The sequence below is a fragment of the Leucopleurus acutus genome, assembly GCF_964270905.1.
Source record: "Leucopleurus acutus genome assembly, chromosome: 8".
NCBI classification, from domain to species: Eukaryota; Metazoa; Chordata; class Mammalia; order Artiodactyla; family Delphinidae; genus Leucopleurus; species Leucopleurus acutus.
This window is the reverse complement of record NC_139151.1, coordinates 109,524,811-109,653,882: the sequence shown is the minus strand read 5'-3', so window position 1 is coordinate 109,653,882 and position 129,072 is coordinate 109,524,811. Positions and strand designations below refer to the sequence as shown.

At 54.4% G+C, this 129,072-nt stretch overlaps 10 protein-coding genes across 14 annotated transcripts; 6 read left to right on the top strand and 4 right to left on the bottom strand.

Moving 5' to 3' along the window:
- Positions 1 to 22,321: 22,321 nt before the first annotated feature.
- SCGB1C1 (secretoglobin family 1C member 1) lies at positions 22,322 to 24,012 on the top strand (the record flags this gene model as incomplete). Its single annotated transcript, XM_082845060.1, has 3 exons — positions 22,322 to 22,354; positions 23,372 to 23,498; positions 23,780 to 24,012. 3 exons carry the CDS (start codon positions 22,322 to 22,324, stop codon positions 24,010 to 24,012), a joined length of 393 nt encoding a protein of 130 aa, XP_082701186.1.
- A 2,111-nt stretch (positions 24,013 to 26,123) lies between these two features.
- On the top strand, positions 26,124 to 28,833 carry CIMAP1A (ciliary microtubule associated protein 1A; the record flags this gene model as incomplete). Its single annotated transcript, XM_082845059.1, has 6 exons — positions 26,124 to 26,232; positions 26,403 to 26,603; positions 27,089 to 27,190; positions 27,334 to 27,455; positions 28,281 to 28,421; positions 28,744 to 28,833. The coding sequence occupies 6 exons, from the start codon at positions 26,124 to 26,126 to the stop codon at positions 28,831 to 28,833; spliced, it is 765 nt and encodes a 254-aa protein (XP_082701185.1).
- A 1,498-nt stretch (positions 28,834 to 30,331) lies between these two features.
- Positions 30,332 to 35,893, bottom strand: BET1L (Bet1 golgi vesicular membrane trafficking protein like). Of its 2 annotated transcripts, none has more exons than XM_082844174.1 (4): positions 35,383 to 35,893; positions 33,117 to 33,208; positions 32,819 to 32,875; positions 30,332 to 32,692 (listed from the first exon to the last, which is right to left on the bottom strand). In XM_082844174.1, exons 1-4 carry the CDS (start codon positions 35,411 to 35,413, stop codon positions 32,525 to 32,527), a joined length of 348 nt encoding a protein of 115 aa, XP_082700300.1. In that variant the 5' UTR covers positions 35,414 to 35,893; the 3' UTR covers positions 30,332 to 32,524. The 2 variants fall into 2 exon arrangements, with proteins under 2 accessions (XP_082700300.1, XP_082700301.1); XM_082844175.1 differs by lacking the exon at positions 35,383 to 35,893 and adding an exon at positions 34,414 to 34,705.
- Positions 35,894 to 36,147: 254 nt separating this feature from the next.
- Positions 36,148 to 42,027, top strand: RIC8A (RIC8 guanine nucleotide exchange factor A). Of its 2 annotated transcripts, none has more exons than XM_082843897.1 (10): positions 36,148 to 36,305; positions 36,583 to 36,630; positions 37,125 to 37,307; positions 37,798 to 37,889; positions 38,361 to 38,511; positions 39,363 to 39,458; positions 39,544 to 39,688; positions 39,764 to 39,908; positions 40,328 to 40,447; positions 40,848 to 42,027. In XM_082843897.1, exons 1-10 carry the CDS (start codon positions 36,222 to 36,224, stop codon positions 40,966 to 40,968), a joined length of 1,185 nt encoding a protein of 394 aa, XP_082700023.1. In that variant the 5' UTR covers positions 36,148 to 36,221; the 3' UTR covers positions 40,969 to 42,027. The 2 variants fall into 2 exon arrangements, with proteins under 2 accessions (XP_082700023.1, XP_082700022.1); XM_082843896.1 differs by having other exon boundaries at positions 36,717 to 37,307.
- A 464-nt stretch (positions 42,028 to 42,491) lies between these two features.
- SIRT3 (sirtuin 3) lies at positions 42,492 to 58,851 on the bottom strand. Of its 3 annotated transcripts, XM_082845850.1 has the most exons (7): positions 58,776 to 58,851; positions 54,033 to 54,218; positions 53,718 to 53,950; positions 51,938 to 52,038; positions 46,030 to 46,191; positions 44,637 to 44,846; positions 43,771 to 44,085 (listed from the first exon to the last, which is right to left on the bottom strand). In XM_082845850.1, the coding sequence occupies exons 2-7, from the start codon at positions 54,077 to 54,079 to the stop codon at positions 44,017 to 44,019; spliced, it is 822 nt and encodes a 273-aa protein (XP_082701976.1). In that variant the 5' UTR covers positions 54,080 to 54,218; positions 58,776 to 58,851; the 3' UTR covers positions 43,771 to 44,016. The 3 variants fall into 3 exon arrangements, with proteins under 3 accessions (XP_082701975.1, XP_082701976.1, XP_082701974.1); XM_082845849.1 differs by lacking the exons at positions 43,771 to 44,085; positions 58,776 to 58,851 and adding an exon at positions 42,492 to 43,064 and having other exon boundaries at positions 54,033 to 54,174; XM_082845848.1 differs by lacking the exon at positions 58,776 to 58,851 and having other exon boundaries at positions 54,033 to 54,174.
- A 768-nt stretch (positions 58,852 to 59,619) lies between these two features.
- Positions 59,620 to 70,063, top strand: PSMD13 (proteasome 26S subunit, non-ATPase 13). The gene is made up of 13 exons (XM_082844258.1): positions 59,620 to 59,779; positions 61,421 to 61,499; positions 63,366 to 63,400; positions 63,484 to 63,539; positions 63,771 to 63,814; positions 64,000 to 64,086; positions 65,040 to 65,211; positions 66,194 to 66,273; positions 66,354 to 66,479; positions 67,985 to 68,047; positions 68,636 to 68,716; positions 68,900 to 69,016; positions 69,584 to 70,063. Exons 1-13 carry the CDS (start codon positions 59,685 to 59,687, stop codon positions 69,677 to 69,679), a joined length of 1,131 nt encoding a protein of 376 aa, XP_082700384.1. The 5' UTR covers positions 59,620 to 59,684; the 3' UTR covers positions 69,680 to 70,063.
- A 3,141-nt stretch (positions 70,064 to 73,204) lies between these two features.
- NLRP6 (NLR family pyrin domain containing 6) lies at positions 73,205 to 85,307 on the top strand (the record flags this gene model as incomplete). The annotated part of the gene is given in 15 exon segments (XM_082845058.1): positions 73,205 to 73,219; positions 77,345 to 77,451; positions 79,751 to 80,057; positions 80,531 to 81,440; positions 81,443 to 81,682; positions 81,685 to 81,792; positions 81,795 to 82,171; positions 82,175 to 82,335; positions 83,200 to 83,289; positions 84,330 to 84,453; positions 84,457 to 84,482; positions 84,561 to 84,584; positions 84,586 to 84,676; positions 84,680 to 84,747; positions 85,169 to 85,307. Coding segments are annotated over 15 exon segments (2,787 nt in total).
- A 2,547-nt stretch (positions 85,308 to 87,854) lies between these two features.
- On the top strand, positions 87,855 to 93,197 carry PGGHG (protein-glucosylgalactosylhydroxylysine glucosidase). The gene is made up of 14 exons (XM_082844401.1): positions 87,855 to 88,039; positions 88,283 to 88,566; positions 88,885 to 89,095; positions 89,172 to 89,607; positions 90,470 to 90,589; positions 91,016 to 91,147; positions 91,369 to 91,480; positions 91,689 to 91,761; positions 91,854 to 91,990; positions 92,131 to 92,264; positions 92,391 to 92,486; positions 92,561 to 92,658; positions 92,733 to 92,944; positions 93,047 to 93,197. The coding sequence occupies exons 2-14, from the start codon at positions 88,308 to 88,310 to the stop codon at positions 93,100 to 93,102; spliced, it is 2,076 nt and encodes a 691-aa protein (XP_082700527.1). The 5' UTR covers positions 87,855 to 88,039; positions 88,283 to 88,307; the 3' UTR covers positions 93,103 to 93,197.
- A 2,366-nt stretch (positions 93,198 to 95,563) lies between these two features.
- IFITM5 (interferon induced transmembrane protein 5) lies at positions 95,564 to 98,204 on the bottom strand. The gene is made up of 3 exons (XM_082844173.1): positions 97,914 to 98,204; positions 97,468 to 97,756; positions 95,564 to 96,861 (listed from the first exon to the last, which is right to left on the bottom strand). The coding sequence occupies exons 1-3, from the start codon at positions 98,084 to 98,086 to the stop codon at positions 96,649 to 96,651; spliced, it is 675 nt and encodes a 224-aa protein (XP_082700299.1). The 5' UTR covers positions 98,087 to 98,204; the 3' UTR covers positions 95,564 to 96,648.
- A 20,272-nt stretch (positions 98,205 to 118,476) lies between these two features.
- On the bottom strand, positions 118,477 to 119,680 carry LOC309965306 (interferon-induced transmembrane protein 3-like). The gene is made up of 2 exons (XM_082844726.1): positions 119,359 to 119,680; positions 118,477 to 118,761 (listed from the first exon to the last, which is right to left on the bottom strand). Exons 1-2 carry the CDS (start codon positions 119,614 to 119,616, stop codon positions 118,570 to 118,572), a joined length of 450 nt encoding a protein of 149 aa, XP_082700852.1. The 5' UTR covers positions 119,617 to 119,680; the 3' UTR covers positions 118,477 to 118,569.
- Positions 119,681 to 129,072: the final 9,392 nt, after the last annotated feature.

The window sequence follows — 129,072 nt, the reverse complement described above, 5'->3', positions numbered from 1 at the left end:
TTAACCCTACCCTAACCCTAACCCTATACCCTAATCCTTACCCCAAACTTAATTTTTTTATTTTAAGAAATGTTTTTCTGGGGTAAATCAAATTAGCACAACAACTAAATAAAACAGAAACTAACCTGAGTGTCCCTCAAAAATCTAAGTCTTAAATACTTGGTACTTCTGTTCTATCAACTGTTATGTAGCCTATAAAATGTGTGAGAGCTAAATCTGTTTTTCTACAGTGAGAAACATGATGTTCCACATGTAAGGAACACCTGCATAAAATGAGAAAACTACACATTACGTTGGTCGTTTCAGGGAGTGGGAAAGAATGGCAAGTGGTAAAATATTATCTTTCCCTTTAATCTTTTTAAATTTCACTTGTTACAAAGAACTTGAATTATAATTGTACTTTTAAAAGTAACAATGGAAATTTGAAAGAAAAAAATATATTGTTTAATTACATTTCATAGAATTATTATCCCTGAATCATAATTCTGTTAGTACACCAGTATAGAGATTATTTCTTAATATTTAGGTGAGAACTATTTCCTTCTGTTTTGAGAATAATCCTGTAAACTCATTTCCAGTAATGGCACTCTTCCCCAAATCAAAGGTTTAACAAGGGAGATGCAAGCAAAATACTCATGAAAACACAAAGCAATACAACAGCAACAAAAAATTTCTAACTTCCAATAACAGCTCAATTTAGAAGAGGGTTTATATCTTCAGAACAAAAGCATTCCTCCTTGACTTTCTCACCAGTCAAAATCTGTGTATTCTACAGAAAACCTGTGATGTTATTCCCATAAAAGTATCCTTTACTGCTTCTGCCTCCATTAGATTTCCTAAGCACTAGTGTTTTAATGGACAGATTAAAAACAAAATCCTAATGTGATTTATTTATAATGTGTGTGTTCTTTGTCTTATCCTAGTGTCTAAAGTCTTCTCCATGGCTGGACCCCAAATTATATTCCTTTACGTGCTAAGTGATATCTGGAGAGTGGGAGAGGTTTAATGAATACCCTAACCCTAAAGCATACCCTAACCCTAACCCATACCCATACCCTAAACCATACCCTAATCCTAACCCATACCCTAACTTGTACCCTAACCCTAACCCGTACCCTAACCCTAACCTACACCCTAACCCGTACCCTAACCCTAACCCGTAGCCATACCCTAACCCGTACCCTAACCCTAACCTGTACCCTAACCCTACCCCTAACCCTATCCCCCGAGCTTCTGGTGCCTAAGAATTTATAATGTTAACCGCCTGTTACCTCACCATCAACCAGAGAATTGTGCACCAGCTGATCACATACCCTGCGACACCCCTCCTTAACTTGGCCTTTAAAATTGCTTTGCCGAAAACCTTCAGGGAGTTTGGGGTTTTAGAGCACAAGCCACCTGGCCTCCTTGTATTGGCGCTTGTACAATTAAGGCTGCACCTTCCTTCACCACACCCGGTGTCAGTAGACTGGCTTTACTGCACTCGGGCAAGCGGACCCACGTTTTGTTCGGTAACACTGGGGTCTCCCAAGTTCCCACTCTCCTTGTGCCCCACTGTCACCTGCTCCTCCAGAGTCGTGTTGCAGCAAAAATAGAAATGAAGTTTTCCCTGCCCTGAGAACAAGGAAAACAAAGGGACCAGCGAACAGGCTAGAGAAGAAACATAACCTGGCCTGAAAGAGTTCATCACTCCTTGTTTTACTTTGTCACTCATTTGTAGTAACTAGATTTGTACTTTACAAAGCTAACCTCACTCCCTGACACTATGTAACTTACATTCGGCACCCATCACCCCTGACTCTGTGTGAGTTACATCCCCTGCCTCTCACTCCCTAACCTTATTATGTCCAGCACTTACATTCTATACGCCCCTCATAACAAATCACCCCCTATAGTTTTTGCATTTCAGAAACGAGGTCACCGCCGATAAACCAGAGGCAAACGGACGCAATTACCAGACTGCTGGACCCCAATTACCGGGCGGCCTGATGCCAACTGTGACTGTTTTGAAATTATGCAAAGGAAAGGAGGAATGCAAGACCGTCACTACTTTGATCCTTATCCTATACCCCGGACTGCGAGAGCCCCACATATAAAATCTTCCCTGATTCTCAAGGAGCGGGGGGGGGGGGGTGCCCAGTTCTTGAGGCGCTTGCCAGCTGTGTCTTCCCTACTGCCTGGCAGAAAAATAAAGCCATCTCTCTCTTCCTCCAAAACCCGTCTCCTTATTTCTGTTCAGGCTCGGTGCACAGGGAAGCCGAGATTTCGACAACAGTCTGTGGCCAGTTCCCACACTAATTCCCCTCCACGCCCACAGCCCTGGCCCAAGCCCGATCTGGTGCCTGGTTCCTCCACCAGGCCTGGCAAAGCTCCCTGCCCCACGGTGCGCCTCACATCCCACTCCAGCCTGGTCTTTCTGAAGCATAAACGAGACTGACTCTCTCCCGCCTGTAATCCCCCAAATGTTTCCCCACTTTCGCTAGGGTATCTGCCGGGAGAGACATCTGCCAAGGCCCTGAGAGTCCCCGGCATCCCCACTAGGCTGCTGGTTCCTGGGTTCCCTGACAATGTGCACCTCAGCAGGCCGGGAGACATGGCAGGAAACCCCAGAACTGCCCACCTCAGGACAGGGCAGGCACTAAAACGGCCTCATCAAAGACAGCAGAGGAGGGGTCCCCAGCTGAGACACAAACTCTGCATGAGTGGCCTCTCCTTGAGCCATTACATCACCTCGTGTGACTTGAGGGAAGGAAGGACCGGAGCACACTTGGTTCCTAAGGAGGATGGTATAGGCTCAATCACGTCCCCCCAAATTCACATGCTGAATCCCTAACCCCCAGGACCCCAGGATGTGGCTGTATCTGGAGATGGGATTTTTAAAGAGGTGATCAAGGTAAAAATGAGGTCACTAGGGTGGATCCTAATCCAATAGGATTGATGTCCTACAAGAAGAGATTAGGACACAGATAGGCACAGGGGGAGACCATGTGAGGACCTGGGGAGAAGATGGCTGTCTAAGCACCAAGGAGAGAGGCCTCAGGAGAAGCCAGCGTGCACACACCTTGATCTCCGACAGCATCCAGGGCTGGGAGATAGGTCTGTTACCCAAGCTGCCCTGTCTGTGCTATTTGTTACGGCGATCCTGAGCAGACTCACACGCAGGGTAACTCAGGGCTCAGACTGTCCAGAGCCCACTCTCCATTCCCCTGTACGTGGGTTACAGGAACCCCAGGAACTGAGGAGGGGGTCCCTGAGGGGAGGCACAAGATAGGAGATGCTAGGCATTAACATGGCCGCATTCACGTTAAACGTGCCTGAAGTCCAATCACACGAGATGGTTTTGTCCTGTATGTACATCGGCACCTTCAGTCTGAACTGCAGATCTTTGGCTTCACCAGCTCCACTGAGGGCATTAGCTTCACCTGCTGTGGACCATCTCCTATAGGATTTCCAGAACCACAAAGCATCGAAGCTTCACAGGACCCAGAGTCTGTGCACTACCGTCCAGGTGACCGTCACAACAGGGCCGTGCAGCTGCCCATCAGAACCCATTTCCCTTTTTCCTGTTCACAGCTACCCTGCACCTCCCAGCCTTCCCACCCTTTACAGCTGGGGCGCAGTGTCTCGTGTTACCAAGGGGAAAGGGTGGAGGTGGTGAGGGCCTTGGCCAGCCTGCATCCTAGGACGGAGGGCATGATGCCCTCCTGGTCACCCCACCCTGCTGGTTGGAGCCCTCACCTGGAAGCAGGGAGGACAAGCAAGGGGGACAGAGCTTGGGACCCGACACCCACCTGCCCTGGACTCTCACAAGAAAGGGACAGAGACATCTCGAGCTCCAGTCCAGTTTTGGGAGACACTTCGTTCCAGCAAACAAACTTTGCCTTAAAAGTCAAGGTGCTTTACAAACCCCTCCCCAGCTGTCACAGAAAGTCAGCCTTCATCTCATCACACTTTTCTCAAACCCCAGCTCACGCTGAGACCTCCTCTTAGGTGATGGTGCTTCAGAGCATCCCCTTTAAAAGACCCCTGGAGTTCAGCTCTCCCAGCCCTGCCTTCAGTTTAAGGGAGAAGTTTCCTTGACAACCTTGTCAAACCTGCTCAGTTTCCTTGACAACCAAGCTTAGCAATCTCCAAAACTCTTCTCCTTCAAACATTCCTATTATAGATTTGATGAGCCTAAAGTGACAGTGCTGTCATCATGTGCCAGAGAGTGACTCCTCCAAGCCCGTAGTTATTGGTTACATGATGCTATTGATGATGAAATCCCAGAAGAGCCAGCTTTGCAATATAACCATTTCTGGACTCGGCACTGGGTCCCTTTCCACGGACAGAGTGGAGTGGCTGTTTCCACGGACCCCGTGGTGGAAGAGCTCACCTAATGCAACCAGGACTTCATCCCTTCCAGGTTATTCCAGGGTCCTCATTCTCCCCAGACCACCACGGCCCCACGTGCACTACCTACATGGCTACTGTCTTTGCCAGTCCATACGGGACGTTGGTAATCTCCTAAAAGAGTGTTATTTTATACACAGGTAATGGGTTGAATGCTGGCCCCGAAAGATGTGCCCCCCAAGAACACGTGAACAGGACCATATCTGGGAAAAGCATCTTTCTATATGTAGTTAAGGATCTCGAGGTGAAGTCATCTTGGGTTAGGGTGGCCCTCAATCCAATTGAGAGAGTCCTTATGAGAGACAAAAGAGGAGAAACACAGACATAGAGGAGAAACCACGTGAAGACAGAGGCAGAGACGGGAGGAATGCAGCCACAAGCCTGGGAATGCCTGGAGCCCCCAAAAGCTGGAAAAGGCAGGAAGAACCCTATCCTGGAGCCTCTGGAGGGACTTCCGTCCTGCAACACCTTGATCTCAGATGTCTGGTCGCCAGGACTGGGGGAGGATGAATTCCCGTTATTTTAAACCACCCAGCTTGTGTCATTTTTTATAGAAGCCACAGAACAGTCACACAGACCATGCTCTGTAGGATCCTGGAAGTGCGGGTCTCATTAAAGGCCGACAGAGGCTGGATTGCAGAACCCATAGAGTCAGCATTGGGCCCCAGAACTCCTAAAGCAGTGGCTGGACACCAGAATGTTCAGGGGTCAGTCGGAAGCCAATCCCTAAGGATGCCGGCTACACACAGCCTCCCCAGGATTTTTCTTTTTTTTTTTTTTTTTTTTTTGCGGTACGTGGGCCTCTCACTATTGCAGCCTCTCCCATTGCAGAGCACAGGCTCTGGACACAGAGGCTCAGTGGCCATGGCTCACGGGCCCAGCTGCTCCGCAGCATGTGGGATCCTCCCCGACCGGGTCACGAACCCGTGTCCCCTGCATCGGCAGGCGGACTCTCAACCACTGAGCCACCAGGGAAGCCCCCTCCCCAGGTTTTTACGCCTGTACATGTTGGGGATAAGTATTTCCATCCTGATTCAGGACCTCTGATGTCACCGTTCACGTTGCTAATTAAGAACCCACTAGCTACACAGATGAAAACCTTATCAGAACACTTGCTCCAGTGGTAAACAATTATGACCAACAGAGGTGGGGAATCATCTCCCATGCAACCAGAAGCCCCCCGCTGCAAGGAGCGTCCTCATTGCAGGGCTGGGGGACGGTGCCGAGGCGTCTGTGAGTAAACGTGAGCTGAGCCCCAGGCCAGCTGCTGATGAACTGTTCCTACCCTTCCCAGGTAAAATACCTGAATGTGTGCAAGGACTTGAAAGCCTAGAGAAAGGACCGTGGAGCCACACCAGCCACAGCACGCAGGCTGAGTTGGTGCCTGCAGGCCAGCCGGGATGGTCCTGGCCCCGGGCGTTCTTCTGGAAGCTTTCCATTTCCCTGCCTGACATACCCCTACTGTCCCGGCCCCCACTGCTTTTCTCCTTCCTCACCTCTTCCGGGGGAGAAATTCCAGCTGCAGGTATGGGTGACACATCCTCTTCTTTAGCAGGTGGCAGCCCAGCAACTCCTGCGGAAAGTCCAGCAGAACCCCACTCACACCAGGCCACCCACAGAGCCGTGGGCCCTACTCCCTCCCACCAGCCCAGCCCCGACACTGCTGACGGGGCAGAGAATATGGCGTCAGGCACAGCTGCAGGGGCTCTTGCTGCCTGGAGGGGTGTTTATATAGACGTCAACCCAGGCACACCTGGGGAGGGCTGGTGGGCTGGGTCAGGCTGCCCAGGTCAGCCAATCCTCGCCCCTCAGGGGCTCATAGCTGCAGAAAACGGGCCTTGCTGCACTGGCCAGGTCCAAGGAACAGGTGTAGGGTCCTCAGGGTCAGGATAGACACGGGGCTGCATCCCTGCTTGTTTTCTAATCATTTTTTATGGTCCATGAGTGGGAGACAACTTCAAGACCCTCTCCTAATGAAAGGAACCCAGGAGTCAGGGAGAGGAGGGGTGCTGGGTGAAAACAGAGGCCTGGTGCCCCAGCTGCAGTGGAAGCCTCTGGAAGACCCGGTGGAGGGAGGCCGCACAGAGTGAAGACCAGGGTCACAGATCTGTCAGAGCTGCTGTTTGTTAGTTCAGGTCCTGCTCTGAGGTGCTCAGGGTCAGCTCTGAGCAACAGGTGAGCTGGGGGTGCTCTGCAATGAGGGCTACATGCGCGGTTCCTGGGTGCCCAGCCTTGCTGGGTGCCTGCCCAGGTGAGCTCCATATCCTGGGAGGGGCCTGACCATGAGAGCCCAGTGGGCTGCTGTGTACCTGCGCAGGTGAGCTCCATATCCTGGGAGGGGCCTGACCACGAGAGCCCTGTGGGCTGCTGGGTTCCTGCCCAGGTGAGCTCCATACCCGGGGAGGGGCCTGGCCACGAGAGCCCCGGGGGCTGCTGGGTGCCTGTCCAGATGAGCTCCATATCCTGGGAGGGGCCTGACCACGAGGGCCCCAGGGGCTGATGGGTACCTGCACAGGTGAGCTCCATATCCAGGGAGGGGCCTGACCATGAGAGCCCCGTGGGCTGCTGGGTGCCTGCCCAGGTGAGCTCCGTACCCTGGGAGGGGCCTGGCCACGAGAGCCCCGGGGGCTGCTGGGTACCTGCACAGGTGAGCTCCATATCCAGGGAGGGGCCTGACCATGAGAGCCCCGTGGGCTGCTGGGTTCCTGCCCAGGTGAGCTCCATACCCGGGGAGGGGCCTGGCCACGAGAGCCCTGTGTGCTGGGAGTAGGGCGTGTGTATGAGCGCCCTCTCTGTGCAGCCGGCACAGAGTTGCTTAGCAACTTCCCTGTGGGCAGTGCTGGGATGAAATGAGAACCAGGAGATGCCACAGGCCCCCTGAACCCGTCCATCTAGAGTGATGAGGTGAGTAGGCGGGTGCTGGCCACTGGGCTGCATGAGGGAGGCCCCACGGGTACCTCTTGTGTCTTCCACCTGACACCACAGAGGCCTCCCCAGGACAGAGAGCCTGCCTGGGGCAGGTGGGAGCTCCTGGTGATGCTGCAGGGGACATGAGAGGGACGGACCAGGCAGGAGGGGGTGGGAGCCCAGGCAGAGCCATGGGGCTCGGGGCCGAGGGGGCCTTTCTGGGTCTGAGCTGAGAGTGGACGTGCAGGTGGTGAGTGTGATCCAGGAAAGCTGCCCTGGTGACGTGAGGCTGAACGTGCTTCAGAGTGACAAGCCTTCTGGGTGATCCCAGAACAGGATAGTGAGACGGATCCTGTTAGAAGAAGGTAAGTGAATCCCCCCAAGAGGAGGCTCTGTGAGCTGGCCCGGGGAGGGGGTGAAGGGAGCAGGCGTGGAAGCTGTGGGGAGTGGGCAGTCCCCCTGGGCGGGCGGCGGGTGCAGACCCCACTCCGTGTCCCACATCTGTGCTTCCGGCTGGATTACTTGGCTTCTTGGAGCTTCAGCTTCCTGGTCTGCTCGTGGGGTGATGGTAGCATGGACTGACTAGTAATTCGCTCAGAACAGGGTAGGAAGGGGTCTAGTGGAAATTCCACAGAACACCGTCAGTATGGGAATCGCAGGCCCTGTTTCCCGCAGGTCTGTCTTCAGGATCGGGAGAGCAAAGCCGAGCAGACTGGCAGCAGAGCCTGGGGACGGGCTCCGTTTGGTGGGTCCCCCTGTTTCCCGAATCTCGGAAGGGGCAGCTCCAGCGGGCAGTGGCAGCTTCATCCCACACCTGGAAGCATCCAGACCTCAAGGCCCTGCGGCCCACGAGCCCTGTGTCTGGGCCCCCGGGAGGCAGGCGGGACAGGCCGGCATCCTCCTCAGCTCTCTTCCTGCCCAGAACATTCGGGGTCCGGGCCGTCATTAGGGAGAAGCAGGGATGGGGGTGTCCCATGCGGGAACAGGACACGGGGCAGCTTGTGCACGTGGACGTCCACACCGGGAATGGGGGTCGGTGGGATGCGGGCACCGGGAGGGGCAGGCGGTGGGCCTGAGGAAGCAGGGCAGGGCCAGGGGTCCTGGGAGGGGGTGCGAGCTTCGCCTGTGCCGGGCCTCAGACTCCACGAGGCTTCCCTCCCCTGGTCACTGGGCAGGAGGGGCCGAGCAGCGCTGGTGGAGGGACCCCTCGTGTCCCCAGGCCCTGCCAGCATCAGCCCTCCAGGCTCTGGGTCGGGGAGCCTGAGGGGCGCAGGCCCAGCTGTGCCCGCAGGGAGGCCTGGAGGGGTCGGGCGGGAAGCACGGGTGTGGTCTCGCCTGTGCGGAAGATCCCGAGCCAGTGTCCAGTGGGAGCCCTCACCTCGCACGTGGGTTTCAAGTCCACGGCTCAGATCACCTTCTAGCCGTTTGGTTTGTTTTCTAGACACAAAGTCCTAATATCTCCTATGTGCCCTGCCTGTGAAAAGGCACGTCTCACCTGGCACCAGGTGCTGCCTCTGGTCCCCCCTGGCTGGACGCCCAGCAGCCAGTGTCACCACGTCACGACTGTCAGGGGTGTCAGGCGTGGGGGGACGAGAGCACACGGTCCAGGCCCATGAGGTGCCGTGCCGTCCACGGAGCCGGTGCTGTGGCTGTAGGCGTTCCCTCCCCACCCCGCGGGCAGAGACCACCGTCCCCTTACAGACTGTTCCCAGGTGAAGTCATGTGGACCCTGCTCGGGCCCCAGCCTGCGAGGCGCTCTGCCTCAGCGGGGGAGGTTTCCTCTTCCCACGTGGGTTCAAGTAGGCAAAGAACAGAACCAAAGCCGAGACCAACACAGCACAGGCTCTACTCAGTGGCCAAAGAGTGGAGAAGCGGGAACTGAGTTCACAGATCACCTTCTCGCCCTCCTGGAGAGAGAGGTTTAATTTTAAAGAGTAAAGACAGGGAGGAGGAGGGAGGCTAGTGATGGGATGAAGAAGCCTTCTGGGGAAGGGGCGGGGCTTCTTCCAAGGCGCTGGGGTACCACTTCCTTTTACCCGTTTCTGGTCCTTCATGTCCAGCCATGGCCGCCGGTGGGTGTGTCACCTAATATGCCGATATAGTAAATTCAACACGTGATGAGACTCGGGGTCTGTTGGAGGTCACATTCGTTGCCAACCTGGTCCCAGCTGGGTCCATCTGTTTGTTTCTGGCTTCCTTTCTTACCTCTGGACCCCTTCACTTAAATACTTAGGTGAACTGCTGCTGAAGATGGGGGTGCAGGACAGCCCTGTGAAAGGTGGGTGCACGGGGCTTGAGCAGGGCCTGGAGCAGCTCTGACAACAAGAGGAGGCTGAGATGGGCGGTCAGTCTGACGCCCGCACTGGGACCTGTGGTCGGCGTGCGGAGGTGGTCACCCGGGGGCATGTGTCAGGGAAGGTTCTCGGTGTTCACACAGAAGATGTGAACGTGGGCCTAGATGCAGAGCTGCCTGCAGACGCTGCTACAGAAACCCCTGATTCTTTCCTGAGAAAACTGGTGGGCGGTCATTCAGGCAACAGGGCAAACAGCTTGCTCTGGAGGCTCTTGTGGGGAAGTGGGGACTTAGCAACAGGGGCTCAGCCTGCATAACCCCAGAAGCCCTCCCAGGACAGCCCCAGGACCGCTTCTGGAATGGCAAGCAGAAGTGGGTCTTCCACCTACTAGACGTGCAGGAGAGGGCTGTGGTCTGCAGGGCCGCCCTCACCTTCAGGTATCGGCTGGGAGGCTCACAGGACCCAGCACATGCTTGTGACTTGTGTTCTCACAGCTGAGATGGGTCACAGCACGCAGTAGGGATGCCCGGGAGGGAGAGGCCCTGCTCCAGTCACCTCATGACCCTTCATGCCCCCTCCTTCCCTCGAGGGTCTCTAGGATGTCTCTTCCCCCAGCGATGAAGGGCAGAACCATGACAGTTACCACCCCCGTCCCCCCAGGGAAGCTCATTAGTGGCTTGGTACCCGGCTGGGGGCGGTCACGTGGTGTGCTCTGCCCTCACCCCCCAAAATGCCGGTGCCCAGAAGGGGAGCCGGGGTTCAGCATGAACCACATGGTTTGTGCACACAGCACAGGCGCAGGGGGCTGCCCCTAACGGGAGGCGGGAGGGTTTAGATCAGGCCAGGGAGCTGCTCACCAGCTGCATTAGCTTCCCGGGGCAGCTGTGACGAACGACCACAAACGGAGGCTCAGAGCAACAGAAACATGTCCTGAGACCAGACGTCTGAGGTCAAGGTGTCCCAGGGCTGCGCTCCCTCCGGAGACTCCAGGGGAGGGTCCTGCCTGCCTCTTCCAGCTTCTGGGGGCTCCAGGCGTCCCTGGGCTTGTGGCCGCATCCCTCCCGTCTCTGCCTCCGTCTTCACATGGTGTCTCCTGTGTGTCTGTGTCTCTCTGCTTGTCTCTTAGAAGGACACTGTCACTGATTTAGGGCTACCCTGATCCAGGATGACCTCATCTTCAGATCCGTAACTAATTATACCTGCAAAGACCCTACTTCCAAATAAGGTTCCATTCTCAGATTCTGGGGGGCATGACGTGGACATAACTTCTGGGGACCCCCCCATTCAACCCACTATAGCACCCAGTTCCCAGGTCCCAGCCGACCTTCCTCAGGACAGCATCAGGCTGGTGATGTTCTGTGTTTCCTCACGGAGTTGTCTCTTGTTTCTTGTGGTAACAGTGAGGTTGGGTGGGGGCTCTTCTGGCTGACCTCCCGGTCATTCCAGGGACGATGCTGACGTGTCCTTCCCGGGAGGGTGCGAGCACGGCCAGGGCTCCCTGGGAATACTCCACACAGACCGCTCGGTGGTCAGACACCTGCATGGGCTGGACCGGTCCCCAGCACCTTCTACCACATCCATAGCCTGGTGGACTCTGTGCAGGCCTATGACCAGGAGGTGTGGACCGGCAGGATCGGTGGGAGCCCCCCTGCCTGCCATGTGGCCTCCAGCCCACCACAGACCCTCCAGTCCTGCCATGGACACCCCCATCCCATTAGCCCCCAAGAGGCCTTCTGGGAGGGGTGAGAACTTGGCCATGAAGAAGACAGGGCAGGCCCTAACTGCAGCAGGTGGAGGCAAGGACTGGGGGTGCTTGGCTATTTGTCCCCCAAAGACCCAGGATGTGGGCTCTGACTTGATGGGTCCACGTCCACCTGGGCCCACCTGGGGGGTCGTTGCAGGGATAGTGCGTCCTTGGGTGATTTCCAACTCTCCCCACATCCGCCTCTCTCCCTGGGCCCCCCTGGGCCCATTAATAGTCTTTAAATAGTGTCTCTCACCCATCAGGCCTGCGTGGGAGATTTTAATATTGTGCGGGAGTCCAGTGACCAGTGCCCATGTGTCCTGTGTATCCTGGGAGGGGAGGGAGCCTCGATCTCACATTCCTGCCCCAGTGCACCTGGGGTCGGGGGCAGCAGACCCAGACTTTGCTCTGGCAGAAGCTCCCTTTCTGTGAACAGGTCTTCCCCCACTCCCGTTATCCTCACTGGAGACTCAGGAGGCCACAGCATCGGGACACCTCCAGCACCAGGACCCCACCCTAGGGAATCTCTCAAGAGCAGGGACCAGGCCTGCAGGCGGAGGGGAGGAGGGAGCCGGCTGCTTCAGGATCCCCGGGGCTAGGAAGCCTCCTACGCAGGAGGGCCTTGGACTCAGCTTAACTACCACCCAGGGTCTCCTACCCCTCCCCTGGTAGGGGGGCCCTTCAGATTCCAGGGCCCCAAGATCCTCCCCACCGACTTCTGCCCCCAACTGCAAAGTCAGGGACCCAGAGACCCCCTCCCCGGCTTCTTTTTTCTTGCTCCCAGAATTCCCTGAAGCTGTTATACCCAGGGTTTATTATGGTGAAGGATGCAAGTTAAAATCAGCGAGGACAGGGGGACGAGCGGGGTCCAGCCTCCTCGGCTGTGGCAGCCCAGGGAAGCCCACCTGAGTCCTGAAGTGCAGGGTTTATTGGGGTCTGTCACATCAGTGTGGGGACCGCCATGTGCCTGACCTTAGCCTCCAGCCCCCGGGGGGGAATCAGGAAGTCCCACCGTGCATCACGCCGTCAGCACAGACCAGCCTGGACTGAGGCCCACGGAGCATGGACACTCCCGTCAGACTCAAGGTGACCTCTGGAGCCAGGACAGAGGCCCGGCCTCTCTGTGGGCAGGTGAACCCACACCGCACATGCCCTGGTGCAGTGCCCGTTCCGTGGGGTCAGCATGGGTGCACGTGGGTCAGCCAGTGTCTGTGTGTCTCAGCCTGTGACCACAGACCACACTGCCCTGCTCTGCTCACAAGAGCGAGGCCAATGGAGGGACAACAGGGGTGGGAACAAAGCCGGGTCACGGTCCGGCGGGGTGAGAAAGGGTCCAAGGAGCGAGAACCCGGCTGCCCTTGCCTGGTGAGCCGAGAGCTGACGTCCACCCTGTGGGCAGCCCCTCTCCCCACGTCCCGAGGTAAGGCTGCCTTTCCTGCATGCACCCTGGGGAAGGGTCATGCCTGTGTATACAGCAGGACGCACAGCAGTGCACGCAGCAGGCCTGACGCCTGCCCTTGCCATGTACTTGGGGGCTTGCTGAGGGTGGAACATCCCGACAGGACACGGGCCGACCCCGGGCAGGATGTAGGGGTGAAGCGTTTGGGAGCCTCTGGAGGGGATCCTCACCTGTCTGCACAGGTGGACTGAGGACACCGACCAAGGGTGGGCAGGCGGGGAGCCCAGGAAGGGTCCTGGGTCATCCCTGAGGCTGGAGGAGGGCTGTGGAGCTGGGGGTGACGACGGTGGGGACGAGGGGCTGATCGCCGGACAGTGTGGAGAGGGACCATCCAAGGCAGCGGGGAAGGTGAAGACTGTGCCGGATGGAAGGACGGAGAGACCAGCAGGCGGCGCTGTAGGGCAGGATCAGGGCTGCTCCCTGCAGGGCGGCGCCCAAGCCCCACAGGGCTGGAAACCACCCAGTGTCCAGCAGGCAGCGCTGTAGGCGCGGGATCAGGGCTGCTCCCTGCAGGGCGGCGCCTAGCCCCGCGCCGCTGGAAGCCACTGGTGTCCAGGCCAGACGCCCGCCAGGAAGAGAAAGGAAACCCTGTCTACACTGCTGAAAACACCAGTGCGGGACGTTTGCCCTCCTCTTCACCTGGCGGGGAAACAGGCAAATTGAAGTGGAGGTGGGAAATGTGGGTGCTTGGAGCCTGGAGAGGAGGGTTCCTGAGGGGGTGAGGCCACAGGGTGCAGGAGAGGGACAGGGGGTGGGCAGGGGGACGGGCAGTGAGTGTCCAGCGCTGGAGCACGTGCATCCTCGCTTGGGCCGGCCCCCCTCCCCCAAAGGCTGGGTCTATTAACACAGGGACCCTGGAAGGGGGTTTGCTGTGTGGCTGGTTCACTGAAGCTGGGTGTTTGTGGGCACATGGGGCAGTCTTAAGCCCCTGTGAAGACATTGTTCTGTCCAGGGAAATGAGGTGGACACTCAATCCCTGGTCTGTGGATGTTCTAGTTCTCTGGGTGTCTTGTCTCTTCTTGGGGGTCACTGGGGCTTTACCCTCACTCCATGGGGTACAGGAGGGGAGGGATGCACACGCCCTGGGCTCACTGTGCCTGGGCTCCTGGGGAGGACCTCTCTGGCCCACATGTTCACAGCCCTCAGTCACCCCTGCTCGACACCCCCCCTCCAGAGCCTCGGTAAGAGGACCTGCCCTGTGAAACAGGGCGCCTGGGTCGGGGGGCTTGTGGGTCCCTTCTCAGATGGCCACACTCAGGTCTCGGGGTGGGGAGGGGTGGCCTGTGGCCACTCGCCGAGGTCACCACGCCACTGCAGCTCCTTTCTGCAGCCTGAGGTGCCCCATGGATGGCTGGGTGAGGGGGGAAGGTCGCCGTGACAGGGGTGTGTGGACCAGGAGTCCTGGGCCCTGAGTCCCTCCCCGAGGAGGAGTGGGGGTCATGCCCAGAGCGGGGGCAGCCGGTGATGGTCCTGGGTGTCAGCAAGCACAGCGCCACGCCCCGCAGGCCAGGTGTGGGATTCCTGTGGCCCCCGCACAGAACAGCAGACAGGGGGCGTGGTTGGGACAGGGGACACTTCCTCTCAGGCCTGGAGCCTGAGGTCAAGGTGCTGGGGGCCCGCTCCTCCGCGGGTTCTGAGGTCAGTCAGTCCCAGGCCACTCCCAGCCCCGTCTCCATCTCTGCCGTCACATCGCCTTCTCCCCTGTGTGTCTGTGTCCAAATTCCCCCCATGAGGACCCCCCGCACACAGGTCAACCTGGGCAGCTCTGTGGTGGCCCATCTGCACACAAAGTCCCAATCTGAGGTCCCAGGGAGTCCATCTTCCCGGGGGAAGATGTGGGCGGCGGGGGGGGCCTCCAAGGCCGGAATCCAGGAGCCTCACGGAGGAAGAGGTATCCTGACTCAGGGAGGACAGATGGACAGGCAGAGAGGTGGGAGGGAGGCCAAGTGGGCGGTCACCCCTGTCCTCTGGGGGATGAGGAGTCTCTAGAGGGCTGGGCTGGAGCTGGCGGGCAGGATGCAGAGGTCAGAGGCAGGCGGCCTGATCTGGGATGTGTGGGGTCACATAGGGCAACCATAACCCATTCCCAGCCCTAATGCTAACCCTTCAAACCACCAACACCAAGCCAAATCTAATCAAGTCACACAAATACGTCATAAAAAAGAAAAGTACAGCAGTATACCTCACAAATATGAACGCAAGGATCCTCCACAAAATCAGAGCAACACGAAACCAACAGAACATTAAACGGATGATGCCATAAGCAAGTATCTCCACACCGGAAATGTCAGGGTGGTCAACACATTAAACCTAAGCAATGGGGCTTCCCTGGTGGCGCAGTGGTTGAGAGTCTGCCTGCCGATGCAGGGGACACGGGTTCGTGCCCCGGTCCGGGAGGATCCCACATGCCGTGGAGCGGCTGGGCCCGTGAGCCATGGCCGCTGGGCCTGCGCATCCGCAACGGGAGAGGCCGCAACGGTGAGAGGCCCGCGTACCGCAAAAAAACAAAAAAAACAAAAAACTAAGCAATGTATTGAACAACTATAAAGATGTGAAGTAAAAACACATGATCGTATCAATTACTGCAGAAAAAGCTATAATCAAAATCCAGCGCTATTTCATGATACAAACACTCAAGAAAGTAGGAATAAAAGGAATTTTGTTCAATATGAAAAAGAGTAGCATACAAAGCCACAGCAAACACCATGCTCAATGTTAAAAACTGCAAGATTTACTCCTGAAATCAGGAACAAGGCCAGGAAGCTGGCCTCCACCACCGATAATAGTGTACTGGAAGTTCTACCCAGAGTTTGGAGGGAAGAAACCAAAGGCATCCATATGTGAATGGAAAAATTAAAACTGTGTCTATTCACAGAGCACAGGTCACACCATCTTACATATAAAACTACCTATAATCAGCAAAGAAATTATTTGAGCTAATCAACTAATTAAGCAAAGTTATAGAACAAAATATCAATTCATGAAAATCTGTCTTATATGTATACGCTAGCAAAAAATAATCTGAAAAAGAATTTATGAAAACAATTCCATTTTCAATAATGTCAACATCAATATTTAGGAGTATATTTAATCAAGGTACAAGACTTGTTTTATGTATGTAAATTTGTACGTTTGAAATTACTGTAAAGTAAATTACTTTTCAAAATATCATGTATGTCAATAGCACGCCAGAAAAGCAGAGAAAACATCAAACTTCCATATAGAAGCCAAGCTTTACCCAGATCCAGTTCACCCAAAGTCCATGTGTCATTTAGAGGCACTGGGGGAAGGTTATATTAGGAGCCACTGTCCTCCGTGTTGTGGACGACCTGGATACGGTAGAAACAGTGGGATTTTGGAATTCCAATTTTCCACTTCATTCCACAAAAAAACTATTAGAACTAATAAATGAATTCAGTAAAGTTGCAAAATCAATACACAGAAATCAGTTGCATTTCTAAACACTAATAATGAACCATCAGAAAGAGAAAGAAGGCAACCCTATTTACACCTGCATCAAAAAGAACAAAATACCTGGGAATAAAGTTAACCAAGGATGTGAAAGACCTGCACACTGAAAAGTTTAAGACATTGATGAAGAAATTGAAAAACAGACCAATAAATGGAAAGACATCCTGTTCTCAGGGGACGGAAAAATTAATATTGTTAAAATACCCATTCTACCCAAAGCAATGGACACAGTGAATGCAATCCCTCCCAAAATTCCATGGTATTTTCCCCCAAAATAGAGCAACTCCTCCTGGTATCTGTGTGGAACCACAAAGGACCCCAAATAGCCAAAGCAACCCTGAGAAAAGAGAACAGGCTGGAGGCATCTCCCTCCCTGACTTCACACTATGTTATGAAGCTACAGTCACCAAAACAGCGTGGAATTGGCACAAAAACAGGCACACGGACCAGAGCAACAGAATAGAGAGCCCAGAAATAAACTCACAGGTATGTGGTCCGTTAACTCACAAGAAAGGAGCCAAGAACATGCGCCAGGGAAAGGACAGTCCCCTCAATAAACGGTGCTGGGAAAAACCGGACGCCACACGCCAAAGAACAACTCTGCGCTCTGTCTACACCACATACACATACTGGCTAAAACCCACAATTTTCCACATCAGCTCCTTCCCCTCCTGGGTCCTCTGAAGATGGAGCCCCTCCGCGGTCAGCCACGCACAGGAACCTTCTCCCCACCTTCCCTCACCTCTTCTCCAGCTGCACTGCTTCCTGGCAGGTCCTGAGGGGACCCGGCTCCTGTCAGTGTCGATGTGACCCCACACTATCCCAGAGCTGAAGCCCTGGATGGCCCTGATGAGACCCAGATCCCATCAGCTGTGTACAAACCCAACTCTGAGTGTGGAACACGGGTCAGCAACGTGGTCTACACGCCCCCATGGGCCATCAGGGAAGTGCAGACCATGCACGCTCACAGTTCAGCGAGACCCCACTCCCAGTGGGCAGATCGGCTACACACACTAGCCTTTGGAAATTCAAACTGAAATGCAGTCAAATACCCTGCCGTTGAAAGGATGGAGTTACAATTTACAGCCACTGTTCTCCAGATCCCAAGGAGTACTGAGACCATGCAGGGTTGCAATGAAATGCTATTTTCTTTTATTCATGGGAGCATAGCTGAAGATTTCCCAGTTTTGCAAAATATACCTTAGGGGACTACAAGACGGAACAGAGCTCTGATCACCCATACTTAATTATTCACTGTCAGTTTGTGAAATATCAAGCAAACAGCAAACCAATGCAGAACAGTCTCTCATGGTCGCAGTTCCCTAGGCCCAGAAAAGGAGATTCCCAATCAATGGCCCGTCAGTCAGAGACGAAACCAAAGGACCAAGCTTGAATCCAAAGGGGAGAAACCCAACCAATGCCCCATCAGACATGGGGCCAAACGACCAAGCCTTGGTCCCAACCAGTGCTCTGCAGTAAGCCGAGCCAAAGCAATAGGGAAGAACACCCTGGTGTCATCACACGTGAGCTCCAGTCCCAGAGACGTCTCAACCGCCCGATGCAAGTCCTGATACACACATACACACAGACAACAAATACAACCACACAGACAAGAGATCCGATGAGGCGCGGTCCAAAAATTCCATTCCCACTCCCAGATGGAGGCCTCCAAACAGATTGGCCCGGCTCCTAAAAGACAAACGGGCCCAGAATGGTTCACAACAAGCCCAGGGTGGCTCACTGCTCGCAATGGAATGAACCCAGATGGAACGGGTAGAATTCCCAGGCTGTGCAGGGTGGAGTGAATCAGCCCCAAATGACACGGAGTGTGGACTGGAGAGCTCAGGACATTCCTCGTCTCCAGACAGCCTTGGGCCGGGATGGTCAGTGTCTGTCAGGGAGAGTCCCTTCGAGTTCCCTGGAGCAAAATGAGCTCTGGCAGCTGCTGGGGACTCAGGGAAGGGGATGCCCCGGCTGGGGTCCACCCACCATGGATACAGACTCCTGGCTGGCTCGACAGAATTGTTGTCAAACCCAAGTTCATGTGCCCAACACACAGTGAGGACAAACAAACTGAAACGTCAGAGTTTGGAGCAGAGAAAGGTTTATTGCAAAAGCCAAGCAAGAGAACGGGTGGCTCGTGCTCAAAAAACTGGAACTCCCTGATGGTTTGGGGGGAAGAGTTTTTAAAGGCAAAATTTGGGGTGAGGGCTGCAGTGTGTGATTTTCTTCTGATTGGCTGGTGGTGAGGTAACAGGGTGGTGCTCCAGGATTCTTGTGCTCAGCCAGAATTTACCATCCTCCGCTGGTTGGGGGCCTTAGTTCCTGCAGAAGAACTCAGAGACATATTGTTATGTACATCTCTCGAGGAGGAACCAGGACCCTGCCTTATGCTGCTCTATTATTAGCTGACTGCTCCTCCTTTATTTCTGTATTCCCTCCCCTCCCTAATTAGTAACTGTTTGACTCTGTCCTTTGGAACTCTGGGAATGTCCAGGAGGCTGAAGCCTTTTTCCTACAAACAAGAAACAGGGGACATGGAGAGGCTTTTGTAGCCAGGAGGGCCCCTCCTGCTTGGTTTCAATATTTTTCATCGTAACTTGATGAATACAGTTATTGATAAAGATATATGTAATTTGAATACAATGATGATGATGTAAAAAAGAGACTTTTTTTTTAGCTTTATTACGAACAAAAATGTTAGCTCTAAACCATATAAGGTCTAGACCATTTTCCGATATGATAGTTACCCAGGGGAGGAGTCCTGCTAAGAGAATTTGACTACCTAATGAACTCTCAGTGTTTCTACAAGAAAAGCAGCCGTGTTCAGTCCTGCCTCATTAACAAGTGAATCAGACAGTCTGACATACTGACTTGTCTGATATCTTCAGTATTTAATAACCTTAGTATTTCTGTCCCAGAACGGAATGTCACATATTTTCATGAGGGCACCTAAGGTCATAGGGCACAAGTAAATGTTCAAGAACTAGAAGAACAGAGCCTTTGCAGGTTGCGGTGATGAGTTCCATAATTTAACAAATGTGATCTTGGTATTTGCACGTCTCTGAAAATTATGAACCAAACACGTTATGAATTGATAGAACCCGGTGGGTTTTTTTTTTTTAAGAACATTTTGACTGTAATTTTCCATCAGAACAAGATCCGTGACTAGAATGTTAATGAATGCAGAATCTATTTGTCCCTCCCTGTTAGCCAAATGCAACCTGAAGACAAAAGGCTGGGAGCCTCCTGGGGCTCAGGGTGAGATAAAGCCGAGGGGAGCGTGGTCTGAGGACCACGGGGAAGCCTGCAGCACTAGTGCTAGGGGGTGGCTTTTGTTGTGCTGTGTTCTGCTTCCAGATGGGTGACGTTACAGCAGGAGTAGATGCTGGTGATGTTACCGAGTCCAAGCTCGCTCCGCTCACCGCACGACAAGCCAGTAAATCGGAGACGAGGCGCGGAGGCAAGGAGCACGACATCATTCGGAAAGCCTGCAGACGGAGAAGATGGCGGACTCGGTGCCCCCAACCATCTTATGAGGGATCTGGGTGCCACTTTCTTTTATAGGATCAGAGAGGGAGGGGCGGTGAGGAAGTGAAGTCAAAAGGACTATCGGTCTTGCAAAACGGGTGAGGGGATGTGTTACTTTCTTCTTTCTTGCGGCCATTCACAGGTAGGCAGGGTCAGATTGTCTCCCTGTGAGCTGAACAGAGGCACTTTAACATTCAGGCAGAGGATTCCCTGAGGCAGGCCATTATGTATGATTATAGTAACAAAAGCAACGAAAAGCAAAGGTTAACGTCAAAGAAACAGATCCAACATGGAAACAGAATTGGCTCTTCCCTGTTACACTGAGAATGATGCAGTAGAGATAAAAACACGATACTGCAGAAAGAGATGACAAAGCCTTCATGTGGGGAGAAGTAACAGAGGAGGGTTGCCATTGGTATGCGTGAAGACAGGTCCTCTCTTGCAACAGGAAGAAACACAAACCTGGAAATGAAGGCAGGTTGATAGATTTGGTGATAAGACTATGTGTAGTTTTTTTCTGACCTATTCAGTTTCTGAGGCCCAGAGGGTAAGACAGGAGGGGCAGTGTGACAATAGCCATCTCAAAGTATGAGAGGACACCCATCCTGGGAATCTAGAAGTCGTGGGCAGCACTAAGACCCCACCCAAGGCGAGGTCTTGACATGAGGTCAGCACACCCTGCTGAGTGGGCAAGTGGAGAGGAAGAGGTGGAGTTATCCAGTGTCGGGGGAGAGGGTGGGACAGGAAGGGGGTTTGACCGTGAGCGAGGGAATGTTCTTAACCACGGTGCGGTAGATCCAGGCCAGGTGGACTGGATGTGGGTAGGACTGTGACGGTTGGCCAGAGCAGTTCCTGAGTAACTGCTGCGCACCAGAGGCAGCGAGCTGAGGGAAAGGACATGGCCAGAGGCAGGGGCACCTGAAAAAGAAATTGAGCAGGGAGTGCAGTTATTGGTATTGCAAAGACCAGGGGATAACCTTGACAGTGACTGACTGAAGCGGGTGGAGGGCAACACCACAGGAGGGGAGGAGGCCAGGGGAACGAAGGTCAAGGTGTGGGGTGGGCTAGGTATGTGCATAGCAAAGTCACCAAGAATGGTACCTGGAGGAGTGAGCAGAGCAAGACAGAACTGAGGCTCAAATCCTCAGCAGCCATGAGAGATTGTTGGGGATTCCGTAACTGACGGCGCCTGTGAAGGGCTGCAGGAGCAACGTTCAATAGCATGTGATTCCAGGGGCCCGGCGTTTGGGGAAAAAGAAAAAGCGCGATCCAAACGTAGTAAAGGGGGGCACCCAGCCCACCTCCAGGTGGGGCAGCCGTTTTGTTGCGGGAGGGGGCGGCAGATCACTCTCGGAGGCTGAGACTGTCTTTGCCAATAGTTTATTCGACACAGGTTCACGGCGGGAGTTACAATAACTGCTCAAGCCAGTAGCATACAGGATAATGTCTCTTTACAATAAGGCAATAAAGACATCACATAATCCAAACAAGCGACAGGTTAATTACACTGTTGTCCCACACAAGGGGAGATGACAGGAATAAAGTCCACATTTAGTCGAGGTGTACCTTTTCTGTGAGATTCTCGAGAGAGTCGGCTTAACCAGCCAGGAGCCGGCATCCAGTGCCCTGTTGCTAGGGAGTGACCCTGACACAGCTCACTTCATTCTTAAATCAAAACAACTTTTCTTCCAAAAACTGTTTTTGGTCTTGGTCATAAAACAACTGGTGGATTAAAACAACTTCACTCAAGTCATAAAAAAGTGCATTTGAAATCATATCAAACCAACACACAGCACTCTGGAGACTGGGAGAAAAGTGCAGAGGAAGGGGAATAAATGCTGGGCGGACGGTCTCCACTGGGGCCGGAGGGATTCAGAAGGGCAGATATCCAGGCCCTGCCCCCGGAACCCTGCTTCCATGGGTCTGGACTATGTCACAGCCCAGGGACAGCGCCTTTAAACATCTTTCCAGGTGGCACCACTAAGTTAAAGAAGATGATGTGGGTCCATCAAAGCATAATCAGAGCAAGGCCTGTCCCACTGACCAGAACCCCCTGGGCCTTTGGGGACGGGGAGGGGCTCAAATTTGCCGAAAGCACTCTCACTCATGAAGCCACATTGCTTTGTTACAGATGACCTCATTACACGTTATTTCTCCTACATTCTTGGAATTGTGAGCAGAAGTAGGTTATATCGCCCATGGATTTCCTTTCATGTTAGCAAAGGGGACTACAGACTATTTGTTATAAACAGACACTCAAGTGGATGAGAGGCTCTGAGTACTCAGAGGACACAGGACAAGGGTCTGTGGTCTGTGACAGACTCAGGGACAGCTGGGGGCAAGTGAGGGGCAGGGTGACAAGCAGAGGCAGGGTAATCAATCCGGACAAGGTTGATCTGGAGGTGTCAGCACTGAATGAGGAGCCCCTGGGGGCCAGGTAGGGCCTGAAACCCTGGATCCTCACAGGGGCCCTGTGGAGAGTGGGCCTGTCCTGCAGGATGCCATTGGCCACCAGGTGGCAGCATGGGACAGGAGAAGAGGGCCCACGGCGTAAAGGTCAGACTGCAGCACTGCTCTAGGGGCCGTCTAGTCATGGGCCCAGGTGTTGCAGCCCCCTTTCTCCATCATAGCACTGGACTGTCTCCCCCAGATCCTAGACTTCCCCAGGCTGGATGACCACAGAAGGAAGCTGAGTCAGACTGCAGCCCCTCCTCACTTCCTGCAAGTGACTGTAATCCCACCAGGTCCCAGAGACGGCCCAGCTCCTCGCCCCTCAGTCACTCTCAGGCCCACCCTCCATCCCCTGGAGGCTGCTGCCCACTTCGGGCCTCCTGTGGCCCTGGGCCCATCTCCTACCGCCCAGATCTGCAGACCCCAGGAAGTCCCCCACCCCTGCCCCAGTGGAGACCTCCAGGCTGTCTCAGGTATCAGAGCCCAGCGCTGGCCCACAAAGCATGCTGAGTGGAGGGGGGATTCCTACCCCAAAAGAAAGGCCTGGGCCTAGCCCAAGAGCCTGCCACTCTCAGCCGCAAGCCAAGCGAGGCCAGAGGCCCTCAGCGTCCCCAGCCACACCACCCTTCCTTGCTGACCAGGCTCCCGTCGCCCCCTTACCTCTGTGCACTCACCCCGAACGTTTGCCAAGCACCCCTCACACAGCACCCAGGCCCCTTGCTGCTCGGCAACCACTGCTGGGCAGGGGGAGAGGACACACCCTCGGCTGCCCCACCGCTGCTCGCACTGGCTGCGTCCTGACGCGCAGGTCGGACCCGCCCCCGGGACAGGTGCCTGTGAGGCGTAAAGCAGGCCCAGGCGGCTCCTGAGGAGCCTGCGCGTCCGCCACGAAGGTGGGCGGCGCCCTCCTTGCTCGGTACCCGTGCTGAGTCTGTGCGCTGACAGGTGCTTCCAGCACATTCGGGGGGCTGGTGTCGGGGGAAATGGGCGGGAACGTGGGAAGCTAGAAATCCAGGCACTGGGCCCCGCAGTGATTGGTGCCCACCTTCCCAGGCACCCCAACCTACCTCCATCACAGAACACAGATGTGGACAATGACCCTGTTGCCCTTGGCGACCCCAGTCCCCAGGCAACCCTCCCCCAACCCCAGCCCAGCTCAACCTCTCTCCCAGCCCCTGTGTCACCACCATGCCCAATGTCACCAACCCAGCCCAGCCCAGGCTGACCCTGACCCCGATCCAAGCTCCAGGTCAGCCAACCTCACACGGAGGGGAAATTCCACTGAGTCAGAGGCTTGGCTTTCCTTCCTCAGTGACGCTAGGGAACCCAGAGCGGAAAGAGGCCGCTGAGCTTAGGGTGACGGGAGGGGTCTGCGGGCAGGTGGAGCTGAGGGATGTTTTGGAGGAAGATCTGGGGCAGGTGAGGGGGACATTGATGGGGAAGGTCTGGAGACCGCTGAGGTTAGAGGTGGGAGGTCTGGGGGTGGAGCTGGAAGGAGTCCTGACCTGGCCTCATCTCATCCCAACACAGGACTGACCACGGGGGAGGACAACAACGAGTTTTTCATCGACTTCCTGCAAATGCTGCTGGTGGGATCTGCAGAGGAGCTCTGTGAGGGGCCCCTGGGCAAGTACGACGTCAGTACAGATGCCAAGGCAGCGGTAACCAAGCTCAAGTCCTGCACAGATGGCCTGCAGCCCATGCACAAGGCGGAGCTGGTCAAGCTGCTGGTACCGTGGCCAGGGGGGCACCCCACTCCCTAAAGGCCTGCAGCCCTAGCAGGACCCACAGTCCTACTCCTCAGGTCCTCCACCAAATGCCATAGCCCCTCATCACCCACCCAGTGCAGCAACCCCGTACCCCAGCACCCCACAGACACCCTGACCTGCCTCAGCCAGCAAGGGTGGACATCCCAGACCTCATTGCCTGCAGAGCAGCCCTCAGCCTCCCCCTACATGCACATACATGCATACGCACACGCTCACACCTGACACACACACAAATGCAAACACACATGTGCACACCCCGCTTCCCCAGCTGCTGGAAGGGGACCGGCTGCCATGTCCAGAGCCCACCGTCCCCCCAGAGGCTGGCCTGGGCCTGTTTGCCTGATGGAGCCGTGGCTCTCTAGTTACTCATCACCGGGCACGGGAACCCCAGGCCTCTTGGCCCACACGTGTCTGCCTTCCGGGTGCAAGTGCTGGGCAGTCAGGACGATGCCTAGTGGACCCCAGACGTGGCTCCAAGCAGCCGTAGGACCAGCCGCACAGGCAACCATGACGACGACACCCCTTCCACTTCCCTGTGCATGAATGTATCCTCAAGCCAGCCAATCAACAAAGCCTCCTGCAGCTCAGCCTCCGGCTCCCGTCTCTCCCCACCCTCAGGCACACAACTACAGGCTCACACATAGGATCATGTGAGCGGAGCACACACGTATCAGTAACCCCACACAGAGGGCAGACCCACCAACAGAAATCCAGGCAGACGCCCCTGTAGGCAGGTGGACAAAGCAAGACAGACAGATAGGCGAGACATGTAGATGCAGGGAGGCATCAGGACACAAGAAGGCCTGCGGAGGCAGAGGTCGGGGGCAGGGGCTCAGAGCGGGGAAGGGCAAAGAGCCCCAGAAAGAGGAAGTGGCCAGGGCTGAGGGAAGAGGCTGGGTGCTGGCGCTCTGCATCTGAAGGTTATCATTTTGAGACAATAAATGTGCACAATATACACATGACACGGGTCCAGGGGATTGAGAAGTCACCCAAGGAAAGAGACGGAGCCCCAGCCGGAGCCCCAAGAAGGACATGCTAACGAGGACACTCAGGGTCCGACGGGCGGGCACAGCCAGCGTGATGCAGGAGGGAGAGCAGGGTCAGGGAAAGGGCCCTCAGCAGAGCAGCAGCTTCCGATGCCAACTCCTGCCCCCACCCCAAACCAGGGCAGCCCTACTGCACCCTGGATCCCAGCATCCCCAACAGCCAGAGCCTTCTTGTGCCTCAGTTTCCCCAGCTCAGTCCTTCCCGGGGGCAGGACTGAGGAGGTTCAGCTCTGCCCCTGAGGACCTTACTCCTCGGCCACTCGGACTCTGGGTCCCATGGCCTCACCGTCCTAGTCCAGGACCTAGTTGTCCCCTTCCTGCCCTCTGCGCCTCTGGCCTGCACCCTGCAACAAGGAGCAAAGACCCGGGTCCCGAGCCAGGCATGGGTGGGGGGCGGGTTCCACGGGCTGAGGCCATTGTCTCCATCACACGGACAGTGATCTAGAACCCACCACCCCACAGAGCCACATTCTAGAGCTCAGGGGCCGGGCCCCTTCCCCAGTTCTCGAAGCCCCCAGGGGGAGAGGAGAGAGAGGGAGAGGCCTTCCTCGCCATGCTCCTTTTCTGGGACTCCCTGGCACCGCGGCCAGTGCGACGGGATTGCCTCTGAGAAGGCTCGGTCCATAGGTTGCTCTGAGCATTGCTCCTGGACTAAGGAGGTGAGGGCCCCTCCAGAGCAGACCCCTGCTCAGCCCACGGCACAGTCTCACCCCAGAAGTTCCCCACCTTTGCCCACTGCTCCTTGCCCAGTCACGTCCAGGGTCCTCTGAGCAGGAAGCACCTGCGCAGACCCCCTCAGAGCCACTGTGGGGTGGCCCGTGAGCGCTGAAAGAGACATGGGCTTGTCCACCAGGCTCTGAGGCTCCTCCCCTTGCGGGGGGACGGGTTGGTGCGGCAGAATCTCCCACTGCTCTGAAGTCTGGGCCTCAACTCAAGACCCCACTGAGGAGGCTGTGGCCTACAGTTCTGCCCCTCAGTGGGGGCAGAGGCAGTGATGGGGGTGGAGGGCCCAGGCCTCCTAGCACCTTGTCACCCTTCCATCCGTGGACAGAGCCAGGCATGGCGGAGGAGGTATGGGTGGGCACCTGGAGGCCCCATCGCCCCCGGGGACCCATCATGGCCCTCTACAGCAGCCCCGGACCCAAGTACCTGATTCCACCCACCACAGGTAAGCGCTTGGGAGCCTGGGAGGGGGCAGGAGCCAGGTCTGCGGGGAGCCCGGGGATGGCCAGGGCTCATCCCTGACTCCCAGCCCATCAACCCCTCTGGGGTCAATGGGGGGTCTGGGGGAGAAGGGCAGGGTCTGGCTCCAAGCTGCTCAGAGCCCCTGCCCCACAGGCTTTGTGAAGCACACGCCTGACAAGCTGCGTGCACCGGCCTACAGCTTCCACGGGGCCCCCATGCTCCTGGCAGAGAACTGCTCCCCGGGGCCCCGCTACAGCGTGAACCCCAAGATACTGAGGACTGGCAAGGACATCGGCCCCGCCTACTCCATCCTGGGGCGCTACTGCACTAAGACCACGCTGACCCCCGGCCCTGGTGACGGACTCTGGCCCAGCCCCAGCCCCGCCCCGCCCCGCCCAACCCTGCTGGTGGCCACTGCAGGCCTGGCAGGGCCAGGGTGTGAGGGGTACAGCCATCCTCACCCTCCTGACCCACCTTTCTCCTCATGAAGGGATACCATCAGGCCTGGAGGTGGAGCTGTGACACCACTGCAGCCTCTGAGACCCTAGTGCCCTACTCTGACCTGGGCCTTCCTTGGCCAAAGTCACCGCACCAGGCCCAAGTCAGACTCGCCCTCCTTCTCAAAGCAGCCCCTGCCTCCCCCCAGCCCCTGCAGCCAGCATTTCCGTCGTGGACACCCGTGCACAATCCCGGTCGCCACTCACTGGGGCCCAGAGGCCCCAGGCCTGCGACGTCGCAGGTCTTCCTAGAACCGCCCGAGCAGGGCCGGGCACCTGTTTGCATCTGCTGGTTGGTCCTCCCCGTCCCAGCACCCACACCATTCCTCCCCCCACCCTCAGGCCACTACTTTCCAGAGAAATCTACCAAGCATGTGTTCGACTCGGCGCCCAGCCACTCCATTTCTGCCCGAACCAAGACCTTCCGAGTGGACAGCACCCCAGGTCCGCCACAGCCCCGATGGCCCATGGCTGACCGGGTCGAGGATCCCGGGCAGGGCGGGTGAAGGGGTCTGGCCTGATGGGGGTGGAGACTCCGGGCACAGGATTCCGTCCAGCCTGAGACTCGGCACTTGTGCCCCCGACAGGCCCCGCTGCCTACATGCTGCCCGTGGTGATGGGGCCCCACACTGTCGGCAAGGCCTCCCAGCCCGCCTTCTCCATCAAGGGCCGCAGCAAGCTGGGCAGCTTCAGCGACGACCTGCACAAGGCAAGGGTCACCCGGCTCGGGCAGAGCACTGCTTACCCCTAGAGAGACGGCCCTCGGGCCCCTTCCCCCAGAACCTAGGACCCACCAGCCTGACCCCCATCCTCCCGAAGCCCCTCAGCTCCTTCATCCTCTTGGAGCCTGCCACACGTCTGTCCCCACCCCCACGGGTTTACATCCCAGAGGTGAGGAGGGGCAGACAGTGGAGGAGGACGAAGAGGCCGAGGCTCGGCATGGAGACCGATGGTGCTGGGGAGAGACGAACAGCTCAACACCCAGTGTGTGGGCGCTGCCTGAGTGGGGTGCCGCCTGAGGGGCGAGGAGCAGTGTGAGACACGGTGGCATGCAGGAAGAAGCTGAGAAGAGGAGAAAAATAAGCTGTGACATACTTGGGGGAGGAGGGTTCTGGCTGCAGAAACAGCCAGTGCAAAGGCCCTGAGGTGCTTGTGTACCTGGGAGCTTGGGGAGCCTGGGGAGACTGGCAAGGTGGCATCACAGCACCGCTGACCTCACCAGCCCCAGGCCCTTGAGTCCGCAACTAGGAAGAGTCCTCTCTCACACACACTCATGGAAGGGGCAAGTCTGGGGCTGGCACAGACTGGGGTGTCATTGCCACGGCCAGGCTGAAGGGAAGGTGACATTCCACACAGAGACGGGCCCCACAGCACTAGGGTACTGTCACATGGTGTGGCCATCGTTTGGAGACAGAAGAGTCCCCTGACACACAGTGACTTGGGGCCTGAAACCCAGTGTCTGATGCCAGCCCCTGCCCTCTGGGGTCACACGCCCTGGCAGGCCGAGCCTGTGTGAGCCTCTTTCACCTCCCAGACCCCAGGTCCCGCAGCCTACCGCCAGACCGATGTCCAGGTGACCAAGTTCAAGGCTCCACAGTACACCATGGCTGCCCGAGTGGAGCCCCCGGGGGACAAGACCCACAAGCCAGGACCAGGAGCCCACAGCCCTGAGAAGGTCTGGCAAGAGTACTGCCCGGAGGGGTGGGGTGGGGACGGGTCTGTAAGCCTGCAAGGGTCACGGGGGCCAGGCACCATCAGAACACTGTGCGTTCCAGCACCAGCCTTCCCCAGCCGGCAGGCTCTGGGTCCCCAGTGTCCCCAAACACTGGTGACAGTGAGCGCTGCCGAGTGTCACCACACACCAGGCTCTGAGAGGGGCTTCCTGCTGGTCACCTTGGCCGGCGGTTTAGGGGGTACAGCAGCCCCAGCCCCAGTGAGGGCAGAGCCTGCAGGGTGGGGGCAGGGGTGCCGGCCCCTCACAGCCTCTCCTCTCCCAGGTGACAGTGACCAAGCCCCGCGCCCCGATCGTCACCTTTGGCATCAAGCATTCTGACTACATGACACCCCTGGTCGTGGACGTGGACTAGCCCTGGCCCCGCCCCACCCGTCACGCTAACTAAGCCTCTGCACATCATGTCCCCCCAACAACAGATTCCCTGAGCTGAGGGCTTTGGGCGGCTCCTCTACCAGCTGGGCTGCAGCCGGCCTGGCCCTGCAGGGCAGAGCATGCTTGCTCGGACAGTTGTGACCAGCTGTTTTTTCTACGCTTTCCCATTTGCTAAACGTGTTTCCTGCTGTGCCCAGATATACAATAAATCGCGGATTCCGTTAGCGATGGTTTGCCTTGAGGGAGGATTAACATTTTCCAGAAAGGGGCCCCCACGGGCGATCATGCCAGCCCATGTCAGGTCCCACCCTAGCTTCCAGGGCCTGGGGTCTGAGCAGAGAGGAGGGCTCAGGAGCATCAGACGCTGCTATGCCTGCCCTTCTGATTCTGCCTTGAGCGCTGCCCTCCGCACCTTGCTGTATCCTCCAAAGACGGTCACACCTGCATTCGTCCCTTCCCATGTGGTCCTCTCCCTGTGTGACTGCCTCTCCCCTGCTGAGATGGGGTCTGTGTCCCTCCCCTGGAATCTAGAGCCTGTGACCGTCCTGAATAAAGTGATGCTACGTGACTTCTGAAGCCAGGCCATGCAACATACAAAGAAAACAGCTTCTGCCTGGACGTCCCTCTTCTCTTTGCTCACTGTCACACCAGCCACCATGTTGTAAGGAAGCTCAACACACGGCAACACAGTGAACCCAGCTGGGCCCCCAGCTCACACCAGCAATGACCTATAGATGTGTGTGAGCCTTCAGCAAGTGGCAGTGCCAGTCTCTTGTCTCCAAACGGAGACCTTAACATCACAGAGACAACTATCTCCGCTCTGCCTGTCTCAAACTCCAGCAGTAGCCATGAGACATAAAGTATTACTGCAACTTTAAGTGACTATATTTGAAGGTGATCTGTTAAACATCAAAGATAATACGGGAAGCATAAGATCTGTGCAGGGAAGGGGGTGTCTGAGCTGTGATGAAGAGGGGCATTTCCAGAGGATGCCCTGGAGTCCAAGGCCAGTCTTGAGGAATGAAGTCCAACCTTCACCCTAGCCCTGGGCAGGCAGCCCTGTCACCCCCGTGGGACTGTGGGCTGCAGCTGCACTAAGCATAGTACAGCTGCTGACCCTCACTCAGCTGTATCCGTGTCAGGCTACTTGTTCTAAACACCTCACCTGCATCCCTTTAATCCTGAAGAGGTAATGCTATCATCTGAGTCACAGAAACTCGCGCAAAGGAAGGTCCAGCAACAGGAAGTGGCAAGCTCACGTCTGCCCGCCTGAGGGGATGAGTGAGGAGGGGAGAAGGGACCCAGGAGAAGGAAAGCAGCAGAGTCCAGACCATTGGTGCCCACGGCCAGTTTATGGAGCAGAGTCAGTTCCAGACAAAGCTATCTGAAGCCCCCAAGGAAATGAAAACACCAAAGGCTTGGGGTTTACTTCATCACGAAGCTTTTTATTCCAAATTTTTACTGCTAAATGTGTTGTCCATGAATTATGGGATAGAACCTGGCAGTTCATCCTCACCTGGCACAGAGGGAGGCTCCAAGTCCTTCTGTTTTATGGTCTCCGGGATCAACCTCGGCAAACCCCACTTACCCACAGGATTAGGTGCTCAGTGTACAGGGCTGAGCAGGGAAGGCCCCACAGGAAACCCTGCCGACACAGCGGCAGCAGGGGTGCCCTGCTCCCTTCAGGAATTCACCTAACACAATGAGAGTAGGAAGCAAGAAAGTAAACCAGAAAGAAACTAGAACCCAGACCCCCAAAGAGGTGGAAGGGCTGCAAAGAGCCGTGGAGGTGGAGAGGTGGGGAGGCACAGACGGAGACCTGAGGAGAGAACACAGCAGCCGGTGTGCCACCCTGAAGGCAAACCCTAAATTCCTGGTCTGCCTTGGCAAGACAAGGGGGCACACCACATAAAAGCATCTGCGGGGGGAAGGCTGCCATGGCTGAGCCACGTTCTCAGGAAGCAAGGTTAGCAGGCCCAGACAAGGTGGGGGCCACGGAGCTCAGGTCTCGGTGTATCTGCAGGGCCTGTGGCAACCAGATGGAGACACTGCACAGGCAGCAGCTGTTGAGCTTGGTGACCAGAGGACGAAGCCCCGCGACAAGGTTCAATGTGAGATGAGAAGCAGGCGAAGCCAAAGCCGCAGCGCACAGGGCGCTGGGGGTCAAGGCAGGACCAGAGACCTGCGAAGGAACGTCCAGGAGGACAGGGCAACAGCCAAGCCCCAGAGACACGGAGACAAGCAAGGCAGTCTCACCGGGGGAGACACAAGCACACACTGGACGAGACGGCGCACTCAGGTCGCAGGTACAGCGGAAGAGAGGGCACCAAGGCAAGCGTGCGAGGTGAAGCCAGCCTGCTGGGCGGAGGACGAGGGGAGGCGCAGCAGCGGCACCAGAGGCGCGGTGCCCGGGGCCAGACACCAGCAACGTGGGGCAGCAGATGCGGCTGGCGCACGCGACCGCGCGTGGCACGAGCGTGCGGGGAGGCGGACGGTGAGCCAGTAGCCCTCAGGGAGTAAGGGGGGCTGACTAGGAAACCAGAAGGTCGAACAAGGGCAGGGAAGGACACAGCCGGTGACTCGTTTCTTGTAAGCGTTTTTTGTGAAGACAAGGATACTGAGGTCTCAGTGGGGTAAGAAGCCACTAGTCTGGCTCGGCCTGTGGTTCAGTTCGAGGTTCGAGTGAGCAGGGGACTGACCGAGTGGGCGCTGAGGGCCCAGGGAGAGATGGGCAAACACCGCAGTGGAAGGGCCAGGCTTGGTGGAAACTGCCCGCTGACCCTCAGAAACTAACCTCTAGGTCCTATGAAGAGTCCTTACTTGGAAGCCTCCTGTCTATACCCACGAAAGTCCCTCCTCACACCCTGCCTGACTCTGAAATGCCAGATAGACTTGTTTCCAGAGATCTGGTCTCCTGGAAATAGATCTCTGGTGCTCTGGGTAGATCTTGAGTCGTGAGAAAGTATCACTTTCTGCACCTGGATACATGGCCGGGAGATCACCAGAATGTGAGCCCCATGCTTTCAGCGAAGGCTGCAGTTCCCAACTCCATCCACAACCCCTGCCCTTCCCTGAGGGTCGGGCTTCAGCTGTGGGACTGGAAGGCAGGAAGAGGCCTCTCGGCAGGACCCTTGACTTCCACTGGTCCACGGATGCCCAGCAGCTCTGGGCAGGAGCAACTGCCATCTCTGGGTTGAGAACACTCGGCTGAAGGTGACAGCGATGATTTGAGGTTCACTGCCACACCCCCTTCCTATGTCAGCTCCAAGCATCTCAAATACCAGACGTGGCCTTATCCAGACAAGAACAGCGTAGAAGAGCCTGGAGACGTTCAGAAACTCGAGGGCCAGGGGAAGAGCTGCTGTTCACAGGTGGCCGTGTCCAGGATGCCCAGCTGCTCTGCTTGGACCTGACTCTGCTGGGGCTTCTAGCACCCAAGGTGGCAGAGGAAGTGGGCCTTGGCTGCCCCATGAAGATGGGCCCCTTGCACACATGGGGCCAGTTAACACAAGCTCACCGGGTCGGAGCCCCCAGCCACACAGGGACAAGGCCCCTGGGCCACAGCCATCGTTTCAAAGGAGTATTTTGCCGTTAAGTTCTCTGGCCCAGGACGCCGGGCAGAGGTGGACCATGCTTGCCCGAGGCACCCGCAGGGGCCAGCTCCCACTGGCTCACGTCCTCGGCCTCGACAGGAGGTAGGAGAGGATGAAGAAGACCACGATCAGGCCCACGGCCATACCACACAGAAGCTTCCGGTTGTCTCGCCCAGACCGTGCCATTGCGGAAAAGCGCCTCACGCTCCCCGTGAGGAGGCCCGTCACACTCGTGAAATCTGTGTCCTGAGGAAGGAATCCCATCATCATCACACAGGGGCGGCGACCCCACAACACACACACATGTGGGGGCTGCACAGCAGGCGGTGGGGAGCAGAGGTGACCGTGACACTCGCAAAACACGGGCCTTACCATGCCGCCCAGGCTCTGGTTCTGGTCTTCCACGTCCCTATCAATGTCCAGGGCCAGCTGGTCAGAACACAGAAGAGGCAGGGTCAGACCAGGACAAACACAGTGGACGGCACCTGACCCCCAGCAAGACCAGCAGAGGTCAGGAGATCCAAATGCCACCTGGGCCGCACACAAGTGAGTGTGCCACAGACGGGACAAGGATGATGGAACTACCTGAAACCCTTCCAGGTTTTCACCCTCCCTCCGATACCCCCTCCAGGATGCTAGGTGGAGGCAAAAGGAGAGGACCACCACTGACCGATTTGAGCCTGGTGACCTTGGAGGCCAGGCTGTCAGCCATCCGCTTGTTCTCCCGGTCTAGAATCTCCTCCACAGCGCCGGGGCTCTGAGCTGCAAGTAAAGACAGAGGTTGAGGGCATGCATCCACCCACGAGCATCCCCTGCACCTCAGCCCTTTGTGGCCTCAGGGCTCTCACTCCAATCCCATCTGGCCCAGTCGGGTGTCCGGAGGTACTGGGCCCTCCTGAGTCTACTGAGCAGGTCCCGCCCTAACCCAGGATCCAACACGTGGACTCCACACACAAGACAGACTGTATAAACAAGTGTGCGTGAGCACACGTCCTGTGTACTCATCCAGGCTGGGATGCGTAGGCACCTCCAAAGGGCTCAGTCCAACCAGCACTTTCTGACATTCTGTGACAGAACCTGTACCATCCCTCCATGGATATCACCAGCGACGTACACAGAACCTGTTCTCAGAGAAAACCAGTGGACTCTGGTAAAGCCTTAGGAAAGCCTTAGTAACAAAGGTTGAGACTGATCCCAACAGCAGGGCCTAGGTCTGCTCACTTCTGCACCCCACACAGGGCCTTGCATGACACCCAGAGCACGGTGTTTGCTGAGACCTGGCCCACGACAGGGGCTGGGCTTGGTGATTTAAAATTACCATCCTATCGGGTGGGTGACAACTGCCTCCCCCAAAGTTCAGAGTGCATATCTGCCTTGGCCCAGAAACCTCAATGAGACTCATCTAATAGGAGCACAGCCCTAAGAACCACGAATGTGTACAGACCCCAAAATTAGAGGCGTTAGCGTTCTACCAACTCCTTGTATCCATTAATTCCTTAAAGGTCACAACAGCCCAGCGAAACAAGCAACAGCATTCCACTTGGCAAATGAGAAGAGGGGCTCCCGGGGGCAAGTGGGGCACCCTGAGCCCGAGTCCGTACGCGGCCTGCTTGGGCCCTCTCATCACGCGCAGCCCCCACTCCGAGGGGGCTAGCCTCCGGGACCCGTCGACCAGGCGGCCCGGCCGAGGTCCCGGACAGAACCATCTCGCAGGGGTGGGGACTGCGGGCCTCCGGACCCAGCAGCTTCACGGAGCAGCTGGGCAGGAGCGCCCACAGGGCCCCAGGGACTCCTCCACCGTGCTGCTGGCTGCAGCCCGGCCGCCCTGCCCCGTCGCCGGCCGCCCCGAGGGTCTCCCGGACGAGGCCACCCAGCGGGATGGGGGGCAGGCAAAGGCGGCTCCTGCGGGCAGCGGCGTCGGTGCCGGCGGGCCGCGCCGCCATCCGCCTCGGCTCTCCCGCACTCACCCCGAGCCCAGTCCGCCATCCCGTACAGCTCCGACCCGGGGATCCGTCACCGGCTCGGCCACAACCTCCTCTGACGTGGCACACTCGCGGGAAGTGGCTTCCGGTCCCGCCCCTTCCGCCTCAGGGCCTCCGACTTCCGGCCGAGGTCCAGGCCGCGGGGGTGCGGCAGTGGGAAGGGAAGGATCTGACGTTTCTTCCACAGCTTGGCTTGGGAATGGGGCGAGCCCTTTGCTTTTGGGACCCCTGGGTGGTTAGTGTCTTTAATGTCAATTAGGGTGCCGACAAACACTCCCGCAGCCATTCCCGCCTAAGGCGGCTTCAGGTCCTAACTGTGAAGAGCTCACGGGCCCTTTCCCAGGCGAGAGAGGCTCCTCGCCGCGACCCCGCCCGGGTCCTGAGGCCCGACCCGGCCCGCCCGGCTGCGGTGCGGCTAAGAAGCGGACTCGGTGCGAAGGCCGGCTCCAGTTACTGCCGGCGGAACAAAGTGGAGATCAGTGCCTAGAAAGTGCCTGGAACCAGCGAGCAGTGCAGAAGTCGCAGGGGTGAAGCACTCCGAAGAAAACAAGAAACCAGGAAGAGGAGTGGGAGCGTAAGGGGAGTGGGGACGGTAGAAGTCAGTGCTTCTTGACTTTGCACCCGGGCACTGACAAGGGGCCTGACACAAAGTAGATACTCAACAAAGCCTTCTTGCCCAGTGGATGGACTATAAGTTACCACCCAACGTAATGGAGCATTTGCTGTGTGTCATTTAGTCCGCCTGACAATCCACTGAAATGGGAACTTTTATCATCTCTGCTTTTCAAGTAGTAAACTGAGTCCAGGCCAGACCAACAGGTGTGCCTGCTTAAACAGCAAGGAAGTCACCGCACATGACCAGGCTTTGCCTTCATCCTGACCTCCCCTCCCCACTCTCCCCTTTCTCTCAGCCACAACAATGACGTTTCTATCTCCCACCACGGCCATTCCCACCTTTGTACTGGTCACTCCTTCTACCTTCCATGACCTTCTTTCAGATCCTTTCCTGGTTCACTTCTTACCAACCGGTCTCAGCAAAAATGGCACTTCTTCAGGTCTCCCTGCAGTCCATCAAGCCCCTTTTCTTATTCGATCACAACACTATGCCTAAAGTCGTCTCGTTTGCCCGTTTTTCTTGGTCTTCACCTCTGGCACATAAGCTGCACGAAGGCAGGGACCTTTGGGTCCTGTTCACCCGCATCCCGGCTCCTCGCATGCAGTAGGCACTCAAACGCCTGGTTAGAAACCAAGTGGTCCCGGGGTTGCAAAATCCTTTCCACCTCGGCTTTCTCCTGGACATCTCATTCGTTCTGTGCATCAAGAGGAGTGTTGGTGTTCGTGTGATGGAAGGGTGGGGGGCTGAGGTCCTCTCCTACAGGGAATTCCGGCCCAAGAAGCGAGGCTCGCCGCTCGGTTCAGGGGCGATTCGGGCCCAGAGGTCGGACGATCACCGAGTCGGATCTTGAAGCCCAAGTTCACTTGGCGGCAAAGCCTTCGGGTCCTAGAGGGGGGCTGTTCCAGGGCTCGCCACTTTAAGGCGCGCGCAGCCCAGACTACGCCGCGCACGCCTCGTCCCGACCTCCCCCGCGCGCCTCCCAGGCCCCGCCCCGCGGCGCCCCGCACACCCTGTCCCGGCCTCCCCCGCGCGCCTCCCAGTCCCCGCCCCGCGGCGCCGCGCTAGCCGGGTCGTGGCCACCCCAGTGCGCCGAGCCTGGGCGGGGCAGGCAGACGGAGGCCGGGAACCGTGAAGCGAGGTGCTTCCCGCTTTCCCGGCGCCGGGTCCCGGGCCCGCCATGGAGCCCCGGGCGGTTGCGGATGCCGTGGAGACGGGGGAGGAGGACGTAGTTATGGAGGCTCTTCGCGCATACAACCGGGAGGTGAGCGGGACGTTTAGGGAGGAGGTGAGGCCGGGTGGGGTCCGCACGCGTGGCCGGCGGCGGGGGCGTGAGTGGTGAGCGTGGCGAGGGGCTGAGGGTGGAAGGGAACGCGGCGGGGAGGAGCGCCAAGTCTCTGAGGAGTTGCTGTGGGGGCTGGTGTGTGGGGCTGGGGCGCCATCTGTTCCGAGCGGTGCCTGCGGCCTCAGGTCCCTATCCACGGAGCCCGGGTTCTGCCGCGGTGGGCCTGCGCCTTCTGAGCCTCTGGGTCTCTCTGCAGAACTGCCAGAGTTTCACGTTTGATGCTGCCCAACAGGAGGACAGGAAGGTGGGTGCTCAACGAAGGGTAGAGGGGCAGGGACGGGTGGCCCAGGTAGAGGAGCCTGGTGGAACCGCTCTTCTCCCTGCCCACAGAGACTGGCGGAGCTGCTGGTCTCGGTCCTGGAGCGGGGCCTGCCACCTTCCCGCCGCATCATCTGGCTGCAGAGCATCCGCATCTTGTCTAGGGACCGCAGCTGCCTGGACTCATTCACCAGCCGCCGGAGCCTGCAGGCACTTGCCTGCTATGCTGGCATCTCCGCCTCCCAGGGCTCGGTCCCCGAACCCCTGGACATGGATGTTGTGCTTGAGTCCCTTAAGTGCCTGTGCAACCTTGTGTTAAGCAGCCCCGTGGCACAGGTGCTGGCGGCAGAGGAGGGTCTAGTGGTGAGGCTCGCAGAGCGAGTGGGGCTGTACCGCCAGAGCAGCTTCCCGCACGACGTCCAGTTCTTTGACTTGCGCCTCCTCTTCTTGCTAACGGCACTTCGCGCCGATGTGCGCCAGCAGCTGTTTCAGGAACTGCAGGGAGTGCACCTGCTGACCGAAGCGCTGGAGCTGACGCTGGGAATGACCCCTGGAGAGAGGCCCCCTGAGCTCCTGCCTCCCCAGGAGACTGAGCGAGCCATGGAGATCCTCAAAGTGCTCTTCAACATCACCTTCGACTCCATCAAGAGGGAAGTGGACGAGGTGAGGGCTGATCTTAGCCTGTGGGTGGGGTATGACAACTTGGACGTTTCTTGGACGTGCTGCTTTGCCAGGTACCTTCAAATTTCTCCACGTCAGACCAGGAGGAACTCTTAGCCTGTCAAGAGAAGGCAGGGAGATGCCCATCCGGGACAGGGCCCTCAAGGAAGTTTTCTCAGGGCGGTGGAGAGCATAACTGGCTCTTGCAGCTTGGCAGGAGGGCTGTTTGGTGGGGGGAGGCTGTGAGAGACTCATCACCACGCCTCTGTGAGCATGGACCTAAAGCGCAGAGCAGCTCCAAAGGGATCCGTCAACGTTCTTAGTCAGGAGGGTGCTCTTCAGGTCGCGTGGGAGAGGACAGCATCCAGGTGTACAGTAGAGGTGTGTAATTAGCGCGCGTGGGCTTGCAGTGGGCCAGACGGTAGAACCTCAGCTGGCAGCGATGGGGGCGAGCGGGGCTCTCTCTCACAGGAATCTTTCTCTCTTTGGTCAGGAAGACACTGCCCTTTACCGGCACCTGGGGACCCTTCTGCGGCACTGCGTGATGGCTGCTGCTGCTGGAGACCGCACAGAGGAGTTCCACGGGTGAGGGTGGTGCCTGTCGTGCGGGGGGCGTTCTGCTCGCAGGTCTCCCTGGTGGTTCCTAGCTCTAGAGTCTTCTTTCACCTGGGTGAGACGGACGTCAGTGTGTTTCCGGGGAGCTCCGGCATTTACAGTACACAGCTAGGACAAGAGCTGTGAGTCCGGGGACAGGAACGTGCCAGTGGACTTTGGGTAGCGTCACGGACAGTATGGTATCTGTAAGGCAGCACGCTTGTTCACGTCCATTGTTGCTAACCTACGCATAGGCAGGTTCTGATTTTTGACTGCGTTGCTTCGACCCAGATGTGCACTAGGTCGGCCGTTCGCAGGGAGTGTTCCCCTCAGCTCTGGTACCTCGTGCTGTTGCTCAGGCCCCTAACGCTGGTTCATATCGTGGCCCCAGCAGGTGGTGGCAAGCGTTGTACCTGGGCTCGGGGATTGGATTTACCAAATGCCCCTTTCATCTGTCCCCAGCCACACGGTGAACCTCCTGGGGAACTTGCCCCTCAAAAGTCTGGACGTTCTTCTCACCCTGGAACCCCACGAAGGCTCTTTGGAGTTCCTGGGAGTGAACATGGATGTGATTCGTGTTCTCCTCAGCTTCTTGGAGAAGCGTCTGCACCAGGTGGGCAGGGGGAGCTGCTGTGGCTCTGGTCCAGGCTTTCCCGAGCAGCTGTGGTCGCTGCGTTTTTGTAGTCCACGCTGGGAGGTGGAGATCAGCCCCCCAGTGTGATTCAGGTGACGCTCCAGCTCCTCCACGGTCCGGCCACGCAGGAGGCTGGACCCTTCTCCCTGAGAAGTATACGGAAACAAGTTTTCAGAATCTAGCAAAGGACTCATTTTCTTAGCTCTCCTTGTCTTTGAGTGGCCCTGAGAAGCCCGCCCACCCGTAGTCCCTGCTTGTGACCCTAAACTCAAAGTGTCACTGAGCACAAGCAGCCCTTGGTGACGAGCATCGGCCGTGCCTTGGCGTCCCTAAGGGGACCCATAGGGCCTTCAAGCCAGAGGCTCCCTGATTCCTGCGGCTGCACCCCAGGGCATTGGCCAGCCAGTGCTCTAACCAGCCCCCCTGGCGTTCGCAGATGTATCACGCAAGCCAAAGAGATTCTGTAGGGCCCCGGGGAATCCATGTTGCCTGCGTGCCCTGGGAGCTGGTTTGTGTTCTGGCGGTGTGCTAACAGCTTGGGACACTGTTTTCCCCACCATTGTGGTGTAAAGGGAGGGAAGTGAGACTCAAAGCAGTTGAGTGATTTGCCTCAAGTTGCAGGGCATGCAAATGGCCCTGAGTTAGGGTCCACGCCTGTCCTTTTCGAAGCTCACACAGACACCCACTGCCCTCTCTTAGCCCCTCAGCTGGGGCCCCTGTGGCGGGGCCTCGTCCCGAACGCCTCCTGCCAGGACCATCTGGTGCATGTGCCTAGCTCCCCTGGCCTCGAGTCAGATGGGCGCAGTCCAGTGACAGAGGCTCCTCTGCAGACGCACAGGCTGAAGGAGAGTGTGGCTCCCGTGCTGAGCGTGCTGACGGAGTGTGCCCGCATGCACCGCCCCGCCAGGAAGTTCCTGAAGGCCCAGGTACGGGGCAGAGGGGCCGCGGTCAGGCCCTGGTCAGAGACCCTGGTCGTTCCAGGCCTGGGCTCAGGGACAACTACATCCCCAGGTGCTGCCCCCGTTGCGGGATGTGAGGACCCGGCCCGAGGTGGGGGAGCTGTTGCGGAACAAGCTGGTTCGCCTCATGACGCACCTGGACACCGACGTGAAGAGGGTGGCAGCCGAGTTCCTGTTTGTCCTGTGCTCTGAGAGCGGTGAGTCGGGGGGCCAGCCCCTCGCCTGCCCCTCCCCAGCCACGTTTGCACACTGACCTGTGCCCTGCCCTTCAGTGCCCCGATTCATCAAGTACACAGGCTACGGGAATGCTGCTGGCCTCCTGGCTGCTAGGGGCCTCATGGCAGGGGGCCGGCCTGAGGGCCAGTACTCGGAGGACGAGGACACGGACACAGACGAGTACAAGGAAGCCAAGGCCAGGTGTGTGCCCCCCACATCCTCGGGCTGCCCTCACTCGGCCCCCATTCCTATTCCCACACCCATTTGGGCCCGTAGGGTGGGCAGGACAGGGTGACCAGCAGGTAAAACCTTATAGAATCAGGCTGCTGTTCCCAAGTGACACGTATTCTGACATCAGGGTGTTTTGTTGAGAACACCGGCTGAAGGGGGTCGAGTAGTGCCGGGGACCAGGTGGTCCAGACGGCAGGAGCTGGTTACCTGCTGCTCCAGGAGGGAGGGCTTTTCTGCAGTTGCCTCGCCTTCCCCGCACCCAGGAAAATGGGTTTCTTGCCATTACAAGCCCAAGCAGGAAGATAAGGAACTCCACTCACCCCACACAGCCTTCTTTTGTCCTGCAAAGTCACTGATGCGTTCCCCATGCTCCCTCTCTTGTGAAACAGCATAAACCCAGTGACTGGAAGGGTAGAGGAAAAGCCTCCCAACCCCATGGAGGGCATGACAGAGGAGCAGAAAGAGCATGAGGCCATGAAGCTGGTGAACATGTTTGACAAGCTCTCCAGGTATGTGGCCTGGCAGGAGGGGCCCAGCGCTGGGACAAAGGAGAAGGACCCACGTCCTGTCTTGCGAGCCGCAGGAAGTGGGATCAGAGTGGGGGTTAGGTTCTGGCAGGGCTGCGTTACTAATGTTTGAAATCACCTGTCTTGGAGGAAATTCTCTAGCCAGGGGTTAGGGCTGAGGTCGGTATTAGGTCCATCTTTACAGTTGATGAAAACTGAGGCCCAGAGAAATTAAGACACTGCCTAAGGTCTCAGAGCTTAGGTAGCAGTTAGGATTTAGGCCTGACTGAAACAGTTCCCACCCAGGCTTCCCCAGTAAACAGGAGCAGCTTGGTGGAACAGAAGGTCGCAGCCAGGGGTGAGCAGGACCCCTGCCCTTCCCTTCCACGCCTTTTCCCCTCAGGCACAGAGTCATCCAGCCCATGGGGATGAGTCCCCGGGGTCAGCTCACATCCCTGCAGGATGCCATGTGCGAGACCATGGAGGAACAGCTCTCCTCGGACCCTGACTCGGACCCTGACTGAGAACGGCTGCTCTTCCGCTGCCCTTCAGAACTGGTGCTGCTTCCAGAGGAGTCCTGGGGGCCAGGACCTGGGGAAGCCACATCCCTCCCTCCAACTCGGAGACCCTTTTCTCTTTACTCCCACACTTCTATTCGTGATTTGCCTTTGGTCCATTTTCTTCTCTTTAGGGCTGCGAGGGTCTTGTCCTATGAACTCTGGGAACTCAGCCTTGCTTTCCGCAAATGAAGTGGTTTCTTTTATGTGTGCCTGAGGGCAGGGCTTAACTGAAGGCAGAAATGTACATGGGTTTGGGAGGGCGGGGGCTGAGTGAGACACAGCACATCCACAGCTGGCATGCAGGCCCAGAGCTGGTGTTGGGCAAGCACCACATTTCACAGGGGAAAGAACCTGCTGGAACTTTATATGCTAATGCCAGAAACACACAAGGTAGGATCTGCTGTTTTTGTCCCCACTGAGTGCACGGCTGGCAGCCTCTTGCATTCTCGGTCCTGGCTCAGTGCCCAAGTTCTCTGGTTGTGACAGTTGGGTCTCAATCCTTCCCACTGGTTTCAACCATAAATACATGAAGGAAAATGTCTCTCCTGAAACCATAAGTCTAGACTTCTGTCATGCACCACAGAGCTTCACAGAAACATTATTCTGGAATAAAGAGTTCCAGGCAGGGATGTTTGTGTGTGAATACATGTGCAAGATACCAAGTAAAGGCACGTTAAGCAGAAATAGAATCATGTTTTTCTTACAATTCAGCGCTTTTCCCAGGTGCGTATGCGTGTCTTGTTCTTTTTTTTTTTTTTGCTGTACGCAGGCCTCTCGTTGTGGCCTCTCCCATTGCGGAGCACAGGCTCCGGACGCGCAGGCTCAGCAGCCATGGCTCACGGGCCCAGCCGCTGCGCGGCATGTGGGATCTTCCCGGACCGGGGCACGAACCCGTGTCCCCTGCATCGGCAGGCAGACTCTCGACCACTTTGCCACCAGGGAAGCCCGCATGTCTTGTTCTTGAAGAGTGAGGCCACCAGGTCTCCTGAGGAGTCTGTCGGTGAGATCTGCTCCAGCCCAGGGGCCCAGTGGGGAAGACAAGATGCCAGGAAGGAGAAAGCACTGGGGGCAGGGTTGGGGCAACCCCAGAAGAGGCCTGTACAGAAGCAGGGAGACCACAGTATGTTCTGCCCAAACAGCAGTGTGGCCTGAGCACAGGTCAGGGAGCTAGGCGAGGTTTCCAAATGAGTACTGCCTTCTGTCTTAGAGGTTAATTCTAGCAGCATTACTGGAAGAAGGCCTGATGGGGGCGAGTAGAAACAGGGAGACAGGAAGCTGCTGGAATGGTCTGGAACAGATGAGTCTGGGGGTTGATGTGAAAGGCATCAGGGTCGAGTGAACAGGATGGGATGACCTTCATGAGGGGTGCTGGGTGCTCTGAAAGTCCCGTGGACTTGAGCTGGAAGAGGGCACTATGCCCATCTCCGAGATGAATCAGGGACAAATGTTCTCAGTCCTCGGGTTGTTTCAGTAGAGGAGAGACACGCACACACCCCCAAGCTCCCCTTGCCACGTTCATCTTCCCTTTCAGGAGACAAAAATGAAGGGATGCCCAGTTTCTCTATTACTTTACTTCATGCCAGAAATGAAGGACAATCTCTAAAAATAAACCTACTAAAGAGGCCACCGCGCTAGAAAACCCTAGTGCATTACCTGGGACCCAGGCCCACACTTGGGGTGTGACTGGGGCTGCTCGACCCAAGTGGACAGATGCTAAACCTGCCCTTCAGATGGAGTCCAGTCTGGGGTTCCAGGTTGTCTGAGTCCAAGAGGTTGACCATCAGAAGAACGCTTGTGGCATTAAGAGCTTCAGCAGAAAGTCAGGCCAGGCAGCTCCTGCACATCTGTGGCTGGGGTGGCCCCGAGTGCACAGACTCATGACCTGGGAAGACACTCCAGGGGCAGCCTCAGGTCGCATGTTCTGGTTCAGCCAAAATTTGTAAGCGTGCCCGAGCTGTTCTTCAGGCAGAGGGCTCGTCAGAAGTGGGCAGTGGCTCCCGTGTAGCCCTTTCTGGCGTGAGGAGCAGCCCTCACTCTCCTAATTTGTCCCAACCATCAAGCTGGAGCACAAAGGAGAGAGGAAACTGGTTATCTGAAAACATACCTGGGCACATCTCAGGGCCTGGAATTGAATTATTTCCTAAAACGGAAGCTTTTCTGTCCGCAAATGCTGCTGTTCAACCAAGTTAAGACGATGCCAGCAGGGCTGGGCAAAACTGGGCGGCTAAATGGAGGGCTTCGCTTAAGTAACCAGTCGAGATGTACTCAAGTACGTTCACTGTTTGGAAAAGTAATCCAACTTAGACTTCAGCTCATCCCTTAGTGTTTATTCTTGGACAGCAACTCTTTTAAAATAAGTAAACCCCTAAAATCGTAACTTTACACAAATTTCTGTGGAACTAGAAAATAGCACAGGTCAAATCCTATAGGACTATAATTCTAAACGTCTATAGAGGCTACTTGACTTTGTCTTGCTGTTATATGGAAGTAGGAAGTCAGCCACCCAAGGCTCCTGTGTAAGCTGCCAGGCGGATCTGACCAAGATCTCTACTCCCCTGTGAGCAAGGCATCTGCTACGGTTCCTCTCGAGGTGTAAAGTGTAAGCATCCGTATTAGCCGGACTCTGCTTCCATTAAGCGACCCAGCAACGTGACTTTAACATTTGATGGTCTTTATTTCCTCCATATAATGAGATGAGAAATGGCACCGTCCTACATCTTATCCCTAAGAACCAAACTCTGGATTGAAAGGCAATGATGTCTAATATCATGAAAACAATATAACTGCAAAGTCTTATATCTTTAAAAAGCCTCATATTCTTCTTGCTTTGGTTCAAATTGGTAAGAAATCAGGCTGTAGCCAGAGGCTGGGGGCTTTTGCCAGTGGAGGTGAGAGGAAAGGGCTGACTCATGGCCCTGAGTCCTGAAGCAGCCACAGCTAGAAGGTGAGAGGTTTCCCGAGATGGCAAGAATATAACTTACAGCATTCTAGTGAAGTCCACTTCCAGCAGTGTTAAACCTGGCTGTCATCATAAATAATCCTCTTTGAGACAACTGGACTTAAAATGCTTAATGCTGCCCCCTGTAGAAAAGAACCCCTCACATCAAGGCTACACGTGCTAACTGATTCTCATGGGAAACTGCATCTTCTGTAACCTCACTTGTTTATAGGAGGTTTGACATCTAGAGAGATCAAGGCTCTCTGACTTTCTACGCTCAGCAGATGATACGTCAACTCCTCTCACTCTGATTATCTCCTAAAAGCATCATCCCACACAGGTTCAGAGAACTTCAGAATCACATCTTATCCTGGAGTGCTCCTTCAGTTTAGGGTACAAAGACAGCTGAAGTGTGACGACTGCAGAACGACAGCCCTGTCTGCCTAGACCCTCATCTCCACTCTGCCACTCAGCAGGAACGAAGCATCAGTTTCTTCATCTCTAAACAGAGGTATTAAGAATCACAGCACCCGATTCATAAGCACATAGATGGCGCCAAACAGTGCCTGGTACAGGGTTAACAGCAATATTACCTATTACTGTTACTGTTTTAGCCAAAGAGGGCGCCACTCCAGGTTGACCAGACCCCAGAGTAGAAGAGATGGCCCCTCCCGTGACTCTCAGCAGTCCCTACCTTTCCAGTTTCCCGCTGGATGAGGTCCCGCATCTCCTCCGTCCAGCCCAGAAGCTCCACCAGCCTTTTCACACCGTGAACCACGTCCCCCAGCTGGACCACATCCCTGCCCCGAGGATGCCTAGCCAAGGACCCCACCAAGTCCCGGTTGATGAGCAGTCGGGGCACCGAGCTCCTCACGGCCTCAGACAAGCTGGCGAAAGGTTCCACCTGAAAAATTGCCCAAACGTGAGGAGCACAGTGCCCGCCCTCCCAAGCCCTCGGGACCTTTCTGCCACAGCCCCTGCAGCCTCGGAGGGACAGCACAGACTGACAGTGAGACCTTGGATATGGAGAAAACCCAGCATCTGTTTCATTTCTTCAGTAGCACTCCCACTGCTGGGTCTCGATGCCCTTGTTCCCCCACCCCAGCCTGCCTCTCATCCACGCCCCCTTTCTCTTCCGACATCTCCTGGGTCCTGTGGGTCTCCCTGCTAAAGTTCATGCACACCACCTTACCTGCCCTCCTCATCCACACTCACCAGTGACATGACAGCTCGTCTATCTGGTCTCGCTCCCTGAGAGCAAGGGCCCGGCCCCTCACAGAGGGGCCACCACTGAGGGGGTCCTGACACACATACTGCAACAGGGCCTGGCACACAGCAGGCAGGTTCACTGAAGAAACACACAGCTCTGGGCCTCTGACTGGCTGGGGCCCCAGGCACAGGTCTTTCTGGCCCCTCTGCCCCTTGGTGCCTGCATCCAATCAGGCGCAGCCCATTTCAGGGTCTCATCACGTCCTTTAGAAGTCTCCTGAGCTTCAAATCCGGAGGCATCTCCCAGGCACCTCAAACACACGTGTGCAGGACTGCACTCAGCATCCCTGATCCAGATTCCCCCTCCCCAGCAAAGGCCCTGACCCCCACGAAGAGACAGACACCTCTCTCTTCGGTCCTCAAAGTGACGCCAGGCTCCGAGTCCAGCCGTTCCCTCTCTGCCGTCTCTCATAGCCCCGCAGTCTGACTGTGCTCAGCCTCCTGGACATCTGCTCACTTCAGTCCCTGTCCCCAAGTCTCTCTGATCCCGAGGATGACCAGCTACATCCCTGGTTTCACTGCCTCTACACAAGGTCGGTCTCTGTGATACGACCTGGGAGACCTGCTCCCGCCTCACGTCTCCCACACCCCTTCCCCTTGCGCACTGTGCCCACCTGCACTCTGGATACCTCCAACGCTGAGCATCCTCCCTGCTCCCCATTCTAGGCCTGGAACACGTCTGCCTCCTCGCATGTTGAATCCACTCATCTTCCAGAGGTGTGGCCCCAGAGCGTCTGTCCCACCAGCCCCACCTCCTCTGCCTCGTCCCGCCAGCCTCCTCCCCACATGTCTGTGCACCGCAAGGCCTGCTGACAAACCTCCAGAGAGGTCCCAAGGATGAGCAGCAGGTCTGCCATGGGGAAGTCAGCCAGATGCAGCAGGAACCTGTGGGGCAGCATCTCCCCAAAGAATACGATGTCGGGCTTCACAACGCCAGTGCAGACCGGGCAGCGTGGGACCGTGTCCACCATCACGTCAGCCTGGGGTGACACAGAGAGAAAGGGGGCCCGAGGAAGCTGTCACAACACACTGTAAACGGAAAAGGCAAAACCAGCTTCTTATTGAGAAACTGTCAAGCGTTCCACAGCTGAGACAGTAGTACAGTGAAGCCCCTGTCTATAATGAACCCAGCTTCAGCAATTACTGACACTCTGCCAGTTTCATATAGCACCCCAGAATTTGGGGAGCTTGCAGTATTTGAAAGCAGATCATGGACACCATACGATATCCAACGCATTGAACACTACGCTCTGCACCTGGGGTGCTTATCAGAGATATGCAGGTGCTGAGGAAACACAGCTGAACTTGGAACAATACAGGGGTCAGGGGCACCAACCCTCCGCACAAATGAAAATCTATACAGAACTTAGCGTTAGTTAACCCTCTGTACAGATGGTTCCTCTGTATCTGTGGTTCAACCAACCATGGATCAAGTAGTCCTGGAGTACACATTTATTGAAAAAAATCCACATATGAGTGGACCCACACAGTTCAAACCCGTGTTCAAAGGTCAACTGTACTGATTATATAGTCCTCAGAAGTACTCTGTAGGCATTTGGCCAACAACAGGCATTATTCAATTTGTCCCTGATTTTAGCTGAAGTGATCCTGACATCGTCACCTTAGCCCTGAAGACATTCAGGTCGGCTTCAACTCACTGGCTGGAGTTATGAGTCACAACATTTTCCACAGACTTCCTCCTTGCAGGCCAAGGTGAAGCAGATGTAAGCTATTATTATATCCTGCTACACTTGGATTCATGCTTGGGCTAGACATTAGAGGAGGAAACTAAGGAAAAAGACACCTGGCTTCTAAGACAAACCTTTACAGCTAATGGGATTTGTTTTTGCAGGCAGAACCCAGTAAGGAGCAGCAGAAACAACAGACAAAAGAGATGGGCTGGTCAGCGACTTCAGATATTCGCAGACACAGATTAGAAACTACATTATGGGTGAATTTTTAAAAAGACAGGCTTGAAATATCTGTTGGAGATAGAAAGCTATACAAAATAATGTCGTGGATTTGAGAAAGAACCAGATAGAACTTCCAGTAATAAAAAGTAGAGTATCGAAAATTAAAGCTCAGTGGAAGGGCTTTATCCTCTGTGACAGAACAGAATATTGATAAACTGGAAAGTAGATCAGGAGAACTCAGAATGCAGCACAAAGAGGAGCAGGATGGGTGTAGAAAAGAGCCGCCAAGGGCTGCGGACAGTGTGAACCAGTCTCAGAGGTGTTTCACCCAAGGTCCACACAGAGAGGACACGACATGGTGGGGCAGTCACTGTCTGAAGGGATCATGACTGAAGATTTTTCAGCAAAAATGAAAGATATCAAACCTCAGATTCAGAAAGCTCTACAATTTTTAAGCAGAATAAACAAAAGGAAATCCATACGGAGACAAACCATAGTAAAGTGCAAAACTCCAAAGAGAAAAGTTTTTTAAAATATGCAGAGAATAGATAGCAACAGACTGATTCTAAAGTTGATATGGAAAGCAAAAGACTCAGAATAGCCAACACAATCTGGAAGAAGATGATCGATGAAAGAAAAATATGGTAAGTCAGGCTTCATTAAAATTAAAGACTTCTCCTCCGTGAAAGACAGTAAGAGGATGAGACGACAAGTCACAGACGGGGAGAAAATATGCAAAAGACACATCTGATAAAGAACAATAAGAAAATGGGCAACCCAGTTAAAAACTGAGCCCAAGACCTCACCAGAGAAGATATACAGATGGTAAATGAGCATATGAAACAAGTTCAACATCATATGCCACTAGGAAATTGCAAATTAAACAATGATATTCCACTACACACCTATTAAGAACGGCCAGAATCAGAACACTGACAACACCAAGTGCTTATGAGGATGTGGAGCAACAGGAACTCACATTCACTGCCGCTGGGAATGCAAAATGGGGCAGCCCCTTGGGAAGACACAAACTAAACACAGTCTTACCATAGCATTCAGCAATCACGCTCCTTGGTATTTACCCAGAGGAACTTATGTCCACATAAAAACCTGCACATGGATGTTTATAGCAACTTTATTCATAATTGCCAAAGCAATCAAGATGTCCTTTAGTAGGTGAATGGATAAACAAACTGTGTTACATCCAGCAAATGGAATATTAGCCTAAAAAAAAAAAAAGTGCTTATCAGGCCATGAAAAGACATGGAGGAACCTTAAATACATAATGCTAAGTGAAAGAAGCCAGTGAGAAAAGGCTGCATATTGTATGATTCCAACTCTATGACATTCTGGAAAGGGCAAAACTATGGAGACAACAAAAAGATCTGTGATTGCCAACCTAAATGTCCATCAACAGAGGAATGGATAAAGCAGATGTAGTACATATACACAATGGAATATTACTCAGCCATAAAAAATAACAAAATAATGCCATTTGCAGCAACATGGATGGACCTAGAGATTACCATACTAAGTGAAGGAAGTCAGACAGAGAAAGACATATATATGATATCACTCATATGTGGAATCTAATTTTTTTTAATGATACAAATGAACTTATTTACAAAACAGAAACAGACTCACAGATTTCAAAAACAAACTTATGGTTACCAAAGGGGAAACGTGGTAGGGAGGGATAAATTAGGAGCCTGGGATTAACATATACACACTACTATATACCAACAAGGACCTACTGTATAACACAGGAAACTCTACTCAATATTCTGTAATAACCTATACGGGAAAAGAATCTGAAAAAGAATGAATATATGTATACGTATAACTGAATCACTTTGCTGTACACCTGAAACTAACACAACACTGTAAATCAACTACACTCCAATAGAATTTTTTTAAAAATCAGTGGTTGCTAGGGGTTGGGGGCAGGAAGGGAATAGGGTTGACTGATTAGTGGATACAGGGTTTTCCTTTGGGGTGATGAAAATATTTTGGAATTAGATAGAGGTGGCGGTTGCACAACACAGTGAATGTACTAAATACCAATAGACGGTACACTTTAAAATGGTTAATTTTATGCTATGTGAATTTCACCTCAATAAAAAATAAAAGACAGGATCCTGTGCCATGTTGATATTTCAGAATTTCATCTTTATTTAAGATTTTCCACTCTATCTTACTCTACTTTAAAAAACCCATTCTAGGGACTTCCCCAGTGGTCCAGTGGTTAAGAATCCACCTTCCGCAAGGATATACAACACAGAAAAGACAGTCTCTTCAATAAGCGGTGCTGGGAAAACTGGACAGCTACATGTAAAAGAATGAAATTAGAACACTCCCTAACACCATACACAAAAATAAACTCATGGGGCTTCCCTGGTGGCGCAGTGGTTGAGAATCTGCCTGCCAATGCAGGGGACACGGGTTCGAGCCCTGGTCTGGGAGGATCCCATATGCCACGGAGCAACTAGGCCCGTGAGCCACAACTACTGAGCCTGCGTGTCTGGAGCCTGTGCTCCGCAACAAGAGAGGCCGCTGTAGTGAGAGGCCCGCGTACCGCGATGAAGAGTGACCCCCACTTGCCACAACTAGAGAAAGCCTTCACACAGAAACGAAGACCCAACGCAGCAAAAATAAATAATTAATAAACTCCTACCCCAACATCTAAAAAAAAAAAAAACTATTAAAAAAAACCAACTGTATATAAATAAATAAATAAACTCAAAATGGATTAAAGACCTAAATGTAAGACCGGACACTATAATACTCTTAGAGGACAACATAGGAAGAACACTCTTTGACATAAATCACAGCAAGATCTTTTTTGACCCACCTCCTAGAGTAATGGAAACAAAAACAAAAATAAACAAATGGGACCTAATGAAACTTAAAAGCTTTTGCACAGCAAAGGAAACCATAAACAAGATGAAAAGACAACCCTCAGAATTGAAGAGAATATTTGCAAATGAATCAACGGACAAAGGATTAATCTCCAAAATATACAAAGAGCTCATGCAACTCAATATCAAAAAAACAAACAACCCAATCCAAAAATGGGCCGAAGACCTAACCTAAATATACATTTCTCCAAAGAAGACATACAGATGGCCAAGAGGCACGTGAAAAGATGCTCAACATCACTAATTATGAGAGAAGTGCAAATCAAAACTACAAGGAGGTATCACCTCACACTAGTCAGAATGGCCATCATGAAAAAATCTACAAACAGGGCTTCCCTGGTGGCGCAGTGGTTGAGAGTCCGCCTGCCGATGCAGGGGACACAGGTTCGTGGCCCGGTCCGGGAAGATCCCACATGCCGCGGAGCGGCTGGGCCTGTAAGCCATGGCTGCTGAGCCTGCGTGTCCGGAGCCTGTGCTCCGCAATGGGAGAGGCCACAACAGTGAGAGGCCCGCGTACCGCAAAAAAAAAAAAAAAAAAACCCATTCTAGGATAAAGATGTGGTGTATATAGATATATACAATGGAATATTACTCATCCATTTAAAAGACTGAAATAATGCCATTTGCAGCCACATGGATGGACCTAGAGATTATCATACTAAGCAAAGTAAGTCAGAAAGAGAAAGACAAATATCATAGGATATCACTTATACGTGGAATCTAAAATACCACACAAATGAATATATCTACGAAACAGAAACAGACTCACAGAGAAAGAGAACAGACTTGTGGTTGCCAAGGGGTAGGGAGGTGTGGGAGGGATGGATTGGGAGTGTGGGATTAGCAAATGCAAACTATTATATATAGGATGGATAAACTACAAGGGCCTACAGTATAGCACAGGGAACTATATTCAATATCCTGTGATAAACCATAATGGAAAAGAATGTGAAAAAGAATATATATATGTATAGCTGGTCACTCTGCTGTACAGCAGAAATTAAACACAACATTGTGAATCAACTATACTGCAATAAAATTAAAAAAAAAAAAATTCTATTCCCAAATATTCCCAGAAGTACACAGAGGTGTAAACATGGGTATCATTACTGTATTATTTTTAATAGTAAAAATCACAAACATCATAATATATCCCACAACAGGTGAATTGCTAAATGGAATGCTTTATAGTTACTAAAAACAGTAAGTAGAGCTGTAGCTATTGACACAAAATATCCATGAAATTTTGCTCAGTGACAAAGCATGTTGCACATTAATCTTAATGATCCCATTAATGAAAAAAAATTGTAACTGTGTGTGGGTGTAAGTACCCAGAAATGTGCATGTATGTTTGTATATACATATCTTTCTTTTTTTAAGGCCTGGAACATTATACACCAAACTGTTAAAAGTGGGCTACAGGAACTGGATGAAGGCAGATTCATTTTTCCCTATATATTTCTCTATTGCCTTATTTTTTTTTTAATCTGAAAAGATCCTATGGCCCAATAAGTTTATATTTACAGGTACTGGGAGTTAGGACTTGCACATTTTTAAAAAACTGAAGTACAGCTGGTTTACGATATTGTGTTAGTTTCAGGTGTACAGCAAAGGGATTCGGTTATACATGTGTATATATATGTATGTATACATATTCTTTTTTTATTCTTTTCCCTTATAGGTTATTAAAGCTATTGAATGTATAGTTCCCTATGCTATACCGTAAATCCTTGTTGTTTGTATTGCCTTAATTTTTTACAAGTACATATTAAAAATATTTTCCTAGTATTACTGTTCTGTTGTCCTTCCGACATGATGCTTATGCAACACCGCTTCTCCAGCTTACTCCCAGTGAGAAAGGCAGAAGGGAGAGAACTGTCAGTGTGACAACTCACCCAAAAGTCTTCCCCTGGGAAGGGTCTTCGGCAGACGGTGCAGGTGGCAGAGGCAAAGGATCCATGAGCTTCAACGAGCTTTGAGGCAGGGATGCCAGACGCTGAAATTCAAACCAAAGCTAAGTGCTGCTGCCCCCAGCTTGGGCGGAAGCCCCTTAGTGTAACCTCTGGGCTGAGCAGGCCCTCCAGGAGTCACCGCCCTTGGTGGAAGCCCGACGGCCCCGCCTCTGTCACCTACAAACGACACCCACTGATCAGAATAACCTCAGGGGTGAGGCTCCAACATGGAGCCGAATCACAGTTAAAACAAAGCCTGTGAAAACACAGTAGAAAAAACATTTAAGTCCAGATAAAAGTACACCCAATACTAAGAAAAACATTTTCTATGCTACAGACACCTAGTAAAAGGGAGAAAATATTATAAATACATTTCCAAAAACCTGTAGAAAAACAGACAAAAGGTAACTTATCATGAAGTTTTTGTTATCACCGTCAGCTCTGGAAGACTGTAGGTACACAGACCTGGTCCTAGCTGCAGTGGTTTCCCACTGTCCTCACTGTACATACGCCGAAGCTCACAGCCACACACTCCCGCCTTCCCACAAGGCCTGCCCTGCTGCAACTCCAGGAGAGAGACTGTCCCCATGGGGTATTCACTGCTGCCTATGTGGTTCCAAGCTGTAGAGTCCTTCTAGCAAAGAAACATTTTCCTGGAGTCGAGATAACTCCATTTTTCGAATCACAACACACCCACAGCCTGGCTGAGCTGCCGCTGGCTTGCTGAGAGTTGCCTGTCAGCACCTGTCAGCGTCACTGCACGTAAGAAGAGGCCCCGGCAACTGCTTCTCTAGGGTGCACGGCCAGGGGTCTGTATGACAGTATGACCCATGAATCACTGGTTGTGGCCGCCACCTAGACAGTCAAGAAATCACCACACACTGAGTTTGATGAACTTAAGGAATTATGAGTGATTTCTCTGTGTGACAATATCATGGCTGTGTTTTAAAAGTCTTTATCTTCTAAAGATATCCATTGCTAGATTTATGTATTAAATTTATGATGAGAGGGATCTGCTTCAAAATAGTTGGGGGTGAGAGAGAGGTGGGGTAGGACACAGATTAAACAGGACTAGCCATGATGAGGTGATGAGGACATGAGGATTCATTACATTCTTCTCTTCATTTTTGTGTGCTCGGAAAATCCCATAATGAAAACTTTAAAAAAGAAATCATTAGGGGACTTCACTTGTGGTCCAGTGGTTAAGAATCCGCCTTCCAATGCAGAGGACATGGGTTTGATCCCCGGTCGGGGACCGAATATCCCACATGCCGCAGGGCAACTAAGCCCACGTGCCACGACTAGAGAGCCTGTGTACCGCAACTACTGAGGCCACGTGCTCTGGAGCCACAACTAGAGAGAAGCCCACGCACCGCAACAAAGATCCTGTGTGCCACAACTAAGACCTGATGCAGCCAAATAAATAAATATTTTAAAATATATACATATAAAAAGAAAAGAAATCAACGGATCAGAAGCTCCCAATGTCAACTTTAGTTCTATCCCAAACTCACAGCCCAGAAAATGGGTCCACCAATGAGGTCCCAACAGTGATACTTAAACACACAGAGGACATTTTTGGGGGGGACAAAGGCAAAAGTTTTTGGCTCAAAATCAGTCACAAGGATGGGGAATAAGCACTGGGCCTCAGCCCTACCCAGAAACAGGCACCTGAGCCTTCCCTACAGGAGTGAGAAGATGTGAGACAGGACGGAGGTCTCACCTCTCTCAAGCCCATCGATGTTCTGTGTGTAGAGCCGCAGAAGCAGCCCCTTGTCATGGAGCAGTCGCAGGAAGTAGTGAGTGGCATTAGGCCTATAGTTCCCAGGGTACAGCTCCTTGGCAAAAGTGAAAAACGGCTTGGGATCGCGAAAGAAAAATGAGAGCTCAAAAATGGCCTCGGGGTAGGGGATCTTGTACTGCTGGAGGTTGCTGTAGTATCCGGTCCCTGGAGATCTGCAGAGAGAAGCAAGAGGCTCTGAGCCCTTCAGGAGAGAGCCCCAGGCAGCCAGGGAGGTGCATGGGGACTGCACGGCACCTGAAGTCTGGGACGCCGCTGGGTGTGCTGATGCCGGCCCCCACCATGACCACCACCCTCTGGCAGGCTCTGGTTTTAATCAGCTCAGCAATGTCCTGCAGGAGAAACTTCTGACTGTGGCCTCCACTTCCAGAGACACTTGAGGCACCGGCAGAAAAAGATATGGGCCTTCCTCCACCTGCAACACTGACAGGAAAAGGAGAGCAGTCACGTAACCGATGATAATCCAGTTCATGCTAGCAAGAATGAGCCATGTCTCCCCTCCCCAACCCCACCACTGAGAATGACCGCACACTTCCCTCCTGCCCCCCAAACGACCACCTTTCTCACCATGGATAAAATACAAACTCAGAAATCAAGACGTATTTCAGGTTAATAGCAACTGTGCAAATAAGGAAAGTATCATTTCACAATTCCTATTATCAAAGGCTAGTGCTGAAGGCTCAAGCTAGAGCCAAGGGCATCCCTTTGCGGGGTCTCTGGGGATACTCTCTGCAGAGCCATACACCCTAACATACCTGGGACGTGACAAATACTCAGTGACATTTAAAGAAAGTTAAACATCTCAGACTTTACACCAAATATTACCAGGATGATAAGTGGGTTCAAGAGACCATTCCAAAAACAAACATTCATATCCTAACAGTGAGCGATTCAAACTGCTGCAGAAACTTCAACGTCCGCAACTACTCAGGAGGCTGCTCATGTTACATGGCAGCCAAACAAGTCACAGAACCCAGGCAAGGCAGTGGGCAGACTGGACCTCGGGGTCTCCCCGCAAAACTCCAGAGACCAGGAGCTGAGACGCTCTCAACAAGTTTAACGGTCAGGGGTGAGGTGCTCTTCCACACACAAAAAGAGCAAGACACACAATAAACAAGTCACAGGCTTCGGAGAGGCATCAGGACTCAGTAAGTGACTCCAAACCCAGGAAAGCACCCGGAAGGAGACGAGGGCAACACAGACAGCACAGAGCCTGGAGCGACACCTGAAAAACGTTCCACTGAAGCAAGTCTGCAGCCACTGGGGGCGCGCAGGCTAGAGACGAGTGCGGGCCTGAAGGCCTTCTGGGTTTACTGATCTGCTCTCGGGGCCCTCATCTGGCAGCTGCCTGAGCTGCACAACTTCATCACCGCCTGGCATCACTCTGGCAGCTCACCCAGAGTTCAAGACGGCCAGCCCCACCACACAGGGCACCTTCCTCACACCCCAAGGGCTGGCAGCTACCACACCCATCCTCCAGGAGAAGGGCCTGATGACCCGCCTCCAGGACATCGCCCTCCACCCTGACAGGAAAAGAGATTAAACCAACTGAAACGACAGCCCTCCCCAAATGATTGATAAATCTAAAGTGAATACAGACATAAAAACAGGAAACAGAGTATTTACTTTACTCATTTGTGATACAAGCAAGAAATAGGCACGCTAAAAGCACATCTTTACATACAGGTCAGGACAACCCAGAGCTTATCTTCCAGGAGTGCGACCCTAACTCACTCCCTTGTTTGCTCTGTCTTTGGTTTTTCTCTTGTTCCTGAAAAATCTGCACAGACCCACCTGCTTACACACGGCTGGTGAGGTTTGCCCAGACGCCCTCTGCCAGCCAGAGCACAACACACCCCGCCCCAGTGATGGCTTCAACCCCGCTACTCCCTCTCACAGACCCCTCCTCTCCTGGTTCTCGTATACACCCTAAACCCAGCTCCTTTGCCTGAAAAGACCTTTTCCACCTCAGCGTGTCCAAAGTCTCCCAGAGTCAAGGCCACCTCCTTCATGAAGCCACTGATGAACCCGGTGAGAAGTCACTTTGCCCTCCTCTGAAAGGTGACAGTGCTGGCTCCCCCTCCTCCCTTTAGGGTGCCTGTCACCCCTTCCCTTCCTGCACTCTCACACTCCACTCTGGGGTAAATGACAGTGCAACTCAGGGGCTTGCTGGCCACTCAGTCCATTTGTGATGCCTCTCCTGACACACAAAGCATCATCTTGGTTTTCCAAAGAACAGACCTCAGAAAGGTGTGTGATGAGAAAGAGGAACGTGGCAAGGGGAGGCAGGGCCGAGGGCACCAAAAGGAGAGGCACAGCCCTAGCTCACTGCCTGTCTCACCAAGTCGCTCAAGCACCCTGAGCCTCAGCTGCCGAAGCTAAAAGCAAGGGAGCCAGAGACGATTCCTACAGTCTTTTGAAAAAAATCCATAGCTGTAAACCTCCCAGCAGAAAGTACAGGAAATAGATGCAGCAGGGAAAACAATGCTTCCCCACTCCTCCCCAGGCTCTTGCAGAGAGGCCCCTAGATTCTGAAGAAAGTTCTGCTGCATCAAAGACTTGCATAAAATCACCTGTGAAGGCAGCTCTTCTGAGTGCAAAAGTCAATGAAATCTCCAAAGAGGGTTTTCCAATGAAAACCAGTCAGATGGTTAAGAAGGAAAGAGAAGGTTCTGGTTCCAACCACAGCTATTAAATGCCCCCCTGCACACAGCATCAACAACATCTATTCACCTAAGGTCCTCACCCAAACATTTACTGAGCTCCTCCTAAATGCAAATTATTATGAGAAATGCAAAAGGAATGAGAGGGAAGTTGTGATACTGTGATTTATAATAAATATATATTTTGGTCTCTGTCCCAGAACTCTCTGAATTTCCTAAGAGCAACGGGAGCATCTTTCGTTACAATATTTGGCCTTTTGGCCTCAGTTCCTAAAATCACTTCAGAGCTGTGAAGGTGAAATGGGTGTCTTGTCATTCATAACAAGCCTCTCACAACTACACTGAGTTTATGTTAATGAGGTGACTATTGGAAATCCCCTAAGGATGGGGATATAGTTGCCAGGGGGACCTCCCACAATTAGAGGGTTGGAGCCTCCATGAAAACCCAAAAGGAGGGGGTTCAGAGAGCTGCCAGGTTGGTGAACCAGAAAGCTTCCACGTGCCAGGCCCTAAACTCCACAGGGACAGAAGCTCCTGTATTGAGAACCCTTCCAAACCTCGCCCTATATACATATCTCTCCATCTGGCTGTTCATTCATATCCTTTAATATCCCTTATAATAAACCCGCGATCTAGTAAGTAAACTGGTTTCCTGAATTCTGTGAGCCGCTCTAGCAAGTGAATCCAACCAGAGGAGGGGGTCGTGGGAACCTCCGATTTGCAGTCAGTTCGTCAGAAGGACAGGTGAACCTGGATTGGCGGCTGAAGTGGTGTCAGTCTTGTGGGACTGAGCCCTTAACCTGTGGAAGCTGGTGCTATCTCCAGGCTGACAGAGTCAGAATTCAGTTAAATTTGACACCCCGTCGGTGTCTGTGGAAAAGCGGAGAGTTGCTTGCTGGTGTTGAAAAAATACCCATGTTGTAGAAGTCATTACCATTGTTGAGTGCCTACTTGCATGCAAGGTATTACTCAGGGTACTTGATGTGTATTTCTCATCTACATCAGTAAAACGTCTGTCGCTGAAAAACACCCGGCAGAATTTTGCCGAATGTCTAGAACATACTGAATGACTTAAAGTATATGCTACATGGAATGAGAATTACTGGGAGTAGGGGTGCTCTGAGGGGCAAGCATGGGTGCTGCCTGGGAAACGGCAACAAGGCACAATTTCTTATAAGAGCCCTAAAAAGGCACAACTTCCAACTTGCAGACAGCCTGTGCAAACGGACTGCTCCTCGCAGGCACCCTCCAGCCTTCTGCTTGATGGTGGCAGCAGCGGGTGGGGAGAGTGGGAGCAGGGTTTACTGAATGATGGCGGTCTCCTGATCAGCACCTGGTGGCCCGGGTCACTGTTTAGCCATGCCCCACCCACACAACTGCCTGCAGATTCTGAAACTGGAATAAGCTCCATGGAGGCAACAGTTTGTCTGACCCCTGCTCCATCCTAGCATCTAGAACAGTCTGGTAGATAATGAGTCCAATTAAAAGTTTCTTGGATGAAAGAAAGACTCCTCCTTGGTATTTCTTTATGAAACTCTTCGATATTTTTGGTAGTTGTGTAAGAAGGCATTAAATGAACGTACCATTATTTACGTAAACACTTGACCATTAGTGGGCATTTAAGTTAGTTTCCTAACTACTCTGATTAGCAACTATGGGCCTTAAGATTTTTCCACTTGTAGGTTCAGTTCCTAGACAAGAACTCAAAATGTGCAATTATTGTGTATGAACCTGTGAAGGGGTATGAACATACGCTGGTGGGAGTATTAACTGCACCACCTTTATGTGGGGCAATAAAATGTAGACGCAGGAGTTCCACTACTAGAAATTTATCCAAAAAGTGAGGTACAAATAAGGTTATTCAAAACAGCATTATCTGTAATAACTAAAGATTAGAACCCATTTCAACAAGAGACTCGTTAAAGTATGAAACATCCATATAATGGAATTCTACAGATTAGTATAAAAGGCTCAGAAAACATTTGTTTAGAATGGAAGTAACTCCAAGACATGTTAAATAAAAAAGGACAGGTACAGAATAGAATCTAACTAAAAAGGGGGCGGGATGTCAAGAATAAACAAGTAATGTTGCTTATACACGCCCAAAATACCCCGGGAAGAAACGAGAAACCAATGCCATGGGTGTCTCCGGAACACCCTTCAGGGCCGCGTGAGCAGGGACTTGCCATTTTCAGGTCCTCCAATCGTCCCGCCGACCACGCAGGGGGAAGCCTGACTCCCCCGCTCCCCTGAGCGGGTCAGTCTCCGCCCTGGGCCCCGCCCGCCACCCCCGCCGCCGCCGTCACCCGGAACAAACCAAGGCCGGCGGGTCCAGGGCCGCGCACCTCCCAGGCCCCAAAGCCTGAGGGCGGGAACAACTGAACAAGCCCACAGCGCCATGTTCCTCCAGAGCCCGCAGCGTCAGGCGCCCAGGGGTCACGTGCGCGCTCCGCCCCCGAGCACGCCCCACCCCCGAAAGTCCCTCCCCTGCAAGGCCTTACCACACCCTCGCGCTCTCTTTCCCCACCTCCAGCGCGCCCCGCCCCTCTCGGTGCACCCTCGCCCCGCCCCAGCGCGTCCTTACCACACCCTCGCGCTCTCTTTCCCCGTCCCCCAGCGCCCCGCTCCCGCAAGCCCTTACCACAGCCTCGCGCTCTCTTTCCCGGCCCCGGCAGCCCAGGTGGAGGTGGACGGAAGGTGGGGCCGGTTTCCTAGTCTGATGATCTCCCTCCTCTGGTACCCGAGACCAAACCAGGAACCTGCATTTCTCTACCCTCGCTCCCACCTTTTTTCAATTGAGATGGCGATGATAACTAACACTTTGGGAGTGCTTTCTATGGACAGGCATCATATTTATACTTAGTCCTCGAAAGCCACTACTAGGAAGGTAGTATTGTTATCATCCCACTTGAATCGGGAACACTGGGTCACAAAGGCCGAGGCCACACAGCCAGTCGATGGCTGGTTCGACCCAGGCGCCCGTACTCTTCAACGCCAGAGTAGCACGGCCAGCTGCCAGGGGATTCCGGTACAAATCTTGAGGAGAACTCTGCCCGAAGGAACTAGGCACGGTTACCATGACAACCAGGAGCGCCCCACGTCGCGTATGGCGTTCCCGGCCTGCCCCGCGCGACGCGGCGCCGGAAGTGAGTGAGCATTTCTGGCAGCCCTACCCCGCGGCCTGGCCGTCCCCGCAGTACCGCTGTCCCGGCGTCTTCCTCCCGTCATGAAGGACGTACCCGGCTTCTTACAGCAGAGCCAGAGCTCCGGTCCCGGCCAGGCCGCCGTGTGGCACCGTCTGGAGGAGCTCTACACTAAGAAGTGAGCCCCGAGCCAAGGGGACCCGGGCGTTCTGGGATGGGAGAGCGACACGGAGTGGGTACGGGGGAGGCCCGGGACCTTGATGGACTGAGGGCGCTCAGACCCGTGTGGAGAGAGTGGGGACAGGCTAGGCCGAGGAGGTGCGCCGAGGAACCCGGAAGGCAGGGCCGACGAGGGAGAGGGGTGACATCCCACAAGGACCGAGGAGGAGAGCCATAGGCTGGGTTTTGGGATCTAGGGTTCACTGCCTTCCAGACCGAGGGACTGTGACTGAGGCTTCGACACTCCCCTTCCTTCTGGTCTTACGAAAACGGTTCAGGGCTCTGATTTTACCTCTTGATTCCAGTCAAACAAGCAAACACCCTTTCGGGGTCAGGCTGCCATACATTTTGTATAACAGATACTGGTGTCTTGTACTTAGCTTTGTCATCGTGGCACTGTAGCTACAGTTATCTTTCTCGGCAGTCTGGAGCAGATAAACCAGAGGCCAGTGCAGCTTATTTTTTTCCCCCTGTTGATTCTGCCTCAGGTTACACGGTGGGGTGCAACCACTTCTCCCCTCTCCCATGGCCCATACTTTTTATTGCATTTCATGTTGGGCTTTGTGCCCCTAGAGAGGTCTCAGTTTTGCTTAGAAACGGTGAATTTCAGAACAATTAAATTATCAGTTGCTGAGCAATAACCTCTTTTTAAATGAATCGAATGAGTTGCTGGCATTGGTTTAGTGATGTTCCATAGAAAAATACCTCTTGTAATACCTCCCTGTTAACAACCCTAGCTTTTAGCATAGTGCCTTTCACATGGATATTCAGTATGTGTTGGTTTTTTTGTTTTTGTTTTTGTTTTGCGGTACGCGGGCCTCTCACTGCTGTGGCCTCTCCCGTTGCGGAGCGCAGGCTCCGGACGCGCAGGCTCAGCGGCCATGGCTCACGGGCCCAGCCGCTCCGCGGCATGTGGGATCTTCTCGGACCGGGGCACGAACCCGTGTCCCCTGCATCGTCAGGCGGACTCCCAACCACTGCACCACCGGGGAAGCGCTCAGTATGTGTTTTGATGATGTTCAGCAGCCTTCTGCTATTAGCAATTTTTGAGAGAAAATTCTTAGTTTTTGGCAAATAGTTGCATGTGTAGCACTTTGTATTTTTCAGAGCATTTTATCTGCACTCTTAGAAATTAGCCTTTGGTTTCAAGTGTGCTATGTCATTGTTCTAGAGGCTTTCTGTATTAGCTCATTCAGTCCTTCATCCTGTTTAAAGATGAGGAAGCTGAAGCTCAGTTTAAGCTCCTTCCCTGAGATACTCAGCTAATAGGTAGAAGAGCCAGGAGTTCAAATTAGGTATGTATGATTCCAGAGTTCTTGTTTCCAGTCAAGCCTCTCAACGCTTTGAGGTAGTCTGGAAAGGTGTTCTCCATTCATAGCTGAGGAAACTGAGTCTTAGAGAGGTTCAGTGATCTCAGGGTGACATAACCACTGAGTGGCAGAGCCAGGGAAAGAACTCAGCTTTAAAACACATCCGCTTTAGCATTCTTGTATTACACAGTAGAGACTGGTTAGTATTTGTTATTTGATAGGACCATCAAGGGTGAAGATGTCTGTGACTGACGCTAGGTTATAGGTCTTAAGAGCCTTGTGTTTTTCAGGTTGTGGCATCAGCTGACACTTCAGGTGCTTGACTTTGTGCAGGACCCATGCTTTGCCCAAGGAGATGGTCTCATTAAGGTAAATGATTTGCCATGCTAGGTCAGAGTATATAAATGTGTTCAAGTACTTTTTAAAATAATAGGTGGGCTTTACAATAATAATATTTATAACAATAAGCCTATTCAGCCACCACTTTTTGTCAGGTGCCGTTTGTTCTGAGTGCTTTACACATTTACTCATTCACCTGTAACAGCATTGGGAGATAAGTACTACTGCTGTCCTATTTCTGTCCTGTTTTTTTTTTATGTAGAGGCAGACACCAAGAGATTAAGTGACTTGCCATAGATCACAGCTAATAAGTGACAGAAGAGGATTCAAACACAGACATTCTGGCTCCTTCTAAAATCCCGACCTAAAATGCTCTCTCTTAGCATGCCCCTGTATCTTATTGTTTATAGATTTTTTAATTTTAATTTATTTGGCTGCGCTGGGTTTTAGTTGGGGCATGAGGGATCTTCGTTGCCACGTGCGAGATCTAGTTGCAGCATGCGGGCTCTTAGTTGTGGCATTCGGGATCTAGCTCCCTGACCAGTGTTCAAACCCGGGCCCCCTGCACTGGGGACGCGGAGTCTCAGCCACTGGACCACCAGGGAAGGTGGACAACTGTTATAACTGCCGTCACTCCTCTTCCCTCTCCCCCACTGACGCTGCTTGTTTCCCCGAACGCTTTGTCCTGGGCAGTGTGGAGGATGTGCTTCACTGGGGGACAGGAGGCTTGGAGGGGGAATGCTGCTTAGTATCATGCTGCCTCTGTAATAGAGCACTTCTAGAATTTTGTCAACAGAAAAATACACTCTCTGCCCCAGCCTTTCCCAGATCCCCTGACAAACCCACCCCACCCCAGATTTGTTCACTGGTAGCCTACTCTTTGAAGTCTTTCCTGACATCTCTCCTTGTTGTCTTTCTCTTGGATTCTCGATGAATCAGAGGAACTGATTCATGCATTGGAACTGCAAGCTAGTTCATAATGGTAGTTTGAATTATTTGCCCTGAATACATTACTTTAAATGTGCTCACAGTGAAGCTTACCACTTTGTTATTCCACCGTCTGGGCTTCTAAGATTTTCTTGTGGTTTATATCTACCAGTTTGACATTTTACAAGTTCAAAGGAACTTGTAATCGTCTGTAAGTCTGGAGATTTTGCTGGGCATGCTGTCTTCTGGAATATGTGGGAAAATGATAAATTAGAGCTGTCTTAATATTTGTTCCCTAAGGTTCTGTATCATCGTTATGGATAATTCATAATTGTTCGTCTCTCTTCTTTGGCTTCTTGTCTTTAAATCACTTTCTACTCATAGCAGAATATTTGCAACCTCTCTCATTGGCTGCTCCAGCTATGTGCTTTCTTCTTTGCTTTTTAACTCACAGTGTTGTCACTTATTTGTTTGCAAGTCTCTCTTCTCTACTAGGCCAGAAGCTCCTTAAAAGCTCAGTTTTTGTCTTGTACATTCTCTGTCTGTAGTGCCTAGCAAAGTGTCTGAGTAAGTGCTCAAATGTTTGCTGAATGGCTAAGCTATTTGATAATGGGACGTAATTAGCCTGCCACCTTCTGACCTCTGTCAGGTTAGTGAACCTTTCAGACTGATAGTCTGTTTACTCAGCATACTTTGGAGGACAAATAGAGAAGTTGGTCTTTGGGAGATTCTCACAGGGTAGGGTTCTAATTCCCAAAGCCAGAAAAAAAAAAAAACAACATAGCTTTCTTCAGTAATTGATTGGTGATCATTTATGTGAACTTAATAAGCCCCAATATGGGTCTTCTGTCATTCAGCAAACATTTACTCAATGCCTGCTGCGTGATGGGCATCATGGTAGTGTCTGAAGTTTTGCTTTTGCCGAGTGAAAGACGTCCTGTAATTACTCTCCATGTTTTGGTTCTACAGCTTTATGAAAACTTCATCAGTGAATTTGAACACAGGTAAAACTCTTTTGTCAGTTTTTGTTTTTGAAAATGGATACATTGATATTTGTTGACACTCAAAGATGTGGTTTTTATTTCAGGGTGAATCCTTTGTCCCTGGTAGAAATCATTCTTCATGTAGTTAGACAGATGACTGGTGAGTCTCACTTTGTTTCATAAAGGAATAGATCCTAATGGTAATTTAAATGATCTTGAAGTATAAGTTATTTGAACTTTTGCATTTCAGTAGAAAATGTAAAATTCTAAGTTTTGTATTTTACGGTCTAAACCTAAAGATTATCCCACCTAAAAATGTCCTGGTTGGTCAAAACTAATCTGTAAAGATACTCTGTTTGTGGTTCTTCTGACTTTGTTCTCTCTTTTCTAGATCCTAATGTGGCTCTTACTTTTCTGGAAAAGACTCGTGAGAAGGTAAATGTGAAGTTTGAGCCAGATCTTTTAAAATATGTTTGACTTATAGTTTGTGTCTGTGCTTACTGTTCACAACTCTAGAGACCAGTGTGTCTCTAGTCCTGCAGGTTAAATCAGTGTACAGATACCTTCCTTGTTAGTCTGCTGCCCACAGTTCTGAGGCTCCCTTGTTTCTGATTCTTTAGGTGAAAAGTAGCGATGAGGCAGTGATCCTGTGTAAAACCGCAATTGGAGCTCTAAAATTAAATATCGGGGACCTACAAGTTACAAAGGTGAGATTGCCGCAGTACAGATTATCGTTGTTTAAAGTTGTAGGGGGCAAAAATCCTATTTTTCTTCTTTATTTATTTTTAAATAATTTTAAATTACAAGAAAGTTGCAAAAATAGCAAAAGAACTCTCCTCTACCCTTACCTCAGACTCCCATTGTTGACATTTCACCACTTTGCCTTGTTGTTCTGTGTGTATGTGGTTTTTTTTTTTCTTTTCAAAACCACTTAAGAATAAGTTGTTGATACGATGCCTGTTGCCCTTAAACAGAGTTCTACCCTGTGTGACCACAGCACGCCCATCCAGCAGGAGCCCACACAGCCTCCAGTGGTCCACAGCACGTGGGTTCTCGCCATTCACCATTGACCCAGCCCTTTCTGCTTCCTAATTATCATTGTTGAAGATTCCTGTCTGTGTTTATGCCTTTCTTACTTTCATTTTAGTGTAATTTTGGGGATAGGTGTGAATATGGATAGCAGACCAACTTCTGTGGTCAGTGCATCATACAGACACTCCCGACGTGCCATCCCTTCAACACTTGGCATTTTCAGCTGCTCAGCTCTTACTGATCTGTTGAGATGAGATGGTGTCTCACTGAAAGTTTACTTTACATTTCTTGATTACTGATTACCACTCTGCTCACGTCTCCACTTCTATAAATTGCCCGTTTTATCTTTTCTTTTGCCCATTTTTTTGTGTTGCTTATCTTCTCTTGATTTTTAAGAGTTTTTTACTTAGCCTTGGTCATATTCCCCTATGGGTTGCATGTGCTTTAAATATCTTTTCATAGTCTATAGCTTGTCTTTGTTCTTTTTTCTGTGTTTCGGATGAACTGAAGTTTTCCATTTTAACGTAGTCAAATTAGTCATTTGTGGCTTTTGCTTTTCATCCTGTCATATGTTACTTGAAAAATGTTTCAAGTTACAAAGAAAGGCAATTTCACTTCCTGTGTGTAGGAAACAATTGAAGATGTTGAAGAAATGCTCAATAACCTCCCTGGGGTGACATCCGTTCACAGTCGTTTCTACGACCTCTCCAGTAAATACTATCAAACAATCGGAAACCATGCATCCTACTACAAAGATGCGCTGCGGTTTCTGGGCTGTGTTGACATCAAGGATCTGCCAGGTAACGTGGCCAGAAAGTCCATGTCACACGAGGAACTCACTCACACGTCATAGCAGCTGTGACATGCCTGAGGCAGCCAATCTCAGGAATTATTCAGATGTGTTCATTCCTTTTAGAAGAAAGTCCATGTGGTGGGAAGAGTTGTTTAAGCTTCGTTTCTGCATTGTATTTGTCTTCAGCGTTTAATTCAGGTGAAAATGAGGCTCGCACCTCGTAGCCCCTTTACTGCCCCTTCTCCAGGTCTCTGTGTTCTCTGAGTCAGAGGCCTCTGTGAGAAGGACAGTGATGCAGGTGCCTTAACCCCTCGCAGGATGGAGGGCACGGTGAGATCCCTGAACCTGGGACTCTTGTCGTAAAAACTGAAATGCTGGACCCAGGGGAATAAATTACGGAATTTTCAAGGGTTTGAGGGTGGAAAGAAAAGTGGCCAGTGACTTTTGGGAAAAATGCAAAAGGAATATGTGTTTAGAAAAGAAATGTAGCCTATTTCAGCATATTTTAGATGTTTTCCACAATATACTGTTGAAGCTAAGGGGACCAGCAACTCCTAAAATTGTTAGTATAGTTTCAATTGCTGCATCTCAAGAAAAATATATTGGAAAAAGCAACTAATGTGTCAAGAGAGTAAGGGAACAGAGTTCTAGTCAAAAGAAGCGAAATGTGGTGGCTTGAAGGTAAATAAGAAGTGGTGCTGCTTCCCACGCAGGCGAGGGGATGAGGGGCACACCCGCCAGGCAGCAGACAGGCTGAAAACGTATAGTTCGTTGAAGATAAGCAATGAGTGCCTTTCCCACAAAAGCCATTTATGTGGTTCCAGGTATGATCTAAGTCAATCCAATACTTTAAAAGAGATGGCTAATCATAGGGCTTTGTAATATAACCATTGCACAGAACAGTGTCTTTACATTTTATGAGAGACTTCTAAAGCCAAACGGGACTGAGTCTCGTGCCTGGCGTGTAACTGGAGCTGTTGTTGCCGTAGTGTCTGAGCAGCAAGAGAGAGCTTTCACGCTGGGACTAGCAGGACTTCTTGGCGAGGGAGTTTTCAACTTTGGAGAGCTGGTAAGTGGGCCTGGGGTGCAGATTCCTTAACACAGGGGACACTGTGACTTTTTGTCAGCTGACCGTCTCCGTCCTCACAGCTCATGCACCCCGTGCTAGAGTCACTGAGGAACACTGACCGGCAGTGGCTGATTGACACCCTCTATGCCTTTAACAGCGGCAATGTAGAGCGATTCCAGACTCTGAAGACCGCCTGGGGCCAGCAGGTCAGTCACAGGCGGGGCTGGCGGAGCTCATCCGTGTGTCCGCTGTCTGTTGAGCGCCTCCCCTCTACACGCCACTTTGCTCTCACTGAGCAGGTGGTTCGGTCGCTGATTAGTTGCTGTGGTAACTCGGTTACTGTGGCAGTGCTCAGGGCCACAAGCAGAGAGAGCTTCCCCTGTGTTGGGTGGAGGGGGTGTGACCGAAAGCTTCCCCAAAGAAGGACTGCTCTGTGTGTGACCTTAGGAATGAGTAGGAATTAGCTAGTGACGAGTATGGAAGAGCATATGCCCAGCAGAGGGAGAGGAAGCTTTCCGCATGTTGGCAAAGTGAGATAGGGCGCGTGGGCGATCATGGGCTGGGGAGGGGACAGGAGCAGAGGTGCGGGGAGTGGGGGGAGAGGGGTCTGCGTGGGGGAGGGGCCGGGAGAGGGAAGGAGCCTGTGTGGAGTGGGAGTCAGTGAGGAGAGCACTTAACAAGGATTTGAAGTTAACAGCAAGCTGACTCTGTTAAATGGCGTTATCAGAAGCAAATAATTACTGAAATGTTAATGGTGATAGGAGTTCTGCTGTGTTGTAGTCTTTGTACTTTTCTGGAACTTTCCATCTTCTCAAAGTTCAAGGTGAACTTGTAGGACTCACACATAAGGGCACAGAGTAGATAACAATGGGCTGTGAAGAAAGCAGATGCAGCCAGCCTAACGAGGCCTGTGTGTTGGCGTCTCAGGAAGGTGTGCCACTCAGAAAGAAAGACGGCTGGCACGGAGATGTCAGGAAGAGTCGGAACTTGAGAGGTGCTTGCCAGCAGTATCTGTCCAGGCAGCAAGAGCTCGTTCAGGGGGAGGGGCCCTTTCTGAAGAGCTTGACTTGTCCATGGCTGTAGCAGAAGTGTCACTGTCAGGGCTGCCCGTGTCGGGGTCTGAGCTACTAAACGTCTGAGTCAAGGAAGCCGCTCTCCGCGGTTTGGCTCTGTGCTCAGCAAATAGCCTTTAGACACAACTGCAAGGAGATTGTACAGGTTGTGCAGAAGGTGCATTCTGGTTCTCATGACAATGCCACCTTTCGTGACAAATTAGTAACTTGCTCTTTCAGTTTAGAATAAGTCTCCGGAACTCCAGCGGTGTGTCCCTCAGAGGCCCCATTGACACCCAGCTGACTGAGCAGGCAGTGCACCCAGACCTGCTCAGGCGTCGGCTGTGCCCTCCCCGCCTTTCCTCGCGAGGAGCCCTCCTGCAGCACCTGCATACACCCTGTGGCCCTGCCCCCTGGTGTTGGTGACAGCAGCACAAATCCTACCTTGTAAACTCCTTGTCTTGGAAAATCCTTAGGCCCTCAACTAAGCACTCTTCTAATGATTTCCTGAGAAAAGTGAAGTTCAGATCCCTTGAAGCAAATAATGAGCCTCAGTGATCTAAAGTGTTTGGACCTGCCCAGTTTCTTTTTGTTCAGTTGACGGCTGTAGAAAGAATTTCAAAGCCAGGTCAGGTAACTGGTACCCTTTCGCTTTGCAGCCTGATTTAGCAGCCAGCGAGGCCCAGCTTCTGAGGAAAATCCAGTTGCTGTGTCTCATGGAGGTAAGCGAGGCCCCGCCCACTTCCAGGCCCTCGGGGCGCAGCCTGAGCTGGGCTGCTAGCTCTCCTGTCCCGCACCCTCTCCAGCACCTTTCCTCTTCCTCTGCCACCACTTGCTTTTTTGGTTTGTGTTTGGCTCTCAGCTTAGATGACGCCGCCTCCGAGAGGTATTCCCCAGCCACCTGCGCTACGGGAGCTGCCACCTCATTGCACTTGCCGTTCTTTGCATGCTCATCCGGTTTCCCACACTAGAATTTAAGCTTCCTGAGAAAAGGGACTTTGTGTTTCTAGTTTCCCATGGAATCCCCAGCTCCAGGTACAGCCCTGGCACATGGCAGCCTCAAGTACTTGTTCAGGAAACGAATAGTGACTCTTGTAGAAAACTACCATAAAGCGTACTTCACCTTCTTATCTAGGAATTGAAAGCTTAGTGAGATAAGATATATGACTAATATTAAGAAAGTTTTAGTATGTGTGGTACTGATAAGATCTGTATTTTCAGAGCAAGTATTGACAGACATATCCCTTATCAATCAGTTCTCTGACAATCTTTTTTTGGAAAAATAGTTAATAAACAAAAATTTTTTTCAGATGACTTTCACACGACCTGCCAATCACAGACAACTCACCTTTGAAGAAATTGCCGAAAGTGCTAAAGTCACCGTGAACGAGGTACAGAGTTCTTAGACTCGGGATGTGCAGCAGCAAAGCTGCTCCTCGGGGGCGGTCAGGACTCCTGTGTGAGATCACAGAAAGAAACTGCTCCTCGTTCCCCTCGTGTTTCACAGCTGGCAGGGTCCACAGGTACGTGCGTGTTGGCACCAGGGTGTCTTACACGACCCCCTCTCTGCACAGGTGGAGTTGCTGGTGATGAAGGCCCTCTCGGTGGGGCTGGTGAAAGGCAGTATTGACGAGGTGGATAAGCGGGTTCACATGACCTGGGTGCAGCCCCGCGTGTTGGATTTGCAACAGGTGATGTGCTTGAAATACATAGTTCAGCTTTGCGGGTGTTTTGGGTTGTATCTGTGCTGCCTTTGTTTCATTTGGATGGAAGCCATTTAGGAAGAAAGCATTATTAGACAGGAGATTTCGGAGAATGAATTACTGCTCTAGGGACTAAGGGCTTTTCAAAGAACCTAATTGAATGCAAGCTTGAGATTTGAGCCCTGCATTTAAAGCGTATTGTGACAACAGTGCTGGTTGTGCTGATGATGTCTTTTAATCTTTAATTTGGTGCTCCGATCAAATACTTTCCTGGTTCCGTGATTTGAGCTCATATCCATCTTATTTATATTTGCTGGAAATTTAATCCTGTGGCTTTCCTCTATTCTTGCCTGTTTTCTTTCATGCAAGTTTTTCCTCATGTCCTTCTGATAAGAATTGGCTGGGATAATCCCATCTCACACACCCCGCTTTCCCAGCTCTGATGTCCTTTTTATTAATGCTGCCCGAAAGGATTAGCTGGAAATTTAGGACTGCCCCTTCAGGTGCTGTGATTCCCAAGGGCCTTAACACACGTGTGTCCTGGTTTGCCCTCAGATCAAGGGGATGAAGGACCGCCTGGAGTTCTGGTGCACCGACGTGAAGAGCATGGAGATGCTGGTGGAACACCAGGCCCACGACATCCTCACCTAGTCTCCCCTGCCCTGACCTGTCTGGAGAGGTGTTTCACGGCTGATAAAACTGGCAGCTGAGAAGACCTGCCTTTAATTGGGGGTGGGGGTGGGATTCAATTTGGAGTAGGGACTGTTGTTCTTGCTGTGAAGACTGTCACAGAGCACTGTCATCGATGGGGGTGCCCAGCCACAGGCAGACGCCTCCTTTGTGGCTGTCACCATAACCTGCAGTGGGGAGGAGCCGCCAGGCTGAGTGATGAGGTAGCAGGAGTGTGGGCCCCCCGCCCCCGGAGTCACAGGGGGTAGCCCTAGTGTGCAGGGGGCCCACTCCAGGGTTGGCCTCCATTACATCACCTGTGTGAACATGTTTTCCAGCATGGTTTGAGAATGTTTCTATAACTAATGCCTTGCTCTGTCCTTTCCGTGGTTCTGTTTCCTTAGGCTTAGCGTCCAGGTCAAGCCTATGCCTAAAGTGATTAAAAAGCAGGAGATGGAACCTAGGGAGGGCTTGGTGGGGATTTGGCCTTGGTTTTCCTCACCCTCTGCTCTGAGGAAAGGGCATCCCTGCCCACACAGGGCACAGGGCAGAGCCAGAGCAGAGGGCGGTGGGCACGGCAGCCAAGGAAGCGAGTCCTGCCTTTATTGTTGCTCAGAGAGACGTGGTGTCTATTCCTTCTGACAGGTGTCTACCCCATTGCCACCTAGTTGGCAGCTTCTGTGGCCTCAGTGCCCGGGTGCTGACAGGAACCAGCCCGCAGACAGCCGGGTGCTGGGCGTCGGGGCGGGCGGTGCGGGGTGGAGATGCACATACACAAAGAATCACTAAGGAAACGTTAGGAGGAAGGATGGTTTAATCCGATCTTCCAGTCTGTGCCTGGAGCGGTGACCATGAAGGCTTCATGCTATGGAGCTCTTCTTGTAGCTCTCCAGGTGGTACATGACCCAGCCCGCGGGGATCAGGAAGCCGAGGAACATCACAGAGAGCCCGATGGCCTGCTCCTGCGTTGAGAAAACGCATGAGTCCACTAGGCCCAGGCTGACTGCCTCTGAACCTGGGGCCTAACCAGAGCAGGGTGGAGAGCTAGACAGGCTGCCCTGGACCCTCGGCCCAGCCGTGTTCACGCCGTCTGCCCCAGACAGACTTACCGGGTGTCAGGTGGAGAGACCTGCGAGGTGTGAGCAGTGACCCCTGCGGTCATGAGGGAGGACAGCCTACTGGGCTCCAGTCTGTAGGTGGGGCCTCTCATCACAGCCCCACCCCCTGCCCAAGAGCCTGGCCTGTGCCTGGGCCTTGAACTCCTTCCCACCAGGCATTACATGCACCCTCCCTTCCGGTCACCTGCGGACTGCGTGTCAGGCATGTGTTAAGTTGCTGAGTGGCGGTCCTGTTTGAAAGCCTGGGTGGGATTCCCTGTGTGTGTGTGTGCGCGCGTACACATGCATACATGTGTTCAGAGGCCGTCCCACCCGCCACCCTGTGTTCTTTCTCAGTGACTGCACCCTCAGAGCCAGGCTCTGAAGCACTAGCTATATTTCCCCTTCATTGTTTCTTCCTGAAACAGCCTGGACCAGTCGCCCCACCCCTCCCCCAAGTGAATCAGACACCAGGTTGGAGACCAATCCTTCCTTTAGACTTTCACTCCCAGAGGTTTCAGAGCGACGTTTCCAGAACAGGAAACGTGTTCAGTCCTAGTCCTATGACCTTGGGCAGATGACCTTCTAGACCTTGGTTTGTTTATGCTTAAAATAGAGATAGTTGTTGACTCTCCTGGAGCTCCAGGGTCACAGGTTTGCATTTTCACCTGTACTCTCACAGACCCTCTAACCAGCCCACTCTTCCCCTTTAACGGGTTGTAAACGAGATGCACTGAGCGCCCTCCAAGCCCAGCTGTCAGCACCACTGTTTGCCAGACGGCAAGTAGGGGCCTGAGAACAGAGAGCCTCCCACCCCCCAACTGACTGCAGGCTGCCTTGGGAGTCTGGCCTGCAGGTGATGGCTGCAGGGACCCCTTTCTTGGACTTGGGACACTGTTCCAGCCAAGGGAATGAGACCTAGCACCAGGATCCCCTCTACATGCAGGCCTGAGAGGACACCCCTCTCCCCTCTGTGTCCTGCCCCAAACCCACCTCATCCTGAGAACATCTCAGGACTGCCCACTCCCCCTGCCCAGGTCAGGCCACCGCCACCCCCCCCCCCGCCCCCCATGCCCCACTGCCTTGGCGGGACCTACCGTTGGAGAAGTGGGTGTTCTGGCCGGCTTGTCAGAGATGTGTGCCTTGGGGACCACCCAGCCCCCCAGGGGTGCTTTCAGCAGCCTGACGGCGGGAGCCAACCTCAGCATGCTTGCGGGGCTGAGCTCCTCCCTAGCCTAGTGAAGTCCCGGTGTGTGCTTGGCGTGGCCTCTGCTCACTTGCTTGTTGGGGCTTTTTATAGCTCAGGGAGGCAGCCTCAGCTGTCCACTCCTGTCACAGGGCTTGGCAGAAGGAGACCTGCTTGGAACTGGGAGAGAAGGGGCCTCAGACCAGCAGCCTCCAGGCCCAATCCCTGCTGTGGCCCCTCTCCACCCGATGCTGGTGCCTTAGCCTGGGAGCCCTTCCCTCATGTTTTCATGTGTTTTCAGGTCATGCAGGCCCTGATCAAACGATGTCTCCTCAGACGTGTCTTGTTTTAGCCGGCGTGTCAGCCCCACGAGGTCGGGGACTGGTGTGTTCACCACGGAGTCTTTGGGGCCTAGATCAGGTTTTCAATGTTGGATGGATGGATGGATGGACGGATGGACAGGTGGGCAGCTAGGAGGCTGAGTGGAGCCGGGGCTCTATGCCAGGCATTGGGTTAGACTGGAGGAATGCAGAGTTGAATCAGACATGACAGGAGACTGCGGGATCACACTCCACCGTCAGAATGACTAAGAGGTTATCGGTGAAAGCCCCCAGGCTCAGCCACAGTCTCCATCCTCACGAAGGATGATCACACCCGAGTCAGCCTGCTGGCAAATCGGTGATGTGACTACATTCCGCAAGGAACACCATCTTACCTTGCCCTTCCCTAGAAACCACGCTTGTTCTAAATGCGGGACTCGCTTCTGGGCTCCCAGCCCCGCCTTCCAGGGCCCCAGCCTGACCGTCTTCCTGTGACTTGGTTTCCCAGGAAGGAGCCAAGTCCTGGGAGGCCAGAGGTGGGAGTGTGTCCTGAATGTTAATTCAGCCACGCTGGGCCTCGGTGCCAGCCTCAGGCTGTGGGGGGCTCTCCTGCTCCTCTCGAATAATCCCTTCCGCCTGAACCTTTAATTATAGCTTTGGGGTCCAGTTGGGGATAAGGCTGTGGATCAGAGGGTCAGTCACCCGGCCTGCGGTGTTTCTTCTTTCACAGATAAGACCTCCCGCCCCCCTCACGCAGGCCTGGTTCTGAGGCAGGCCTCCTTCTCCACCCATCCCGGCGTGAGTGGGGTGGGCGTGTAGGCGGGGGTTGGGCAGCAGAGTGCCCACTGTGCTCCGGGGTGTCAGCCCCAGTCTAGCAAGCAAGGCCCTGGCCAGCCCAGCGCTGATGGGTGAGGCCTGGGTGAGCACCAGGACCGGGGAGCTGGGGGCCGCCCTCCAGGGGAGAGAGACTTCGCAGGCCTGTGCTCAACCTAGCCACACCAGCTCCAGCCCCTTCACGTCCACCTCCCTCCCACCAACCTTTCCAAGCGCAAACCTGCCCTGCTCGCCTCCCATTCATGCAGCTTCTGGGGCTCCTACCACCCATGGCAGTCCGCTTCAGGCCACACCCCAACCAGGTTTTTAGTCCCCAGAACCAAACTCTGCAGATCCCTGCTGCCCGCACCCACACCCAGGCTGCCAGGGGTGGGAAGCCTGGCCCAGCCTCTCCCTCATGCCCACAGCCGTGCTGACCACCCCCCCAACCAGAGTGCAGCCCTGTGTACTGGACCAGCCTTCTCCACTGGGGTCTGCCTTTTCCTGGAAAGAAAACGATGTGCCCCATGGAGAAAGCAGTGGTGGCCAAGTGGCGGTCACATTGAATAAGGTAGTGAAAGGCCCTGGGGGTGCAGGGTGGGGACGAGGGCCCCCTGTAACAGCTGGACAAACTGAGCCATGGAGAGGGAACAGGGCTTGGGGCCAGCCAGGCCTATTCTGGCCTGTCCTGGACAGGCTAGGGTTAGCAAGAGCTCTCCAGGGCTCTGGTGGACAGAAGTGTCCCTCCTTCATCCTCAGCACGTATCTATGGATCCAGCTCTGATCTAGATCTAGACCCTAGACCTGTCCCTGCTGCCCATGGGTGGGGAGAGGCGGGGATGGGGGGTAGACCAGCCACCATGCACACCCTCCCCTGCAAAGCTGCGAGGCCACCTGGAAGGTCTGGGGTGGACACTGTGGACACATGGCACCACCCTGTGTCCACACTCGGAACCACAGAAGCTCTTGAAGAAAGGCACTGACCGTGTGGCGCCGCCCTCTGCAGCAGGCATCTTTAGCGTCAAGGACCCAGAAAAAATGCACACAAATGCAAACATTCGCATCTTACTTTTATCGCATTGGAAATCCACTTTCACCACATAAAACGCAGGTTCTCAAAGTGTGGTCTCTAGACCAGCAGCAGCAGCATCACCTGGGAACTTGTTAGAAATCAGTTAGAAACTCCAGGGTGGTCCCAGTCATCTGTTATAAGACGTTCCCCCACCCGGGGAATTCTGATGCACAGTCAAGTTTGAGAACCATTTTCATGTCATATAAAAACTTTATGCTTCATAACTTCATTCAAAACTAAATGAGCACTTTCCGAAAAATTAAAATCTCATCCAGGTTGCAAAACTCAGCCCCCTCCTTTAATCTAGAAAAACACACTTCCACTAAGTACTTCTTAGGTTTTGCAGAATTTACCGAAACTGAAGCTCATGGGTAGAGACTCTGCGAGAGGCGGGCTGCCCCCTTCCTCCCCCCTCCCTGCTTTGCATGCCCCTCCTCTGAAACTCAGCTTCTACCCTCTTCATACGGGACGTGCCCACAGAGAAACATGGAGCCAGTCGGTAGGGCATTTTCACAGTTCTCTCGGTGTGATGGTTAATTTTATGTGTCAGCCTGGCTAGGCCATGATGCCCAGTATTTGATCAAACATTGTTCTGGGTGTATCTGTGACGGTGTTTCTGGGGGAGATTAACATTTGGTGGACTGGGTAAAGCAGGTTGCCCTCCAAAATGAGGGTGAGCCTTGCCCAATCGGAGGACTGAATAGAACAAAAAGTTGACCCTCCCATGAGTGAGAGGGACTGCTGCCCAACTGCTTAGTCTGGGATATTGGTCTTTTCTTAGCTTCAGACTCAACGGAAACATCAGCTCATGTAGGGTTTCAAGCCTGCCGGCTCTCAGGACGGAGCTAATGGTCGGGTGTCCTGAGTCCAGCTCTCCAGCTGCAGCTCTCAGGACTTCTCAGCCTCCATAACCATGTGAGCCGATCCCTTATAATCAATCTCTACCCATATCTATATCCTGTTAGTTCTGTTTCTCTGGAGAACCCTGACTAATACAACTGTATGCTACACTTGTCACGATCAATGAACCAATATTGATACATCATTATTAAGTAAATAAAGTCCATACTTTATTCATATTTCCTCAGTTTCCCTCTGATGTCCTTTTCCTATTCCAGGACCCTATCCAGGGCCCCACATGACAGTCACTCGTCACATCTCCTTAGGCTCCTCTGGGCTATGATAGTTTCGCAGGCTTTCCTTGTCTTTGGTGACCTGGACGGTTTTGAAGAGAACTGTTCAGGTATGTCATAGGGTACCCCTCTATTGGAACTTGTCTCCTGTTTTTCTCAGGATTCTCTGGGGTTATGGGGTTTGGGAGGACGACCACAGAGGTAAAGCACCCTTCTCATCACATCATGTCAAGGGCACAGACTATCAAGGGCACAGACACATCAGTATGGACTCATGGGTATTTGTCTTATGCCTTGGATTATAATCAATAGTACTTCATTTTGTTGCTCAAATGTTTCCAGACTTGGTGTTGGGAGTTCTTTCTTTTGGCTTCTGTGTCCCTTTGGCATACCCTTTTCATTACTGAGTTTTTTGGGGTTTTTTTTTTAATTTGTTTTGAACACTTTCTTACTTACTGACACTGTAAAATGCTCCAGACTCTCCTTGTATATTTTCTGCCCCAGTGCTAGAATAAGCCAAGGAACCCTGGTCCCTTTTATTGGTGAATGGCACTAGAAACCAGGATCCGGGCACCACGTAGATATACAACATTATGCACCTGTCAAAATTCATAGAACTTTACAGCACAAAGAGTGAACATTAATGTCTGCAAACTAAAAATACCACTTGGGATGTCAGGGGATCCAAGGGCTAACACAGTGTATGTCATGAAAGAATCTAACCATATTACGTATGTACGAATGAATCTCAGGGAAGGGAGTGGGGGAAAGGTGGTGACTTAAGTAACTTCAGAAATGAGTGGAGTCTGGGACTTCCCTGGTGGTCCAGTGGTTAAGAATCCACCTTCCAATGCAGGTGATGTGGATTCGATCCCTGGTTGGGGAACTAAGATCCCACATGGCGCATGGCAACTAAGCCCACGTGCCGTAACTGCTGAGCCTGGGTGCCACAACTAGAGAGAAGCTGGCACGCCGCAGTGAGGAGCCCTCACGCCGCAACCAAGACCAGACACAGCAAACAATAAATAAATACATAATATTTTTTAAAAATGAGTGGAGTCTGTAAGAATAAAGGCAAAAGAAACTGCAAATAAGCACTGTACTCTAGGTTATAAAGTAGTTTCCCATGGGGGAGTGTGTGTGTATGTTTATATATGTTTATATATAGTTTTATATAAAATAAATATATAGGGCTTCCCTGGTGGCACAGTGGTTGAGAGTCCGCCTGCCGATGCAGGGGACATGGGTTCGTGACCCGGTCCGGGAAGATTCCACATGCCGCGGAGCGGCTAGGCCCGTGAGCCATGGCCCCTGAGCCTGTGCGTCCGGAGCCTGTGCTCCGCAACGGGAGAGGCCACAAGAGTGAGAGGCCCGCGCACCGCAAAAAAAAAAAAAAAAAAAAAGAACTCACACTGTGGAGAGAGAAAAGTGAATGTGCATTTAGGAGAAACAGCCGCGGCCTGTGTGCAAAATGTCTGTGCAGCATCTCAGGCTCAACGAGGGGATCAGTGAGGGCCGCCCTGGGTCTTCAGGATGGGGCTGTGGCCAGGGGCCCCGTGATGGCCCAGCGCTGTGCAGGGCCAGATTCTGTCCACAGCTGAGCTCTAAAACATCTGCTTTTGCGGTCTACGCTGCTGCTTTCCCTGGCAAAGCCCCCTCTGCAGAATCCCAGCGTGTCAGAGGAGCTAAGTCAGGGGCAAGTCGAAGCATCTGGGACCCCACACAGGGCTCACAGGGCTCTGGCAACTGAGGCCAGACGTTGCTCAGGGCTTGTCTCCAGGACCCTAACTCTTCGGAGACCCTGACCCCTCCTCTGCTTTGCTGGGCGCTGCCCACACTGTGGTCTGGAGGGAGGGTCTCGTCCCTGCTCTGGGCCTGGCCCAGGTGGGGCTGCTCCAACACACCAGGCAGGCACATGGCTCCGTCCTCTCAGGCCTCTGTGGGAACAAGAGAGACTTGTTCACGTTCTTTAAAGAGCACAGAGTGCCCTTCCCACCAGGAAGTGTGCTGGCGGTGTGTCCTTCAGGCTCTCCCGTCACCCATCCTGCTCTGTGCCCGGGAGGCTGCCCATGTGGAGGGCAGCAGCAGGAGTTTAACAGCAGGAAAGAGCGAGGAGGGCGCCCTGGGGGAGGTGTGAGTGCAGATAAACAGAGCCTTCCTCACCTTCTCCCTGCGCCTTCCTCGGGGAGAGGTGGGGACTGTCTGTCTTAAATAGAAACAAAACTCGTAGGTAGAATGGGAACCTCTGTGGACCCTTTCCTCCTGGGGAAGGGGCAGCAGAACAGAGGCTCCCAGGACTCTGGGTTCCCTCCCCAAGGGCAGCTCTCAAGGCTCCTGAAGGAAGCAGGACTGAACACAGGGGTGACCTGTGGAGCCTGAAAGGCAGTGATGATGCCACAGCCCCTGTTCTTGCAGACACACTCTCACAGAAATGCACACTCAGAGACATACTGTGTTCGTTTCCTGTGGCTGCTTAGCCATTACTACAAACTCGGCAGCTGAAAACAACACACATGTATTCTCTTACAGTCGTGGAGGGCAGAAGTCCAAAGTCAGCTTCACTGGGCTGAGGCCCAGGTGATGGCTCAGCCGCTCTCCCTCTGGAGGCCCCAGGGGAGAATGTCTTCCTTCCCAGCTGAATCTCCAGCTTCTAGGGCTGTGTTCCTTGTGCTCTTTGCCTCGTGGCCCCTTCCTCTATCCTCAAAGCCTGCAGCCTGGCCTCTTGCCTCAGTGTCACACTGCCTTCTGCCTGTGTGCCAAAGCGCCCTCTGTCTCCATCCTATGACACTTGTGATGACATTCAATAATAACTATGCAGGGTAATCTCCCCATCTCAAGATCCTGAATTTAACCACACCTGCAAAGTCCCTTTTGACATTTCAGGGAACATTCACAGGTTCCAGGAACTAGGAGCTGATATCTTTGGGGACTATCATATAGCCTACCATAGATACATTTACGCAAACACAGTATTAGGGTGGCCACACCAACAGACACAGACATACACACACACCCACATTACACACAGGCAGACACTGTCAGTAGAAACCCGCATTCCTGGGGTCCCACGTGGTCACCCATCAGTCACACACACGCCTCATGTCCAAAGCTCTTCCCATCAGCCTGCTTAAGCCAGGTTTGGGAGGCCGCAGAGCACTTCCCTGTCCCATTTTCTCCTGGCTCCCGGGTGACAGCCTTCCTTTCCCCAGTGACACTGTGCATGTCCCTCCTTTGCCCCCTCTACCTAGGAAGCCCTTGCTCACCTCTGCCTTCAGAATTTAACCAATCTTGAGGCCTTAAAGTTTAAGGTCTTGTTCTGAGCCAGCCACCTCCTCCATACAGCCCACCTTGCTCTGCAGTTACCTCTCACAACCATGCCTCGCTGCCACACCCCATGGGTTCTTAGAGAACGTGAACTGAATAAAGGAACAGTAGAAAACCAAAGGTCACCGAACAGAGCTCTTAAACACCGGTCGTGCGAAGGTGCCACGGTGCCTGAGTTTGGGAGCTTGGTGACTGTCGGACAGACATCTCAGTGTTGGCCAAGCTAGAGCACCTGGGTCTGGGGCATGGACGGGGCCAGACAATGCCCCCAGGCTATGGCTCCAGTCAGGCTAGGGAGGGGTCGCCTCTCTGATCCCCACCTCTGCCCCTGAGTGCTAGACCTCGGGGCCAGACTCTGGAGACCAGCCAGAGGCTCCCGCTCTGGGTGAGTGCGGCTGGCCTCAGCCCTCTGGGTCCTCCACCTCCCCCTGCTGCCTTCCTGGGGCTTCACGCCCCGTGTCCTTCACACATCCTTCCTCCGCCGTCCCCCAGCCTCAGTATTCTAGGGACTCCATCCCCCCAGAGGGCATCTGTGGAGTCTGTCCTCCACCAGGGGCTCAGTCTCTGCCTCTGGTGCAAGGCCCTCAGGCTGGGCCTCACCAAAGGGTCCAGTGAGCACGGATGTCCTGGGCAATTCCGGAACACAGCCTGGACCAGGTGGTGAGTCCAGCTCCCTGCTGAGGCCAACTGCTCCGGGCTCCTGGGTAAGAGAACGGAGGGAAAGGAGGGAAAAGGAGGAAAGGGGAGAGCACAGGCCCTGGTAGACATCTTATCTTGGACGTTTGACCTGGATGCGTGGAAAAGAATGAGCAGAAAGGTAGGTGCGGAGCAGGAAGGCACCCCCTAACTCTGGGGTCAGAGGAGGCCAGTGCCCGCCCAAAGCTTTGGAACGCCTTGGAGCGAAGTCCTCCGTAGGGGTGCTGGGAGGAGAGGACGACCCTCCCGGTAGAGCGCTATCGAGCGTTGGCCTGGAGCCACCTGGATAGATGGGGGCCGCGTCTAAGCCCCTGCCGCTAGTGGGAGCCCGGGGCTGGGGTCCGGAGCGGCGGGGAGGGGCCGGGGTCACCGGGGCACGGCATGCGTGCTAACCCCGTGCGCCCGCCCTCAGCACGGAGGCCCGCGCTGCCGCCGCCCGGGAGGTGCTCCTGGCTGCGCTTGAAGACCTAAGCCAGGAGCGGTTGAAGCGCTTCCGCCACAAGCTGCGGGACGCGCCGCTGCACGGCCGCCTCAAACCGTGGGGGCGGCTGGAGGGCACGGACGCCGTGGACCTCGCGGAGCACCTGATCCATTTCGACGGGCCGGAGCGCGCGCTGGACGCGGCGCGAAAGACCCTGAAGAGGGCGGGCGTGCGTGATGTGGCGACGCTGCTCAAGGAGCAGCGGCTGCGGAGTGAGCGCGGGATGGGCCTCGCCAGGGTCCCCGCCCTCCGTTCCCTCCCGCCTGGGCAGAGTCCTGGCCACAGGCCTCCATCCTTCCACTTCCCCAGAAAAGCCCCGGAGCTCTTCCGGCCTGGGCGCACTTCGTCCACAAGTTCGCGGGCCCCAGGGCTCCGATCCTGCGGGTGGCCCCGACCCCTGATTGCGCCCCTCCCCGCACCGCACAGTCGGCGGGGCCTCACCGCAGTCCTCCCTTCCAGGGCTCGGCCTCAGCTCCTAGGCGCTGCTCTCCGCGTCCGATAGGTCTCTCTCGGCGGGAGGCGCAGGCCCCGAGCTTTCCGGGCCTTGAGCCCTGGGTTTGGAGTACGAGTGTCCTCGAAGTCACTCGGAGGTTCCTGACAGCTGGTCCCAGGGAGGAGCGCGGATGGGAGGGGGACTGTGGCGCAACAGGGGAAACTGAGGTCTGAGCCCGGCGGGGAGGGAAACAGGCCCCTGAGAGTCGGCTGACACAGCCCGCCTCCTCCTCGACCCCCTGTTCCCCTCTCCTCTGTCCGGCCCTTCCCTGCCCCCAAGAGTACAAGAAGAAATACCGAGAGCACGTGCTGCGGCAGCACGCCAAGGTGAAGGAGAGGGACGCTCGCTCCGTGAAGATGAGCGAGCGCTTCACCAAACTGCTCATCGCGCCCGATAGCGCTGCCCTGGAGCACGAGGCTCCGGGGCCCGCGGAAGAGCCGGAGCCGGAGCGCGCTCGGCGATCCGACACCCACACCTTCAACCGCCTGCTCGGCCACGACGGGGAGGGCCAGAGACCGCCGACCGTGGTGCTGCAGGGCCCGGCGGGCATCGGCAAGACCATGGCGGCCAGGAAAATCCTGTACGACTGGGCGGCGGGCAAGGTGTACCACGGCCAGGTGGACTTCGCCTTCTTTGTGTCTTGCCGCGAGGTGCTGGAGCGACCGCGCACGTGCAGCCTGGCCGACCTGACCCTGGACCAGTATCCCGACCGCAACGCGCCGGTGCGGCAGATGCTAGCGCAGTCCACGCGGCTGCTGTCCATTCTGGACGGCGTGAACGAATTGCCGGCGCCAGGGCCCGCCGAGGCCGCGCCCTGCACAGACCCCCTTGAGGCCGCGAGCGGCGCGCGGATGCTGGGCGGCCTGCCGAGCAAGGCGCTGCTGCCCACGGCCCGCGTGCTGGTGACCGCGCGCGCCGCCGCCCCCGGGAGGCTGCAGAGCCGCCTGTGCTCCCCGCAGCGCGCCGAGGTGCGCGGCCCCTCCGACAAGGACAAGAAGAAGTACTTCTACAGGTTCTTCCGGGACGAGTGGAGGGCGGAGCGTGCCTGCCGCTGCGCGAAGGAGAATGAGACGCTGTTCTCGCTGTGCTTCGCCGTGTGCTGGACCGTGTGCCCCGTTCTGCGCCAGCTGCTCCAGGTCCTGACCTGTCGCGCACCTCCAAGACCACCACGTCCGTGTACCTGCTTTTCATCGGCAGCGTCCTGAGCTCGGCGCCCGCGGCCGACCGACCCCGCCTGCAGGAAGAGCTGCACAAGCTGTGCCGCCTGGCCTGCGAAGGCGTCCTCGGGGGCAGGGCGCAGGTCTCTGAGAAGGACCTGGAACGACTGGAGCTTTGCGGCTCCAAAGTCCAGGCGCAGTTTCTCAGCAAGAAGATGTGACAGGCGTGCTGGAAACCGAGGTCACCTACCGGTTCCTCGACCAGACGTTCCAGGAATTCTTAGCCGTGCTGTCCTACCTGCTGGAGGACGAAGGGCTCCCCAGACACCTGCTGGCGGCGTAGGGGCACTTCTGCGGGGGCACCCGGAGCTGCGTGGCCACCTCGCGCTCACTACGCGCTTCCTTTTCGGGCTACTGAACACAGAGAGGATGCGCGACATCGAGCACCACTTCAGCTGCGCGGTTTCAGAGCGCGGGAAGCAGGATGTCCTGAGGTGGGTGCAGGATCAGGGCCAGGGCTGCCCTAGGGTGGCACCAGAGGGGACCGAGGGGACCCAAGCGCTCCGGGGCGCTGGGGAGTCAGAGGAGGAGGAGGGCGAAGAGCTCAGCGACCTGCTGGAGCTGCTGTACTGCCGGTACGAGACGCAGGAGGGCGCCCTTGTGCACCAGGCCTTGCGCGGCCTTCCTGAGCTGGCACTGGAGTGAGTGCACTTCAGCAGAATGGACCTGGCCGTCCCGAGCTACTGCGTGCTGTGCTGCCCGGCGGGGCAGGCCCTGCAGCTGGTTAGCTGCAGACTGGCCACTGCCCAGGAGAAGAAAAAGAAGAGCCTGATGAAGTGGCTACAGGGCAACCTGGGAGGCAGCTCGTGAGTCCCCAGAGCAGGGCGGCCCTCTTCTGCAGGCCCTCTGTGTGCGGCATATGTGCATCTTATGCACTGAAGTGTCCATCTGGGCCTGGGGAGTGTGTCCAGACCTGACGCCTGCTCCCCAGAGGAGAGGCACGACTTCAGGCTGGTTTTCCCACCTCCTTGCAAGGCAGCTCCCAGGGTGTCCTCACCATGTCCCGCACCTCAGCACCCACATCCGAGGCAACCCTCCCAGCAGCCCCCCACCCACCACGATGCCTTCTCATAAGTCCTGGCGTATACCACGCCCTCTGTGCCCTGAGCCTTTGCTTCTACTGTTCCCTCCACCCAGAATACTGTTCACTGCCTATCCTCAAAGCCTCTCCAAGCCATCCCAGCTGGCCTGAGACCATTTTGGCCTCAGAAATGCCCCACTGACCACCGTATGCCATGACATCTGCCCGTGCCCATCTCCTCCACCAGACCCTCTGCTCCTCCAGGGGCAAAGCTCGTGCCGTTGTTTCTGTGCAGTTAATTCCAACCCAGCACCTGACTCAGGTGCTCAGCATCTGTTGGGAGAATGAATGTCAGGACGTTGACAGGGGCTGGGGCTGCCCACTGCAGGTGCAAGGACAGGCCTACCTGGTGTGTGCAGGTGACATGCCTCCATGGGACTCACATAGACAGCTTCAGTGGGGAGGTACTTGTGGTCACAGTTGAGTGGTTTCACTCTGGGCTTGGGATGAAGAGGGAGGAGGGTCCTGGCCCAGCTTGTGGGTGAGGGCAGAAGCAGCTCCAATACCTCAGGACCATAGGAAGGAGTCCTTTGTGGGAGTGAGGGATTGGAAGGGGCTGGGGCCTTCACCTTCCTTTCTCTCTTAGTAGCTCTCGAACCACCGTGAGAAAACTCCTGGGCTCCCCACTGCATCCACTCTGTGAGTGGACCGACCGACAGTGTGGTCTGAACACCCTGATGTGAGTGAACATGCCCCCAGCCCTTCCCCTGGAAGGGATGCAGAGCAGGACACCCTGGGCAGGGACAGAGGTGTGGCCCTGTCTGGGGATGGCTGAGAGGACAGGCTGAGAACCTGTGGCCTCTGGTGTCCCTTGCTGGGGTCGACAGGCTCTGCCCACACAGGACAGAGGAGGGAAGAGGGGATGGGGGCAGGGCTCCAGCACCAGCTTAGGTGCTAGTTAGGACAGAGGGCTTGGCCCCAGTCTGAGTGGGAAGCAGAGTCCAGCTGAGCATCCTGGGGGAGGGATAAAGAAGGCCAGACTGTATTTCCCTCCCCAAGGAAGGCTGCTCAGTGCTATTGTGAACTGCTGGGCGGTCCCTCTGGATTCTTACAAGCAGATATGGAAGGCGTTCAGGGCGCGGGCTCTGAGGCCTGTCCGCAGTCTGAGCTTCAGTTTTCTCCCCTGGGAAATGGAGCCAGTAGCTTCCACCTCAGAAGGTTGATGTGAGAATTAATGAGGCAGTACTTAGTACATAATCTTTCCAATGACTGTTCACCACCACCAAGTAAGCAGAAAGTAAGAAAGGCTGTAGGAACTAGTACCGAAGGGGCATGTGGTGAAATAGGCACAGTCCTGTGTCAGTGGTGACACAGGGTAACTTAACTTGGCATAAACGTAGGAGCCGAAACAGTGATCAGCTCACTTGGCCCATTAGTTCTGCTGCCCGGCTAAGTGCGTGAAGATGTTCCTCGCAGCATTGTTTATAATGCCCAGCTAACTAAATGAGCTCAGCCCACCTGCACTTGGTGGGTGACTATATGGAGTTAGACATATTAAGAACAAGGTCTCTTATTGGCTCATCCAGAAGCTGGTGGAGAATGCCCTGAGGGAAGAGGGGAGTGCAGTCCAGCAGGGACACACATGGTGACAAAGGGCAGGAGAAGCTCTGTGGGGCCCAGGGAGGCAGGTGTGCAGCCAGCACGTCTGCAGACTGAACCTCAGCCCCCAGGGAGTGGGCAGCTTGCACGGCTGGGGACCCATGTACCTCCTGACCACAGGCTGTCCCACTGCAAACTGCCCGACTTGGTCTGCAGAGACCTCTCTGAGGCCCTGACGGAGCTGGGCCTCTTCCACAGCTGGCTCAGCGAGGCCGGCCTGCATGAGCTGAGTGAGGGCCTGGCCTGACCCCAGTGCCGGCTGCAGACACTCAGGTGAGGGCCGGCCTGGAAGGGACCAAGGGGGAGACGGGGGCTCCCATAGCAGCTCCTGCGGTCAGCACTGCCCGCTAGGGTGCAGCAGCTGGGCCTCCAGGAGGCTCCCAGTATGTGTTTGGCCGCTCCAGCAGAGCCCAGCGCTGACTACCCTGGACCTCAGTGGCTGCCAGCTGTCGGGGACTATGACGACCTAATTGTGTGCCGTCCTGCAGCTCCCAGGGTGCCGCCTGCAAAGCCTCAGATGGGGGCAGCGCCGGGAAAGGTGCGGGAACACAGCCTCTCCACCCTGGCTTGGGGTGGGCGCCAGGGGCTTCCCCCAGACCTCACAGAGGAGTCCCGCCCAGGGCCCTCCCGAGGGACCCTGCTGAAACTCAGCCCCTGGAGACCCACCCCCTAAATCCCTGGCCCCAGCCCTGGACTTCAACCACTCCGCCAGACCAAATGTCCATCTAGTGTCTGGTGCACATGGCCACAGTCTGGACCGGCACGCTTTCACTCCCCTGAAGGCTCTGGCCCCTAGGCCCTACCCGCTCCCCCAGCCTCTGACAGCCCCCTTAGTGGCTGCCTCCCGTCCCTGTGTGCCTTTGGCATAACCCAGGTCAACAGCTCCCCGTCGCTGCCTCCCCGAGCCCTGGCCTCCTTCCCCCACCAGCTCCACTTCCGTCCTCTGCACACGGCTACAGTCTAACGTCCGTGGAGCTGAGCGAGCGGTCACTGCAGGAGCGGCGGGCCGTGGGGACAGCAAAGGCGGGACTGGCCGTCACACACCCAGCATTGGACAGCGACCCCCAGCCTCACAAAGGGCTCGGCAGTGACCCCTGAGGCCCTGGGGGAGGGCTCTAGTCAGCCCTATGGAGTAGCCCTCCCCACTCCAAGGGCGAGAGGTTGGTGTTCTCTGCTGTGGGCAACTCTTGAGCCTGAGGGGCCCTGGACAGGCAGGTGGGAGACCCAGAGAGACACAGCCCCTTACCTGCTCCTGGACAGCCCCCGAGACCTCCCCACACCCTGGGGACAGGTATGTCTCTGTCCTCCCCACCAGGAGGAGGGGGTCCCCTCCCCTAACCCCACTGCCCTCCCCTAACCCCACTGCTGCCCCACCCACGTTCCTCTCCTGGGACCCTCCAGCCCTCCCATTGCAGGCGCCCCTCAGCAACAAGGGTGACGCTGAGCGCCCCCGGGAACTGAGGACCTACAGTGTGTTGGCCTTTACCTGGTGCAGGATGACCCATTTGCTGATCCTGTGCCCATGCACAGTATGGGCACCCAGAGCCCGCTACTCGGCTCCAGCCATAGGGCATCAAGCAGGGGCTGACCCGTCGCTGAAGGTAGGTGGGTCACCGTCCCTCCTCAGGAATTTGGGTCTCAGCATTAGGAGTGAAGCCATTCCTGAGGCTGTGTGGTCTGAGCCCAGAGGTGTCCACTCGCTGTCTGAGGACTTCAGGAACAGGCCAGAGGAGAGTGGACAGGAGCAGTAGCCCCTGCTCCGGATGGGAGCTGTGATGGCGCATGTGGTGGGCAGCGCCCCCGTGCACTGATGATAAATTCTCCTTGGGATTTGTTTTTGTCGGTTTCTGTTGCCCTTAGCCAGGCATCCTAACAGGTGTTCATACTCTTTCCTTTGGTCCCCAGCCCATCTCAGTGGGACAGGGTTGTAGCCCCCGTTTCCTGGGTGAGCTCAGGGGAACACCCTGATGCAGGAAGCTCTGACGTGAGGCTTGCCCTCCATGGGCAGGGCCGGCGACTGACAGCCCCCGAATCCTGAAGTCTTCTCTGCTCAACCCTGCTGGACTTGGCCAGCTTCTGGGACCCCAGTCAGCCCCTCCACTTCCCCAAATTCCCTTCCATAATCCAGTTATTCATTCCACAGAACAGACCAAAAATCCCTGCCCTCCTGGAGCTGGTATTCTAGGAGGAAGGGAAAGCAGGGGGCTGGGGGGATGGAGCCAGTGGTTTCCTCTTACATGTAAGTAGTCTGGGAACATCTGGTTGTGGACGAGGCATTTGAAAACGGAAGGAAGGGAGGGACCAACCCTAAGGATGTCCTGAAGAAGAGGCAGTGGGATGGCAAGTGTAAAGGCTGCAAAGGGGCCTGTCTTGGTTGGCTGCTGCTGTAACAAAATACCATACACCGGGTGGCTTGTCAGCAAGATAAGTTTATTTCTCGTAGCTCTGGAGGCTGGGATGTCCAAGGTTAGGATGCCAGTCAACTTGGTGTCTGGTGAGGAGCCTCTCCCTGCAGATGGCTGTCTTCTGGCTGTGTCCTCACGGGGTAGAGAGAGGGCGAGCTCTCGGGCCTCTTATAAGGGCAGAAATCCCGTTCTTGACAGCTCGTGACCTAATTACGTCCCAAAGGCCCCACCTCCAAATACCATCACACTGGGGATTAGAATTCAACGGATGGGTTTGGGGGGATCACATTCAATCCATAACAAGGAGCGAGCTTGGTGCAGAAGCAGCAAGGAAGCCAGGGTGGCAGCAGCGGGATGGGGGAGGGGCTGAGGGCGGGGAGGCGGCCCTGGGTAGCTTGTCCTGCCGGTGAGGTGGGCACCACTGCAGGCTGTGAGAACTTGCCCACTCCTGGGGTAGATGGGGCTCTGGCTCTGCTGACAAGGGCTGTGGGGCCAGAGCAAGGACTGCACTAACCCAGGAGCACGGCCTGGACTGAGGGTGGACGGTGAGAGCGGGCACGCCCTGGAAGGGGGACGCGCCGGTGGATGTAGGTGGGGGGACAGCGGGCCTGAGCAGCGGGATGGGTGAAGTCACCACGGCCTGTGCTGGGCAGGCCACGGCAAGGGCAGGTTTCAGGGACACGTTGAATCCGAGTGTCTCTGGCTGGGCGAGTGGTCAGAGCACAGTCATTCGGGTCAGACCAGGGCCAGAGAGACGAGGTCCAGACAGCCCCAGGGCCTGGAGCCTCCAGCGGGGCAGGGGGCAAGTGGGTAGAGGCTGAGAGACGAGGCTGGGGAGAGCCAGAAAGTGGGGCGGGGACAAAGGAAGGCGGGGCTCCAGGAGGGGGACCTGCCTCACCTCTCCGGGGCGGACGGGGGTTCAGGGAGAGAGGCAGGACCCGGCGGCAAGAGAGGGGACACCTAAGCCGAAACCCCGCCCCTCTCAGTTCCACCCTTGGAGAAGACTCAAGGGAGAGCTGCAGCTGGGCTCCTCGCAGCCTCGCAGGCACGACTGGTCGAGGCGGCCCGCCCCACCCGCGCCCCGCCCGCCCCGGGGGTGGGGACGTTCCATCCGGCCCGCGCTGCGCGCCCTGGGGCGGGGACCGCGGGGCCTTCCGGTGACAAGGCCGCCCCTGGCTACTTCTCCCTCCGGTCCGGCGCCCACCCGCTGGAGCCGAGGGACGCTGCTGGGCTGCGGCGAGCCCCAGGGACGCGGCCGACGGCCCGCCTGCCCCCCAACCCCCAGCTGCTGCCGGCACCCCACCCCGTACCCAGCCGGCCTCCTGGAGGGTGAGGCCCGCCGGCTGAGGCCTCCTCCCTTCCTGCCAGCTGGACGGCTTCGAGGCAGTGCGCCCGGAGAGAGCTGGAAGGGACTGAGGCCCTAAGGTGGGAGTCCGGGGCCTCTGCTGTGTCCCTGCAGATCAGTATTGGGGGCGAGGGTCTCTGAGGGTTGAGGGTGTTTCCTGGGGTGGCTTGAGAGTGGGGTTCTGGACAGTCGGGGCTGCCCAGGTGGGTCACACACGTCCCTCCACCCGTGGGGGCATTAACCAGGTTCCAAGGCAAGCTTCGGGGTTTACAGAAAAGGGAGGCCCAAACAACGGTGGGGGCCTCTGACTCCCCCTTTTGCAGGCCCCTCCGCTGAGCCAACCTTGCCATGGAGGATGCTGGCAAGGACGCCACCAGATTCACTGCCCATTCTCTGCCCAGTGACCCCCGGCTCTTGGCCACCGTGACCAATGCCTACTTGGGCACACGCGTGTATCATGAGACACTGCATGTGAGCGGAGTGTACAATGGGGCTTGGGGGGATACGCACCGGGCCATTCTGCCCAGTCCCCTCAATGTCCAGCTGGAGGCCCCTGCAGGATCAGGAGAGCAGCTGACCAAGACCTTTGTCCTGGACACTAACACAGGTAGCCACTGCCTGACCTCCCCCTCCCCTCCACCATTGTTCCAAGTGAGTGGGAGACCCGACAGAGGTTCCATCGAGAGGATGCCGACTCCCAAAGAAAAGGAAGCTCTGAGAGGCCACTTTGTGAGGCCTTCAGCCCGACGGGCCTCCTGGGCTGGCAGGAGCTGGCGGCGCCTGTGCAGCTGTCGCTTCCCAGACAGGGCATCTGGGGCTTGGAGGTGACTCCACTCCCCGCCGGCAGCTTTGGAACTGTCCTCAGCGGCCCTGAGTGGGGTGTGCGAGTTGTTCTGTCTTCCCCTCCCCACCCCCGCCCCGCCAGGCTCCTTTCTGCACACCCTGGAGGGCCCCAGCTTCCGGGCCTCCCAGCGCATCTATGCCCACCGCACGCTGCCTCACGTCCTGGCCTTCAGTGTGTCCATCACCCGCTTGGCCACAGGGAGCTGGCCCATCACCGTGCTGCTGCAGTCAACCTTCTCCCCAGAAAGCCCGGACCTGGACCTGCATCTGGGTCCTGACTTCCAGGGAGCCCGGTGAGGAGGGGGCGGGGGGCCGGCTGGGTAGCTCGAGGAGGGAGCCCGTCCCTGAGACACAGCCATCCTGTTGCAGGTACCTGTACGGCCACACACTCACCCCCGAGCAGCCTGGGGGGGCACAGCAGGAGGTGCACATGCTGTGGACGCCGGTGCCCCCAACCTTGACCCTTGGGGAAGGGGAGGAGGATGGGACGTGGGAGTTCCTGACGGTGGTGGGTGGCAGCCAGGCCGAAGCCCAGGCCTGCCTCGCCGATGCCCTGCAGCTGCAGGCCAGGCGCACTCTCTACATGGCCCATGCACAGGCCTGGGCCCAGTTCTGGGCAGGCTGTGGCCTGGATGTGGAGGGGCCCCTGCGTCTGCGCCAGGCCCTGCGTGGAGCTCTCTACTACCTGCTCAGTGCCCTGCCCCAGCCCGGGGCCCCAGGATACGTCTGCCACGGCCTCAGCCCAGGCGGCCTCTCCAACGGCAGCCGTGAGGAATGCTACTGGGGCCACGTCTTCTGGGACCAGGTGCGCGCCACCCACCCTTAACGCACACCTGCTGCAGAGCCGGCTGTACACAGAGCTGCTGCCTCTATCCTGCATGGGGTGGGGCTGTGGTTGGGGAGGCCCAGGGACCGTGGCAGACGGAAGGCTTCCTGGAGGAAGTAGTGTCTCGGCTGAAGGCTGTGTAGGCATTTGGTGAAAACGAGTGATGTGATTCAGGCAAGGAGACCAGAAGGTTCAGAGGCCCAGAACTGAGCAGGTGCGGCATCTGTGCAGGGCATCTGTGCAGGGGGCCCTCACCGCTGCAGGAAGAGCGGTTGTAGAGGGGGCTGAGGAGACTTTAACTGGGGAAGGACATGGGCAGCCGTGGGCTCTGGGAAGACCCCTCTGGCTGCTGAGTGGAGCGAGGGTGGAGTGAGGTGAGGCAGCCAGGACCGGCTGCCAGCTGGGCTTGGGAGGGTCCGGGATGCTGCTGCACATTTCCTGATGCCGGAGAAGCTGCTGCTGTGCTCCCTTTACAGGTGAGGCTCAGAGAGGCCGAGCTGCTCACTCTGGGTCGGCCAGCTAGTGAGCAACAGAGCAGGCACCCCCCCACCCCCACCAGGCTGCCCACACCCAGACTCTGGCCTGAGCCCTGGGCAGACGCAGATGCCCGCTGGGGACCAGGTCTGAGGATCATCTGGGCTGGGGATCGGACTGTGGGGTTGGCAGGCAGAGGGCCCAGGACAGACCCAGATGAGGCAGGAGAGGAGGGAGCTGGGTGTGGCCCGTGGGGAGAGAGGAGTGAGAGCGCCAGGACGAGGGGGCCCCTCGGCTGTAGCGCCAGGACGAGGGGGCCCCTCGGCTGTAGCGCCAGGACGAGGGGGCCCCTCGGCTGTGCTCGCAGGACCTCTGGATGTTCCCCAGTATCCTGATGTTCCACCCGGAGGCCGCCAGGGCTCTCCTGCAGTACCGCATCCGGACGCTCGGTGGAGCCCTGTACAACGCCCAGAACCTAGGCTACCAGGTGAGGGGGACTGAGCACCTACCCTACGGGGCCCCCCAAAGGGCTGACGTCCCATACCACCCCCCAGGTCTTCATCCCTCACCCCAGCCCCCTCTGTGGGTGTGGCTGGAATGTCCTGGATTCTCATAGAGGCTCTGTGGCATCCCCCAGCCTGTACTGTACATGTGGGAACAGCAGCCTGACCGGGTCCCCTCACTGCCCTGCCCCAGGGCAAGTACACAGTGGAAACGGGGCAGAAGCCACCTGGCCCACGATGGGGCCACACAGAGGGCACTCAGAGCCCACAGGCCCCCACGAGGTCACGCGGGACAACTGGTGCCCCCGCCTCTGTCTGCCCTCCATGGCTGAAGGCTGAGAGCGTTGAGAACCGGGGTGGGCTACCCCCGGCCCCCCGAGAGCGGAGTCAAGTCTACTCCAACCCCACAGGGAGCCAAGTTTGCCTGGGAGAGCGCGGGCTCCGGCCTGGAGGTCTGCCCTGAGGCCATTTATGGGACCCAGGAGATCCACATCAACGGGGCCGTGGTGCTGGCCTTCCGGCTGTACTACCACACCACCCAGGTGAGGTGTCACTGTGCCACCACGTGTGACCTCCTACCTAGCGAGGCCACGCCCTCCACACTGCCATGACTTCCTGTCTGGCCGGTCCGGCGGAGCATCTCAGAGCCAGGCCTTCATTTCTGGGCACTCAGAAGGGTAGGCGTTGGCAAGAAATGCAGTGACCAGTGGGAACTAGAATCACAGGTGCCACGGCCTCTGATGCACCACCTCCTGCTCTCCAGGACTTGCAGCTGTTCCGAGAGGCTGGGGGCTGGGATGTGGTCAGTGCCGTGGCTGAGTTTTGGTGCAGCCGCGTAGAGTGGAGCCCCGGGGAGGAGAAGTTCCACCTGAAGGGTGAGAGCGTGGCCATGGTGGGAGGAGTGTGGATGACGGGGAAGGGGCAGGGGGAGTGGATGGTCACAAGTGGGGAAGCAGGTGGGTGCTTCTCAGTTCAGCATGTGGTCACCAGCACCTGATGCTGCCAGGCCCACACTGGCGACTGGCATCAGGGGCAGGTCCCTAAGACCCTGCACTGAATACCACCTTGTACTTATGTGCCCAGGAGTCATGCCCCCTGACGAATACCATTCAGGGGTCGACAACTCCGTGTACACCAATGTCCTGGTCCAGAACAGGTCAGATCCAAGAACCCGCCCCACCTCCACCATGCAGGGGGCCAGCCAGGAGTGCAGGGCTGCAGCCCACCTCTCCCCATCTCTACTCCTAGCCTGCGCTTTGCTGCTGCCCTGGCCCAGGACCTGGGTCAGCCCGTCCCCAACCAGTGGCTGGTGGTGGCTGATAAGATCAAGGTGCCCTTTGACCCGAAACTGAACTTCCACCCTGAGTTTGATGGGTACCAGCCTGGTGAGTGGACTCGGAGCTCCTTCAGGGCCCTTCTCCCCTCCCACAGGACCTCGTGTCCGCCCTGGATGCCCCCTTTCCAACAGGGCAGCCCCTGCCCTCCCCACCTCACCCCATCAGCAGCATCTCCCCCCTCCCCCCAGGAGAGGAGGTGAAGCAGGCAGATGTTGTGCTCCTGGGGTACCCCGTCCCCTTCCCCCTGAGTCCTCAAGTTCGCAGGCAAAACCTGGAGATGTATGAGGCTGTGACGTCCCCCCAGGGCCCTGCCATGACCTGGGTAAGGAAACTGCAGGGTGTGGGGTGGTGGTCCCCAGGGCAGCCCCGGCCCTGCCCCACTGGCCTCAGTCTTCCTTCCCCCCGCAGTGGGCCTCACCCCAGCGTGACCTCTGACCTCTGTCCCCAGAGCATGTTTGCAGTGGGCTGGATGGAGCTGAAGGACCCCGGGCGGGCGTGGGACCTCCTGCAGAGGAGCTTCGCCAACGTCACGGAGCCCTTCAAGGTCAGCCTGGCCAGAGCCTCGACCTACACACCGACCACGCCCACCTCCTGCACTGACTGCTTTGCCCCCTGCAGGTGTGGACGGAGAATGCAGACAGGTCGGGTGCCGTGAACTTCCTGACAGGCATGGGGGGCTTCCTGCAGGCGGTGCTCTTTGGGGTCACGGGATTCAGGTGAGTGCAGTGGCAGGCAGAGAGCAACCACCTGCCGCCACCCCCCTCCTCACAGAACCTTCCCCTCGCTGCAGGATCACTGAGGCCGGTTTGACCTTCGACCCCATGTGTCCAGCGGGGATCTCCAGAGTGTGCGTTTCTGGCATCTCCTACCAGGGGAGCAAGCTTGACTTTTCCTTCTCTGAAGGGTCTGTGACAGTTGAGGTCACTGCCCGAGCAGGGCCCTGGGCGCCCCCGCTGGAGGCTGAGCTGTGGCCATCACAGAATCGGCTCCCCCTGTCCCCAGGTAGGCCGCCACTCCCAGACCCACCCAGGGGTCCAGGGCACGTGACCCCCAAGGTAGCCCCCAGTGTGTGCCCTCACCCCACAATGCTTCCTCTCCCTGCAGGACACAAGGTCTCCTTTCCCTGCTCAGCTGGCCGGATACAGAGGTCACACCTGTAGGAAGCAGGGGCAGCAAGTTCTGCCCCAAGAGTTTCCTGGGAAGATTGTTTGAAGACATTAAGCATCTGCGCAGAGCCCACAGGACCCCCTCTGGGACACCCTTGGGCCCTCCAGCCTCACCGAGTCCCCCCCGCCCCCCGCCCAGTCCTGCCCCCTCCCCCAAAACGACCAGGGCTATTGGCTTCAGGGATGTCTCTCAGGTCCTCCCCCCGGCCACTCCCTCTGCGGGTGCCCCTGCTGGCTGCACCCCTCCCTCCTCAACGCCCTCCCAGCCTGCCGCCCCCTCCCACCCTCCTCCACACGGCAGCCAGGCTCACGGGTTCCAAGGAAAGTCTGGACTCTTTGGCCCAAGTTCAAGACTCTGCCTCTAGCCTGAGACCCTCCCCAGCCTAAGCCCCCATAGATGGTCAGCTTTCTTGCAGCCTCACACAGCATGTCTGTTCCCGCCCTCCCTCAGTGCCCCTTCCCTAGGACCCCACAGGGTGAGGTGGGAGAAGGGCCAGCGGTTCTGCGAAGACAGAGGCAGATGCCGGCCTTGATGGGGAGCACGGCAGGATGAGGGGCGTGGGGGAGACTCAGTCTCCTGTGGGATTACTTGGGACACCGCATCGCAGCTTCACAAAGGACCCTTCTGTGTCACACGAGGGAGCATCAGGTATGGCTGGGTCCAGGTGCTCCTGGGCTGTTGTGAGCACTCGGCATCCTCAGTCCTTGGGTCCTCTTGCCTCTGGGCCACTTCAGTCAAGTTGGATGGTCTCTGTCACATGCCTTTCCTCAGCCAGGAAGGCAGGGGAGTGGGGTGTGGAGCAAGACCCTGCATTTCCTCTGACCAGCCAGAAGGACTGGGGCCGGGTGTGCGTGAGTTCCAGGCCATGGCCCTGGGCCCACCTGTCCTGGGCAGGCTGCCCTCAGCCGAGGCTCTGCCCACTGTCTCCTCCTGGGCTTCAGCCCCTCAGTTGGCACAGCAGACCTGGGTTTCCCCAGGGTGAGGCGAGATGGTGTCTGCCATGGAAATCCTGGCGAGGGCCGAGCCTGCTGCAGCAGATCTGCCTGAGGAATGGGCAAGCTTTGTCTGCCTTGAGGAGCTGACGAGCTCCCTGCTGAACGTGAGGATTTCGTAAAGGATCAATTTCCCTTCCACGCGGCTGGGAAGCACAGTCACTTGCTTGCGCAGAGCAAGTAAGCGAGTCCTGTCAATGTCTGCGCCCCTCCTTCATCTGCAGGCCGTGCTCTCTGTTCTCAGTGGAGAGTTAGCCCGAGTTCTCCAAGAAGCAGACACCAGGCAGACAAACTGTGATGGACTGAAGCCCCATGAGGGAGAGAGGGAAGGGGGTGGCTGCAGGGAGTGTGGCCGAGCTGCAGACCAGCTCCCTGAGGGCCTGTGGCCTCAGAATGGATCCCGCGACTTGGTGGGGCTCCCCCAGGGGCCCACAGGCTCTCGCTCAGCCGGTGGCAGTGCCGCAAAGGCCCAGGCAGGTCTGCTGAAGCACAGCATGGTGGCCAGGGACTGTCCCCATGAAGCAGACATTTGCCTTTGCAGCCCTGGAGCCAGATGTGGGCACAGGCATCAGGTGGGGGCGGTAGGTGGCCCTTCACCCACAGGACTGACGTAGCTTGATACGTGCCGCGTGTGTGTGCCGTGTGTGTGTGTGCGCGCGCACGCACACCTACCTGTGCCTGTGGAGGGGCAACCCTCCAAGGGGCCGTGACGGTGGCAGCATGTGTGTGCTGGCCTGGCTGGTCCGGCCCATGACAGCCAATTGCCTGAACCTGACCAGGGTCCTTCAACCTGCCCAGGACACAGGCTGGAAGGGTTTCTGGTGACCTTCTGTGCCTGGCTTGACCGCGTATTCTCTGTCCTCAGCAACTGGGCAAGGGCTGGACAATGTCTGCTCCCCTCACCAAATATGGAGACCAGAAGACCATCCCCTGCTTGGAGACATGTACCCGGCTACACACAGGCTGACCCCTGCTCCCAGCCTCTGTGTCCAGCAAGGGTTGGTCCCTTCCTGGGCCAAACCTGGAGCTCAGTGTTGGAACGCCGTCTCCATCCTAGTCCGAGCGCTGGCCTTGTCCTTAGTCCAATGTAGGGCCAGTGCCCAGGAAGGGGCACTGCTCCATCTCCACCCCAGGCCCCGGCCTGCACAACCTCTGCCTCAGGGGCTGGCTCAGAGCAGCGCACACTCAGCAGGGGGCTGGGGTACTGCCGGCCTGCGGCCGGGACTCATCTCTGCTGGCACGCTTTAGAGACAGCTGGACCAACTGTTGGCCGTCACAAGAGGGGGGCTACTCTGGGGGCTCCAAGTACAGGAGCTAGACAGAGACCCACGCCCCCAGCCCAGGCAGGGTGGGCAGGCAAAGGGAGGGAAGGGACCATGGGTGGGGTATTCAGAGCCCTGAGCCACCCTGTGGTTAAGGCCCCTGCAATTAGCCTGCCCTGTCATTGGCCCGGCCACAGCAAGGCCCAGCGGCCTCACCCCCAGCCACACAGGGTGTGCGTGTGTCTTTGGCAGCCCCCACTCTGCCAGGCTCTGCTGGGGCTGCCGGGGGGTTACATAAGGGAGGTAACTGATGCGAGGACGTGCACCCGCACAGAGGCACTGGGAAAACGCCCTCACCCCCCACGCCTCCCTTTCTGTACAATCGTGCGTGTGCAGAAGGTGCTCCTGTGCACCTGTGCGTGATGGACGTGTGCACGGGTGACGGCGTGACCATGTCTGTGTGCCTGTGTGTCTGTGTCCAGCCCCACTGATCCAGGAAGGAGGGAACCCACTGCCGGGACAGATCAGAATTAAAGGGACGCAGGGTCACAAGGACAGAGTGACCCAAAGAAGGAGGTCAACACAGGCCCAGCCACAGACAGGAACGTGCACGGCAAGGACAAGTCTCACTGGTCAGGGACTCCCCTTAGCACGTGTGCACACACGCTTACTCGGGGATGGGCAGGCACGTGGACGCAGAGACACAGCACACACATTCTGAAAGACAGGCCGCTAAACCACAGAGCGGCAGAGATCAAAGCCCGACTTCTCAAACTTCATTCTAAAATACTCAGGCACCTCCACCCAGAAGCCGCAGGCCGCCCAGTGCCTGAGCAAAGGGGACAGTCGGGGCACCAAGCCGACAGGGCAGGGCGTCCACCATGGACGCTGGGGGCAGTCCAGGGGGATTTGGCTGCAGTGGTCCCTAGGGTAGCTCCCCTCAGGAAGATACCCTCCCCCACCCCAGCCAGGAACAGTCCTGGAAGGCACTTTCTGGAGCCAGGCGCTTTTAATTGTGAAACTGAGGCTGAGCCTGGCGGCTGGGGAGGGAGGAGCTGGCCTGGGGGCGGGGGTGGGGGGTGGGGTTAGGGGACTGGGGGCATCGATGGAGGTGAGGGTAAGGCCCTGGGGTCCCTGTGGAGGATCTTCAGGGTCAGTGTTAGGTGCCCAGGCTGGGGCTGGAGGGTGGGCCTCAGGCCCGTAGGCAAGTCAGGGTTCCAGGCGATTAGGATGGAGCCCCTGGGGTTGGGGTCCCTGGGTCAGGGCGGGGACAGGGCCCAGCCTGTCAGTCATAGTCTGAGTCGTCGAACTTGGTGCTGAAGAAGGCGGCGGAGCCCTGGGCCAGCCGGGACAGGTGCAGGGCGCCGGTCACCACCAGCACCAGCAGCAGCAGAGGCGGCACCAGAGCCCACACCGTGGCCAGGATGTTGTAGCACTTGGCTTTGGAGCCGAGCCGCCGGGCTGCTTCCAGATCTCCAGTCACCTTCTGGTCTCGGGCCTGCGGGCCAACAGCAGGGCCAGCTCTCTACACCTGCCTGGGGCCTGGGTGGGGCCTGCCACCCAGTCCCAGGCAGCCGCTGGGTCCACACCTTGGAGGACCCGAGCTGGACCCAAAATCTAGATGGAGGGGTGTGGCCTGAGAGGATATTGCCTGGGCTCCACCCACTCCCTTCACTGTCCCCAGCTGGGCACATGGGCTTGGCCCGCCCAGGGGGCCTTGGGTCATCAGGGGCTCAGCCTAAAGTGGGGCTGAAAGGAGACCCTGCATCCTCCCACTCCAGCTATGGACCCAGTGGCCCTCCCAAGCCAGCATCAGCCTCCAAGGACCTCCGAGGGTAGGGAGTTCTCAGAGGTGCTGAGAGCGTTTGATGGAAGAGACCCCCTTGGATAAGGCCCCATCGACCCTGGGCTCTTCGGGACAAACTAGACCCCCCATTTCGGTTTTATGAACAGCACCCCAGCCTCAGTGGAGAAGCCCTCATGAGGGAGGGGCTCTCACCACCGTCAGGCTGACGGATGGCCCCGTGGATACTCCTGCACCCCAACTTGATAAGCAGCCCCCGTGAAATGCTCTTGGGCCCCCTCGAAGCGCCCCAAGGCCCACCTTGATGGAGTAGGCCAGCGCCAGGAAGCCGAGGCAGCACAGGTTCAGGTAGAGGGTGCTGAACACCGACCAGATCAAGTGGTCTCGAGGTGGGGGTAGCGGCGCCCCCAGCGTGAGGGCCGTGTGGGCGGTGCCGTCGGCCTTGTTGGGCGTCGGGGCCCGGGGGTCCTCGCGGGGGTACGACGTGTCCATGGGTTCCAGCGCCGTCTCCTCGCTCGGACTCCTGCTTCGAGGGTGGGCGCCCCGGCCGCTTATAGTCCCCGCCGCCGCCCGGCTGACCGGCCCGCCGCTAAATTTAACGACAAATGACAGCCCGGGGCTGAGCGGTCGCCCCGCCCGCCCCGCCGCCCGCCGCCCCCCGCCCCGCCTGCGCGAGCCCACCCCCCAACCCCCGCAGAGTCCCCCTCCCCCCCAGAAAGCCCCGCTCCCCGCGGAGAAACACTGACCCCGTAGAGGCTGGGGGCCGGTGCGGGGCCACCAGAGCCCCTCCTGTCCGGGTAGTCCAGCCTAGGGAGCCCCCTGCAAGGCTGCTGGTGGGGCCATGCGGTGGCTGCGGTCTGCCCCTCAGAGCCCCCGCCCCCGCCGACGAAAGGAGGCGGACGCACCAGCTCAGGGCCATGGTGGGTGGGCCGCTGCCTCGGCTTGAGGGCAGGGCTAGGCGGGGCTCCTCAGGACCAGGGCTGCTGAGACCACAGCCCCTCTGTCCCCAGAACTGCCCGCATCACCTGGTCATCAGTGCCCACCCTGCCAGGTGGAAAAGAACAGTGCTCAGGAGAGAACAGCGGGGAAGAGGGAGAGCGGGGGTGGGGGGGGGTGGCCTGTTGGGGGACCAGCTGTGACCTGGACTGTTACTGTGCGGGCGCTACAGTGAGCTCTCCAGGGCCTGCTCTGGGGACTGCCCTCCTCCCTCCCAAGCTGTCAGCTGCTTCTCAGGCTCCTTTGCTGGTTGCTTCTGAATCCAGAGCTAGGGGGCTGGGAGGGCGGGGCTGAGCTTGTGTCCGCACCCCGGTCTCATCTCCCTCCAGAGGGCCCAGCAGCCTGTTGGCTAAAATGCCATCTATGTGCCCGTCAATCACATTTATGTCAAAGGGCCAGATTGCCGTGCTCCGCGGAGGAGGGCTCCCAGGGTCTCCAGCCTAGCTCCTCAATAGGAAACCTCAGGCTCTCCCAAACCTTCTGTCTGAGCTGGGACTCCCATAGCAAAGTACCTGGACTAGCGGCTCACAAATAATAGAAATTTATGTCTCACATTTCTGGAGCCTGAAGGTCTGAGATCAGGGTGCCAGCGTGGATGGGTGCTGGTGAGACCCGCTTCCTGGTTGCAGAGGGCCGACTTCTCAGGGCTCCTCACTGGTGGAAGGAGCTGCGAAGCTCTGTGGGGTCCCTTTTATAAGAGCACTGACCCTACCATGAGGGGTCCACCCTCATGACCTAACCACCTCCTAATACCGTCGCTTTAGAATTTCAGTGGGGGAGGGGGCACAAGTGCTCAGTCCACTGCACCCTCTGCCCGGTCTCTGCGGGCACAGCTGGTGGCCGCTCCACCCGTCCAACTGCTCAGGACAAAAGCGTTGGCTTACGCCCGCACCTCCTGCCCACACCGGATCCATTTAGTCCCACCTTCCAGCATGCGCAGAATCTCACCCCCACTGTGACCGCTGAGACCAAGCCACTCTCACCTTCTCCTGGGTTAGCGGGCCCCCCTCCTCGGCGTTCTCACTACTCCAGCCAGAGTGATCCTGTTACAACAGAAAACAAGTTGTGCCCCCTGCGCCCCCCAAGGGCCCCCACCCCACTCCAGATCCAGAGTCACTGCGGTGGCTCACAGGCCCTGCAGGGTTACTCCAGGCCACGCTCCTGGACTCTGAGAAGGACGTTGAATAGGGAGGCTCTTTGTGTCCAACCCTGAAGAAGGGAGGAAAAGAACAGGATGGGGTGGCAGTAGAAGCTGAGCTGCAGTAAGGCCCAGCAAAGGCCTGAGCTGAGCCCGCAGGAGCTCTGGAGCTTGGAGGACACTTGAGAGGTGTCCAAAGCAGGGCGACATTCTGCTCACCGTCAGCTACCAGCTCTGCTAGGCCCAGTGGGTCACGGTGTGATGTGGCCCCTTCTCCAAGAGACCTAGGCCTTGGTCACCGTGACCGTCTTGGGGCAAGAGTGCTGCACTTGGCCATTTACCATAACACTGGGCAAGAGGGGGCCCAGTGTGGAGCATCCCTCCCTCCTCCTGCGGACCAGAGTCAAGTGGCCCTGCCTGTGACCCAGGCGTGGGAAACAAAGGGGCATCCAGAGATCGTAGGTCAACGGCACCTTTTTGTGTCGCCTGAAGGAAGCTTTGGGAGACAGAACTTCTGAACCCACAAAGCCCAGAGCAGCAGGGCTGGAGAACGTGAAGGCACCAGTGGTCCAGGAAGTGAAGAGGCAGAGCTGCCCGGTCCTGCCCTGGGGCCCTGGGCCCATGTACTCTACTCACAGCCACACGGCACCTCCTAACGGCCTTTGACCTGAGGGCTAACTGCGGCCAGGAGGGGTGCCCACCCTCTGCTTGGTGCAGTGGGGTGGTAAGGTGTGGGACGTGACTGGCAGACCTGAGCCTGTGTTCCCATCCCTGGGGATGACATATGACGTGGACTCCTGTGCAGGGTCGGTGCTCCGAGTTCCTGAGGGCTACACGCTGCCCCTCTGGGGACAAGGGTCCAATGAAAGTAACTCGCTTGCAGCTCTGCCCCTCACCCCGGTGTTCAGGCCACTCCTGATTGGGCTGGAGTGCAGGACCCATCCTGTGGCCAGCCGTCTCCCTCACACTAAGCTGACCAATGGAGAACCGGGCTGGGAATTCTTCCTTCCCCATCATCTGGTCCCAGAGGGATCCCCCTGCAGCCCCAGGTGTGAGCAGAGAGACAGGCCTTGGGAAGCAGTGGTGGATGACACAGGGTCAGGACAACCTGCTTGTTTGACCTGGAATGTTGCACGTCCAGCCTTGAATGCATTGCTGCTGGACTAAACTGTCAACTGAAACACAAACACACAATGCAAGAACTGTGAGGTAAGTTTTATTAACGGTGTTACTGAGGACTATAGCCTGGGAAGCAGCCTCTTGGTGCCTCTGAGAAACTGTAACAGGAAGAACAGACCTGGCACCACCTCCCCCAACACCCATTCTTCGGCCCATGTAGTCCATCACTTTCGCCTCCGGAACGCCAAGAGTTAAACAGTAGAGAAATGTTGTTTGTTCCCAAATAGCCCATTAAGTTCCCTGAAGAACGTTCCCATCCCACGGTCCTGGGTTACTTATGGCCATTACTTGTTGTAGATAAGTTTGCTTTCAGCCTGGAAACCTTGCAAATAAGCAGAGATAAGACTGTAAAGTAAAAATAACTGCTAAGGACTTGAGGATTTGCAGGCGCCTTGTGGTCCAGCCTGCGTGAGCAAAGCAGAAGAACGAAGCAATGCTACGCTTCCTTGAAGGCCAGGTAGCTCCGAGAAGTCTGCAATCTGCCTTCCCCCTCTAATCTCAGATCCTCCTGCTGCCCCTTTCCCCTTCGCACAAAAGAAGCCCGAATTCTACCCCGAATTAAGGTGGTTCTTTAGGAACCATCTTCTTGGTTTGCTGGCCTCTGATTAAAGTCACTACTTCTTCCCCATCACCTTGTCTCTTGACTCATCAGCCTGTCGTGTGGGAGCAGCGCGAACTTGGACTCTGCACTCGGTAACAGAACTGCTCCGAAGAGGTAGGGGAGAAGCCAGTGCACGTATGGTTTTAGCTAGGAAATGCGTGCAGTGAAGCACACAGCTCGGTAAAAGGTTCCTGAGAGTCACGAGGATCAGACATCTCAGTTAATGATTTTAGTGCTTTTCTATATGAGAAAATGCAAGAAATTGGGTTCATTAAAATTTCTTCTTGGGACTTCCCTGGCAGTCCAGTGGTTAAGACTTCATCTTCCAATGCAGGGGGTGCGGGTTTGATCCCTGGTCGGGGAGCTGAGATCCCACATGCCTCGGGGCCAAAAACCAAAACAGAAGCAATATTATAACAAATTCAATAAAGACTTTAAAAACGGTCCACATCAAAAAAAAGTCTTAAAAAAGAAAAATTTCGGGCTTCCTTGGTGGCGCAGTGGTTGGGAGTCCGCCTGCCAATGCAGGGGACGCGGGTTCGTGCCCCGGTCCGGGAAGATCCCACATGCCACGGAGCGGCTAGGCCCGTGAGCCGTGGCCGCTGAGCCTGCGCGTCCGGAGCCTGTGCTCCGCAACGGGAGAGGCCACAACAGTGATAGACCCGCATACTGCAAAAAAAAAAAAAAATTTCCTCTTGCGATTACCCTGACTAAGGGGCCTGGTTTTCCAAAGCACAGACAGCCTTTTCGTCCTGTTCTTCATCCTGAATTGCCCTCAGGGTGAGCTGTCAGTCAGAGACTCCAGTGGCTAATGGCCTGATCCTTGTAGAACTGGATGGTGGGCAACAGTATTTGTTTTACAATTTGCCCCTCTTGGTCATAAATTTAACCAAGGTTTGGGAGGCATGTCATGACCATCCGCCCCATGGTGCCCAGAGGGCTCCATGTGCTATTGCTGGACCAGGCCCTGTCAGAGGTGTCCGTGAAGTCTCTGGACCCCCCGTCACTCTAGTCTGTTACAGTCCAGAAAGTGACTCTCCCATGTTACTTCTTCCCATATCTAGAGTTACATTATTACGATCATTGTAACCTCATATAGAACTATATATTTGGTAGACTATTTCAAGTTGCTTAGTTATTATTTTTGTTGGAAGCTCACTTACACATTGGTCAATACAAGAAACAACAATCTTGTAGAACAGGCAGAAGACAAGTGCTATAGCTAGTAGCATTAATAAAATCGTAAGTAAGAAGTTAGGCCAAGAATTTCCATTTGGTGTGGCCGAGTGTACTCCCAGTCGGCTGACAGTTTGCTCTGAACCAATCGCTATCTTTAGGGGTAACGACATATTCGCATTGTTCATAAGACAGCCCAATTTCCTAGTGTCATCAGGCTGATGACCCTTAGTATGATTTAATTGTTCCCAGCACAAGGGGACCCTTAAACTTAAATGACTGTGACCTGGTAAATCTACCCCATAACTGAGGGAGGGTCCCTCCTAATAAGCAAGTGACTATGGTTTTTGACTGAAATTTAGCTCACTGCTCTGATTGAACTCGAGTAACTTTTAAAGAAAATTCATATTTCTGGCCAGGGTCAGAGCAAGTATGATTAATTAGCCAAGTGAGGGGATCCCACCTAGTAATTCGATAGTGGCCTGAACAGAACTATAATTTTTTTCTTCTAGAATAGATCTCCTAAGGACCATTCAGAGCCAGTCAGAGCCACAGGAGAAATCCACCAAGATAACCAGATGTACTGAATGTAGTTAATTGACCATCAACCGAACAACTGGATTGATTTTAGAACTCTGCATAGGATTGTGCCCATGATAGAAAAACATTCGATTCATATGCAAAAGTTCAAGAAGTTAAGAAAACACTATAAATGATCATATGGGTCAGGTCTGGCATCTTGGGCCAGCTGTCTACTTCTGATGTCATCTTCTTCTTGTCCCCGTGTGGGCATGGTTTCTCTTCTGATTGAGCATCGTTTTTGTTGTTGTTGTTGTTGTTTTTACATCTTTATTGGAGTATAATTGCTTTACAGTGGTGTGTTAGTTTCTGCTTTATAACAAAGTGAATCAGTTGTACACATACATATGTTCCCATATCTCTTCCCTCTTGCTTCTCCTTCCCTCCCACCCTCCCTATCCCACCCCTCTAGGTGGTCACAAAGCACCGAGCTGATCTCCCTGTGCTTTGCGGCTGCTTCCCACTAGCTATCTGTTTTACGTTTGGTAGTGTATATATGTCCATGCCGCTCTCTCACTTCATCCCAGCTTACCCTTCCCCTCCCCGTATCCTCAAGTCCCTTCTCTAGTAGGTCTGTGTCTTTATTCCTGTCTTACTCCTAGGTTCTTCATGATTATTTTTTTCTTAAATTCCATTATGTGTGTTAGCATACGGTATTTGTCTTTCTCTTTCTGACTTACTTCACTCTGTATGACAGACTCTAGGTGAGCATCGTTTTAAGGTGAGTTTGAGATCAGCAGTCCTCTATAGACCAGTCAGTCGGGTGCAAGGGCCCTTTGTAAATGGGAAATATGAATCCAAGAACTAATTCCCTTCAGTCTTGCTGTGTGTGAGCTAGTTAAGAGCACCCGATGAGGGTCCTTCTATCTGGGTTGGAGAGAATCCTTTAACTGATGTCTTTTCCAGTGTGTATAATCTCCTGGTTGCAGGTTATGGGGCATCTGATGTTCATCCAAAGATAGATCATTGTGATAAGCTTCAGAAACAAGCTTAGAGTGTCCTTTTAACAATTTAATTAAACCTTATGGTAATGCAACACAGTAACAAGGAGCCATCTAGGCAGTGAGTCTCAGGCAGTAAATACAAAACCTCAAAGACAACTAACAACACTAGAACTTAATATCCACTGAAACAAAATTTTTTTCTCTCTAAAATTACCCTCGTTTCTACAAAATATAGCCAAATTAAGACTAATTTGCTTACAAAATAAGCCTGGTTTCAATGAACATGACCTGATTATTTACATAAGTGTAATTGATCCTATAGGCTCTTCTAAATTGGCCTTGCTGGAACTTTTTTTTATTTTTTATTTTTTTTATTTTTGGCTGCCTTGGGTCTTCATTGCTGTGCGCAGGCTTTCTCTAGCTGTGGTGAGCAGGGGCTACTCTTCGTTGCGGTGCATGGGCTTCTCATTGCGGTGGCTTCTCTTGTTGCAGAGAACAGGTTCTAGGCGCGCGGGCTTCCGTAGTGTGGCACGCGGGCTCAGTAGTTGTGGCCCACGGGCTTAGTTGCTCTGCAGCATGTGGAATCTTCCCAGACCAAGGATCGAACCCGTGTCCCCTGCACTGGCAGGCGGATTCTTAACCACCGTGCCAGCAGGGACGTCCCTGCTGGAACTTTTTATAAGGAATCTCAGACTGAACTTTAAAAGTCCTCTCAAGGCCATGAAAATCACACCAAACAGTTACCATCAGCTTCTGCCTGTGATACCTGTAGATTGGGGTAGACTCTTCTCTTCTCAAGGTCCCCCAAGATATCTTGAAATTCCTGCACCTGCCAGGAGGTGGCCCTCCTTACTCACCTGATAAGGCTGCTAGGAACCCCGTAAACAAGGTACCAGGCTGTTTTTCCAAGGGACTTCAGGCTCCATGAAGTTCGCCTTAGTCCTTTAAAGCTGTGTGGTCATATCTGATTCTGATTGCATATTGTCCAATATGACATTTCAAAGCCAGGTTAATACAACCAGTGTTCCCAATTGTGTCTTGTTATAAGGAGAACATATTCTTTCTGAACTTATCCAAATAACTATATTGCCATGAAAATAAGAATACTCACTAGAAGTTTCCAAACTCTGGAGGGATCAGGTAGAGAGAAAAGATAAATGATTCAGTTCTGCTTACAAAGGTATAATTTACCAAATCGCCATAAGTCATAGCAACCTTCAGGAGAAGGGTTTCCTTAGATCTGGAAAACAAAGATGAAAAACCAGTAATATTTCAGCCAGAAAGTCATAAAAGTTATCATTCAGCCTATGTACTAATTCCTCTTGATCTTGACCTTCTGTTAACAGCTTTATGAAGCCATCAGGTTTTTCGTTAGAATTCTGTCATTTCTTGCCCAGTTCAGTGGTATGACCTGAAAGTTATCGGAAATTTTTTACCTTCAGATTTTGTCCTATGCTTTCCCCTTTTCTCTCTCTCTTTAGAAGAAAATTACTTTCTTTTCCCTTAACAAAATGCATTTCCATTACTTACACTTTCTTTTTCCTTGCATACAAAGATGTTTTCCTCATTAATTTTTAGTAGTTTAATTACATTTTTAATTAGAATCCTTAACCTTTAAAAACCTTAATTTCTAGTGAGAACTAAGAAGTAAGCAATTATGAACTTTTACCTTAGCACTCTGTAAATTGGCAAATTTATAAATATTATTTATAATTTCAAAAAATGTGTGCTTTCTTATAGAATATGCCTCAGTATGGCGCCAAACATATCTACTAATATCTTTAATTTTTCTGTAAAAGGAAGCCTATGTTTTGTAATTAATGTTTCAGTATTTTATCTTATTTGGAAATAATAGAGACATTCAATAAATTTTCATCATGTAACTTTATTTAGCAAAACTCTCAAGTTTCAAGTTATCAAAAATCTGGTAAGTAGACATATCATAAAACCTAATTATTCTTAAAAGGTTTATCTGAAAGCTCTTACCCCATTTATATCTCTTTAATTCACTTGTTCCCAACAATTATGTTTAGATGACCCATGAAAACTTCATGAGACATCAGAACAAGTCAGCCATCATCTGAAGCTATTTTTCTTGCTGACAAATTTTGTAACAGATGTAACATAAACTTATCTGACTTTTAGTAAATCTAGGTACAATAAAAGTAGTATACTTAGTGTTGATGACTCTAAAGACATGTCTGTATTAATTAAATGAAACAGACAAAACTTAATACTGAATATTAATTTAATACTGGATATTTCCCTGATCACTTAACATGAGATGCATTTGGGTTAGTTTCTATTATATTTCTGAGAATTTATGTAAGCACTTAACTTCTTTTAAGTCAATTAAATAGAGCTCATTTACAAATTAAATTTGAAAATACCACCTGGAGGTAGAAACATTTATAATGTACATACATTCAGATAGACAGAGATCTCATCATTTTCATTTTAAAACAGTCATGAATCAGGTATTAAAATATAAAACTCACTAGTTTATAAATAACAGTTGAAATAGACTAAGTCTACTTGCTTGAGTTTTTAAAAAGGCTTCTTCCCTTCCCCCTTTTTTCCGTTAGTATCAGGACCTGGAGATGGCCTGGATATGTGTTCCCTGACCTGGTAGAACATTTATATCTCAAAGGCACAGGGAGAGAAATGCAAGCTTCTTCTAGAAGGACTTTTGTTCCCTTAGGGTCAGACTTCTGAAAAGATATTTTATCAAGCCAGCTTTCTCTAACTGCTTACGCGAAGAACAGGTTTGGAATGCTGAAAGAGCTCCATCTTGGCCATTGCAGGGAGAGATTTTTGAATTTCCCAATTAAGTACGTACTTGCAAGTATAAGTCCCCAAAGTACATAAGCCCAGCTGGGGGGTTATTGGAGGTCATTTGGCACGCCTTTCTCTTCCCTTCTGAAGGCTTTGTTTCCCATTTCATGGTCAGCTGAGATAAAATTGCTGTTAAAAGCTCTGTGTGGGTTGGCGTGCTATCTGTGAGCTTAACTCCTTCAGGTGTTACCACCGAGCCGTTTAGCTCTCTCACGTGTCTTGGTGTCTCTCTCTAGTAGTCTAAAACCTGAGCACCAGATGGCCAATCCTTTTGTGCGCATCTTCAGACGAGTGAGTTGTTTTTGTTTTTTTGCTTAATGAGAGGCTGTCCCTTTGGGACCGCTGCATGGTATGAAGATCCCACTCCACCACTCCTATAACTTTCTCAATTGCCTCAGAAAACAAAGCCATAGCTGGCTGGGAGAAGCTGGGTCCCTTATCTTTGGAGCTGAAAGCTCTCATGTGATATCGTCACTTTCATTCAGACAAACTTTGTTAAAGTAGCCAATTCAAGGAGAGACACAAGGCCAGCCTCCTACCTAGTCACCCAGAGTCTAAACCTTTTCAGGGTCTTTCAACTGGGGAATCCAGGTACCCCTTCTTCAACTTAAGTTCAAAGAAAGAGCTACTCCTTATAACGAGGACTTTAATAACCACCAGATATTGTAAAACTCAGGATTGCCAACAAGGATGGGAGACCTGAGACTCAGGAGAAACCTATCCATTCCTCTGACTCACCAAGGAGGTGGATGGGCACAAGGGGCCCTCGCTAGTACCAAGGCTGCCTATCCTCTTGGAGTTCAGGCAAGGAGAGATGTCTGCTCTGGGTCCCTTCGTGGTCACCCAAACTGTCGACTGAAAGAAAAATGTACAACGAAAGAGCTATGAGTTGAGTTTTATTCAGGGACCTTACTGAGGACTATAGACTGGGAAACAGCCTCTCAGTAGCTCTGAGAAACTACGAGGTAGGGGAGAAGCCAGTGTCACATGGTTTTGGCTAGGAAATGCAGTGAAGCACACATCTCAGTAAAATTTCCTGCTAGTTACGAGGATCAGATATCTCAGTTAATGCTTTTAGGGCTTTTCCATGTATGGGAATGACAGGGATAGAGTAGGATAGTTACACAGGTAGTCGTAGAAGTCCCACTAGGGAATTATAGACAGAGAGGGAAACCTAGGGAACGTTGGGAGACCACTGTAGGTTAATGATCACTCAAGAAAGCTATTGGAACTTAATGGAACGAAGCAGTCTTGCTTAACTATAAAGCCATAAATAAAAGTATAAGATATGCCCCAGGTCATTAAGTGAAAGAATGAGGCCTGCATTCTGCTGGTGGAGTTCGGCAAGATAATGATCCTTAGGACCAAGGACAGGAACTTAAGGGAAAGATGACGTTCCAAAGTAGGAGACCTTCATTATAGGGAAACCTGAGATGATGCAACATATTTCAGTATATGTTACCACCCTTCTGCTGATTTGAATGAGCGCTATGACAGTCGTAGTTTGACCTCATAAGGTCAAACACTCTACTGCCTGATACGAAGGAAGAGCTAGTGACGTCTACTCAAAGAATGAGGAAGAAGGCGGTCTTCCCCCCTCCCCGCTTCCCTTTGGTTATAAAAATGTAGCCTGCTTAATTCTTGGGGCAGAACCCTCTCGCCTGCCCGCCTGTATCCCTCACGAGCGTCCTATATTAATAAGTCCATCACTTTGCCTCTCACTGAATTCCTTCTGTGCTGAGCCTCAGTAAGTCCAGACACCAGGTGAGTGATTCTAATTAAGAGACCGTGGGCTCAAGTCCCAACCTGAGGTGCACAGTTTCAGGAAGATACAAGAAATTGGGTTCATTAAAATTTTTTCCAGAGATTTCTCTACATCCAAGGAGCCTCCTCCTGACCTTTGTCCCGAACTCCTTTCAGGATGCCCTGTTGGTCCGCAAGTGCCGTGGCTGACAACCTGAACCGTGTAGCGTTGAGTGGTGGACATTCTTTGTTTCACAAACAAAGCTCTGTTTTGGTGGGTCTGACACAACCCTCCTACGGCTGGCAGATCTGCCACGAGGTGGCCGGGTGGCCATGTCCAACTTTAGAGACAGGACAGGAAAGACCGCCTTCCCCAGACCTCTGTCCACACACCCTAGCCCCGGGCCCGGTTGACGTACGTCTGGCACAGCAGCTGCACTTGGACTCCCACGGCTTAGTCTGCCGCGGCCCCGAGTCTCCACCAGCTCCATCTGGGTCTGGGGCCAGACAGGTGAACGAAATGGAGGTTTGGTGAGGGTGACACCCCTGCACCCTTTAGGCTTTGAGGTGGCTTAATTTCTGCTTCACTCCCAGTCTGGGATACAGTAAGTCCCTTACATACGAACGAATTCTGTTCCAAGAGTGTGTTCATAAGTCCAATTTTTTCTAAGTCCAACAAATTTAACCTAGGTACCCAACTAACACAATCAGCAATATTGTACTGTACTGTAATAGGTTTATAATACTTTTCACACAAATAACATATAAAAAACAAACACAAAAAAGAAAAGATTTTTTTAAAGACTTTAAAAGATTTTTAAACTTACAGTGCAGTCCCTTGAAAAGTACAGCAGTGCAGCACAACAGCTGGCATGCAGGGGCTGGCATCGAGGGAACAGGCAGGAAGAGTTACTGACTGGAGGAGGGAGAGGCGGTGGGAGACGGTAGAGCTGAAGGGTCGTCAGCAACAGGAGACGGAGGGCAAGCTGCACTTTCACTCACGCCTGACGCTGATGGCACAGGCTCTGGTTCCTTGCTGGGTTCAACTCTATCTACCCTCTTGAAAAAAGATCCAGTGATGTCTGGGTAGTAGCTCTTTTTTTCTTATCATAGGTGACATGGTAGCACTGGATTACATTCTGAACGGCTACTGAAACCTTCATGTACTGTTCTATATTCAGGTCCTGTGCCTCAAAAACTAACAGTGCCTCCTCAAATACAGAAAATCCCCTTGCCATTTCCTGCGCTGTGAATCTCTTCCGTTCTTCAGTTACTTCTTCCTCTTCTTGTCTCTCTTAGTCCTTTCTCTGGGCCTCCAATTCCATCAGGTCTTTGTTAGTCAGCTCCTCGTGATGCACAGCAACAGTACCGTATGGTACAGTACGCAAAAGCACCACCACTTGGAGAGGATGCACGCACATGACAATGTACGCCAGACACGTGACCTAACTTACGTGAACACACCTTCGCATCATTTTAAGTTCGTAACTTGAAGATTCTTATGTAGGTGACTTAGTTATTGGTTTTTTTTGTTTTTGTTTTGTTTTGTTTTTTAAAGATCTTTATTTATTTTTGCGGTACATGGGCCTCTCACTGTTGTGGCCTCTCTCGTTGCGGAGCACAGGCTCCAGATGCACAGGCTCAGCGGCCATGGCTCACGGGCCCAGCCACTCCGCGGCATGTGGGATCTTCCCGGACCAGGGCACGAACCCGTGTCCCCTGCATCGGCAGGCAGACTCTCAGCCACTGCGCCACCAGGGAAGCCCCAGTTATTGGTTTTGATTTTCCTCCCTGCTGGGGTGGGCACTGGGGAGCAATTCCAGTGTCCCCACCAGCCAGCCCCATGACCGTGGCTCCTACCCAGAAGCCACTGACCCCATGTGAGGATGTGCCGAGCACCACTTGCTTCCATTCCCATTCCACCCCAAGGGTGGGAAATGCCCGGACGGGGTCGGGCCCCACTCAGAGTTTGATTAGGGCCTGGAGCCCCCTGATTCCTTAGCCCCACGTGCCCTGTGTGAAAGGGCAGCCAAGTGATACTTTGCCTGTTGAGTTATTGTGATTTATATTAAGAAATATGTATTCGAAAATAAAAAAAAGAAAAAGAAAAAAAAAAGAAATATGTATTCGACCTTCTTCCTGTTTCTTGCAAAGAACTCCTAAAACTCTTACAATTTCCTAAGTGATGAGAGTGACAAAGGTATCCTCGAGTGTAATGAGGTGACTTTTGGACCCCACCTGAGGATGAGCGCTTCTCAGGGGAACCAACCATGTGTTTAGACTGTTGGAATTCTCAGTCCCAGTCCCCAGGCCTCCAGGGAGAGGAGAGGGGCTGGAGGTTGGGTCAATCGCTAACAATCTATGATTTACTCAATATGCCTGTGTAATGAAGTCTCCAAAAGCCCCAGAAGGACAGCGTTCCAAGCGCTTCCAGGGTGGTGAGCACATGGAGATGCCTGCAGAGGGCAGGGCAGCTCTGTGCCCCGTGCCCCATAACTGCCCTGTGTGTCTCTTCCCTCTGGCTGTTCCTGAGTCATATTCTTTATAATAAATAAGTAAAATGTTCCTCTGAGTTCTGCGAGCTTCTGTGGCAAATTAGTTGAACCCAAGGAGGGCCTCGTGGGCCCCTCTGGTTTACAGCCGGGGTCAGAAGCCCAGGTGATATCCTGGTGTCTGAAGTGGCCGGGGGGCTGTCCTGTGGAGCTGAGACCCTAGCCTGTGGGATCTGGAGCTGTGTCTGGGCAAACAGTGTCAGAATTCAATTGAACTGAGTAGAATTCTCAGACACCTTGCAGGAAGCCCCCTCCCCCTCCACACACGCACACATTGAAATTGGGTCCAGGAACCTATTAAATACCAAAAAATTCAACGGTGAAAATTTGAAGATCTAATTGGCTTTACTGAATGACTCACGAATGGGGTAGCATCCCATCCAACGAGTGGAAAGGAGCTCCAGTGTGCTTGCCAACTACAAATCGGCACTCGCCATCTGCCTCTACGAGGATTAAATCATGAGCCACTGAAGCTGCTGACTTCCATTCAACACCCCCGGAAAGGAGTTCAGGGTGGAGACCAGGAATGAGGCCCTCTGTGCTCTGGGAAAAACTGGCAGGACAGGTCTTCAGATAGTTAGATACTTTCAGGAGATTTTAGGAGCCCTATTCTTGCATCTCCTCGTATCTAGAAAAGCACTAAAATCCTTCAAGGTGACGTCTGTTCCTCGTGACCAGCGACAAGCCTCTGCCAGAATGCGGGCTTGACTGCACGCCGCCCCCACCAGCCCTTCACTAAAGTCACATATAACGCTGACCTTCCCCGCCCCCCCCGACCCCTTCACTAAAGTCGCATATAACGCTGACCTTCCCGCTACCTCTTTGGAGCAGTTTCTCAGAGCTGTCTGGGATGCTGTCTCCCGGGCTGCAGTCCTCATTTTGCCCCAAATAAAACTTCACTCGCGGGCTTCCCTGGTGGCGCAGTGGTTGAGAGTCCGCCTGCCGATGCAGGGGACACGGGTTCGTGCCCCAGTCTGGGAAGATCCCACGTGCCGCGGAGTGGCTGGGCCCGTGAGCCATGGCCGCTGAGCCTGAACATCCGGAGCCTGTGCTCCGCAACGGGAGAGGTCACAGCAGTGAGAGGCCTGCGTACCGCAAAAAAAACAAAAAAAACAAAAAAACTTCACTCGCAACTCTTCACAGTGTGCATTTTTTTCCATCGACAGGCTACAAAAATGGAAAAGATTTTAAAGGCAAGACAAGGAAGTCATAAACAAAAAAAAGTCTTAGATAATTTAGATTTCAGGCTTAAATAATTCACCTATGGGGGGAGGGAAAGGATCTTATTGGGGTTTCCTCCTAATACTGACCAGGAAATTCCAGGTTGACTGGCTAAAGGTTACTCTCCCGGGGAAGGTTGAAACTGCAATTAGGTTGGGTGTTAAGTCTTGGTTGGCCGGTGTGGGGCTTAGCACATATGACTCCATTTGGGGCCTGTTGTTTCTTTTTAACAGTCCCCCCTTTTGCTCAGACTCTCAGCTTAGCTGGGAGATGTCATCAACATTTAAGGCATTAGCACTACCACCAGCCACCGCTCTGAAGATCCTTCCTGTGATGTTCACAGGTCACAACTTCAGATTCCAAATTTTTAAGAAACAGGTGAACTTTGAACTGTGTCTGGAGGCACATTTCTGGTTTTCCAAAGATTTGTAAGATAAGGACACTTGTTTTTAATTCCTCAAAGAACTGGGTTGCAACTTAAATGACACCATAGGTTGATCCACTCATAAATCCTTTTACAAGGGCTTCCCTGGTGGCGCAGCGGTTGGGAGTCCGCCTGCCGATGCAGGGGACACGGGTTCGTGCCCCGGTCCGGGAAGATACCACATGCCGCGGAGCGGCTGGGCCCGTGAGCCATGGCCGCTGAGCCTGCGCGTCCGGAGCCTGTGCTCCACAACGGGAGAGGCCACAACAGTGAGAGGCCCGCGTACCGCAAAAAAAAAAAAAAAAAAAAAAAAAAAATCCTTTCCCAAGAGCTTTAGGAGGTTTTTCCCTTCCTCTTGGTAGATTTAGCTTAGGGGAGGAGGCCTAAAAAATTTCTATCAGGCTTTGAACATCAGCTTCCAATATAGCCAAATTTCTGATCCTAGTGTGAAGTTAAACTCACATTTTATGGCAAGACAAGAAAATCTTAAACCTAAAAAACTTTCTCTGCCCTTTGGCCTCCTCTCTCCCTGCACTGCGCATCGTGTATCGACATTACGCATCAACCAACCTCCCCCATCGGCAGAAATATTGGTTCAACCATAAAGAGCAATATTCACCCGTCAGCAAGGCAGCTCCTTAAAGATAACACCGCTTCCTGACCTGGTAAGGGGCCACGCTGTCGCTTAGCTCTGGATCGTGTAACTGTCGATAACGCGTCATTTAACGTACAGCGCTCTTGTCTCAAAAAACTTATGTAACTGTGCCTGGACTTCTAATGGGCAGAACAGTTCTCTGTACTTTCTGAGACGTTCTTCCCAGGATATAAGCCTCAAATTTGGCTCAAATAAGACTTTCCATTTCTTTCTTAGTTTGATTAATTTTTCATCGACACTAGAGTATCCTTTTAAATATCTTGTCAGGTCTCAGCCAGGACAAACAGTAAATATTCCTTGCAATATCAAACAACACCATGGACCCAAGAGGCATCGTCAAAGAAGGTGTACAGGTTACCACCTCCCCAAGATCCAGAGTCACTCTCAAAGACAGCCAGAAAAAGAGCTGACAACATGCATGTCCCAGGCAGGCAGAAAGCCAAGCCCCCCTCCTAGGACACAGAATGAGACGAGCAAGAAGACAACGGCAGTCCTTGGGGGAGAAAGATCGTAATCTGTAGGTCTGGTTTGGAAAGGAAGGGACACCATGACATTTTGTTTTCCTCCCTCGGCCGGGCAATAAAGACAAAGACACAGGAGAGCTGACTCTGCTAAGAACCCTCACCTTTCTCTGGCTTCTGTCAGCTTTCCCAGGATCCCCTGTGCAGGCTCCAGTTTTGCATTAATTTTAATTTTAGTTTCCTTGGCTGTTTAAGGGAATAGTGTAGCAGTTTACCCGAGACCCGTCAGAGTCCCATCAGTTCTGGGAGGGGCCCAGATGGGGCCTCCTTTGGGGATAGATAGGAGGGCATTCGAGTTGATGTTGGAAAATCCCCTTTGAGGACAATCTCTTTTCCATTGCCACAGTTGACTACAACTGACACATCATTCCCTGGGCCCCTAGGTGTCTGGTCTTGGAGCTGTAGTAGCTGTAATGTTAATGCTTTGGTGGACTTTTGATTATGACCTGTGTCTTTAAATTTTCATTAGCTTTTTGCAAATAATTTTTTAAGGAAGGTATTTTGGAATTTTGAAGGCTTTTGGAAGCTTCCGCATACCAATAAAAACAGGTATCCCATTTGCTCTGTTTGATTTGGGAAACTTTGCTTTCAAGTACACCTCTTAAATGATTTTATCTAATTGGAATAGTCCTTATAAACGCCCATTGTGACTCTAGGTTGTTTTAGTAAGACTTTTCCCATTTTTGTGATATCTACAGCTTCTGGGACAACAGTTCTTAGATATACAATAAACGGTTGTGCCGGCAGGTGGCAAGTTCCTTTCTTCTAGCTAAGCCTTGGGTTCTCTCTGAGCCAAACTAAAACCTCAAAGGGATGTTTCTCTGGGATGCAGATTGTGTGTGGTTCATGGTGCATCTCGCTGCTCGGAAATTTTCTTGACGTTGGTGGGTGACCTGGAGTCAATATAACCTGTTCCACGATCAACTGATCCTAACATGGGAGTCCTTGGGTTAGGAGACAAGTGGTCTAACAGCTCTTAAATGCTCCACCTGCACTACCAATTTTTGCACCTTTTTTCTAACTTGCAAATTTCGCATTCGCTGTTAGCCTTTGCTTAAGATTTTACTCGCCCGAGGACCTGCACTGGACCCAGTCCAGCTTAAATTGGACCTAGTTCATTTCGAAACCCCGTTCAGTTTTTAAATCAGACCCAGTCTGACTCCAGCTGCTAAACACCAACAGTTCCTACTGCGGAGTCTGAGGACTCGTGGAGGATTGTACCAGCAGAACTCCACACATGAGGACCGCAGCCTGGGGGCTCCACGTGGATGGGAAACTGCACTGCCACTTACAGTTCCCAAGTAGACATAGACTCAGATTCAAGGGAACTGTTGAACCTGTGGCTTGGGGGATCACTCCCAGTGAGAGTTCACAGCGAGGCTGCAGGGGCACACACGGGGATGGGGGGGGAGCTATGTCTCCACCACCCCCAGAAGTTCTCCTTCCCAGCCTCATTAGAGAAGTTACATCCTTCACACTTCGGATTCAGACCTCGAGTCTGGTCCAGAAAAGAAAAAGGTACTGAAAGGGCACTGACCACTGGTGGGGTGAGTGGCCAGCAAAGGGGACAGAGCAGAGGGAGGGTGAGCCCTGGGGCCTCCCGGAGAGGCTGAGAGTCCGTGAGGAAGCAGATCGAGGCCCCAGGAGGGGAGGGGGGCCCACCGGGCACTGTCCTGCTTGGGCTCCGGGGAATGGGCAGGGGTGGGTCCCCATCTGGGTGAACGGGCCCTGGGGGACGAGCAGGGGAGGGCCTGAGGCACAGCACCTGGCTGTCACCTGGCCCAGCTCCAGGACCCCTCACTGTCTCTTCTCCCCCAGTCTAGGGACCGGAAGATGGTGGGCGATATCACTGGGGCCCAGAGCTATGCCTCCACCGCCAAGTGCCTGAGCATCTGCACCCTGGCCCTGGGCATCTTTCTGATCATTGGATTGGTGTTTGCTTACCTGAAAGCCTACCAGATGGCTTTACAGATGGCGAATAATAGAGGCTACTAGCCGCTGGACATGGAGGCAACCCAGTTCCTCCACCGTCCACGGCCGGCCCTGCACCTGGGGCTGTGGGCCTGCCCCCTCCCCCCACCCCTTTATACAGCAATTTATGGAGACAGAGCTGTCGACAGCTGAATTCAATAAAGTGCACTCATCTGTGAAGGTGCTGTGATGTCCCCTGCGAGGGGACACTGCTGTGAGTCCCCGGTTGCCTCGGGGAAGCACAGAGCGCTCAGCTGTGGGCTGACAGCAGAAGCCCAGAGCAGAGCTGGTGACCCCGCCCCGGTCGACAGAAACCCCCAGAGGAAAGACCACTCCCTCCCACGCAAACGCGGCTGCCCTGCTGGGTGGAAGTGTTTCACAGACACTGGGGACCCTGGGGCATTGGGTGTGAGCCTGGGCTGTACACGGGGAGGTGGGGACCCGCCTCAGCCCAATACAGGGAGGGGCACCCCAGGCAGGTATTCCTGTCTCTGAGCCCCAGAGGGAGTAGGCGCAGGGGACGCACCCTACTGGCTGGCCCACCGTGCCCTGCACAGTATCCCAGGTGCGCTATGCATCACCCAGGAGAGGCTGGAGGAGTCCAGGCGGCCACAGGCTGGTGCTGGGGCAGTGACCCTTCTCCACAGGCCCCTTGGGGATCCAGGCTCTTCTGGGCTCCCTCACGGGGCTGAGGTCCAGTCCTGTCCGGCTCTCATTGAATTCAGCACTCTTCACAGTGGATTTCCTTCCGTCCTGGCACCTAGGACTCTAGACCCCAAACCCTCACAAGGCCCTACCTCGGGGGCTATGTAGGTTGGGGTCCTCCCTGGAAGACGGTGACTCAGACGAGGTTGCCCGCTCTCTCTTGGGTCCCACATGTGAGCTCGGGAGGCTCGGCCCCAGGGAAGCTGGTTCCCGGAGGAGGGGAGGCTGGAGGACCTGCCTCTCTGAGTCCAGGAAGGACACTCTCCCAGGCAGGGGGTGGGGGGACAGACGTATGACCCCAAACCCCCAAACCCCCGACCCCGGCTGGCTGACTAGGCACGTCCCACGCCCCCCTGTCGGGTGGACAGCAGTCGCGAAGGGTGGGTGGCACTGACTGTAACCCCGTCAATCTTCACGGATTTGGGGTGAGGATCCTGCTAGGTGGCAGGCCAGCTTTGCCTGGAGTCTGGCCTGGAGGAAGTCTGCCCTTAGGATTCCTGAAGATGCCCCGCCCAGGTCTGGTCCCGAGGGAGTGAGGGCAGAGCAGGACAGACGCGCTCGGGGTGGGGGTGGGGGGGACGAACATCTCTCCTGGCCTCGCCCCTGGCTCCCTTCCTGAGCGCTGCTGGTCCGGGAAGCTTCCACCTGCCCAGCCCACCCAGCAGGGGTCTGAGTCGCTGGGCAGCGCCCCCTGCCGGACTCCAGGGCTTTACTGGCTGCGGGCCCCTCCTCACCTTGGCGTCAGTCCTTCCCAATCCAGAGGGGCAGGTCTGCCAGCCTCCCCTCCTCCGGACTTCCTTGGGGCTGTCCCCTCCCTGCTCACGTGTGACAGACCCCCGGGGAGAGGGGCTCCCTCATGGCCACCCTGAGACCCCAGCCCCTCGGCCATCTCCTGGAGTCGGGACTGCAGCTGGAGACAGATAAAGGGGCGTGGGTGCGGGTCGGGAGGGGATCCACAGCTGGGGTCGGGTGTCAGGGTACGAAGGGGAGGCTAGGGCCACCCCACCTCACACCGCACCTGCCCAGCTGGTTGTGGGCAGGGTCTGCCCTGGGGCACCCCAAGTGCCCACACATCTAGAGGCCTGACAGAACCAGGGATGGGGGCCGATTTCCGGGGCAGGGCAGGGGTTTCTCCTCCTCCTGGGGGCTGTCTCTGCAGCGGTGGCCCGCGCACTCTTGTAGCCTTCCTGAGCTGACGGGGTCCTTGGGGCCATGGACCAGGAACAGCAAAGTGGAGACACATGTCAAAGGGTCTGCAAGGGAGCAGGGGAGCCACTGCGGACCTGGAATTTGCACACGTCCTGGCTGTCCTGGGACCACTTGGAACCTGTTGTCTTTACTCCCTGGAAGCCTCAGTTTAGCAGCCAATCAGCTGCTGACATGTGACCCACTGCCTGCTGGCACCGATCCCGCTTCGTAAAACAAGCCCTGTAACTTCTCTGGAATGTCTTTGTTGTGTTTAGAACCCCCCGGCGTTTGTACTTTCCTCGCAGCACGTTTGACTTGCTACTTGAATCTGCACTTCTCCGATTGCAAATCCTAAAACTCCAAATAAACTCTTTTCTTATCTGCGGGCTTCGTTTGTTTTGTTTTGTATTTTGTCAACAGGGTCAAGGGTGTTCTGGACCTGGCATGACCCTTCCCCAGAGGAAGGCACCACCCCAAACCCCTGTCCAATTGCTGCTGCCCCAGCTCGAGGCCAAAAACAGGCAAAGCCTTAGGACTTGGCAGGTCCCACTCAGAGCAGCAGAGCAGATGGGACGGGGGGGAGGGGCTCAGTCTCAGGGGCAGGCTGGGACTCTCAACAGGGCCCCCTCCCCAGGTCAAAACACAGCACCCGGGCTTCCCTGGTGGCGCAGTGGTTGAGAGTCCGCCTGCCGATGCAGGGGACACGGGTTCGTGCCCCGGTCCGGGAGGATCCCACGTGCCGCGGAGCAGCTGGGCCCGTGAGCCATGGCCGCTGAGCCTGCGCATCCGGAGCCTGTGCTCCACAATAGGAGAGGCCACAACAGTGAGAGGCCCAAGTACCGCAAAAACAAAACAAAACAAAACAAAAACACACAACACCCTCACATACAAATGCTTTATTTCATTCAACTGTGGACAGATGCGTGTGTAAACTGCAGTGAAAAGGGGTGACTGCCTCGGGCTGCCGGCAGCTACTAGTTGCCTCCATAATCCTTCATGAGCTGGGAAACCGCTTGAAAAATCATCACGGAGCCAGTGGCGAAAACAACGATGAAGACGGTGATGAGAAGGATGCCCAGGACCAGGGCGCAGATGTTCAGGCACTTGGCGGTGGAGGCATAGCTCTGGGCCCCAATGACATCGCCCACCATCTTCCGGTCCCTAGACTGGGGGAGAAGAGACAGTGAGGGGTCCTGGAGCTGGGCCAGGTGACAGCCAGGTGCTGTGACTCAGGCCCTCCCCTGCTCATCCCCCAGGGCCCGTTCACCCAGATGGGGACCCACCCCTGCCCATTCCCCGGAGCCCAAGCAGGACAGTGCCCGGTGGGCCCCCCTCCCCTCCTGGGGCCTCGATCTGCTTCCTCACGGACTCTCAGCCTCTCCGGGAGGCCCCAGGGCTCACCCTCCCTCTGCTCTGTCCCCTTTGCTGGCCACTCACCCCACCAGTGGTCAGTGCCCTTTCAGTACCTTTTTCTTTTCTGGACCAGACTCGAGGTCTGAATCCGAAGTGTGAAGGATGTAACTTCTCTCACAAGGCTGGGAAGGAGAACTTCCTGGGATGGTGGAGACATAGCCCCCCATCCCCATGTGCACCCCTGCAGCCTCGCTGTGAACTCTCACTGGGAATGATCCCCCAAGCCACACACACACACACACAGAACAATACACACAAGGGCTCTCCACACCCCACATGCCAGCCAGGCGGGGGGGGCCTCTCCAGGCTCACACACACTTCCTTGGAGAACCCCCCAGGCGCCCACCCACCTTCACGGAGTAGGCGAATGCCACGAAGCCCAGGCAGCACCAGTTCATGAAGATCGTGTTGAACAGGGACCAGACGATGTGGTCGGGCACCGAGGTCTCGCTGCGGATGTTGATCACCGTGGTCGTCACGGGGGCCTGGCTCTGGGGAGCCCCCAGCATGGCCACCTCGTGCTCCTCCTTGAGCATCTCATAGTTTGGGGGGATCCCGCTGTGGGCACCACTGAAGAACGGTTGGGATGTGTGGTTCATGGTGGACATGAGGCAGCTGTGATCCAGGTGCCTGGACAATCTCAGGGGTCCTCCCTTTCCCCAGTAGTTTCGATTTCACTTAAGTTTCCTTTTCCTGGAAGTTGGGGAATTGGGGATGGGCTGGTCCTAGGAGGCGGGATGAGAACCTCCGAGTGTCAGGTTACACCAGCGTGAGTGGGAGGAAGGCTGAGGGCTTGGAGGGAGCTTCCCGTCCCAGAGGCTGGAAGGGGCAGAAGACTTTCCTTCTACCTTCCCAGGTTCTTGGTTGAGACCCCACTGTAATAAAAAAGACAGTTTAACAGAAGAAAAACAAATAAAAGTTTAATAACATGTATACCTCCTGTATACATGGGAGAGACCCAGGAAAACTGAGTGACTCCCCGAAATGCTAAAGCCACCACCTTAAATACCACCTCCAGCTAAAGACAGAAGGTGTTGCGGGGTGGGGAAGAGAGGCCCCTCTGGGAGGTGACAAGGAAAAGCACATAAACAATGGTAAGGTTTCCTGCGGAGCTTCTCCATCCACAAGAGTCTCTAGAAATGTGGCCGTGCCCCTCATCCCCACACAAGAGGAGACACACTTGCATGGAGGTTTCCCTTGTACGTGTAAATGTCTTTAGAAAGGCTGACTTCTCCCAGGTGTCCTATTGCTTAAAAATAAGCAGCTTAAAGTAATCAATATGGCAAAGAGGCACATTTGGGGTAATGAATTCTGCTTCCCTTCACACCCGAGCCAGGCCCTGTCTCAGCCACCCCACCTCCCTACTTAGGGGTGTGGTCGGGCCCCGGGACGCTTCCCCAGCCCGGGGGTCTCAGGCCCAAGCCTGCTGCAGCCCCGCTGTCCTCACGCAGGGCCCCTCCCAGAGCCTCACTCAGCCTCCACACCCCAGCCCCCAGAGCGAGCCCTGGCCCACGGCCCACCCCTCACTGCACCGCCCTCCCCTCGGAATGCACTGGCCTTCCTGGCCCTGAGTCCCTGCTCCAGGCTGGTCTGGGTCCTTCCTGGTTGCAGGTCAGCAGCCAGCAGCCTGGGTGGCCTGTCCCAAAGGAGCCTCCCATGATCTCCCAAGGGCTCCCGGGTGTGGGGACACTGGGCTCCGCGTGACCTGAGGAGGCAGCTGTGGTGGGAGACCCCAGGGTCCAGAGCATCTGGTGGCAGCTAGGAGCCCAGGGCCTGCATATTTGCTCAGCCCTGTCGTTCCTTCCTCCCTCCCGCCGCCCCCCCCACATTTGATATACCGACCAAGGAGCTTAAGGGGCAGCATGGAGGGGCCTCGGGAAGGGTCAGTGCCTCCACCGCCCAGAGCCTTCCTGAATTACACGCTTTCCTCTTACTGACTCTGTCCACCCCACAGCAAGATGGTGACACCGGAGCAGAGAACGGTGTGTGTCTTGCGGTGAGGCCTTTCCGGTGTCTCAGGGGCAATGAGCGCTGTGCTGTTTCCCCGTCACAAAGAAGTAACGCACATAGTAGGCCTGGCCCCTGACCCGCCTCTCCCGCAGCCCCCCTCCATGCCGATGTCCATCTGGCTCCCCCCAGCCCCTCCTGCTCTGCCGTCTGAGAGCCCCCCACCCAGGGCAGGGTGGCTGCCTTTTCTCCAGGAGCTTCCAAGTCCCCTGTGCCCTCCCCTTGTCAGGCTGGGGGAATGAACTTGGTGGCCGCCCTCCTGCTGCCCCACCTGGGGGGTCCTCCCTGCCAGCTCCCACTCCTACAACAGCCTCCAGGGTGGCTCTGCTCCAGCGCTTCACAGTGGCCACCAGGCCCGGGAACGTGGAGGGTTCCAGTGGAGAAAAGATGTATGCATAAGTCTCATATCAGCTGTCCTTGAAAGCTTGGTGAGAAAAAAAGAATTTTTTGTTAAGATATAAAATATTTCATCAATAATATCGTTCATGGGGCTTCCCTGGTGGCACAGTGGTGAAGAATCCGCCTGCCAATGCAGGGGACACGGGTTCGAGCCCTGGTCCGGGAAGATCCCACATGCCGCCGAGCAACTAAGCCCCTGCGTGCCACAACTACTGAGCCCGCACGCCACTACTGAAGCCTGTGCATCTAGTCCACAATAAGAGAAGCCACTGCAGCGAGAAGCCCGCCCGCCGCAACGAAGAGTAGCCCCCGCTCCCCGCAACTAGAGAAAGTCCACGCGCCACAGTGAGGACCCAACGCAGCCAAAAATAAATAAATAAATTTATTTATTTATTTAAAAAAATAATACCTTTCATTAATGATATGTTGTTATAATATTTTCTATATATAGGTTCAAAGAAAATAGATCCTTAAAATAAATCTCACCTGTTCTTTTTCTTTCTTAACGTGGCTACTGGAATATTTTAAATTGCGTTTGCAGCTCACACTCTACTATGCGCATGCCCTGGTGATCTGTAGGCAAAAGAAAAGAGGGTCTGACCCCTTCTACTTGCAACAGTAGGCCCCAGAAGGGACATGTCATCTTGTGGAGACGCCCCTCCACCAGCTCCCCAAGTCTGAGGTCCTTTCTCAGGCGGGGCAGGGTCTCTCGGAGTCTGTGCTGGGTCCCTGCGCAGCAGGCGAGGTGGTGGAGGCAGGAGGGGATGGTACAGCTGGCCGATCCCCTTGGAAGGTGCCATTCCTCTGCAAAGTTTTAGGGGTTTTACACAACTTTTCCTAATGAATTTCCAAGGACCAATAATCAGAGAGACCAGAACAACCTGTAACAGTTAGGGTCACCTAGCTTTCTAACTACACAGGGAAACGAGATCCATCTGTGAACCTGCTCAGATTAACACGGTATAAAACCAGATATTGAACATGTCTAGGATGTAGAAAGATACCTCTTCCCTTTGTTAAGCCTAGCCTCTGGAGTTGCATGAATTAACATTTTAAGGAAAAAGCAAGTCTCTACAGGGCCTCTTGCTGGCCAAAATGGAGTAGAGAATAAACAGAGTTCTGCTTCACAGAGAAATCAGGAGCACAGAGCATCCGCCGTGGCCACAGGCACTCTGACACGCTGTCCTTGAGGAGGTCCCCTCTCTTGGAGGCGTGAGGGCCAGCCCCTCGGGGTGGTGCTGATGCTGCAGCGCCCAGTCGCAGCTGGTACACGGCGGAGCGACAGCGGGCAGGGAGCCCGCGCTCACAGACCAGCTGCCCCGGGACCGTAGACAATCAGCACAGACGTGAGAGCAGCCGGAGGCAGGGCCGGCGGGGCCGCCGTCTTCCGGGAGTTTCGGGGGAGGCTCTGGCCCCTCACACCCTCACTCCCAGTGCGCGGAGCGCGGAGCCGCACCCCGCCACCCCTCCCCCACCAAGTCCCGCAGCACCTGGGACGCGGGCGCAGGTGCGGGGTCACTCGCGGGCATCACGCGGACTCCGCACATCCCTGTGGCGGTCACGAAGCCCGCGATGGGAGCTTCACCCTGGGCCCCGGGGGTGAGGGGGACCCGCCGCTGACGGCCGCCAGCCCACGTCAGGTGGCAGCAGAAGCAGGAACAGAGCTTTCTTGGCCGCCGTTGAGATCCCAGATCACTCGTCGTCAGAGCACCGTGCAGCTCGCCCCGACCGCCGCGGCGCAGCGCCGTAAACGCGCCTCGGGCCCGGGCCCGGAGGCCGCAACGAAAAGCTATGTTCCCGAGGCGGGAGAGATCCAACCCACGTGGAGAAGCGTGATGTGAATTTCCTGTGTCAGCCCGGTCGGGGCGCAGGGCCCAGACGCCGGGTCAGAGGTTATCCTGGCGTGTCTCGGGGGTCTTCCTGGATGACCTTCACTTTGAAAGGTGCGCTGAGTAAAGCAGACCCCCTCCACAGTGTGGGCCGTCTGTCCAACCCCTCCGAGGGCCGAGTAGGAGAGGGCGGAAGAGGGGAGAAGCTCCTTCCGACTGGGCCCTGGCCTCAGCCTGGCAGCCCCGCGGCTGCCCTGGTCCCCCTCCTTATGACAAGTCTCATCTAAGTATACGGGGGTCTGTTTCTCCAGGGAGCCCCGACTAATACAAGCAGCGAGGAAAGGGAGGGTCAGCTGGCTCCCTGTGATATTTGGAAGGCGGACCAAGAACCTAGAACCCTGTAGCCCTAGAACCCCCAGCTGCTGGCTGCCAAAGGCCCATCGCATGCTGTTCACTGTTGGCTGCGTGTTCTGGCCTCTGGGCTCAGAGAGAAGGGCTGGCGGGTGGGCAGGAATGAACGGAAATAGAGAAAGTCCAGGGCAGGGACTTGGGGGTTAGAAGAGCGATAGCTTCTCAACCAGAAGCAGTGAAAGATAAAATCACAAAGCTCTCGAGTTATACTCCAGTCAGGGCGCAGCTTGTCCATGTCAGCCCGACACGCCCGGTTACCTGCCTCGCGCGGGGGGAAGGTGGGCGGGAGGGGTAGGGGGTGAAAATGCAGAGAAAAGCAGCAGAAACGAGAACTGTGGGAAAAGGAGCTCCGGGCATGACTTTGACATCTGAACCTGACTGAAATTAAGTCCAAGTTTTAAAAGTCGATTACACATATGAAAGAGTGATACTGTCGCCCCAAAAATCATCGGCCTGGACCCAAAGAGACTGTGCTGGCTCGAGACTTAAAATAACCCTGGGACCCCGACTCTCTGTGGGCGAGAAGGGGATGGGAAAGCTTTGGGGTCTCCAGTGCCCACCTCAGCACCCAAAGGCCATGCAGAACGGCAGGTGGTGTGCCCCCGCCGGTCTAGTCCAGGAGTGCATCCACCCTGGGCCTGGGTCCTCAGCACAGCCACCCGGAGGACTTCGGACCCCACGTCCATGTCCACCGCCTTTCTGCTGCTCAGTTGACACTGCGGGTTTGGGGTCAGTGATCTGGCCTTTTAGCCGTGCTGCTTGCCAGGAGGCATGGCTAGGCCTCCTTCGCATCACTTTTGACCTTCGTGGGGCTGGAGGAGACTTTGGGATGGTCCCCCTGGGGGAGAGTGTATTTCGCACACAGGAAGGAGCGCCCCCAGGTCTTCCTGACCAGGTGTGAATGTGGGGTTCCTTAGTGCCACCCAGTCCAGGCGTAGCCAGGGTGTGAGTCCCCGAGTGGCCTTCCTGTGCCTCCAACCTGGAGGTGGCACCTCCCCTGGTCGCTGCCTGACCGCGGGAAGCAGCGGCCCCGCGCCCCTCCTGGGGGTGTGGTCAGATCAGGACTTAGGGATTTGGGGTTGTCTGTTGCAGCCTGTCCTAAGCAATGCGGCCTTCCAGGCGGCCGCCTGCAAGCCCCCAGCTCATCCCCCACCCATGGGAGACCCTAGCCTTTTGCCTTCACGTGTTTCCCAGGCCTTTTCCTGGCAGAATTTTGATGACTTCAGAAACACAGTTACTAACAAGTGCACTGCTCCCAGCATTTCCATTTGCTGGTGCCTGATGTGTTCGGTCTGTGTTGTTAGGTGCATATACTTTTAACCTTTCCTTATTGTGAAATTTCACAAATACACAGCAAAATGCATGAAACATGAACGTTCTGCCTAACAAATTGCTAAAATGCAAATGCCTACAAAACTACCAAGTCACAAGTAGCGCACTGCTGCTACCCTGCCGGTAACCGCCATGCCTGCCCCAGGAAGGTCACTACTCTCTGGGTCATTATGCTGTGTACATTCTTGCTTTTCATATGCGGTTTAACCCCCAAGTGTGGGCTAAACTGAACATGATTGAGTGGAGGTTGAATCTGAACACCATGGTTTACTTCTGCCTGTTTTGAACTCATGTAAATGAAACGATGCTGTCTTCTTTGGTGCCCGTAGTCCTTCACTCAACATTACATTCTTGAGCCGCGCCGAGGTTGCAGCTGTAGTCCATTTATTCTGATCTGTGTTGTGTCCATTGTATAACAGCTTGGCTCTCCTGTCCATGGGCAGTGTCGCTTGCCGTTTGTGGCTACGAGGGACAATGCTGCTGTTGAGAGTGCCCCTAACCCCAAGGGTAGCCGCTCTGGGGGTTGTGTAATGCTGTCTCTTTGTGATTTCAATTAGATTGTAGCAGTTAACTATTGCCACAATAAGGTTGCATAATGACAAACCCCAGAACCTCAGTGGTATATACCAATAGGCATTTGCTTTTGCCCAAGAGCCTAGGAGCTTCGGCTGACCTGGACCGCCTCGGGTGGCCTTGGCCAGGCTCCTCATTTTCTGCTGTCAGCTGTGGGTTGAGGGGACAATGCCAGCTCTCCTATGGGAGCCCTCACCTTCCGGGATGTCAGGCTGGGCTTGTTCTTAGGGCCACGGCAGGGTCCCCACAGAGAGCAGAGGTGTGTGAGGGGCTCTGGAGTCCGGTCTGGGAACTGGTCGTGTCACTTCCTCCATTCATTAACCAGACAAGTGTTGAAGGCTGTTCGCAAAAGTGGCCACAGTGGCTCCCAGCCCTGCATCCAGGACCCTCGTTGGGGTGAGCGGGGTGGGCTGGAGACTAGGGGCCACTTCTGCGATCCACCCACCGAAGAAGTTTGACACCTTTCGTTATGCCTGATGGCCATTTGCTGGCTAAAGAAATACAACCAGTGTTTGGATATGAACTTTGCATCCCGCAACTTCGCCAGACTCTCTTACTAATGCCAGTAATGTCTCTACTTTGGCTGGTGTTTACGGTTTTATGATTTCATCCGATAGTGTGGATACTCAACACTCCTTTCCTATTATCTTACTTGTTACTAATAAATTATGACATCGCTCGGAGACCCTTAGGTGCTTCTACCTGCCCAACGACACAAGGCCCTTACCTCCCTCCTGATGATGCCGCTGTTGCCACGCTCTTTCATTTTTCATTTTCTGACAAATCAAGATGTTGTCATTGTTTGGTGCAACTACTACCTACTGACACTGACCACACGCAGGTTTCGCAGCTTCTCACCCCTTCCTGCATGCCCAGTCCGTCCAGGTCGTTCTCTTCAGCGTGAAGAGCTCCCTTTAGTGGGGGCTTACTGGTGGCCAAAGCCCATCAGTTTTTGTTTTCCAAAAAAAATCTTTATTTCACCTCATTCTTGAAGAGTGTTTTCACTCGGTAAAGAATTTTAGGTCAGCGCTGAAGATACAAATCCACTGTTTTCTGCTTCTGCAGTTACTATGAAGTCAGCTACCAATGAGCTGTTACTCCTTATTAGGAAATCTGGGGGGTTTTTTTGTTTTTTTGTTTTTTGTTTTTTGTGGTATGCGGGCCTCTCACTGTCGTGGCCTCTCCCGTTGCAGAGCACAGGCTCCGGACGCGCAGGCTCAGCGGCCATGGCTCATGAGCCCAGCCGCTCCGCAGCATGTGGGATCTTCCCAGACCAGGGCACGAACCCGTGTCCCCTGCATCGGCAGGCGGACTCTCAACCACTGCGCCACCAGGGAAGCCCCTGGAAATCTGGGTTTTTATCAGGCTGTTTATGATTTTGTTTACACCTTTTGTTTGCTACAGATTTACTGTGATGTGTAGAGGTGTGGATTCATTTTTATCTATTCTGGTAGAGACTTCTTGGGTTGCTTACACCTGTGGGTTAATGTCTTCCAACAGTTTTAGAAAATTCTCATCCGTTGTATTTTCAGATATTGATTTTCCCCCATCTTCCACATCCTCTCCTTCTGGAACTCCAATTAAACATAGATTAAAGCTTTTCACCGTCCTCAGTATCTCTTCCTGCTGTCTGTGGTTCCCTCCACTGTCTGAATGGTTTCTTCTCATCCATCTTCTCCAAGTGAGGTCCTTGAGCAGCAGCGTTGGCCTCACCTGGGAGCAGTATTCTGAGAGATCCAGGACTCACTGCGTGTTCTCTCCAGGTGTGCTCCACATGTTGTAAACCGCCCACTGAGTTCTTAATTTCTGTTACCGTATCTTGTAGTACTATGATTTCTAATTAATTCCTTTTCAGATCTGCAATATCACTTTTATGGCTTCCCATTCCTGCTAAAATGTTTACGTTTACCTTTCACCTCCAGGAGCTTAGCAAGCACAGCTAGTTCATTATCTGGAAATTCCAGTATCCAGAGTTTCCATCATCTGTTTTTCCTGCCGATCCCCGAGCAAGTTCTCTTGTCTCTTGGGGTGCCTATTTATCTTTGGGTTCTGGGTTCAGAGCTAATTTCAGGCCTGAGATGGTGTCTCACCCCAGAGAGGATCCTGATGATTCTGGCAAGGAATCACCTAAATCCAGTTTCAGGGACTTCCCTAGTGGTCCAGTGGTTAAGACTTCACCTTCCAATGCAGGGGGTGTGGGCTGGATCCCTGGTCAAGGAGCTAAGATCCCACATGCCTTGGGGCCAAAAAAAAAAACAAAACAAAACAGAAGCAATATTGTAACAAATTCAATAAAGACTTTAAAAATGGTCCACATCAAAAAAAAAAAAAAAAAAGAAATCCAATTTCAGAGACTGAGATTTCTCCATATTTCTGGGTCTTTTCTTAAATTGTATCCCTTTTTGGATCTCTGTCTTTTAATTCACATAATAATTCTTCTGTTAGGACTTATTTCTGTCATATTTTTCATATTTGCTATTTGCTCTACTTTTCTGTTTCTTTTTTCATTTCTGTTGATTGTCATTTGGTGGATTGTTTTTTCTTCTTATAACTTTTTTTTTTTCCTGCGGTACGCGGGCCTCTCACTGTTGTGGCCTCTCCCATTGCGGAGCACAGGCTCCGGACGTGCAGGCTCAGCGGCCATGGCTCATGGGCCCAGCTGCTCCGCGGCATGTGGGATCTTCCCGGACCGGGGCACGAACCCACGTCCCCTGCATCGGCAGGCGGACTCTCAACCACTGCGCCGCCAGGGAAGCCCTCTTCTTATAACTTTGCCCAGAGCTGTGGCGGACATGAACGTTCTGGCCGTGTCTGCTGGATTCTGTCCACTCCCAGCACAGAGCACCCGGGCCCCTGACACCTTTGCCCTTTGGTGGCCCTTCCTGTGGCCCTTTATCTTCCCTCCTGTCATGTTGGCGCCACCCAGAATTTTAGGTGGTGTTTGTATGGCTGCACATCCTGCACTTTTTAAAAAACTTTATTTATTTATTTATTTGTTTGTTTGTTTGTTTTTTGGGGCTGCGTTGGGTCTTCGTTGCTGCACGCGGGCTTTCTCTAGTTGCAGCGAGCAGGGGCTACTCTTCGTTGCGGTGTGCGGGCTTCTCATTGCAGTGGCTTCTCTTGCTGCAGAGCACGGGCTCTGGGCGTGCAGGCTTCAGTAGTTGTGGCTTGCGGGCTCTAGAGCACAGGCTCAGTAGTTGTGGCACACGGGCTTAGTTGCTCCGCAGCATGTGCGATCTTCCCAGACTAAGGCTCGAACCTGTGTCCCCTGCATTGGCAGGAGGATTCTTAACCACTGTGCCACCAGGGAAGCCCACATCCTGCACTTTTGCCCTTTGTTCCTGCCTTTTCATTGGTGATGGTTTGTTCCTAAAATAAGAAAAGGCTTCACAAAGGCATTTGGCCTCCTCGCTTCCTTTATGACTCATGGATTTTCCTGGGTGTGTTTTTCCTCTTTTTCAGTTCCTGCTCCAAAAATGTTATCAGTGTAGGTGTTTGGGAGGGGCACATGCT

Bases quoted from the DNA above. Each gene is read 5' to 3' on its own strand.
- IFITM5 (XM_082844173.1), bottom strand. From the start codon at position 98,086: ATGGCCCTGAGCTGGTGCGTCCGCCTCCTTTCGTCGGCGGGGGCGGGG. The intron at 97,757-97,913 runs GTCAGTGTTTCT...CGTTAAATTTAG, and splicing joins CGGCCCCCAGCCTCTACGGG to CGGCGGGCCGGTCAGCCGGG. The intron at 96,862-97,467 runs GTGGGCCTTGGG...GTTGGCCCGCAG, and splicing joins CGCTGGCCTACTCCATCAAG to GCCCGAGACCAGAAGGTGAC.
- PSMD13 (XM_082844258.1), top strand. From the start codon at position 59,685: ATGAAGGACGTACCCGGCTTCTTACAGCAGAGCCAGAGCTCCGGTCCC. The intron at 59,780-61,420 runs GTGAGCCCCGAG...TGTGTTTTTCAG, and splicing joins GAGGAGCTCTACACTAAGAA to GTTGTGGCATCAGCTGACAC. The intron at 63,540-63,770 runs GTGAGTCTCACT...TCTCTTTTCTAG, and splicing joins TGTAGTTAGACAGATGACTG to ATCCTAATGTGGCTCTTACT.
- BET1L (XM_082844174.1), bottom strand. From the start codon at position 35,413: ATGGAAGGTAGAAGGAGTGACCAGTACAAAG. The intron at 33,209-35,382 runs GTGGGAATGGCC...CTTTACTTGCAG, and splicing joins AAGGAGTGACCAGTACAAAG to CTCAGAGCCCCGGCGCTGTG. The intron at 32,693-32,818 runs GTAAGGCCCGTG...TTCCTTCCTCAG, and splicing joins ACCAGAGCCTGGGCGGCATG to GACACAGATTTCACGAGTGT.
- PGGHG (XM_082844401.1), top strand. From the start codon at position 88,308: ATGGAGGATGCTGGCAAGGACGCCACCAGATTCACTGCCCATTCTCTG. The intron at 89,608-90,469 runs GTGCGCGCCACC...CTGTGCTCGCAG, and splicing joins GCCACGTCTTCTGGGACCAG to GACCTCTGGATGTTCCCCAG. The intron at 91,148-91,368 runs GTGAGGTGTCAC...CCTGCTCTCCAG, and splicing joins TGTACTACCACACCACCCAG to GACTTGCAGCTGTTCCGAGA.
- RIC8A (XM_082843896.1), top strand. From the start codon at position 36,222: ATGGAGCCCCGGGCGGTTGCGGATGCCGTGGAGACGGGGGAGGAGGAC. The intron at 38,512-39,362 runs GTGGGCAGGGGG...GCTCCTCTGCAG, and splicing joins TGGAGAAGCGTCTGCACCAG to ACGCACAGGCTGAAGGAGAG. The intron at 39,909-40,327 runs GTGTGTGCCCCC...CTTGTGAAACAG, and splicing joins TACAAGGAAGCCAAGGCCAG to CATAAACCCAGTGACTGGAA.
- LOC309965306 (XM_082844726.1), bottom strand. From the start codon at position 119,616: ATGTCCACCATGAACCACACATCCCAACCGTTCTTCAGTGGTGCCCAC. The intron at 118,762-119,358 runs GTGGGTGGGCGC...CTTCTCCCCCAG, and splicing joins CATTCGCCTACTCCGTGAAG to TCTAGGGACCGGAAGATGGT.
- SIRT3 (XM_082845850.1), bottom strand. From the start codon at position 54,079: ATGGTGGGGGCCGGCATCAGCACACCCAGCGGCGTCCCAGACTTCAG. The intron at 53,951-54,032 runs GTGCCGTGCAGT...TTCTCTCTGCAG, and splicing joins AGCGGCGTCCCAGACTTCAG to ATCTCCAGGGACCGGATACT. The intron at 46,192-51,937 runs GTGAGTTGTCAC...GTGTCACCCCAG, and splicing joins TCCCAGGGGAAGACTTTTGG to GCTGACGTGATGGTGGACAC.